This window comes from Ornithorhynchus anatinus, chromosome 1, assembly GCF_004115215.2.
Source record: "Ornithorhynchus anatinus isolate Pmale09 chromosome 1, mOrnAna1.pri.v4, whole genome shotgun sequence".
NCBI classification, from domain to species: Eukaryota; Metazoa; Chordata; class Mammalia; order Monotremata; family Ornithorhynchidae; genus Ornithorhynchus; species Ornithorhynchus anatinus.
In genome coordinates this window covers 530,468-661,994 of record NC_041728.1, presented here as the reverse complement: position 1 = coordinate 661,994, position 131,527 = coordinate 530,468, and the positions used below count along the sequence as shown (strand labels likewise).

At 57.5% G+C, this 131,527-nt stretch overlaps 1 protein-coding gene and 2 long non-coding RNA genes across 4 annotated transcripts; 1 reads left to right on the top strand and 2 right to left on the bottom strand.

Moving 5' to 3' along the window:
* Positions 1-11,627: 11,627 nt before the first annotated feature.
* Positions 11,628-28,825, bottom strand: LOC114809012. Of its 2 annotated transcripts, none has more exons than XR_003756766.2 (3): positions 28,667-28,825; positions 12,260-12,367; positions 11,628-12,081 (listed from the first exon to the last, which is right to left on the bottom strand). It is a non-coding gene; the product is annotated as an uncharacterized LOC114809012 (long non-coding RNA). The 2 variants fall into 2 exon arrangements; XR_005659506.1 differs by lacking the exon at positions 28,667-28,825 and adding an exon at positions 17,728-17,927.
* LOC114809011 lies at positions 26,036-27,783 on the top strand. The gene is made up of 2 exons (XR_003756765.2): positions 26,036-26,206; positions 27,551-27,783. It is a non-coding gene; the product is annotated as an uncharacterized LOC114809011 (long non-coding RNA).
* Positions 28,826-54,351: 25,526 nt separating the features above from the next.
* ZSWIM6 (zinc finger SWIM-type containing 6) lies at positions 54,352-116,819 on the bottom strand. The gene is made up of 15 exons (XM_029064156.2): positions 116,358-116,819; positions 116,111-116,240; positions 81,651-82,007; positions 78,052-78,200; positions 77,164-77,314; positions 70,636-70,815; positions 67,659-67,838; positions 67,372-67,518; positions 66,587-66,733; positions 64,988-65,254; positions 62,380-62,515; positions 61,665-61,822; positions 61,380-61,543; positions 60,789-60,870; positions 54,352-55,235 (listed from the first exon to the last, which is right to left on the bottom strand). Exons 1-15 carry the CDS (start codon positions 116,811-116,813, stop codon positions 54,373-54,375), a joined length of 3,567 nt encoding a protein of 1,188 aa, XP_028919989.1. The 5' UTR covers positions 116,814-116,819; the 3' UTR covers positions 54,352-54,372.
* Between the last annotated feature and the right edge of the window lie 14,708 nt (positions 116,820-131,527).

The window sequence follows — 131,527 nt, the reverse complement described above, 5'->3', positions numbered from 1 at the left end:
TGACCTCTGACTCTCAAGCCCGGGCTCTTTCCACTAAGCCACGCTGCTTCTTCATTGTAATAATTATAGTATCTGTTGAGCACTTACTATGTGCCAGGCACTGTGCTAAGCGCTGGGGTAGATACGAGCAAATCGGGGCCATGGTCGGGTGCCACGACTCCCGGCCTCCTCCCGTTCTGCGTGCCCGCCGGGTGGACGGGAGGACTGTGGCTGATCTTGTATCTAACCCAGCGCTTGACACAGAGTAAGCATTAAATAAATGAATAAATAGCATCATTATCGTGATCTGAGCCCAGAAGCGGAGTCGGGATGGGAAAGAAATCCAAAGGGTAAGTGGGTGATGCGCCCCCACCCCATTTTCTTCCCTCAGATTTCCTGGGATCACTACAGGGAGAAAGGGTGGGTTTGTGGCTCTGCCCGGACAACAAGCCTGCCATCACGGGGCTGAAACTTCCTCTCCGCACACGCGACCCGGGGACCCTCTATTTGCTTTCTGCTTCTCAGCCCTCGCCAGTGGCCACCCTCTCCTGCCCAGGCCCCATGGCCGGGGTCGTCTGAGCCCCCAAAGGCCAGTCCCGGCCGAGGCTGTAGACTGTAAGCTCGTTGTGGACACGGAGTGTGTCTACCAACTCTGTTATTTTATGATATTGTACTCTCCCAAGCACTTAGTACAGTGCTCTGCACGTAATAAGCACTCAATAAATACGACTGATTGATTGATTGATTGAAACCAGGCAGGCAGAGAGGAAATAATAAGAATAATTATGGTACTTGTTAAGCATTTACTATGTGTCAAGCACTGCTATAAGCGCTGGGATAGATACGAGTTAATCGGGTTGGACACAGTCCACATCCCACTTAGGGCTCACACTCTTAATCCCCACTTTTACAGATGAGGTAACTGAGGCCCAGAGAATAATAATAAATAATAACGGTATCTGTTAAGCGCTTACCGCGTGCTGAGCACTGTTCTAAACCCTGGGGTAGATACAGGATAATCAGATTGTCCCACATGGGGCTCACAGTTTTTAATCCCCATTTTTACAGATGAGGTGACTGAGGCACAGAGAAGTTAAGTGACTTGCCCGAGGTCACACATAGTCAGGATTAGAACCCACGTTCTCTGGCTCCCAAACCCGCGCCCTTTCCACTAAGCCACGCTGCTTCTCTATAGTGAAGTGACTTGCCCAAGATCACGCAACAGACAAGTGGCTGAGCAGGATTAGAACCCAGGTCCTTCTGCCTCCCAAGGCGGTCCTCTAGCCTCTAGGCCGTGCTGCTTCTCTAGGGGCAAGTGGCCCTCTTCCACCCGCCACACAAGCGGGCCGGGCTGGCCGGTGTGCGGCCCTCCTTCTGTTTCTACTTGGCTTGCGCACAGATGCCCTAATATTTATTATTATTCTGTCACCGCTGCTATTCCAGCCTGTTTGAGGGCAGCAGTGGCAAGGACAAGCTGAGGTGCCCACCCTCAGCCCCCACCCCAGCTGTTTCTTGCCCACTGCCATTTGCCCTCCCTCCACCATCTCACTCTCACCCCGCTACCTCGAATGCCCGCTTTTCGTTTCGGGGACCGCGGCCCTCGGCCATACCGTGCAAAAACTGGCCTGCAGTTGGCCCCGCACTAAGACATAGGTTGTCCACTCTCGGAGGGGATCAGCTATTATGGCAGAAAATGGAGACAGGCAGTGGGAACTTGGGTTCAATCAATTAATAGTTTTTCTGTGGAACCCCTACTCTGTGCAGAGCAGTAATTGAGATATCTGTCAGGCGCTCACTAAACCCCCTTACTGAACATTTGGGAGAAGTCAACGGAATTAAGAAACACGACCTCTGACCACAAATTGCTCACACTGTACCAGGGGAGAGAGAGAATAAAATTAATTTTAGATGGGAGGAACTAAGGGAGGAGAAAGATAGGTACGTATGCTCTGTGGCGGTGGGGCGATGAGGAAATGCCGCAGGGGCACTGGTGGGAGATATGGGGAGGGGAGATGAGAGATTAATCAGGGGAGACCCCTGCGGGGAGGCGGCCAGTGGGTTCAGCAAGAAATGGGGGTGGCCAAGGAGCTGGTCAGGAGAGTGGCCCGCTCAGTGATGGCGATGGTACTTGTTAAGCGCTTACTATGTACCGAGCACTGTTCTAAGTGCTGGGGTAGAGACAGGGTCATCAGATTGTCCCATGTGGGGCTCACAGTCTTCATCCTCACTTTCCAGATGAGGTAACTTGAGGCCTAGAGAAGTTAAGTGACTTGCCCAAAGCCACACGGCCGATCAGTGGCAGAGCCGAATTAGAACCCAAGACCTCTGGCTCCCAAGACCGTGCTCTTTCCACTAAGCCACACTGCTTCTCGTCAGCGAGTGCCCCTGGCTTTGAGTGGCTCAGGAGCTGTTGTCTGGTCTCCTGCTGCTGGCTCCACCAGAAGTTGCCTGGCTCTAGTGACTAGCTCTATGTGGACTGGAAGAAAGGTTTGCAGAATGGGGGCAGCTTGAGCTGAAATCCCAGGACCCCACCCAGGTCAGCCGCCGGGCACCCACCCTCACCGCTGCCCTGGCCGAATGCCGATGTGTGAATCAGATCCCTCCATCGGAACAGCTCGGGATCGAGGCCCAGCTGTTTGTGGCCACTGATGCCCTCAGGTCGTTCAAGATGCCGTGTTGCTTAGTGGAAAGAGCCCGGGCTTGAGAGTCAGAGGACAAGGGTCCTAATCCCGGCTCTGCCATTTGTCTCCTGTGTGACCTTGGGCAAGCCACTTCACTTCTCTGTGCCTCGGTTCCCTCATCTGCAAAATGGGGATTACGACTGTGAGCCCCACATGGGACAACCTGGTTACCTTGCATCTACCCCAGCATTTAGTGAGCACTTAACAAATACGATAATAATAATTATCATTTTTATGGTTTGATCTCTCCCTGGAGAAGTGTCTTTTCCCCAGAAAGGGGAGGGATATAAGGAGCCGCAACCTTGGCACTCTGACCGCTAGATAGTGAGATCCTTGAGGGCAAGAGTTGTGTCTACAAACTCTATTTGCTCTCCCGAGCGCTCAGTTCGGTGCTCTGCACACCTAAGTGCTCAATAAATACCACTGATCAATCAATCGATCCATCACTCATATTTATTGAGCACTTACTGTGTGCACAGTACGGTACTAAATTCTTGGGAAAGCACGATATTAGAGAATGGTAGACACATTCCCTGCCTGATTTGAGAGGGTCCTAGGCTGAGGTTTGGTGCCAGCAGCTTGGGCAACTCATTAAACCAATCAGTCAATCAATTTTATTTATCGAGTGCTTACTGTTTGCAGAGCACTGGGCTAAGCACTTTTAACTCGCTGGTCTCTCCACTGCCGGGTGATCTCTTAGCGAGCATGGTCCTGGTTCCCTTAGAGCCAGAAGAGCCTACTGACCCTCTCCTCAGAGGGCATAGGGCACCATCCACGGAAGGGCAGACTGGTTGGCTGTGAAGAAGGGCCCGGAAAGTCCAAACAGGTAAATAAAGTGAGGTCACGAGGAGAATCCATAAAGCCCTTTCCAACATTGGGTGCTGGCTCCATCTGACTCTCACTCTACACATTTAACGGGGCACTGGACCCGGCCTGATGCCCAGTATACACGTTTAACTGGTAGCAGAATCGCAGCTTACGATAAACATTTATAGGGCTCTTTATCTGCTTCAGGAGCTTTTGCAATGATTAATTCGTTGTTCCTGCTAACAGCTCCTGGAGAGGGGTCAGCATTTTCATGGTCCTTATATTATGTGTTTTGTAAAATGAGGGGGAAAGTCAATTCCACCAATCCCCTCGGCTTAAGAGTCACCCGACAGTATCAAGTCAGGGCTCATGAGTTCGAATCCCAGCTCTGCCACTTGTCAGCTGTGTGACTGTGGGCAAGTCACTTAACTTCTCTGTGCCTCAGTTCCCTCATCTGTAAAATGGGGATTAAGACTGGGAGCCCCACGTGGGACAACCTGATTCCCCTGTGTTTACCCCAGCGCTTAGAACAGTGCTCTGCACATAGTAAGCGCTTAACAAATACCAACATTATTATTAAGTCCTATGATGATTCACACAGTAGTAATAGTAGCTTTTTTTCAATAGTTCTTGGGTGCTTTCTGATTGCAGAAAACTTTCCTGGAAAAGGGCGTACAAATAAGAATGTTGTGGACACTATCCCTCGAGGAACTTGCAATCTGTGAGTTACTGGGAGTCAAGGGAACGACCCGGGAAGCCCACATAACCTATCCGTCACCAAAACCTGCCGGTCTCACCTTCACAACATCGCCAAGATCCGCCCTTTCCTCTCCATCCAAACCGCTACCTTGTTAGTTCAAACACTCATCGTATCCTGACTGGATTCCTGAATCAGCCTCCTTTCTGATCTCCCAAACTCCAGTCTCTCCCCACTGCCGTCCATACTTCACTCTGCTGCCCGGATTATCTTTCTACAGAACCGTTCTGGGCATGTCACCCCCCTTCTCAAAAATCTCCGGTGGTTGCCTATCAACCTTTATATCAAGCAGAAACTCCTCGCCTCCAAGCTGTCCATCCCCTGGCCCCCTCCTACCTCACCTCCCTTCTCTCCTTCTCCAGCCCAGCCCGCACGCTCCGCTCCTCTGCCGCTAACCACCTCACGGTGCCTCGTTCTCATCTGTCCCGCCATCGACCCCTGGCCCACGTCCTACCTTTGGCCTGAAATGCCCTCCCTCCTCACATCTGCCAAACTAGCATGCTTCCCTCCCTCAAAGCCCTACTGAAAGGTCACCTCCTCCAAGAGGCCTTCCCAGACTGAACCCCCCCTTTTCCTCTGTTCTTCCTCCCCTTCCCATCGCCCCGACTCCCTCCCTCTGCTCTACCCCCCTCCCCACCCCACAGCACTTGTACATATATTGCACATAATGTACAATACTTGTACATTTGTACATACTGTACGTAATGTACATAGTTATTATTCTATTTATTTATTAATGATGTGTATGTATCTATAATTCTGTTTATCTATATTGATGCTATTGATGCGTGTATACTAGTTTTGTTTTGTTGTCTGTCTCCCCCCTTCTAGACTGTAAGGGTAGGGATTGTTTCTATTTGTTGCCAAATTGAACTTTCCAAGCCCTCAAGTACAGTGCTCTGCACACAGTAAGCGCTCAATAAATACCATCGAATGAATGAACGAATCTCTCCGGCAGAGATGGGAGGTGTCTTCCCCCATGGGTCACACAGCGCAGGAAACTGAGGCTCAGAGAGGTGAAGTGACTCGTGCCGGGTCACCCAGCAGGCCAGGGGCACAGCTGAGACTAGTCCTGGGTTTCCTCTCGGGTATACGTGCTTCCAGAGCCTGGTTATCAGCCCCAGAAGTTCCCGAATGGCTGCCTCAAAGATGTTAGTGGTGTCCGGACCCTGTGAGCTGCAGATGTTTCCCGGTGGATCTGAAGTCTATCCTGACCCTAACATCCAGACCTCTCATTAGTTCCTCAACCCGGCCCCCTAGGTCAGATGGGACCGACGCTGGACCAGCCAGAGCCACCCCTGCTTCCCGACGGCGGGGATGGGGGAAGGCTGAGACGGGACACTTCAGCTCTGTCTCTGGCGGCCATTTAATGGGTCCAGCAGGGAGACGGCTGCAAAGGGAGCCCGGAAAGCTGGGCTGGCTGTGCAGTCTCCGACTAGCTGTGCCCTTGGCCTGGCTGTGCGCGCTCGGACTGGCCGTGCGTGTGCCGGGCGGCCCCAGCCGAAACCCTCAGCATTTTAGTGGGTCCCTCCAGGACCAGGAGATCGGAACTTCACCTCTCGGTTTTCCTTTCCCGACGGAGGTTACCCCGTTCCAACCCTGACCTTTGCCCACATCCCATCAGCGGCAAGATAGATGAGACTAAGGGACAGAGACTAGGGCCAGATAGAGGGCAGGCATCCGCTCAAGGTTCAGTACAAAGGGGAGTTCGGAAGGCTGGGAAATCCGTGGGCTCCAGTGGGGGCCCATCACAGTGTCCTTCCCACAGTGGGTCCCTAGCGCGGGGCTGTGCATCCACAGAAGGCATCCAGAACAGCAGGGCTTCCCTCCCTGGAGGGGGCTTTGATGGATCTCACCATCAGGAGGAATTGCTCTTCGGTTGTTTTTCATTAACCTTGACGGTTTGTGCTGTCATCCACACTCTCTTGCCCGCTCCCCCATATCCAACGGGAGGACCCCCTGGGAGACGATTGGTTCGGGTCTGGATGCAGCCTGTGATTGCAGATCGGCGAACCTCTGGGCCCGCTCGCTCTCGGCCACAACCCCTGCTGGGTCCTCCCCGCTTTGTACGTCACCACTAAGGGAGACACTCAGTCCCGCTGAACCAGTCGTTAGGGGCTTTGTGGGGAAACGAGGAGTTGTCTGTGACTGAGGAAAAGCGTATCTCGATGTGCCCTCCAAGCAGGCGCCCCCGCTGTGCCCCCCGCCGGTCAGTTGTCCTATTTAGCATCCCAGGGCTTCGGAAACACCCGCTCAATGAGAGACCCCGGCCCCCCCCTCCTGTATCACTAACTGTCAGTGAGGGACACCCCCCGCCCCAACTGTAAGAGCCTCCAGCAGCTCCCACCCAGCTGGGTCTTCGAGGTAGTTCCTCACTCTGGCCGGCCGATGCCGGACCGCAGCAGGCCGGGCGCGGCGGAAGCCACCACAGAACCTCCAGGTGGTCGGCTTCTGCTCACCCCCTAAAACTGGGCCTTTCTGACTGTCTGTCAGCCACCTGAGGACTCACGACGGAGGAGGCCTGAGAGCCGTAGCCCCTTGGATAATGATAATAATCACCATAACAATAAAATAATTGTTAAGCGCTTACTGTGTGCCTAGCATTTTAATAAGCCCTGGGTTAGACACAAGATAATCGGGTCCCACGGGGGGCTCACGGAATAAGCAGGAGGGAGAACAGTTACTGAATCCCCATTCTGCAGATGAAGGAATAATAATAATATTTATGGCATTTGTTAAGCACTTACTATGTGCCAAGCACTGTTCTAAGTGCTGGAACCGAGGCACAGAGAAGGTGAGTGACTTGCCCGCCGTCACTCAGCAGACAAGTGGTGGGGCCGGGGTTAAAATCCAGGTCCTCCGACGCCCAGTCCCGGGGTCTTTCCACTAGGCCACACTGCTCCTCTGCTTCACGGTTGTGCTCCTCACCCAGCACTTGCTTTGGGCCACACGCTGAGGTAGATTTGCGATAATCAGATCGGACACACTCCCTGTCCCATGCTGGGCTTACAGTCTGAGAGGGAGGGAGGACAGGTTGTGAATCTCCACTTTCAAGGTGAGGAAACAGAGTCACAGAGACATAAAGGGACTTTCCCAAGATCACAGCAGGCAAGTGGCAGAGTCAGACTAAAACCCAAGTCTCCCGACTCAATCCATCAATTAATCCTATTTTTTGAGTGCTTACTACGTGCAGAGCATTGTACTAAACGGTTGGGGGAGTGCAATGTAACAGAATTATAAATAACGTAAACTAATAAGTGCCGTGGGGCATAAGGGGAGTAAATAAAGGGTGAAAATCTGTGCTCTTCACGCGGTAGGCTCCCAGTGCAGGGCTGTGCACACACAGATCAGTAGGGCTTCCCTCCTCTAAGAGGGCTTTGATGGATCTCACCATCATGAGGAATTGCTCTTAGAGCTTAGTTGGGGAAGGTCTCTTGGAGAAGACGTGCTTTTAATAAGACTTTGAAAGTGGGGAGAGTGGCTTTCTGATGGATATGAAGGAGGAGGGAATTCCAGGCCAGAGGCAGGAAGTGGGTAAGAGGTCGGTGGTGAGATAGATGAGATTGCGGTACAGTGAGTAGGTTGGCGTTAGAGGGGCGAAGTGTGCCGGCTGGGTTGCAGTAGGAAATCAGAGAGGTAAGGTAGGAGAAGGTAAGTTGGGAGAAACAACATTGCCTAATGGAAAGCGCACGGGTTTGAGAGTCAGAGGACCTGGGTTCTAATCCCCGCTCCGCCATTTGTCTGCTGCGTGCCCTTGGACTAATCGCTTAGCTTCTCTTTCCCTTGGTTATTTCATCTAAAAAATGGGGATTAAGACCGTGAGCCCTATATGGGACAGAGACTGTGTCCAGCCTGATTATCTTCTATCAATCTCATTGCTTAGTACAGGGCCTGGCACCTATTAAGCAGTTAACAAATACCGTATCTTTTAAGAACAGACAAGATAACTGAGTGCTTTAAAGCCAAGGGCAAGGAGTTTCTGTTAGATATTAATCAATCATATTTATTGAAAGTTTACTATATGCAGACCACTGCACTAAGCAGTTGGGAGAGTACAATACAATGGAATTAGCGGCCGACACATTCCCTTTCCTTACTAAGCTTACAGTCCAGAGGGGGTGACAGACCTTAATTCATTCATTCATTCATTCATTCCATCGTATTTATTGAGCGCTCATTGTGGGCAAAACACTGTATTAAGCGCATGGGAGAGCACTATATAATATGAATAAATTAGTAAATTATAATGTATAATTAAAAGATATGTACATAAGTGCTGTGGGGTTGGGGGTGAGGCGAATATCCAATGCCCAAAGATCACAGATCCGAGCGTACGGACGGCACAGAAGGGAGAGTGAGCCGGGAAAAAGAGGTTTAATCTGGGAAGGCCTCTTGGAGAAGATTCATTCATTCATTCAGTCTTATTTATTGAGTGCTTACTGTGTGCAGAGAACTGTACTAAGCGCTTGGGAAAGTACAATACGGCAATAAAGATGTGACCTTAATAATGCTCTGAAGGTGGAGAGCGTGCTAATCTGGTATATATGGAGTGGGAGAGAGTTCCAGGCTAGGGGGAATGACACGAGAAAGGGGCCGGCGGTGAGATAGGTGGGATGGGGCACAGCGAGGAAGCCGGCGATAGAGGAGCGGAGTGTGCGGGCTGGGCTGTGGTAGGAGGTTAGTGAGGTGAGGTAGGATGGGGCGAGCTGATAGAGCGCTTTAAAGCCAGTGGATGCAGAGGTGGACGGGCAACCACCGGAGGTCCTTGAGGAGTGGGGAAACATGGACTGACTGCTGTTTTTGTAGAAAAATGATCTGAGCAGGAGAGTGAAGTACGGACTGAAGACTCTCTCGGTCCTGTGCTTTTTCTAGGGTAGAATTCATGAACACGGGCCAGGCAGGGCTATGAGGCTACAGAGGCGGTCTGAGGAAAGTTGTGGAGCCTTTTCAAAGATCGGGAAGAAGTAAGATTGAGGCCTTTGGTTGGGAGGAACTAGGGGCAGACCAACTGGCCTAAAAGCAGGATTTTCAGATCCAGGATTCCAACATGCTGGACTGTGGGCCTGCACGCAGCTGGTCGTGGAGTCTATTGAGTTAGTAGCCCTGAGTTCACAGCCCTACCCAGGGATAAATCATGGATCCTAATCCCTTGGGCTCGAAATGTCCCCCACCCCCGATAGTCCTGAGAGCCGGAAGCTATCGATCACCAAGGGCCTGGGAGCCCTCCCCTCCCCCACCCTCTGCTTTTCCTGCCACGAGAACGTAATGGATCCTGGTTGGGGGGAGGGATATCAGTCCCCTTTTCAGAGAGTGCCAAGTGGGAGTGGCCGGACCCGGCGGGTCTCCATTTCCCCTTTATCGAGTGATTATTTCCGGCGTCACCAGCCCCACGGCGGCTCCATCGGGAGAAGCAGCAGCGGGATCCGCATTAATCAGAGGGACGCTAAGGATGTGGTTTGCAAAGGCTGCTGGGACCCGTCAGGCTGGGAAGGAGCTCCGAAGGGTCAGACGGCATCACCAATGACCGTGCGCTCACGGTCGGGAAGCCGTAGCAAATGCCTCGCAGCCATCGCCGAGCTGGCCCGGGGTCATCGGCTCCCGCGAAACCGGTCCGGCTCGGTCGGCGTTTCTGCAAGGGTCTTGTCCCTGTCACTCTCCCAGCCCGCACACACCCTCACTGAGCCTGGCACTCCGGGCTCCTCTGATTGATTTTCCAAGACCTCCGGGAGAGCGGGATCTTGTCCTCTCCGCCGAGTTCCGCGTGTGTTGGCCTGTGTCCCACCCCGGTAGATGGGCTCCTTTTTTTTTATAGTATCTGTTGGATGCTTACCACGTGCCAGGCACTGCACTAAGCGCTGGGGTGGAAACAGGCAAATCAGATTGGACGCTCCTCACCGTCTCACACTTCACCCTGGCCTGAGGATCGTGGCTCTGTTAGGCTCTCGCTCCTTCCCACCATTAAGGGGGACAGCTTGCCCAGATCACGATGTTGGCAATTCGGAGACGAGATGGCATATTTAGAACCTTCGACCCAGTGAGGCAGGTATCGCGTCGGGTTCTGCTCAGCATAGGGATTCCAGGGTGGCAAGAAACCACGGCCGGGGAGGAAAGGGGAGGTGGCAGTCATTTGTGTCTTAATTTGAACTTGGGTAAAAATCAGATTTAAATTTCAAAGTTTCAGTGCGTCTCCTCCGTTAGATTGTTCCAAGGCCAGGGAGTGTCCTTCATTTACGTTAACCGTTTCCAAGCTCGTAGTTCGGTGCTCTGTAATCAATCAGTCAGTGGTATTTATTGAGTACTGACTAGGTACAGAGCACTGGACTAAGCAACCGGGAAGGTACAACGCAACTGAAATAGCAGGCGTGTTCCCTGCTCATACTTAGGTGCCCAGTTCAAAGCTCCACACGACACACAGTAGGTGCGCAGTGCAGCACTCCGCACAGAGTACAGTGCCTTGCCCACACCAGCCGTCAGTCGACGGACTGATGGTTTCCTCTTAGGCCCGTGTGACTCTTTGGCATGTTCTAAGGATCGTGAACTTGAGTGAGGTAGCCTGATTTGCAGAAGCGGAGCCACGCACGTGCCGTCCGGGGGTCTCCCCTAACCAGATCTCCGGGAGCATCTCCTCATGGCACACTCTGCTGTTGCCATGGGAATCGCTGCGGCAGGCTCAGGCAGCGCTCTCTCCCCCTTGGCGGCAGTTCCCTGGGTGCCCCGCGGTCGCCCCGGAAACGCCTGCCCATTCATCTCGCTGCGCCGTGCCGCCATGACGGACGGCGGCTTTCCTCGGCCCCGGCGACCCGGGGCTGCTCCACCGGCACAGGATTAGGGTACTCCCGGGTCCCGCCCCCTACCTGCTCCCCATGCTCCCCTGAGGGGGGCCGGCGGGCTTGGGGCCACCGTTGGGGGTTGGGTGAAGGATGGAGGCGCACGCATGGACATTTACCCAAGGATGGCATGATGGAATTCGGGTTTCCAACCGACGCTCAGAGGGCGTAGGCCAGCGCTGGGAAACTACCCAGAAATGTAGCTAGACTGTCTCCTCCTCTAGACCGTAAGCTAGTACAGTGCTCTGCACTGTAAGTGCTCCATCAATACAATCGACCGACTGACTGACTAAAGGGGCGGCAGGCGGACATTCAGTCAGACCTAAGGAGGAAGTCCCAGCTGTGGAGGCGGTAGACAGCGGGGAGGGATCGCGGCGGGAGACGGAGGGAATCTCTCCTTCTCGGGTTTCTCTAGCCAGGATGGGCTCCGGCCCGGGAGGCGGCAGTCGAGACTGCGGGATCTGTGGTGGGAACTGGGCTGATCTAAGCAAGACTGGGGGAAAGGCGTTGAGGTGAGGGAGGTGGGCAGGGGTGCGGGCCCCGATTTGAGTCCTCTGCCACCCAGCCCAGCGTCCCCCAACCACCGGCCGCCCAACCCGACGTCCTACACGCCGTCGGAAGCGGCACAGCGCTCTGCGCAGAGCAGGCACTCAAGAAATCTCAGATTTCAGACAGCCCCTTTCCTTTTCATTCGAGGTTAAAGACTAATAACAACAATAAAGAGGTAGCCTTTCTTCCCGGCCCGGTCCGAGGGGCCTCGCTGGCTCTACTCTCCTGGGCGGAGTCTGGATGGGACAGGTGACCCTCCGGGGCTTCGTCTGTCGGCCCCGGAGCTGTCGAGCAGCGCCAGCTGGTTCTTAGCCGGAAGACTTAGGGACGGCGAGGGAGCGGTGAGCCGGGCCGGCGCGAAGCGGGGCCTTTCTGGGGAGCCGCGACGTGGGCTAGGGTTGGCGTCTCCATCGTGGCCACCCGATGGCAGCAGATCCATCTGGAGCGAGCTCTGCCAGCCGCCTTAACCAGGCTGGGGCACCTGGAAAAAATTCCACACCCAACGTCGGGAATCAATCCATCCAGCAGTCGAGTTTAATGGGACGCGGGCTTTCAGGTCGAGCAGTTAAAGACTGGTGAACCAGAGGTCACAGCCAGAGGGTCGTCTGAAGAGTTAGATTTCAACAATCAATACGGCATTATTATCATTATCACCATACCCGTTCCGGGCTTACTACGGGTCCCTCGCCGTTCCGACCGCTGGGGTTGATCAGGTCGAATGGACCCAAGTATTTATGGAGTGTTTTCTGCACGAGGAACAGCGGGACCTAGCGGAAAGAGCAGAGGCCCCGGAGTCAGAGACCCTGGGTTCGAATCCCAGCTCTGCCTTTTGTCTGCTGTGTGACCATGGGCAAGCCACTCAACTTCTCTGTACCTTAGTTACCTCCTCTGTAAAATGAGCCCCACGTGGGACACGGACTAGGTCCCATCTGATTAGCCTGTATCTATCCCGGTGCTCAGTACAGTGCTTAGCATATAGTATATATAAAAAAGATAGCCATGAACTGAGGGTCCTGCTTGTCCAGAGCACTGATGAGGCTGCCTGTTATTCATTCATTCATTTATTGAGCGCTTACTATGTGCAGAGCACTGTACTAAGCGCTTGGAATGTACAAATCGGTAACAGATAGCGACAGTCCCTGCCCTCTGACGGGCTTACGGTCTAATCGGGGGAGACGGACAGACAAGAACAATAGCAATAAATAGAATCGAGGGGATGAACATCTCATGAAAACAATGGCAAATAAATAGAATCAAGATGATGTACATCTCATTAACAAAATAAGTAGAGTAATGAAAATATATACAGTTGAGCGGATGAGTACAGTGCTGAGGGGAGGGGAAGGGAGAGGAAGAGGAGCAGAGGGAAAGGCTACCTCCGTTATATGCAGAGCACTGTAACACGCGCCTACAGTGTGAAAGCACTGAGAGTAGAGTGCTGTAATAATAATAACAATAATAATAGTGGTATTTGTTGAGCACCTACTATGTATCAAGCACTGTTCTAAGCACTGGGGTAGATACAAGATAATCAGGTCGGACACGGTCCATGTCCCACACGGCGTTTACGGTTTTAATCCCCATTTTACAGATGAGGTAACTGAGGCACAGAGAAGTTAAGGGACTTGCCCAAGGACACACAGCAGACGTGGCGGAGCCAGGATTATAACTCACATCCTCTGACTTCCAGGCCCGTGCTCTTTCCACTAGGCTACGCTGCTTTCCATACAGTGCAGTAATACTGTACCGGATCCCTGCTGGGTGTAGAGTGCTGTACTGGACGCTTAGTGCTGTATTCCAAGTAAAACAAAAAGGTTTCCCAGACTAAGCCCCCCTTTTCCTCTGCTCCTCCTCCCCTCCCCATCACCCCGACTCGCTCCCTCTGCTCTACCTCATGAGTTCAAATCCCGGCTCTGCCACTCGTCAGCTGTGTGGCTGGGCAAGTCACTTAACTTCTCTGTGCCTCAGTTACCTCATCTGGAAAATGGGGATTAACTGTGAGCCTCACGTGGGACAACCTGATTACCCTGCATCTACCCCAGCGCTTAGAACAGTGCTCGGCACATAGTAAGCGCTTAACAAATACCAACATTATTATTATTACCCCCCTCCCCGCCCCACGGCACTTGCGTATCTTTGCTACTGCCCCACAGAGACCTCCGCTCTCTCGATCCCATCCGTCTTTCCAATAGCATCTCGCCTCACCTTGCCGCCCTGTCCTCTCTTCCCACTCTCGACGAGCGGGTCTCCGCTCTCGACTCCACCCTCTCTACTCATCTCGACTCTCTCGCCCCCCTTTCCCTCCGCCGCTCTCGCTCCACTGACCCACAGCCCCGGATCACCTCCTCCGTCCGCCTCCTACGCTCCTATGCTCGAGCTGCCGAGCGCTGCTGGCAAAAGTCCAAGCACCGATCCGACCTCACACACTTCAAATTTATCCTTTCCTGCCTTAACTCCGCCCTCTCCTCCGCCAGGCAAAGCTTCTTCTCCTCCCTCATCGACACCCATGCCCGTCACCCCCGCCGATTGTTCCGGACCTTTAACTCTCTCCTTAGGCCCCCTGTTCCTCCCCCTCCCCCATCTCTCACCCCCAATGATCCGGCCACCTATCTCCTCACGAAAATCAACACGATCGGGTCTGAGCTCCCCAGAGTCACCCCTCCGCCTCTCCCCTCCCCCCCACCGACCCCCTCCCCTACTTTCCCATCCTTCCCTGCAGTATCCTCAGAGGAGATCTCCTCCCTCCTCGCAAGTGCCACCCCCTCCACCTGCGCCTCGGACCCCATTCCCTCTCACCTTCTTAAAACCGTCGCCCCTGCCCTCCTCCCTTCCTTAACTTCTATTTTTAACCACTCGATCTCCAAGGGCTCCTTCCCCTCTGCCTTCAAACATGCCCACGTCCCCCCCATCCTAAAAAAACCCGCTCTTGACCCCACTTCCCCCTCCAGTTATCGTCCTATCTCCCTACTACCCTTCCTTTCCAAAATCCTAGAACGAGTCGTCTACAATCGATGCCTAGAATTCCTTAACTCCCATTCTCTCCTAGACCCCCTCCAATCTGGCTTCCGTCCCCTCCACTCTACCGAGACTGCTCTCTCTAAGGTCACCCGTGACCTCCTTCTTGCCAAATCCAATGGCTCCTACTCCATTCTGATCCTCCTTGACCTCTCTGCTGCCTTTGACACTGTCGACCATCCCCTCCTCCTCCATACCTTATCTCACCTTGGCTTCACGGACTCTGTCCTCTCCCGGTTCTCCTCTTACCTCTCTGGCCGATCATTCTCGGTCTCCTACGCCGGAGCCTCCTCCCCCTCCCATCCTTTAACTGTTGGAGTTCCTCGAGGGTCAGTTCTCGGCCCTCTTCTGTTCTCCATTTACACTCGCTCCCTCGGTGAACTCATCCGCTCTCACGGCTTTGACTACCATCTCTACGCAGATGACACGCAGATCTACATCTCCGCCCCTGTCCTCTCCCCCTCCCTTCGGGCTCGCATCTCCTCCCGCCTCCGGGACGTCTCCACCTGGATGTCGGCCCGCCGCCTAAAACTCAACATGAGCGAGACTGAGCTCCTCATCTTCCCTCCCAAACCCGGTCCGCTCCCAGACTTCTCTATCACCGTGGATGGCACGACCATCCTTCCCGTCCCGCAGGCCCGCGATCTCGGTGTCATCCTTGACTCGTCCCTCTCGTTCACCCCACGCATCCTATCCGTCACCGAGACCTGCCGGTTTCACCTCTACGATATCGCCAAGATCCGCCCTTTCCTCTCCACCCAAACGGCTACCTTACTATTACGGGCTCTCGTTATATCCCGGCTAGACTACCGTGTCGGCCTTCTCTCTGACCTCCCTTCCTCCTCTCTCGCCCCGCTCCGGTCTATTCTTCACTCCGCCGCCCGGCTCATCTTCCTGCAGAAACGATCTGGGCGTGTCACTCCCCTTCTTAAACAACTCCAGTGGTTGCCTATCGACCTCCGCTCCAAACAAAAACTCCTCACTCTAGGCTTCGAGGCTCTCCGTCACCTCGCCCCTTCCTACCTCTCCTCCCTTCTCTCTTTCTACCACCCACCCCGCACGCTCCGCTCCTCCGCCGCCCACCTCCTCGCCGTCCCTCGGTCTCGCCCATCCCGCCGTCGACCCCTGGGTCACGTCCTCCCGCGGTCCCGGAACGCCCTCCCTCCTCACCTCCGCCAAACTGATTCTCTTTCCCTCTTCAAAACCCTACTTAAAAATCACCTCCTCCAAGAGGCGTTCCCAGACCGAGCTCCTCTTCCCCCTCTACTCCCTCTGCCATCCCCCCTTTACCTCTCCGCAGCTAAAGCCTCATTTTCCCCTTTTTCCTCTGCTCCTCCACCTCTCCCTTCCCATCCCCACGGCACCGTACTCGTCCGCTCAACTGTATATATTTTCGTTACCCTATTTATTTTGTTAATGAATTGTACATCGCCTCGATTCTATTTAGTCGCCATTGTTTTTACGAGATGTTCTTCCCCTTGACGCTGTTTAGTGCCATCGTTCTTGTCTGTCCGTCTCCCCCGATTAGACCGTAAGCCCGTCAAACGGCAGGGACTGTCTCTATCTGTTGCCGACTTGTTCATCCCAAGCGCTTAGTACAGTGCTCTGCACATAGTAAGCGCTCAATAAATACTATTGAATGAATGAATGCGTATATATGGACATGTTTATTATTCTATTTATTTTATTAATGATGTGCATATATCTATAATTCTATTTAGTTATATTGATGCTACTGATGCCTGTTTACTTGTTTTGCTGTCTGTCTCCCCCCTTCTAGACTGCGAGCCCGTTGTTGGGCAGGGATTGTCTCTATTTGCTGCTGAATTGTACTTTCCAAGCGCTTAGTACAGTGCTCTGCACACAGTAAGCGCTCAATAAGTACGAATGAATGAATGAATGAATGAATGAATGAATGACCCGGTGTCTGCCCCCCAGGAGGTTTCAGTCCTGTGGGGGTGGCGCATTCTGCCCGGGACTGCCGGAACTCCTTTCGAAGGGAGTATTAGAGAAAATCTCCGTGTCCTTTCATCTAAGTGACAGAAGGATGGGGCTCAGTCTGTGCGGAGGGAAATTGAATTCTGGTTGTTTTATCTCCTGCAGATGTTCAACATTATTTCCGTCAGCTCGGAGTTAAGCCGGAGAGAGACGACTTCCTCAGAATAGAAGCGCGAAGCCCTAATGTCCCCGTCCTCACTGGCGCCTCACAGCCATCCCCGAGATGGAGGAGAATCGGAGACGCAAAGATGCCCGCGGCCTCCCAAGGGGCCGGGGGTGTGAGGGCGGGTGGGGGGTTGCAAGGCCAATCTGGGACGTGGGGGTCCTGGTCTTCAAGGAGTCCGTGGCCACGCTTCTTCCTCCCAGGCCCGGGCCTGGATGACCGGGAAATAACCATTCAATCCCATTTTTTGAGCACTCACTAGGTGCAGAGCACTGTATTAAGCACTTGGAAAGTACAATTCGGCAGTAAAGAGAGACGATCCCTGCCCACACCGGCCTTGCGGTCTGGAACGGGGGAGACAGACATCATAACTGTGGTATTTTGTTAAGCATTTACTACGTTCCAGGCACCGTGCTAAGCACTGGAGTAGATCCCCCCTCCTCAACTGACCATCGCTGCCCACGCCACAGGCACCTGGCAACTCTTCCCCGCCTAACCACGGCGGGGAGGCCAGGCGGCCACGGAGGCCGAGCCCGAGCCGGACCTCCCCGCCAGCCAGGGAGTTTCTGGGGGGACCGGTTGAGGCCCCCCTCTCCCCAGGGTGAGGGGCCCAGTTACAGTGGGAGAAGGGGCTGCTGTGCCCCCACGGCCGATCGCCCCTACTCCTGCCGTCACCGCCGTTCCCACTACAGCTCGGGGGTCAGTCCCACCTCAGCCTGGCACGGGAAGGAGATGGAATCCCAAAGCGCACGGTGGTCCCACCTCAAATACCGTGACCAGGCTCCTCTTCAACCCTGGCTCCTCTTTTGCCCTTCATCTTTCCTGACCAAAGAGCCAAACCTCTCCCACTCGACCTTGCACGACAGCTCTTCCCCTCACCCTGAGTTCCCTCGGTTTCCGTGCCCTTCAGTGGCAGTTAGCACGCGCGCGTGCCCCCGTACCCATGCCCACCTCTTCATTCTCCCGGTTCCTCCGTCACGGGGGCGGAGGCGGTCAGTCTGTCCGCTCCTTCCCAGCCAGGCTTCTCGGTCCCTGAAATTTCCAGGCCTGGGGATGGAAAGCTGGTGGAATTCTGGTCAATCGAGCAGTCAATCAGTCAAAGGTAATTATGGAGGGCTTTCTGGGTACAGAGCGCCGTGCTCGGTGCTAGGGAAAGTTTAAGAGAGTTGGTAGGCACGGATCCCTGCCCTCAGGGAGCTGACAGTGGGGTAGCCATACCGGTGGGCTGGGGCTGTGGGAGCTCGAGGCCGCGGTGGAGGCGGGGCTCCCGGGCTCCCACGGCCCATCCCAGGCCGCCAGCATTGGCGGGAACGGGGAGAAGTGGGGTGACGTTTTGTTGAACGACTTGCCAGGGTTCCCCGGAGGGAAGAGATTAGGAGACAACGTTAATTACGGTGACGAGAGAGCTCTGGGTTTCCTAATCGCCAGGGCGCATCACCCGCCCTTTCCCGCCAGTCCCGTTCCTCGGGCCGCCACCCCAGCCCGCCCAGGCGGGAGTCAGAGGGCCCACGACTGGATGGGTTTTCCCCAAACTGAGCCCTCATTTCCTCTTCCCCGTTCCTTTCCGTGTCACCCTTGCGCTTGGATTCGTTCCCTTATTCACCCAACCCTGAGCCCCACAACACTCAGGTACATCTCTGTAATTTATTTATTTACATTAATGTCTGTCTCGCCCCTCTAGACCGTAAGCTCACCGTGGGCAGGGAACACGTCAACCAACTCCGTTTACTGTACTCTCCCAAGTGCTCAGTTCGGTGCTGTGCACACGGCAGCGAGGCCTAGTGGACAGAGCACGGGTCAGGGAGTCAGAAAGACCCGGGATCCCGGCTCTGCCGCTTGTCTGCTACGTGACCTCGGGCAGGTCACTTGGCTTCTCTGTGCCTCAGTTCCCTCATCTGTAAAATGGGGATTAAGACTGTGAGCCCAGTGTGGGACAGGGATTATATCCAACCCAATTACCTTGTATCTACCCCAGCACTTAGTACAGTGCCTGGCACATAGTGAGCGCCTAACAAATACCACAATTTGATCTTTTGACCTTCTGACTCCCAGGCCCGTGCTCTATCCGCTGCTTGTGCGGAGCGCTGCCCTAAACCCTTGGGCGGATACTGTAGAATTAGAGTAACGTGCCGAATCCGTCGAGCGATTTGTGGTTATCTGCTCGTTTCCTCGGCTCCGGGCCTCCAGAGTAGACTCATCAGCGTACGGCGGCTTTATTTTAATGATATTTATTCAGTGCTTACTCTGTGCCAAGCGCTGAGATAGATATAAGGTAATCAGTTCAGGCACAGTCCCTTTCCCTCTCGGGGCTCCCCGTCAGAGACGGAGGGAGAGCGGGATCTCATTTCTCCTTTACAGTTGAAGACCCTGAGGTTCTGAACCGTTAAATGACTGGCCCAAGGTCACCCATCAGGCCACTGCCAAGCGGAGAGTAGTCTCTCCTCACTCGTAGCCTGGTGCTCTATCTGCTCGGCCAAGCCGCCTCGCTGAGGCCCGTAGCCTGGGCTTCCTGGTGGATCGGAAGCACATCCCGACCCCGGCGCCCAGATCTCTCCGCATCGAGTAGGTGGAACAGGGCCGGAAGAACCGGCCAACCCAGCTTCACTACGACGATGACGGCGCGAGGGTCGGATGGACGGGGCACCTTCAGCTCCGAGCCGGCTGACCTTATCGTGGGGCACAACGTTCTCCTGAGCACTTCACTGATTCATTGAGCGCTTACTTACTGCCTCTGGAGACCCCCATCCAGTCTCCCTCCCGGCAGATTTGCTAAGCACTTACTACACAGAGCCACTGTACTAAGCACTGGGGTAGATCCAAGCTAATCAACTTGGACACAGTGCCTGTCCCAACATGGGGCTCACAGTCTTAATCACCATTTTACAGATGAGGCAACTGAGGCACAGAGAAGTTAAGTGCTTTGCCCAAGGTCACACAGCAGACATGTGGCAGAGTCAGGATTAGAACCCAGGCCCCTGCTCTATCTACAAGGCCACGCTGCTTCTCTTAAGTACTATAAAGTTCTGGGTGGGGCCTTTTCAGGCAGGCAAACTGTGGCTCCCGGAGGTCAGGGTTGGGGCCTACTGGACCTCCTGATCAGAGCAGCAGCATGGCTCACTGGAAAGAGCCCGGGCTTGGGAGTCAGAGGTCGTGGGTTCAAATCCCGGTTCAGCCACTTGTCAGCTGTGTGACTTTGGGCAAGTCACTTAACTTCTCTGTGCCTCAGCTATCCCATCTGTAAAATGGGCAACCCGATCACCTCGTATCCTCCCCAGCGCTTAGAACAGTGCTTTGCACATAGTAAGCGCTTAACAAATGCCATCATTATTATTTTATTATCATTATCTGTTGCAATTTGCTCCCATCCCAGTTTTAGGCCAGAGAACCGGAGACCAAAGGGAAAAGAGAGAGGGGAACCCATCCGGCCTCGGCCCTGGCTCATCCCCCACCTCTGCTCCTCCTGCCTCTCCTCCTCCCCGACCCACCTAAGGCAGCGACTGCAGCTCTCCCTCCCTTGGCTAGAACTCAGCACAAACCCCGGCACCCTGCGTACCGATGACCAAACACCACTAACATTGCAGAACGGTGTGCAGAGCGGTGTGTGCGGAGCTGCGTGCGCAGAATAGTGTGTGCGTGGGCCATGCTGATCTCTCACTGGCCTTGGCGGAAAATTTATCTTCATTCTGTCACACTTTCTCATGTGCTCAGACGCACTAATCAGCCCCATCATTAGAGAAGCCGTCGAACCCCCGAACTCTCCACCGTGGGGATGAACCTCCGATTCGAAATGCACAGCTACGGTTACTTCAGTGGAGACCGATTGTGATCTCTGACCTTGATCTCCACCTTCAATCAGTCAGTCGTCTTCAGTGAACACTTCCTGTGCGCAGAGCACTGTACTAAGGATCAGGGAGAGTACGAGATAACAGCTCACAGTCTAGAGTTCTTTCTCAATCTTTTCTTTCTCAATCAGTTCTTTCTCAAATGGCCCGGAATGGTCAATCAAAAATGTTTATTGGATGCTCAGTGCAGAGCAGTGTACAGAGCTCTTCCTGCGTGTGGAGTACTGGACTGGGCATCAACTGTGTGCAGAGCACTGGAGAGGGCATCTGTTCTGCGTAGAGAACAGTGCGTAGAGCACAGCATTGGGCTCTATCTGGTTACAGATTGCCGCGTGAGGCACCGACTGCTTGCAGAGGACCGTGACGGGCAAATATTCATGAGTAAAAGGCGTAATCCCTGTCCTGCGGGGCTCACAGATAATATGGTCCGACACTGAGGCTGCTTGAAAAGATCCCCGTGGCCTCTGTTTGATCCAGGACTGTGGCACGATGAAGATTATCTGGGGGATTCTGGGGAACAGTAACCAACACCTCCCAGACTCCAGAGGGAGGGAGAGGAGGCTGGGGAGGGGTCACTGACGGGCCGGGCTCCGGGCTAACCCCAGACTGACGTACCTCGAACCGTTACCGTGGCGGGAAGGTGAGGGAGGGCGCCCAGGCCCTGTTTTGCATCCTCCTCCCTATTTTCGGCGGTGCCTTCCTCCCCGCAACCCATTCCCACCTCCTCCTTGTTCCCACCGCCGCATGGGCCGGGAGCTTATTTACTGCCTTCCGAATGCGTATCTTAATTTACACTTCCAATCCCGTGGGGAGCCCGCGAGATGTAAAATCTTTAATAATAGCAGCGGCAGCCACGGCCGCAACAGCAGCCTCTGCCGCAGCCGATATCTTAATATCCGAGGAGGCTGCTGAATCCTAATCTTGCAGCTGGCGTGGAACACTGTGCCCCTCCCCCAGCCGGTCAGTGGGTTCACCACTGCGGCTGACCAAGCAGGACGGCGGCCTCCTCCCTCCCACTTTCTCCCGCCCGGGCTGTACCGCCGTTGGGGATCGGCCGTGAGATCCACCCTTGAACTTCCCCCGGCCTGGCCGAAAAGGGGCCCCCCCCCTTACGCCCCCGGGGGCCCAAAGCCCAGCTGACCGACCGGAGGGGACCCTGGAAGTCAGTTGTCATCCTCGACTCCTCTCATTCAACCCACATATTCAATCCATCACCAAATCCCACCTTCACAACGTCATTAAAATCCGCCCTTTCCTCGTCCTATCCCGCCTGGATTACCGCATCAGCCTCCTAGCTGACCTCTCAGCCTCCTGCCCCACTCTAGTCCACACTTCACTCTGCTGCCCGGATCATTTCTCTACAAGAACATTCAGCCGATGTTTTCCCTCTCCTCCGGAACCCCCCGTGGTTGTCCATCCACTTCCGCGTCAGACAAAAACTCCTCGCCATCGGCTTTAAAACGCTAAATCACCTTACCCCTTCCTACCTCACTTCTCTCCTTCTACAACCCCGCCCGCGCGCTTTGTAGCTCTAATGCTAACCTTCTCACGGTGCCTCGATCTCTCCTATCTGGCCACTGACCTCTAGCCCACATCCCGCCTCTGGCTTGGAACGTCCTCCCCTCTCAAATCCGTCGGACGAATACTCTCCCCGGCTTCAAAGCCTTATTGAAGGCCCATCTCCTCCGGGAGGCCTTCCCAGACTAAGCTCCTCCTTTCCTCTTCTCCCACTCCCTTGTGTGTCGCCCTCACTTGCTCCCTTGCTTCTTCCCCGCTCCCCGCCCCGCAGCGCTACCGTACATATCTGTAACTTATTTATTTGAATTGATGTCTGTCTCCTACCCACTAGACTGTAAGCTCACTGTGGGCAGGGAATGTGTCCGTTTATTGTTGTATTGTACTCTCTCAAGGGCTTAGTACGGCGCTGGGCACACAGTTAAGTGCACAGTAAGTGCTCGAGAAGCAGCGTGGCTCAATGGAAAGACCCTGGGCTTGGGAGTCAGAGGTCACGGGTTCAAATCCCAGCTCAGCCATTTGTCAGCTGTGTGACTTTGGGCAAGTTACTTCACTTCTCTGGGCCTCAGTTACTCCATCTGTAAAATGGGGATTAAGACTGTGAGCCCCATGTGGGACAACCTGATCACCTTGTAACCTCCCCAGCGTTTAGAACAGTGCTTTGCACATAGTAAGTGCTTAATAAATGCCATTACTAAGTATGATTGCCTGAATGAATGAATAAATGATAAAGGAACTGTCCGGAGAGGGCTGAGCTGAGAGCCTTCAGCACACAGCACGCAGAGAGAAGCAGCGTGGCTCAGAGGAAAGAGCCCAGGCTTGGAAGTCAGAGGTCATGGGTTCAAATCCCGGCTGGGCCACTTGCCAGCTGGGTGACTGTGGGCAAGTCACTTCACTTCTCTGTGCCTCAGTTCCCTCATCTGCAAAATGGGGATGAAAACTGTGAGCCTCATGTGGGACAACCTGATTACCCTGTATCTACCCCAGCGCTTAGAACAGTGCTTGGCACATAGTAAGCGCTTAAATACCAATGTTATTGTTATTATTAGAACAGTGCTTTGCACATAGTAAGCACTTAACAAATACCACCATTATTATTATTATACAATACAATATGTCAGTCTTATTTATTGAGAGCTTATTCATTCATTCATATTTATTGAGCGCTTACGGTGTGCAGAGCACTGTTCTAAGCACTTGGAATGTACGATTCGGCAACAGAGAGAGCCAATCCGTGCCAATCACGGGCTCACAGTCTAACGGCACTGTCCTAAGCACTGCAGTAGATACAAGATAATCGGGTCGGACACAGTCCCTGTCCCCCGTGGGGCCCACAGTCGTAATCTCCATTTTGCAGACGAGGGAACCGAGGCCCAGAGAAGTGAATCGCCCAGGGTCACACAGCAGACGAGCAGACGAGCAGGGATTAGGACCCGGGTCCTTCTGACTCCCAGACCTGTGCTCTATACTAGGTGCCTGCTGAGTACTCTGCGTTGCAGTGGATGTTCGAGGGACAGAAGAAACACTAAAAAGGCCGGTGCCTGTCCCCAACAGCTGAAGATCAGCTAGGGGACGCCCATGGGCACGCCTGGTTTACCGAGGGCAAGGGAGACGGGCCTAAGTGGGAAGGCTGGCGGTGGAAATGGGGTGATCTTGGGGCCAGGTTGGGGATGGGGCGCTGGGCAGCCTGGGCGAGGGGGGCAGCTGGAGGGGGTGGGGGAGGGGGGCACCCGAAGGGCACGGGGCGGAGCCGCCGGCCCCGAGAGCCTCCAGGGGGAGCTGCGGTTCTGTGCAGCGGGCACCGGGCACCGCATCTCCATTCAGCGGCAGCTCTGGGCAGTGGGCACCAGGCACCGCACCTCTGCTCAGCGGCAGCTCCGGGCAGCGGGCACCGTGCCCATGACACCGCGTCTCCACTCAGCGGTGGCTCTGGGCGGTGGGCACCAGGCACCGGGCCCCGCATCTCCGCTCAGCGGAGGCTCCGGACAGCGGTCAGCGGGCCCAGGCGGGAAGCTGCCTCCCAGGAACAGAGGGAACCAGTGGGGGATCCAGGGGTGGGGGGTGGGGACCCAGAGATAACAGATGGGCCCATTCCCCAGCAGGACCAGCTCACCCACCCTTCTTCTCCTTGGGGCCCGTCCGAGGCTGATGCCCCGGAGCGGCCATCCGGGCATTTCAAAGGCAATGGAGCGGCAGGGAGGGCCAGAGGGCAGAAGGGAATTAACCGTCCCCACCAAGATTAAACCTTCCAGGTCGGGCCCGGGGGTCCGGGTCACCCAGTGGGGAGCTGACCCGACGGTGGGCAACCCCAGGAGGGACGCACACCAAGCTTCACCCAGCTCCCCGAAAAGCGATCCGTCCAACGAGCCAGTCTGGGGGCATTCTTCCGTTTGCCGTCGACCACGTTGCCTTACTCTTTGGATGACCTTGGACCGATGCGCCTCGATTCAAACAGGGCGGCACCCACAGGGCCGGTCCCCTCTGTGAGCGGAGGGGCTGAAGAGACCCGCGATCCTGCCTGGGCCGGGCACTCAGCTGGTGGGCCCCCTCGTCTGTGCCCGCTGCCCTCCGCCGGGACTTCCTCACTACTGGGACAAGGGTCCCATCTTCACCTGGTGAAAGGCTTTCTGTGCTTTTCAGGGTCTTGTCTTCATCAGTAGAGGACGTAGGGAGGAGAACGTTGAAACTTGAATGTCGTCTCCTAAGCTCGTTTCTGGACTGTAAGCTTGTTATGGGCAGGGAACACGTCTGTTTACTCTTATATCATACTCTACCAAGCACTTGAATACAGTGTTTTGCACGCAGTAAGCACTCAATAAATATGATTGAATGAATGAAGTCTCCTCCAAAGAACTGGTGAGGCGGGGGGGAGGCTGGAGCTATTTTTATTCTCGGGGGGTTTCATAACAATGCCCCTTGCCACGTATCTCATCCTCTCTGACATTTCACCCCATCGCATATACATCTTAAGTCACTTTGCATGTCTCTCCCTCTAGACTGTAAGGTCGTTGTGATCCGGGAGTGTGTCTGTTTATTGCTGTATTGTACTCTCCCAAGTGTTTAGTCCAGTGCTCTGCGCCCAGTGAGCACTCAATTAATACAATTGAATGTCGCAGTATGGGTTTCTGCAAGCCTCCCGAGTCCTAGGGGGATCGTGTTGGTGCAGTAGAAATTTGGCTTCAAGTAGACACTTTAATTTCCACATCAGATCAAGCTCAGTGACTCTGCTTGGCCGGGTCCAATGTCTCGATGGCTGCCCGTTAGACGACATCATGGAGAAATGCCATTTGCGGTTTATGTTGGCGAACGTGGGTGGAGTTTCCCGTTCCCACGGGGCTGTTGTGATGGCGCCGCAGAGCCCCTTGCCGATGTCTTGGTTCTCCGGGGGCCTAACGCTTCACTGCCTTGGCAGTTTGGAGGCCCTTTTTCGGTCAGGTGTCATCATGAAACAAGCATTCTGCCGGCCCACTGTCCCACAGCAGTGGGGCTGCTGTGATCTCTACATCCAGATTGAGTCTGTACTCGGCCACGCTTCCTTTCCAGAGATTCCGTTGCATCATCTCTTGGAGGAAAATGCTGGCAAGGAGGGGCTCGGAGCATTCGCGTTCGGAAGGGCCAGCAAACGCCCACTGAACGGTGGGTCAGGCTGGCCTGCTCCGTCAGTGGCTGGCTATGCCGACAAAGCATCTCTTCCGATCTCAGAATCACTCTTGGAAGGTTCGGGAGTGTCATCTGTGGAAACTTTCTGTCCGAGCCCTCCGATGAAGTTTTGGGAGAAAACTATTCTGGTCTGGGCCTTCCAACGAGGTAACTTCCCGTTTGAACCTTCCAGTAGGGTTTTGTGAGGTAATTTCCTGACTGAACCCTCCAGTGAGGGTTTTGTGAGATAATTTCCTGTCTGAACCCTCCAGTGAGGGTTTTGTGAGATGGTTTCCTGTCTGGGCTCCCCAGCGAGGTTTTGGTTGAAAACTCTTTTGTTTTGGCCCTCCGAGTCTAACTTCCCATCACAGCTCTTCAGCAACATTTTGTGAGGCAATTCTCCCTGCCCCGGTCCTCCAGGGAGGTTTTGTGAGGTAACTAATATGGTCTGGCCCTTCCAGTGATGTTACGGGAGGCAATTGCCTCAGGACATGCCTCAGGGGGACCCAGCACACAAAAATTTGAAAGCGAGTCTGAATCACAGTGACCAAGGAGGGGTTGCAGCTTCTCTGAAGCATGGGGGTGGTCAGGAGCCCCAAAAGAAACACCCTCGCTTTGGGAATTTCAATGGGCAGCCGAGAGACATAATGGCATCCTCTGGAACCTGGATTGTGCCTTTGGCGTGGTGCAAAGAGAGAACTTTTCCCTCCCTCAGGACCGACATGTCCAAACCGGGCGGCTGGGGGACGTGGAGAGGCAGCAAGCCTCTCAGCCTCTCTCCAGAGAAGGCGGAGCTGCTCTAAGGGCATCGGCCCCCCCAGAGGGACCCCCCTCAGAGAGAACCATACCACAGCCTGGACCCTGAGGCCTCCCAACATCCCTGCCCTCCGGACCCCTGTTTGGTTAAATGATCCAAGCGAATCAACAGGACAGGAGTGGTTAACTGGCGGCCGGGGGCTGGAGGGGTGTGTGTGTATCTTGCTTGCTCCGGGAGTCTGGGAATCTACTGGGAAGAGTCCCATGCTCAGAGTCGGGAGACCCACGTTCTAGTCCCAAATCTGCCCCTGGCCTGCTGAGCTACCTCAATCAGTCCGTCCGTCAATCGTATTTGTCGAGGGCTTCCTGTGTGCAGACCACTGTACGAAGCTCTTGGAAGAGTACACTATAACAATCAACGGACACATTCCCTGCCCACGATGAGCTTAAAGTCTAGAGGGGGAGTTTTTAGCCTCTCAGCCTCAGTGTCTGTCTCTGTTAAATAGTAATGAGACTAGTAATGCCTCCTTTCTCTACCTCAGGGATTTTGTGAGGACAAAGTGAGGCAGCTGATAGAAGTGAGGCAGCTAATAGAAAAGTGCTATGGAAAAATGAAAGCTCTGGACCGGCTCGTGGCATTATCATCGTGTCTGAGCTCATAGTATCATGCATGGTGCACAATAGGTGCCCAGTCCAAAGCACTCCAGCCACTAGATGCCCAGGTCAGGGCTCTACATTCAATAGGCGTCCAATAGATATCCAGACCAGGGCTCTGCACCTAGTGGGTGACAAGTAGATGCTCAGTCCAGGGCTCTGCATCCCATAGATGCAGAGTCCAGGGTTCCACCCCCAGTAAGACACTCACTAAATATCACTGATCGCCTGACTGCCCAGAGGATGCTCTACATTCGACCCCAGGGCCCTGAGCAGTCCCGTCAGGGTGTCTGTGTGTGGAGCCTCAGAGACAATGGCTCATCTGAAGGCTCTGCTTAGTCACAAATGTCTCCACCTTCGCCTGGCAGGCAGAACCCGGAGTCCGCCGCCGTTTCCTCTCCCGCAGCTGCTAGGTGTCTGGATCGAATTGTGCGTCGGGCGCTGGTGCGGCTCAGAAATCACCCCGCTGTCTGCACCCATTCACCGAGTCACAGGCCCTCCTGCAGCGTGGTAATACGCCCCAGCCCCTTGGAGGCCATGACTCGGTGGGGATCAATTGCTTGCTATGCCAATCTCACCCGATACATCATTTAAAATGGAATCAGCGGGACGTTTTCTTCTTCGGGGGTCAGGCCACAGCGGCGGGAGTGCTGCCGCGGGGGACACCCACAGAGCGGCTGTGGGCAGGTTGTCTGGCCAAGGGGAAATCTCATGGAGGACTCCGACCAGCTCCCTCACTGGCATTTCATTTGGCAATCTCCAGGAAACAGAGTGCTGGGATGGAGGTCTGGGGTCCCAGTAGACCTGGCACAGACCAGTTCCAGCCCTGGGCCAAAACAGGAGGTTAAATGGGTGGAAACTCACCCCGCAGGAGCCGGGCAGGCAGGAAGGACCAGTAGCTTCAAGGGGGTTCAAATGGATCTGAGGATGAATGGTCCAGGCTGGAGCACTGCCGGGATAGTCAGGGATATCATCAAAAGACCTGAACTGGACACCTAATAATAATAACTGTAGTACTTGTTAAGCACTTACTTTGAACCAAGCACTGTTCTAAGCACTGGAGTAGATACAAGTTAATCAGGTTGGACACAGTCCCTTTCCCACATGAGGCTCACAGTTGTAGCTCTATTTTACAGATGAGGGAAATGAAGCCCAGAGAAGGGAAGTGACTTGCCCAAGGTCACGTGGCACATATGTGGTGGAGCTAGGATTAGAACCCAGGTCCTTCTGACTCCCAGGCCTGTGCTCTAAGCCACCCTGTTTCCCCTGCCATGTGCAGGGCACTGTAGTGGCACCCACTGTGTGGAGAGCACTGTACTAAACACCAGGCTGCCTCCCCCAGGCTTGACCACTTGCCCTTTCACCCAGCTCCCCATGCGCTGGATCGCTGCCTTCACCTCCAGCCCCTCTGACCCACCTCCCCCCACCTACCGTGCATCCGTCCAGCCTGACTCCCCCTCTTTCTTGAGCAGTTGACCACCTACCTGGCCGGTCAGCTGCACAGTGTCAACCCTCTTTAATCTCCCCGGTCATCTGCACAATCTCAACCCCCTTTAATCTCCCCGCTCGCTCAGAAGCTCCAACGTCAGAAAGCAGACAACAGATCTTGGGCGATTTTCATCGTCTTCTCAGCCTCCCTCCCGGTAACTGGGGTGGGAAACAGCTGTTAAATCTCAATTAAGTTCTGATTGCTAATTAGCATCTACCTGTCACTATTATTCAGCTTCCTCCGATGTTCCCTTCAGCTATTTTCCACCTGGTTTCCATGAGAACCACCTAGCTCTATTCCTCTGCACCCCAAGCTGCCATCTCCTGAGGTGGCTGGAAACTTTATTTTTTCAAACCAAAAGGAGAAATGCAGCTTCTCGTTTTTGTCCTCACAACGTGGGTGGGGCAGAGCGAGGCAGCTGTTGTCGTTCCCATTTTACAGGTGAGCAGATGAAGCTCAGGGAGGTTAAATAACTCGCCCGAAGCCGTGCGGCAGGGCTGTGGCAGGGCTGGGTCTCTTGGCTCTCTGCCCCGTGCTGTCTCCTCCAGCACCCTCTGCCTCCCAGATACAGGGATTATGTGTGCCTGGTGGCTCCCACTAGAAAGTACATTCAGAACTGCTCTCCCTGATCACTGCTCTAGCCTTACCAATAATAATAATGATGGTAATTGTTAAGTGCTTATTATGGGCCAGGCACTGTGTTAAGCGCTGGGGTGGACACCAGCAAATTGAGTCGGACACAGTCCCTGTCCCACGTGGGACTCACAGTCTCAATCCCCATTTTACAGAGGGGGTAACTGAGGCATGGAGAAATGAAGTGACTTGCCCAAGGTCACACAGCGGACAAGTGGCCGAGCCGGGATTAGAACCCATGACCTTCTGCCTCCCAGGCCCGGGGTCTATCCACTACACCATGCCTGGTCCTCCATCACTGTCCTCACCATTAGCGCTAGCCTTCGGAATGCTTATTATTTTAATAATGCTTATTATAATAACCTATCATTAGAATGCTCAAGAAGCAGCCTGACCTAGTGGGATTGGAGGATTGAGAGCCAGGAGACACGGGTTCTAATCATGGCTCTTCCAATTACCTCATCCATAAAATGGAGTTTTGAAATCCGTTCTTCCTCCCACTTGGACTGTGGGCCCCATGTGCAAAAGGGATTGTGTGGGATCTGATCGCGTTGACCCCAGTGTTTGGCATAGTGCTTGTCACACATCAATCAGCAATTATCATTATTACCTGGATTCGGCTTGGCACCTAGGAAGAGCTTAATAAATACCTAATAATAAGATGAGGCAGGTGGGAATTGGTGGGGAATAATAATGGTGTTATATTGTACTCTCCCAAGCGCTTCGTATAGTGCTTGGCACAGAGTAAGTGCTCAGTAGATATGATTGAATGAATGAATGAATAATAATAATTACAGTATTTGTTAAGCGCTTACTCTTTGCCAGACCCGGTACTAAGCACCGAATACAAACGAATCAGGTTGAACCGAGTCCCTGACCCACGCGGGGCTCAGAGTCTCAATCCCCATTTTACAGATGAGATAATTGAGGCACAGAGCATAATAATTATGATATTTGTTAAGGGCTTAACTACGTACCAGTCGCTGTTTTAAGCACTGGTACAGATACAAGGTAATTGGGTTAGGCACGGTCGCTGTTCCATATAAGGCTCCTTTACCGATGAAGGACCTGAGGCACAGAGAAGTGATTTGCCCAAGGTCACACAGCAGACAAATGGCAGTACCGGGATTAGAACCCAGCTCCTTCTGACTCTCAGGCCTCTGCTCGATCCACTAGGCCACGCTGCTTCTCTATGACTGAGGGAGTGGTTGCGGGGGGCCTGGGGACTGGTGAGTTTTCCAGCTACTGGTCTCAGACCCCTTTAGGCATCTCGTTTGAACAGATGACGGATGGTAGAACCCTCCCTGCCTCTAGTCCTGGCCGGGGCCTGCCCGGGGCCTGGACTCAAGCTAGAGCCGGACCAATAGCAAATTTCCGCTCCAGCTCCGTTCATCGCGGGCTCACCGTCACCACTCCGCCTCTTAGTGCCCCTGAGAAGCAAGACCATGACTAGCAAATGTCCCGTTGGAGCAAGAGCCCGGCCGCCAAGCGACACCAACGAGGCCCACCCAGCCCCATGGCCCGCCCAGCCCGGGGATCTGCCGGAGTCCGATGGGACTCCTCGGCACTCTGGGTGGAACTGGGTGCGTCGACCAAGCCGTGATATCTACTGAGCGCTTAGTGTGTACAGAGCACACTACTGACTGCTTGGGAAAGTACAATACAATGGCCTTAGTAGACACGTTCCCTGTCCGAAATGAACTTAGAGTCTAGAAGGGGAGAAAGACATTAATATAAATAAATAAATAAACTATAGATAGGCATGTAGACACTGCCCTCCTGGACACCCACCCTCATGATTAGGAATGGATTACCCTCCACTCTCTGATTCTCCCTTGTCTGTCCCTGTCTCCCCCAGGGTCCCAGCATGGACCATTCAACATCCCTGACTCTCCCCTCTCCATCCCTGACTCTCTCCCAGTGCCCCAGCATGGACCGTCCAGCATCCCTGACTCTCCCCTCTCCACCCCTGACCCTCCCCCAGTCACCCAGCATGGACCATCCAACACCCCTGACTCTCCCTTCTCCATTCCTGACTCTCTCCCAGTGGTCCAGCACGGTCACTGGTCTGCAAGAGGATATAATCCCCTCCTGAGCTGCCGGTATTTCCAGCCACACGACTCCTTGTGGGAAAGGAATCCCTGTGCTCACTCCTTGCTGAGGAAAGAGACGTTTCCTGCTGTTGGTCCGAACCTGCCACCCCCTGCCCCCCATCCCCAGCTCTAGCTGCTGCCCCTCGCTCTGGTGGCTGCAATTTGAGGAGTGGCAATTCTGGGTTCGTCCTGCCGACCCCATTTCAGGATCTGCGAAATCCAATCCTCCCCCGCTCTCCGTCTGCATCTTCCCAGACCCAAGAGTCCCAACTCAGGGTTTCCTGAATCAGTCGATCATAAAAAAACCAAACTGCCTTTAGTGAACATCTGCTGTGTGCAGCGGATTGTACTAAGCGCTTGGAGAGTCCAATACGATCGGTAGACGTGATCCCCGCTTACAACCTAATGGAGGGGGAGACATATTAAAGCAGACATAGAGATAAATTACAGGGAAAGGAAGCAATTGAGTAGAAGAATAGGTACATAGTTGCTGTGGGGATGGAGGGAAAAATCTAAGTGCTTGGGTCTCGATACATGGGAGAGGGGAGATGAGAGTTTAGTCCCAGAAGGATTTCTGGAGGAGATAGAGATTTCAGTCGAGGTTTGAAGATAGAGAGAGCGGTGGTGTGTCGGATCTGTAGGGGGAAGGAGTTCCTGGCAGTGGGGGGGCATGAACGAGGGGTCGGCTGCAGGTGGGACTTGATCGAGGTCCAGTGAATAGGTTGGCCTCAGAGGAGCGGAGCGTGCAGGCTGGGTCGTAGCGAGAGATGAGCAAGGATAAGTAAAGGGGAGTGCCGCTTGAGTGCCAGGAGAGATAGACACTAAAATCATTTACAGATGAGAGGAGGAAAGAAAAGGAGATGAGTGCATGAGTAGGTGTGGGAGTGGTCCAAAGTTGATGAGCACAGATGTGGTCCTAGTGGTTGGGAGTCATTGGAGCTCAATGAGCACTGAGGTGACAGTCCTGTAGCTGCCCATCCCCCTGACCCTTGGCAGCTTCCTGATAGGCAGCATCTAGGAAAAGTACCCATTTGCCCTCTGTACTGGTGGCTCTGGGTTTCCCGCTCCCCCTGGGGCCATTGAAATATGCCAGACACCGTACTCAGCACTGGGATGGACACAGAGTAATCGAACCGGACACGGTCCCTGTTCCACACAGGGATCACGGTCTTAGGCCCCCCATTTTATAGATGAAATAACTGCGGCCCAGAGAAGTGAAGCGACTTGCCCACGGTCACACAGCAGACCAGGGGAAGAGCCGGGATTAGAACGCAGATCCTTCTGACTCCTAGGCCCGTGGTCTATCCACTAGGCCACACAGTTTCCGGGAGAGACTGCACGGCTGAGGCCAAGTCCCAGGCCCGGTTTGGCCTCGGTAGGCGGCCGGCGCCGGGCGGGGGCCTGGGCCAGCCGAGGCGCCGGGCAATCTGGACCGGAGGAACCCTGCAGCCCCGCGTCACGTGGGATGCCTGGGATTCCCCCAAACCTATTCATTATGCGTAATGGTGATGTTGGCAGTGTGTGCAAATGGTGAAGTCTAATGGAGCGTACAGTTTCATTAGGGCACAACAAAATTAATCTCTCCCTTCCCACCAGGAGGTTTAAACAAAAGCAATGGGGGAGGGGACGCCGGCAAAAAGCGGCAATTCATTAATGAAATGAAGTCGCACAAAATAATTAGGCTTCTAAGGAGGGTTGGGAGAACGGCAGACGGTTAACCCTTCGGGCGGCCCGGCCGCGTTTGGCCCGGGCAGGCGGGGGGCGTCGGCCCGAGGGGGTCAGCCCCGGGCCGGCGGGGGGAAAGGATAGATGGGGTAGCTGCCGGTGAGGCGAGACGACGAATCGGAAGAAAGCAGGGACTCGTCGGGGGTGGGAGGGGTGGAGAGGCATGACTCCTCTACCTCGTTAGAGATGACCAGTCCAGGGTCTCGAGCGTCGTTCCTATCGAGCTGACGCCCGGGTCCCGTCGGTGCTGAGGAGTGGAAAGACCATGGCTGGGGCTGGGCAGGGCCGGGTAGGGAGCAGCCCGGGGTGCAGCTCAGGGCCTTGGGTCGGCTTCGCCTCTTCCTCCTCCTCCTCCTCCTCCTCCTCATGCCCGCTGCTGTGTACCCCTGTGCCCAGGGGTGGGGTTGGACCTGGCTGAGGGCAAGCTCAGAAGCTTGCTCTGGCCAGCGAGGGGAGATGCTCTTCTGGCATAAATGGAAAGTGGAAAGATAATTTGAGGGGGAATAGTTAGCTGGATTTTGTTCCTTTTTGTCCCTTTTTTGAGTGGATCAGGCTGAGTTCAGTGGCCGGAAGGCTCCCGGCAGCTGCCAGAACAGACTGGCGATCGGCGGGAAGCGCCACGGCCCCGAGACCTGGGCCGAGAACCTGCTCGGTCTGGAAGAGAAGCCAATCGCATTTCACTAGGTCATTCAAGATGAGCGCGCCTGGGGCTTTTCCTGACTCCAGCCCAAGTCAGCAGAAATGACCTCTCCCGCCTCCTCCCGGCAATACGGGCCGACTGGGCGAGGCACCGCCGCTGTCCAGTCTACCAATCTTCAGTCAGTGGTATTTGAGCACTTACCGTGTGCCCAACACTGGACTGAGCTTTAGGGTAGATAGAAGATCATGACTTGGAACACAATCCCTGTTCCAGATGGGGCCCACAGTCTAAATGGGAGGGAGAACAGGTATAGAATTCCCATTTTGCAGATGAGGAAACTGAGGCCCAGATAAGTGAAACGACTCACCCAAGGTCACGCAGTAGGCAAGTAGCAGAGACGGGATTAAAACCCAGGTTTCCTCTTGACTGTAAACTCACTGTGGGCAAGGAATGTGTCTGTTTGTTGTGGTGTTGTACTCTCCCAAGCGCCTAGCACAGTAAGCGCTCAATAATATGATTGAATGAATGAATGAATGAATGACTCCCTGGCTGGGTGGTCAGGGAGATGGGGAAGGGTTTGGAGACCAGAAACAATAAGAAAGGTAAAATCACAAATTGAAAACCATGTAAGATGATATTAATTCAGGCTTAGCGGGATTTAACTAGTGATTGTCTGGGAGAGCCAAATGACAGTGAGGAATTGCGTAGTCAGTGGGGGTTGCTCGGATAGCGAGACCAGGGAGGTGGTCTTCCTGGCAGAGGGCAGGATTTTGGGAGGCTCTGAAGCTGGATGGAGCTGAGGCCTGGTAGGGAATGGGGAAGGGAGTTCCGGGCAGCGGGAAGGGTCTGTTCAAGGAGTTGGGGGTGGGAGAATCGACAATGCGGGACAGCTAGGATATGAGCTTGGGAGGATCAGTTGATCAATGCTATTTATTAGGCGCTTACTGTGTGTAGAGCCCAGTACTAAGTACTTGGCAAAATATAATATGATAGAGTTGGTCGATACGATTCTTGCTCGTGAAGAGCTTACAGTCTTCAGGGGAAGCCAGACATGAAAATGAACTGGGGAGAGGGGGGACAGAGTATAACGATATGTACATAAGTACTGAGGAGCTGGGGTGAGTATCAAAGTACGGAAGGCGCTCACAGCCAAGTGCAGAGTCGACGGTGAAGAGAGAGAGGAGTCAAAATTGCGAGCCGGGCCAGAGTGGCAGAAGGGCATGGATGGGTGGGGTGGAGGGAGATGGCTGCGGGAGCCGGGAAGGCAACTTTTTGCTCTCCTCCTCAGCGTCGTCGTGAGTGCCACTTGACTGGTTACTCAGACCCCACCAGTCCCGTAGGGCTAGCGGCCAGTGGTGGGCTTTTCAAACACACCAGATCCAGCCTTCCCGAGCCTAGCCACACGGATCCATTTATCTGACTCGAGGCCACGACGTGCACGGATTTCTTCCTCGCTCCACCACCAGGATAGGTGAGCCCCAAACAGGCCCTTCACCGGCCCCGGGTATCACGGTGAGAAGACCTCCCACTCTGTCTGAGTGGATAATGAAGCCTCTCTGGGGAAGTGTCTTCGAGGGTCCACGGTAACCATAGCGACTTTCCAGTGTCGGCTCCCCGGCCCATCTCTGTCAGGCTGGAGGGAGCAGGTCCGCCCCGCTCGCAGCGCCGCTGAAGTGAGCCGGGGAAACGACGGGCTTTTTCTCTCTCGACTCAACGGACAGAGCCCGTGATGCCAGGACTCCCGTGAACCCATTTCTCACCCCCACAGGCCCTCCGGTCGGCACCTGGGCGCTGCATCTGGGAGATTGGCTCTGGTGCCTGCAGCCAGGGGACCCGCTACCTACCCATTTGTTGGAGTTCATCCCGGAAGGGTGAGAGCTGTCAGGTCTCGCCCAGAGTTTGCTCTTTCTGTATCCTGATACAGATTTCCTTATTGCTCTGAGGGTCAGGGTGTTTGACAACTGATGCCCAGGGCCAGCTGGGGACTTCACCCTGCCCTCCTACCTCTACCCCCAACCAACACCCAACGGGGCTTACTGTATAGAGTACGGGCCTGGGAGTCAGAAGGACCTGGGTTCTAATTCCGGCTCTGCCACTCGTCTGCTGAATGACCATGGAAGTCTCCTAACTTCTCTGGTGCCTCAGCTACCTCATCTGTAAAATGGAGATTAAGGATCAATCAATCAATTTGAATTTGTTGAACGCTCACTGTGTGTAGAGCCCTGTACTAAGCACTTGGCAAAGTAAAATACAGTAGAGTTGGTTAGGGGAGATTCCCTGACCACGAAGAGGCCTACGATCTTAAAGGGGAAGCCAGACGTGAGAAGCAGCATGGTTTAATGGAGAGAGCACGGGGCCTGGGAGTCAAGAAGGTCTGGGTTCTAATCCCGGCTTTGTCACTTGTCTGCTGTTGAGACCTTGGGCAAGTTACTTCACTTCTCCGGGCCTCAGTACCTCGTCTGTAAAATGGGGATTGAGACCATGAACCCCAAGTGGGACAGGGACCGTGTCCAACTCGATCTGCTTATATCCGCCCCGGCGCTTAGTACAGTGCTTGCCACATAGTTCAGTGTTTTACAAATACCACTTTTTTTTTGAGAAGCAGTTGGTTTAGAGGAAAGAGCACGGGCTTGGGAGTCAGGATGTGGGTTCTAATCCCAGCTCGGCCATTTGTCTGCTATGTGACTGAGCAAATCACTTAACTTCTCTATTCCTCAGTTCCTTCATCTATAAAATGGGGATTAAGACTGTGAGCCCCACGTGAGACAACCTGATTACCTTGTATCTACCCTAGTGCTTAGAACAGTGCTTGGCACATAATAAGCGCTTAACAAATACCATCATTATTACTGTTATTATTATGAAAATTAGGGAGAGGGGAAATGGTAGATATCAGTGGGACGTGGACTGTGGGACATGGACTGTGTCCAGCTTGATTAGCTCGTATCTACCTCAACATTTAGTACAGTTCTTGACACACAGTAAGTGCTGAACCGATACCACAGAACTACACCACCACAAAAAATTGCCCAGGCCAGTGGATCAACAACAGAGTCCGAATGCGGAAAGCCCGGCATCTCCGCATTTCCATGAGGCAGTCAGTCAATCAGTGGTATTTATTGAACGTTTACCACGTGCAGAGCAGTGTATTAACCACTTTGGAGACTACTGTTCGGGAGAGTTGGTAGACGTGATCCCCGCCTTCGAGGAGCTTGCAGTCTAGTCGGGAGGCAGCCAATAAAATAGATTACCGATCTGGAAACAACTGGGTTTTAGGATATGGACGTAATGACTGGGGCTGGGGGTGGACTGAGAATCCGGTGTTGAAAAGATAGAGGCCCAAGTGCTTAAGCAGTGCAGGCAGGGGGGTAAATAGGGTGGAGGAATGTGGGGTTAGTCAGGGAAGGTCTCTTGGAAGAGATGCGATTTGGGGAGGGTTTTGAAGGTGGGAGAGTGGGATAAGAAGGGGGAGGGAGCTCCAGGCCAGAGGGAGGATGTGGGCAAGGCATCATTGGTGAGCGAAATGAGACTGAGGTACACTGAGGAGGCTGGTGGTAGAGGAGCTAAGTGTGTGTGTGGGGGGGTTATATTGGGAGAACAGCGAGGTTAGACAGAAAGGGGGAGAGCAGATTGAGTGCCTTAAAGTCAATGGTGAGAAGTTTCCGTTTGATGCGGAGGATGAAGGGCAACCACTGGAGGTTCTTAAGGAGTGGGGAGATGTGCACATCTCCTCCAAGAAGCCTTCCCTGACTAAGCTCTCCTCTCCTCTTCTCCCACTCTCTTCTGTACCTCTCTTATTTGCTCTTCACTCATCCTCCCTCCCATCCCCACAGCACATACTTTTATACCTGTAAATATCTGTTATTTATTTATGTATATTTATGTCGGTCCCCCCCCTAGACTGTGAGCTCGTTGTGGGCAGGAAGGTGTCTGTTGTTATATTGTACTCTCCCGAGTGCTTAGTACAGTGCTTTGCACACAGTAAGCGCTCAGTAAATACGATTGAATGAATGAATGAATAAATGCACAGAACTTTTTTTTAGAAAAATGATTCAGGCAGCGGAGTGAAGTACGGACCTTCTGTGTCACTTTTTTGCACGTGGATTTGCATCCTTCATTCACCCCCGCTCTCGGCCCCTGACGTTTATTTATATTAATCTCCGTATCCTCCTTTAGACCGATTAGTCGGTCGTAGGCAGGGAACGTGTCTTCCAACTTTTCTGTACTGTACTCTCCTAACTGCTTAGTACGGTGCTCAGGACAAAGTAAGCACTTTATAAATACAATTGATTGATTGATTGAATGAGTTCTCTGTGGGAGTGAGTGTAGATGGAGAATAGCAGAGGACCCAGAACTGAGCCTTGAGAAACTCCCACAGTAAGCGGGTGGGAGGCAGAGGGGGAGCCTGTGAGAGAGGCTGAGAATGAGCAGCCAGAGAGATAGGAGGAGAACCAGGAAAGGACAGTGTCAGTGAAGCCGAGGTTGGATAATGTTTCCAGGAGAATAGAGTGGTCCACAGTGTCAAAGGCAGCTGAGGGGTCCAGAAGGAATAGGATGAAGTAGAGGCCGTCGGATTCGGCAAGAAGGAGATCATCCAAGGTGACCGTGGTGAGGGTGGTTTCTCCGGAACGAAGGCGGCAGAAGCCAGATTGCGGGGGGTCAGGGAGAGAATCGGAGGAGGGGAAGTGGAGGCAGTGGGTGCGGATAACTCGCTCAAGAAATCTGGAGAGGAATGGAAGGAGGGAGTTGGGGAGATAGGAGATAAATGAGCACGTTTGAATGCAGGGGGAAGGAACCGCCAGAGACTGAGCGGTTGAAGAGCGTGGTCAGGGAGGAGAGAAGAGACGGGGCAAGTGTTTTAATCAGGTGCAGTGGGATGGAGTGGAGGTACACAGGTGGGCGTGGATTTTAAGAGGAAGTGGGAGATCAGACCATGCTCGGCTCTGATTGGCATGGGGCACCTAGACTGGCTGCTCCTGCCCGGTTTCCCCAGCGGGGGTTGTTCTCCTGCCTGGCTCCCAGTCCCGGTTTGAACTCGGTCCCCTGACTGTTGGGGCACGGGGATTGAAGAAGATCCTAGTTGGGTCGGCTCACCGTGCAGGAGCAGCAGTGTCTTCTGCAAATCAATCTATTGTATCTATTGAGTATTGACGGTATTGATGCCTGTCTACTCGTTTTGTTTTGCTGTTTGGATCACCCTTTTAGACTGTGAGCCCGTTGTTGGACAGGGATTGTCTCTTTATCTGTTGCTGAATTGTATATTCCAAGCACTTAGTACAACGCTCTGCACACAGTAAGTGCTCAATAAATACGATTGAATGAATTAATGAATGAGTACTTACTCTGTGCAATGTACTGTACTAAACACTTGGGAGGGAACAATCTTATCTGTACTGCTGTCTGTCTCCCCCTCTCTAGACTGTGAGCTCTTTGTGGGCAGAGAACATCACTGTTTATCGTATTGTACTTTCCTAAGCACTTAGAACAGTGCTCTGCACACAGAAAACGCTTAATAAATATTACTGAATGAATGAATGAACAGTATAAGAGCCAGTAGACCCATTCCATGCCCACAATGAGTCTACAGTCCAAATAGGATGGACGGTTATAGATCGATCACACTCTTCACCTGCCCAACCCTATGGCTCACACGCGTGCTCTCTGACTTGCTCCCTTTCTCCATCCCCCCTCTCAGCCCCATAACACTTAAGTACACATAGGTCATTTGTCGGAATTAATGTCTGTCTCTCCCTCTAGACTGTAAGCTCGTTGTGGGCAGGAAATGTGTCTGTTTATTGTCATATCGTTCTCTCCCAAGCAGTTAGTACGGTGCTCTGCACATAGTAAGTGCTCGATAAATACAACTGAATGAAGGAATGAATTGGAACTTGGGGGGAAGTGTGGCTAATTTCTTGGCCCACACAGGTGCGGACACCGCTAAGGGAGATGGAGAACTGTGCCGTCGACAGGGATGACTCTTGGCTGGCTCTGTTCTGCAGGTGAAACGTGCCTTTCTGGCATATTCTCAGCCCCTGATTCTTGGGAGGAAACAGAACGAGCAACAACGGCGATGCCCTTTCATTACCCCGTCGAGTCCCGGGGCGTGGGGTTCCCGGAGCGGCGCCGGGTTCCGGTTTTGACGGAACGAGGCTAGGCGTCCACTTAGGAGTGAGGGCCAAGCTCCGGGTTAATGCCAGTTGAAGGCTCAATTCCCCTAGTGAATCTCCGCCCTTGGCCAAGCCTAATTCCCAACCACCAAATGCCCCTCTCTAGCCCTAAGCTTCACAGAATCATCCAGTCTTGCTAGGTCTGCTCACCGTCAGAGGGTAGAAAAGGAGGGTGTCCATTCCCGACAGTAGGCGGGCGCCGGATGAGTTACAGACTTTTATTAGCCTGCTCCAGGCCCAGCTGACTTTCTTGGCTTTTGGCTTGAAATATGTAAACCCACAAGGTCACTCCTCTTCCTCACCCCCAAAAGAGGTTCCAGGCAAAACTTCGCTCAAATCGGGAGTGGGAGAGGCGAGGATGGTGGGCAAAGCCCCGAGAGGTGCCCTCGGGGTGGGGGTGGGAGAGGGCCAGGGCCGGTCTGGGTGCTTCCCGGCCTCTGGGTCTCCTTGGGGTGGCCGAGGACGGGCTGAAGGGATCCCCGCAGCCAGGGGAGGGGAAGCCGCCCCCGAGCCGGGCCCGCATCTTCCCTCACCCCGGCCTGGGACGCGGGGGACGCCGTGGGTCGCCCTTCCAGCCGGCTCCTCCGGTGAAAGCCAGGACTCCGGCCGGGGAGCCGTTCTCCAGCTAGGGGAGGATTGTCTGGGGTCCCTCTTGTATTCATTCTGACTGTGCATTTAAAAAACCCATTCATCAATTCCTCTGCAGTGGAGCGGGCTGGGGGGGTGTCGTGGCACACTCCCACGCCCTTCTCTCCTACCAGGCTTGCGGACGGGTGGGTGGGCCCGCCAGAGGCATGTGTCCTCATTACCGTATGGGCACTTTGGGGAGGGTGGGGGGAGCGGGTATTTTTGGCGGCGATTTCTTAGGCCAAAGGAACGAGAAAGTCTGTTCTTCCTCTGGGCGTCTTAAAACGAGCGGCAACGTTGTCGAGGGCCTGGCACCCCGCGCGTTTGGAAACGTTCCGGCCGCGCATGACCCCGGTCGGGAGTCCCACGTGCCGTGTGGCCGGCGAGGCCCGGCCCGCCCGGCCGGGCGGCCGGGGTCCCCCGGCCGTTGTCTTGGGCCCCTCGCAGCCTCATCAGTATGCGGGCGGCGTTTCTCCGGGTGGCTGGTAGCGTGCTTGGACGCACTCTCTACATCGCTGGCAAATGAGTGTAATTATTTTCAGAGCTGCGGGCAACTCATGCATGTTTTATCTTCCATCTGGACCTGCACGGTACACAATAGTGATAAAAGATGACGCCCCCCCCCCGGCCCTTCCCCCCACCTCCACCTCGCCGGGGTTCCGACCCGTCGTCGACCCGCAGCGCGGATGAAATGGCCTCAGATCCTCAACGGCGCCGGGTCTGCCACCGCCTGATGACAAAATTTCCCTCTAGAACCCGAGCACTTGGAGAAGCAGCGTGGCTTAGTGGCAAGAGCCCGGGCTTGGGAATCTTGTGGTTGTGGGTTCTAATCCCGGCTCCACCACTTCTCTGCTGTGTGACCTTGAGCAAACCACTTCCCTTCTCTGGGCCTCAGTTCCCTCATCTGGAAAATGGGGATTAAGATCGTGAGCCCCACACGGGACAACCCGATCACCTTGTATCTACCCCAGTGCTTAGAAAAGTGTTTGCCACATAGTAAGCGCTTGACAAATACCATGATCGCTATTATTATTATCAGAACAGTACTTGGCTCATAGTAAGCACTTAACAGCTTCCATAATAATAATAATGATGATGATGATGATTATTATTAGAACAGTGCTTGGCACATAGTAAGAGCTTAACAAATACCATAATTATCATTATTAGATCAGTGCTTGGCACATAGTAAGCTCTTAACAAATACCATAATTATTATTATTATTAGAATAGTGCTTGGCACATAGTAAGCGCTTAACAAATACCATCATTATTAAATATTCAAGGCCTCGGTGCATGCATTTGTGTTCTGAGGCGTTCAGCGTTTAACTTAATGTGGTAATTTATAAACTGACAAATGAACTCTGCAGGAGGCAGCGAGGGGGCCCACCGAGCGTGCAAAGGCGCAGACGCCCCCGGCTCGCAGGCGCTCCCGGTCCCCCCCAAATCCGGGCCTGGGCTGGGAGGTGTGTGTGGAGAGGGGTGTGGGGTGGGGAGAGGGGAGCCCCCCGCAAAAACGCACCCGGGGCCGTCCTTAGGAAACGGGAGTCCTCCAGTGGAACTTGGGGAATTCCCATTCCCGGCGGGAAGGAGCCAGGCCCGGCACATTTGGTGTGGGGAAGGCTGAGACCTCCCCACTCCACAGCACTTGTGTATATATGTACATATTATTCTATTTATTTTATTCATGATGTGTGTATGTATATAGCTATAATTCTATTGATGCTATTGATGCCTACTTGTTTTGTTTTGTTTCTCTGCCTCCTCGCTTCTAGACTGTGAGCCCGTTGTTGGGTAAGGATTGTCTCTATTTGTTGCCAAATTGTAAAAATAATAATAACGATGATGGCATTTGGTAAGTGCTTACTATGTGTTAAGCCTTTGTTAAGCCTCATGCGGGACAGGGATTGGGTTCAACCGCAGTGTGGGTCAGTGGAAAGAGCCCGGGCTGGGGAGTCAGAGGTCATGGGTTCAAATCCTGGCTTCGGCACTTGCCAGCTGTGTGACTTTGGGCAAGTCACTTTACTTCTCTGGGCCTGTCACTTCATCTGGAAAATGGGGATTAAGACTGTGAGCCCCACATGGGACAACCTGATTACCTTGAATCCCCCCTAGCGCTTAGAACAGTGCTTGACACATAGTAAGCTCTTAACAAATACTATCATTATTATTATATACCCCAGAAATTAGAACAGTACTTGGCAAAAAGTAAGCGCTTAATAAATACCATTATTATTATTTTTGCATGCTTTCTCATGCACACAGACACACACACACACACAAAACCCCATTCCCTGATTTGTCTGCTGTGTGACCTTTGGCAAGTCACTTGACTTCTCTGTGTCTCAGTGACCTCGTCTATAAAATGGGGATTGAGATTGAGCCCCATGTGGAACAAGAGACTGTGTCTGACCCGATTTGCATGTATCCACCCCAGCGCCTAGTACAGTGCCTGGCACATAGTAGATGCTTAACAAATACAATAATAATAATAATAAAAATGACGATGGTGTTGGTGCCAGGCACTGTACTAAGTGCTGGAAAGAGAGACAATCCCTGCCCTCAATGAGTTTCCAGTCCAGAGGATCATTATGGTATTAGTTAAGTGCTTACTATGTGCCAAGCACTGTTCTAAGTGCTGGGGTAGATGCAAGGTAATCAAGTTGTCCCTTGTGCGGCTCACAGTTTTAACCCCCATTTTATTCATTCATTCAATAGTATTTATTGAGCGCTTACCATGTGCAGAGCACTGTACTAAGCGCTTGGAATGAACAAGTCGGCAACAGGTAGAGACAGTCCCTGCCGTTTGACGAACTTACGGTCTAATCTTACAGTCTAGTCTCATTTTACAGATGAGGTCACTGAGGCACAGAAAAGTTAAACGGCTTGTTAAGAGGTCGCACAGCAGACGAGTGGCGGAGCTGGGATTAGAACCCATGTCCTCTGACTCCCAAGTCCATGCTTTTTCCAATAATAATAATAATAATGATAATACTGCACGCTTTCACAGTCACACACACACACACACACACTGCACGTTTCTCACAAGCGCGTCCACACACACACATACACTCTCTCTCGCTCCTGTCCCATGCTGCGGACATCAGACCCTCCCCTCCCTCCCATCAGACACTTCATCAGCAGTGGGTCCAGGGTCTCCATGGCAACGAGCTACTGGGTTCCCCCTTCCGGCATCCCAGGAGCCCGGTCGGAGCCGGCATCTTCCCTCCCTCCCTTCCTCCATCCCTGGCGTCCCCCGCCCCGTCCTCTCCCTTCTGTCTCTTTCCCTGTTCTGCTCCTCTCCTTCCCTCCTTCCTCCCTGCCTTCTGTGGAAGCTGGGGGCTTGAAGCTGCTGGGAGAAGGAGGAGGGGGAGAAGCTCCAGACCGAGAGGCTTTCTTGTGACCTCCCCCCCCCATCAAACCCCCAATATTTTCCTTAAAGAGCTGGACTCTTCCCACATTTAAAAGGCCATCTAGGTTCCCCGCCATTTGTGTTTTTCAGTCCCCTTTCAAAAGCTAAGAGCCCGGAGAAAGTCATGAAATGTGCTGATGAAACAACTGCCACAAAAATGCAAATTGTCAACTCCATGGTCTATCCAGTGACAGTGTACGAATCCGAAAGCCTGACAGTGAAAGATCGGGATAGAAAGAACATGGATTCTTTTGAAATGTGATGCGAATACCGCGGACTGCCCGAAAGACAAACAAATGGATTTTAGAGCAAATTAAACCAAAGTGGTCTTTAGAAGGCCAAATGACGCGGCTTAGATGAGCCTATTTTGGACACATAATCGGAAGGACTAATTCTCTGGAGAAGACACTTTTGCTAGGACAGGTCTAGGGAAAACGCGGAAGAGGCAGGCCGGCAGCTAGATTACAGAAGAACTTTTAGAAAGGTTGCTGATTATGACAGAAGACAGGACGTTCTGGAGAAAGTGCATCCGCGGAGTCGCTACGAAACGGAAACGACTCGACGGCACTTAATAAAAAAAAAAAAAATTCAAAAGCTAAGGCTTGTCCAGGGTCTGGTCGGTTTGGCCGCTGTATCCCGGATGTTCAGCCAAGCCGGCACGTCACGTCCAGATCCAAGACCGTGTGGCGCTTCCCTCCCTCCGGCCTGCAGGGCGCTCCCGGCGATGGCGCGCCTGCCCCTTCCTCTCGACCCGGATCAAATCGAGCCCTTCCACCTGCTTCCCACTTCCCCTTTTCAGTCGGTGACAGCGTGATCCTCCTCATCCCTGAAGCAGCACGGCTTAATGGAAAGAGCACCGGCTTGGGAGTCAGAGGTCGTGGGTTCTAATCTCAGCTCTGCCGCTTGTCAGCTGGGTGACTTTGGGCAAGTCACTTCGCTTCTCTGTGCCTCAGTTACCTCATCTGGAAAATAGGGAATAAGACTGTGAGCCCCACGTGGGACAACCTGATGACCTTGTATCTACCCCAGAGCTTAGAACAGCGCTTGGCACCTAGTAAGTGCTTAATGAATACCATCATTATTATTATTGAAGCCTTCGGCCCAGGGTCCTTCTCAATTCGCTCTCTGGTTTTTCCCCTGTAAAATCCGGACCCTCTCCACCCTCGCAGCGCCATCAAGAGCGTTTTACTCCTGTCCTCGGGAACCTCCACCAGCTGCTCACTTCCCTCCCCCTCCAACTCTTGACCTCTGGCTTCAGGGCTGTGCCCCACCTTGGCCCCTCTGACTTTTCCACTCCCCTCAACTCCAGGACCTCCCAGGCTCACCTTTCCCATCTCCTCCCATCCTCCTCACCTGAGCACTGCTCGCCCATCGCTCCTCGTGTTCCGCCAATTTCTTCTTTCCCCCACCGATTTTTTGAGGGGCAGGAGCCACAGACGAAGGGTCACGCTGAGCCCTTGGCACCGGGTGATAAATGTAGCAGGCGCAGCCCTCGTCCTCAAGGAGATGACAATAGGAGGGGAGAGAGACAGACCGAAATCCTTCTCCGTGCTACTCACAGACTGTAAGCCTATAGTGGGCAGGGAATGTGACTGTTTATCTCTCAATGAACTCTACCAAGCACTTAGTACCATCCTCTGTGAATGAATGAATGAGTCAACAACTGAAGTTCAATTGATAGAGCGCAGGCACCTAAGGGCCGAGGAGGGCTATGAGTCAGAATGGGAGTGCTCAATCAATCGATCATATTTATTGAGGTGCTTGCTGTATGTAGGGCACTGTATTAAGCGCTTAGGAGAATACAGTATAAAAGTGTTGGTAGATATGTTCCCTGCTCACTAGGAGCTTACAGTCCAGAGGGGAAGGCAGACATTGAAATAAATTAGGGAAATGCACATAATGGCTGTGGAGCTGAGGGCGAGCTGAATATCAAGTGCTTCATGGGTACGGAAGCAGCGTGGGTCTGTGGAAAGAGCACGGGCTGGGGATTCAGAGGTCATGGGTTCAAATCCCGGCTTTGCCGCTTGTCAGCTGTGTGACTTTGGGCAAGTCACTTCACTTCTCTGTGCCTCAGTGACCTCATCTGTAAAATGGGGATGAAGACTGTGAGCCCCACGTGGGACAACCTGGTCACCTTGTATCCGCCCCAGAGCTTAGAACAGTGCTCTGCACATAGTAAGCACTTTACAAATGCCATCATTATTATTTACTATTATTACGGAGCCAAGTGCCAGGACGATGCAGAAGGGAGAGGAAGTAGGCAGAGAAATGAGGGCTTAGTTGGAGAAGGCTACTTGGAGGAGATGTCATATTAAAAAGACTTTGAAGGTGGGGAGAGTGGTGAACTCATGGATAATAAGAAGAAGAAGAATCATGGCATCTGTTAAGCACTTACTATGTTTCAAGCACTGTTCTGAGCACGGGGGCAGATACAAGGTAATCAGGTTGTCCCACATGAGACTCACAGTCCTAATCCCCATTTTACAGATGAGATAACTGAGGCACAGAGAAGTGAAGTGGCTTGCCCAGAGTCTCACAGCAGACAAGTGGAGGAACCAGGGTCAGAATCCACGTCCTCCGACTCCCGAGCCTGGGCTCTTTCCACTAAGCCACATTGTTTCGTATGAAAGGGGAGGGAGTTCCCCCTCCAGACTGGAAGCTCCTTTTGTGGAGGGAACATGAGTCCGTTGTTGGGCAGGGATTGTCTCTATCTGTTGTCGAATTGTACATTCCAAGCGTTTAGTACAGTGCTCTGCACACAGTAAGCACTGAATACGACTGAATGAATGAAGGAATGCCAACTCTGTTATATTGTACTCTCTGCACATAATAAGTATGACTGATTGATTGATATCCTTTTCTCCCATTTCCTTCTGCGTCAACCTGATCTGCTCCCTTTATTCCCCCCTTCCTCTCAGTCCCACAGCACTCGCTTGCATATCTGTAATTTTATTTACTTATATCAATGTCTGTCTCCCCCTCTAGACCGTAAGCTCCTAGTGGGCAGGGAACGTGTCTGTTCTATCGTTACATTGCACTCTCCAAGTGCTTAGGACGGTACTCTGCAAACAGCAAGCACTCGATAAATACGACTGATTGATTCAGGCCAGAGGCAGCATGTAGGCGAGGGGTTGGCGGTGAGATAGACAAGATAGAGATACAGTGAGTAGGTTGGTGTTAGAGGAGCTAAGTGAGCTTGTTGAGTTATAGTAGGAAATCAGAGAAGTAAGGTGTGGGGGGCGGGGGGAAGGTGACTGAGTGCTTTAAAGCTTGAAAACTAAACCCACTCTCCAACTTGGACAGATATTCAATCTCATCATCTCCAGTCACTTTACAATCTCTACCCTTGCCTAATCTGAAATCCCTCTATCCGACCACGACCTCTTCATCTGCGTCCTCCCTCTCTCTCTCATCCCCACACCCTAATCTATCCTGTTCCCTCCGCCAGAGACCTCCAATCTCTTGATCCACACCGATTTTTTCAAGTAATCATCCCTCATTTCATTCTCATCCCCAAACTACCTTCCTTGACGGCCAGATTGACTCCCTCAACACCAAGTTACATATCTGTAATTTATTTATTTTTATTCATGTCAGTCTTCCCCTCTAGACTCTAAGGATGTAACGGACAGAGAAGGTGTCTACCAACTCTCTTATATTGTACTCTTCCAAGAGCTTAGAACGGTGAACCGCACAGAGTGAATGCTCAGTAAATACAATCGATTGACTGAATAATGATAATTGTGGTATCTGTTAAGTGCTTACAATGTGCCGAACACTGTACTAAGTGCTGGGGTAGAGACAGATGAGCAGATGGGTCACAGTCCCTGTCCCACATGGGGCTCACAGTCTACCTAAGGAGGAGGGAGAATGAATACTGAATCCCCATTTTGCGGATGAGGACAACGAGGCCCAGAGAAGTAAAGCCACTCACCCAAGGGCGCACAGCAGACAAGTGGCAGAGCCTGGAATGGGACCCAGCCAGACATCTATTATTTACACACGACGTTAGACTGCAGAGGAACGAGGATTTGCCCGGGGCAGCCAGAAAAGGTCTGTGTGGAGGAGACGAATGAAGAGCCGAATGTCTAGCTGATATCCCGTGAGCCTCCCGTGCGTCGGGGGCCGGGGGTCGTGCGTGGAATGAGAAGACAGAGGACCCTCCCCCACCAATCCAGGCCTTCACGGGAAAATCTGGCCAGAAGCCCCAAGGGAATGCTGCCTGAGTCTTCTCAAACCTGGTCTGCACAGGTGGACCGACGAGCAGCGTCATCGGCGAGCCGACCGAGAAGGAGGCAGAGGAATTTGTAATGGAGATTTTTAGGACCGGAAGATCGGAAGCAGAAAACCCCGAAACCAATCACCAACCCCCTGCTTCTCTGGCCTGCCTTTCCCGTCGGCTTCGTTAGCTCGGGTGGAGCCCACTTTCCTTCCACAGGACCCGGGGAAAAGAGACCTCAGGGGGCTAGGCTCCATCCGGGTAGTGGGGCCATCCCCTTTGCTTCCTGGGAATTGGGGGTAACTTTCTCTGATTGGACGGGTGGAAAGCTCACAACTCTCCTTCTCCTTCTCCTCATCAATATTTATTGAGCGCTATGTGCGGAGCACTGTACTAAGTGCACGAACAAGTACAACGGTTAGCAGACGTGTTCCCCACTCACGGTGAGCTTACAGTCCAGATGGGGAGACAGACATTAATGTAAATAAATAATTTAGGATGTATCGTTTAAAGATACGTACAAAGGTGCCGTGGGGTTTTGGGTGGGTGGATATCAAAGACCCAAAGGTCCCAGATCCGAGGGCATAGACGACGAAGAAGGGAGAGGGAGCCGGGCTTAGTCAGGGAATGCCTCTTGGAGGAGATGTGACCTTATCTCTCAGCCGAGACTGTCAGGAATTCAGCGCAGTCTACCGATTCTTGACATCTCCTTCCTACCATGACGCTCGCCTGAGCGCTTGATTCAGCGGTCTGCGCGCAGTAGGCATCCAATTCACACTATGAATTGATCGACCGGAGGACATAGTGCCGAGGGTGGGCGGAAACACCCAGCTGTTGGCTTGACCAGGCCGGGCGAGTGTGTTTGTTTGATGGTACTTGTTAAGTGCCTATTATGTGCCAAACACCGTTCTAAGTCAATTAGGTTGGACACAGTCCCCGTTCCGCATGAGGCTCATAGACCGAAATGGGAGGGAGGATGGGTAACGAATCCCCATTTTACAGTTGAGGAAACAGGCACAGAGAAGTTAAGTGACTTGCCCAAGGTCACACAGCTAGTAACTGGCAGAACTGGGATTAGAATCCAGATCCTCTGATTCCCAGACCTGTGCTCTTTCCACTAGGCCTCACTACGTGTCGAGGGGGGGAGGGGGACAACTCGGGCTCCACCAGGGGACCCCAGAGCACCGAGGCGGCAGCCCCAGCCTTATGCAAAGCTCTGCGCCAGGGCTGCCCCGCGCCTCCCTCGACGAGCTTTCCCAGCCTCACCCCCGTCTGGCGCGGCATACCCTCGCTTCCTTCTGAAACAAAACAATTAATTAAGAAAGCAACCCACGAGGCCTAACATTATTTATGCCTCTAATTATCTCGTTCTAGCGGGTGTTTTAGTCTCTGGTCAGGACATTAATTATCTCTGTAACTACGGCGAAAGTTAGATGACAGGCAGCCGGGACGCTAGAACTCCCGCCGCGGTGAACTTTTCCGTCGCGCTAACGGGAGGGACGATTCCACACGGTATAAATCCAACAGGGAGACCCGTCCGATCTTTTAAGGTCGCAGGGAGAAAGTGTGAAAATGATTGTGGATGATTTTTATGAAGCGTAGGAGTCTCTCTGTGCACTAACGAGGCGGCTCTGAGGATCACCTCCTCGAGCTGGGCCACGGGCAGAGCAGCGGCTCGTTAGAGAAGCGAATAAATGACTCCGCATTAATCAAAGTGACGGAGCGGTAAAGGATGGGGAAGGCAGACAAGGCCGGTGATGGCATTAATTGGTATTTAATGAGAAACTCACGGCTCATAAATACCAAGACTCCTGGGCGAGACACTCGGGCGGACCGGCCGGAGGTGACGGTGGGCTCGGCTTGGCCTCGGGTCCACCCCTACCCATGACGCGTCCGTTCCCAGTGGGCAGGATACACGTGGTCTCCCACGGCCCACTCCAAGTGACCACGGTACCGGGACGAGAAGTTCAGTTACGTTCCTGGGATCTCCAGGCTCTTGAGGGGAGGAGAGGAGAGAGGCTGAGAGTGGTCTGGGGGGGACGGAAGGAAGGAAGGTAGTGGGATAGTAGTAACGGTAATGACATTTATCGAGCAACTGCTGCGTAAAAGCACCGTGGATCAAGCACTTGGGAAGTTCAAAACATTCTCCGCCCACAAAGAGCTTGTATTCTAAACAGGGAGGCGGACACAGAAATATTTACAGAGTAGTCAAAAATAACAACGTATACACACACGTACCGAGGACAGATAAGGACAAGGAGTACCTCGGCGCTAGAGATGATTGCTGGGCTATGATTAAGGACCCTGGGAATGGAGCAGGGAAGGCACGTTGGAGGAGGTGGGCTTGCAGGAGAACCGATCGGTCATTCCTATTTGCTGAACCCCTACTAAGTGCTAGGCACTGAACCAACTGCTTGGGAGAGTTCAGAGGTAGCCAAACACACCCATTCCCTGCTCCCAGGAGCTTCCAATCTGCCGGGAGCGATGGTCGGAGAGAAATGATTTGCGGACGGGGGGAGCGGGAGGCAGAACGAGGACCGCGCGCGGGAAGCGGAGCGGAGATGAGGAGATAGCCTGGGGCTCGCTCTGCACCCACAGCTTCCTGCCGGGCCACCAGCTCCCGTGCTGTAGAGGCCAGAGGCCAGGCGACCAACGGATCCTCAAGTCCAACAGACACCGGTCCCTCTCTGGGGCCAGAGCTTCGGAAATGGCTGGAGGGAGAAGACCCCCGGAGAGCGACGGCTCGTGTGGGAGGGTGGGTCAGTGGCCTCTAGGTGCCCCCAGTGTTAGTGGGACATGATTTCCCGGGGCAGGTGGGACGCCGGCCGGGAAGGCCGGGGGCACACCCAGCGTGGCGGCCACGGAGCGGCGGTCGGAGGACACCCACGGCCCCGAGCTGCCCCCTTAGAAAGTCGGGGGCCGATGGAAACACCTCACAGGTCACGGAGGTGGAGGTCACCGCGTGTTCCAGACTCCCCACGGGGTAGACGGGACCGTCCACCTCCGACGACGTGCTCCTTCCCGCTGTGGAAAGCGGCCAGCGTTCCCTCTTCGTCAGCCACCCCGGCCGGCAGGAACCCCGGTTTATGTGCCGATGCGGTCGGTCCGCAGCTGCTAAGCCAGTCCTCACTTCGTTTCCCAAAACGGAACCACCAGCCCGTCCCTGGCCACCAGCGTCAGGGGTGGGGTAGGGGAGGTGGGTCTTTAGGAGGGGCCGGGGGGGGTGGACATCGTAAGCCACAGCCAGAGCCAGGAGGCCGGAAGCCCACCCAGGGGCCCTTTGGCCTTTCGCTCTCAGCCCCTTTCCCTTGGGCCCACAGAGCCGGGGAAGGAAGGAAGCAGCATGGCATAGTAGAGCAGAGGCCTGGGAATCAGAAGGTCATGGGTTCTAATCCCAGCTCCCCGTCTGCTGCGTGACCTCGGGCAAGTCGCTTCACTTCTCTGTGCCTCGGTCACCTCACCTGCAAAAGGGGGATCGAGACTTTGAGCACCACACGGCGTCCAACCAGATTTGCTCGTTTCCACCCCGGCAGTTAGAACGGTGTCTGGCTCTTAGTAAGTGCTTAATACAATTATTATTATTACTACTAATAATAATAATCATAAAGAACAGGGAGTGCAGATGCTGTCGCCGCTGTTCCAGGGCTCGCACAGGCTCGGACAGCTGGCCTGTTTTGGGACTGCCCAACCGTGGGGGGGCCAAAGAGCTCCGGCAACATTCCCCTCCAGGAAACCCACGACCGGCACAGGAATAATCTGCACTGCTGTGTTTCCGCCCTCACTTCGGGTGCGCCCCACCAGTTAACACATCGCCGAGCCAACTCGATGCAAGAATGGTTTAGTTCCTAATCCTCGGTCCGCCCCGTCCGTGACAGACTGGCACGCCGGGGATTTTGTCCATTTCTTCCTAAAGGAATGGTGGGTGGGAAGCACCGGTAGCTCCAAGGGTGGTCGGGGGAGGGACGGATCTGGGGGGGTCCCCGGCACCTGGTGTCAACTGGTTTCAAATGGAGATGTCTAGGGCTCCCCCCAGCCCCTCGCTCCGGGAACACGGCCCACCGACCTCCCCCTCGTCCCCGTCCCGCCGTCCCCGGATGCTCACGCCGCTGCCGGTATCACGGCGAGCCACGATCGGGAGGAGACGCGCGGGAATCACCGCCGCACCAGGGATGCCAGGTGGCCCGCCCAGGTTGGGGCAAGATCCGGTCCCGGGACGAGCGCGCGGGGCGGGCACCCGGGAGGGGCCGGCGGCAGCCGCCCGCTCCGGCCGCCCGCGGCTGGCCAGGGAGACACATACCATAAAAGGAGGCAGAATCGACTTTCGAAAAACTAATTTTAATCAAAACAAAAATTGTTGATCATTAACAAGTTTATAAAACAGTGATTTAGTTACATAAATAAATCGATATCAGTGTATCAAATCTTAATTCTTTTCCACTTGAGGAGCACGTTGCCACGGGTGGTGAAGGACACCCTTTTCCCTAGTAGTATAATAAATAAAACGGAGAGCAGGAAATCGTTTCTCTGAACAAAGAGAACTACAAACATACCTCTAGCATGTTCGCTAATGAAGGGGACGAGAGACATGGGACACTTTTCGCACCAGAACATTAAAAGAAAAAAACTGCTTTAAAAAGCACGAGAGTACAGAACCGCCAGCTAAAGTAAAGACGCTAACTAGACTTTAACCCAGGTCGGTACTTTAATCATAGAATGAACGGTTTGGTAGTTCGATCTCCAGTTTGGTTATTTTAAAGCATTAAGACAAGGCAAGATAGAAGGCTGCTTCTGTTTGAGTAACTCTATAGAGAAAATAAAAATATATTAAAAAAAAAAGAACGGAAAAGTAGAACAGTCACATACCTACACAACTTTCTGTCCTGCACAAAGTCAAAATACCTATGCAGAATATATATATAATATATATATAATGTTTGTTATTTGTGCACAAAGGTTAGCTTATTATTAGCTCACTGCAAAGGCGTAATGGATGTCCCGGGTTCTGGAGAACGTTCTGCGCCTGCGACCGCAGGACTCGGGCCTCCTTGCTCGGTTCTGCAGGCCAGCGGCCCCAAGGCCCATCCCGTTCGGCCCGACCTGCTCCCCCGCCCCGCTCCCGATCCGCCCCTCCACCCCGTGCCCGGCCGGAGGCCGGGGTCGGGGGGGCCGGGGGGAGGGCGCGGACGCGGCCGGGCGGAGCCGGGAGCGGAGTCGGCCGTCCCTTCTCGCCCGCCCTCCTCGCTTTCGAACCGAGCTACTGCAGCTTCAAGTATTTTGCGTTACATAGAATATTCTTTATAAATTAGTTAATGTTATACTTTTCAATATTCCTCAGACATAGACTATAATATATATATACAGTACAATAAATGCTCTCATTCTTCTTTTAGTTTTTGGATAAATCCCTGAGAATGTATGTTGACAGTCGCTCCGTTCCCACGTGCACAAGCGTGTGCCCGCGCCCTCGCCCAGCCGCCGGGCGGGGCGGCCCGCCCCGGCCCCCGGCCCCCGGGGTGCGGACCCCCGTCCCACGGCGGAGACCCCCTCGGCGGGGGGGGGGGGGGGGGAGGGAGGGGCCGAGCCCGGCCTGGTGGATTTCCCCATTGGTGGCGTCAAGCCGCTGAAATGCAAAGAGGAGTTACAGAGGAGTAAAGCTGGGTCCGCTCGAGGTACTTGTCGTCACAGGCTGGAGGAGGAGGCGGAGGAGGAGGCGGAGGAGGAGGAGGAGCCGCCACCACCGCCGCCGGTCCGTTTGCTCTCCAAAGCCATTGCCGTGTGCTTTGGAGACTCTGGACGTGTACAGAAGACAGGAGAGGGGCGGGGGGGCTTTGCCACTTGACAACATAGACTCAGTGTAAACCAAACTTTTTTTTTTTTTGAACCTCTCTCCCTCTCTCTCTCTCTCTCTCTCTCTCTCACATACAAAACAGAAAAGAGGGAAAAAAATGGAAAACACACAAACTTCCACAACATGACAATTTAGTTTGCAAACTCAATAGAACTATACACATATAATACCGGTGTGGCGCTGTTTCTTTAAGTTAAAAAGGATACAAAGGCAGGCTCAAGTAAAAACAAACCTCCCCCCCCGCCCCGCCCCACCCCCCCCTCCCCGGCCCCTCCCCTCAGCCCCCCGCCCGCTCCCGTCCGCCCCCCTCCCCCCATCCCGCCCCCGCCCCCGGGGGTCAGCCGAACCGCTCCCGGACCAGCATCATCAGTTTCTTTTTGCCCTTGTAGATCTGTTTCAGGTTGTCGATGAACTGGGTGAACTGGATGTGTCCGTCGTGGGCCATGAGGAAGGTCTCCCGGGCCTTGCTCAGGAACTCGATGAACTCGCTGTAGTGGCGGGGGCTGATGTGCGTGAGCCGCGAGTGCGTGGTGTTGATGTAGGCGCCGATGGTGGCGTCCAGCAGCTGGCGCAGGGGGGCCTTGTCCAGGGACATGAGCTTCCCCGAGTTCCTGCGTCCGTGCAGCCCCACCAGGCCGGGCGTGGTCAGCGTGCAGCGGCGCAGGATGTCCGACAGGACCGTGGCGCACTTGACGCTCTTGACCACCAGCGGGATGATGGCGGCCAGCTCGTTCTTGCCCAGCGAGTGGCTGAGGGCGCAGGCCCAGAGCACGTCGTTGATGGCCGGGTGCGTGTCCTGGTTGTAGCTCAGGTTGAGGTGCGCCATGGCCAGCGTGGCCAGCTTGTAGGCCCTCATGGGGTAGCCGCGGTGCTCCATGTAGCGCGCGATGGTGAAGAGCTGCGTGTAGCTCATGCCGGCCGTGGCCGCGTCCAGCACGATCTGGTAGGCCGTCTCGAAGGCGATGTGGTCCTTCTCGCACAGGGTCAGGGCCGACAGGGCGCAGTTCTGCGGGTCCTTCATGGCGCACTGGAGGGCGAGCGTCCGGGCGCTGCCGGCCAGCTTCTCCTGCTGGTGGGCGTCCAGGTGCAGGCGCACGATGGTGCTGTTGGACATGACCGTCGTCGCCACGATGCTCGTGGCCTCGGTGGGCGTGAACAGCGTGAACCAGCTCTGCATGATGCTGTCCAGGGCGTACACACCTAGGAAGGGGAGAGCCGGGCAGGGCCCTCAGCGGGGGCCGGGGCGGGGGGGGCCGCTCCCCACCCTAGCCGGAGCCCGGTCGGCCAACCGGCTGTCTTGGGCCGGGCGGGAACCCGCCGGCCGCCTCTCGCCGCTGCGAGGCCGTCGCCCGGCCCTGACTCGCGGGGGCGCCGCTGGCTCGTGCACCGAGGGGCGGCCCGGCCGGGTCCCCTGGGCGCCGGCACCGACGGCGGCCCCGGCTTCAACGCGGTCACCCGGCCCCGGCTCGGTTCCGAGTCCGTGGCCACCGAGGACGCGTCTGGTTCGGGAACGGGGGCGGCGCTGGAAGACCGGCCCGCCTTGGAGGCCTCAGCGCCCTGAACGCTCCGGTTCGGAGACGGGTGGGCGGGTCCCAGTCCGGCGGGCCGGAGTCCTTACCTCCCGGCCCTGCGGAACCGATCCCTGGGCGGGAAACCGAGGCAAAGGCTCCCCCCACGCCCCTTGCCTCCCGCAGCCGCACGCCAGGCCCAGGGCACCAGGAAATGGGGGGCATGTGGGTCAGGGCTGTCCACCCCTCAGCTGGAAGCTCCCGGGCCCCTGCCCAGAGATGGCCCACGGGGTTAGCCCCTCAGCCACCATCCAGCCTGCACCGCATCCGGTGGTACCCGCCCCATCCCTGCGAGGGAGACAGGGATCTTCCCCATTTCCCAGAGGGGCACACTGAGGTAGCCCAGGATCGAAGAGGTGGCCACACCTGCTCTGCCTCCAATCGGTGGTATTTTTTGAGCCCTTACTGCACGTAGACCACTGCGGTCAACGCTTGGGAGATACAACAGAGAAGGGGGGCAAACCCCCCACCAAAAAGGGGCTTAAAGAGTAGAGGGGACTGCAGCACAGCCAACTCCGCCTCCGGCCCTTGAGAATTTATAGGTTATCCAGGCAGGGCTTTATTCAGGTGACTCTTTCTGACCCATTCCTAGGTACGTCGGTCTCTGTCTCTCAAATACGATCAAGGTTTACTAGGTTCCTTGAGTGTAAGACAGACCCGATCCCGCCTACGAGGAGCACACGGTCGAGGGGGAAGACTGGCACTAAAACAATTTACAACTAGGCAGAGGGGCTCGTGAAACGATGTGTATAAAAATGGGCCCAAAGGTCCACATCTTTATTCTCTCCACTCGGCAGATTCCTCCTCCCTCGCAAGTATTTCAGTCTCCGCCTCTCCATTCAGGGCAGGGGTCAGGCCTACTAAATCTTTTCCACTCTCCCAAAGCGCTCAGTACAGTGCTCCGCACGGAACAGACGCGCAATAGAAACCTACAGACTGATACGATTTAATTGATTAGTTGGACAATCGATCTGTCTGGGGAGAAATCAACCGCCCCAAAATCGGCTGGATCAGACAAGATTTGGGAAGGGTTTCGGAGATGAGGAGGACTGCGGTCCAGAGGATGCGAAGGGACCACAGTCGGGAGTCAGGAGGAAAGGTGGGTGCCAGGGGTCGGTACAGGGAAGAGTTGGGAACAAAGCACGGTGTGAGGGTGGGCTGAAGAGAGTGGGAGGAGACCACAGAGCTAGGTAGGTAAGTGGGGTGAGCTGATGATGGAGTGCCTCAATGCCTGTGGTGGCCCAAGATGACTAGGTAGCCATCAGAGGCCTCTGGAGGATGGAGAAACAGGTGCGGGACACTGTTTTAGAAAGATGACCCAGGTAGCAGCCCCACGCAGCATGGACGGGTGATAGAGGGGACGGGCGGGCCGGAGGCAGGGAAACCAAGGCTGAACCGGCAGTCCAGGCGGGCACGTGGACCGGCCCGGTGGCCACCTGCAGCGTGGCTCAGTGGAAAGAGCATGGGCTTTGGAGTCAGAGGTCATGGGTTCGAATCCCAGCTCTGCCACTTGTCAGCTGTGTGACTGTGGGCAAGTCACTTCACTTCTCTGTGCCTCAGTTCCCTCAACTGTAAAATGGGGATTAAGACTGTGAGCCCCACGTGGGACAACCTGGTTCCCCTGTGTCTACCCCAGCGCTTAGAACAGTGCCCTGCACATAGTAAGCGCTTAACAAATACCAACATTATTATTATTATTATCACCTGGGCGGAATCCGGCTGGGAAAAGCTCCGTGGGGGATACGGAGCCTGAACGCGACAGTTGGAAGGGAGGAACCTGAGGACGTGAGCTTTGGGGATGGGGAGGGGGCCAATGTTGGTCGTCAATGGTGGCGGAAAGCTCGGGGGACGAGAGGACTCGGGCACGACCCGTTGAGCTCCGGGTGGCGGCGGGACAGCCACGAGGCAGAGTCCCAGGGGCGGGAGGAGACGTCACATAAGCGTACGGAGGTGTGGTAGCTGAAATCACGGTAGGGGATGACCTCCCTGTTATAACGTAACCTCCTCGTGGACGGGGACGCCGTCCGGTACGACGGACTGCACGGTACAGTACGTGGCAGCCAACGGGTGAGCCCGCCTGACCGAAGCCGGGACGGCCGGGGAAGCGGGTTTTCTCCTCGGTTCTGCCTTGAGCGTCCGCTGCGGGAGCCCCGGCGCAGAAAAAAGAAACCGAGAGGAGCGCTCGTCTCCCTCCTCCCCCGTCTGCTGGGCCGGGCCCGGCTGGGGCCACCAGCGGGAAGGGGGATTACCTCCGGCCCACCCAGACCCCCCGGAGCCCGGCCCCGGGCCCAAGTCCACTGTGAGCCGACCGGGTCGGGGCCTTTCCGTCTCTGCCACCTGCCCGGTCTCCCCTATCGGGCTTCCTCCTGGCTGGATGCTGCTTCCTTTCACTTCCCAGTCCTGCTGCTTCCATCTTTTGTCCCTGCCATCCATTACGACAGAACCCCCGCCCCCGCCCTCCTCCCTCTGCCCCCCAGCTCTGGTAACCTCCGACACCGAGCCAGCTCCAACTGCAACCTTGGACCCACAAATCCTCGCTCTGGGCCCAGTCCTCTGAGCCCTATCGGCTCCATTCCCATCCCTCCTTTCTCCACTCCTGCCCGCCCCCGGTCCGGGCAGAAGTCCTCCTTTCCTCTTTGCCCACTCCCTTCTGTGTCGCCCTGACTTGCTCCCTTTACTCATCCCCTTTCCAGCCCCACAGCACTTATGTACTTAGCTCTCATTTATTTATTTCTGTTAATGTCAGTCTCCCCCTCTAGACTGCAAGCTCACTGTGGGCAGGGAATGCATCTGTTATCCTGTTATACTGTACCCTCCCAAGCGCTTAGTACAGTACTCCGAAGAGAGTAAGCGTTCAATAAGGGGAGAGGGGAGGCTGCCATTTCCCCTCTCCGTAGTTTATTTTAAAACCTGAGTATTAGGATATATACACAAGTGTTGCGGAATTGGGAGCGGGTTGAATAGCAAGTACTTGAGGGGTACAGATTTGAGCGCATAAGTGACGCAGAAGAGGGAGGGAGGGAGTAGAGTAGAAGAGGGCTCTTGGAGATGAGATTTTAGGAGAGCTTTGAAGAAGGGGAGAGTGGTGGACTGTCAGATATGAAGTGGGAGAGGGAGGTTCCGGGAGTTCTGTTCTTCGCCTACACCCACTGCCTTGGAGAACTCATTTGCTCCCACAGCTTCAACTACCATCTCTATATGGATGATTCCCAAATCTACATCTCCAAGCCCTGATCTCACCTCACTTCTCTGCAGTCTCTCGCACTTCCTGCCTTCAGGGCATCTCTAGCGGAATGGCCGGCCACCCCAATCTAAACTCCTCTAAAACGGAATTCCTCTTCTTCCCACCCCAACCCTCTACTCCCCACTGTCTTTCCCACCCCTATAGACACCACCGCCATCCTCCCCGTCTCGCAAGCCTGTAATCTTGACATCATCCTAACTGCTCTCATCCCACCCAAATATACAATCCGTCATCAAATCCCGTCAGTTCTACCTTTACCGCATCGCTAAAATTCGTCCTCTCCTCTCCGCCCAAACTGCTACCGCGCCGATCCAAGCACTTAAACTATCCCGCCTTGACTACCGCATCTGCCTCCTGTCTCTCCCCACTCCAATCCTTGCTTCGCTCTGCTGCCCGGACCATTTCTCACAGAACCATTCGGCACACGTCTCCCCACTCCTCAAGAACCTTCGGTGGTTGCCCATCCACCTCTGTTATCAAAGAGAAAGCTCTTACCTCTGACTTCGGGGCACTCACTCAGCTCGTCCCCTCCTACCTTACCCCCCGACTTCCTACTCCAACCCACTCCGTACACTTTGCTCCTTTATCGCCGAACTACTCACTGTACCTCGACCTTGTCTATCTTGTGGCTGACACCTCGCCCACATCCTCCCTCTGGCCTAGAACTCCCTCCCGCCCGCTTCATATCTGACAGACCACTGCTCTCCCCACCTTCAAAGTGTAATTAAAATCGCATCTCCTCCAAGAGGCCTTCCCCGACCCTGCTCACATCCCCCCTATTCCCGCTCTCCTCTGCTCTGTCTCTGCACTGGATCTGTACCCTTTAAAGCGCTTCCCATTCGCCCCATCCTCAGCCCCATGACGTGTACGTAAATATCCATAATTTATTTTCAAGTCTGTCTCCCCCTCTGGACTGTAAGCTCCTGGTGGGCAGGGAATGTGTCTACCACCTCCGTTGTATTGTACTCTCCCAAGCGATCAGCACAGTGTCCAGCACACAGTAAGCACTCAAATATCACTGACTGATTGATTCCGGGCTAGAGGAAGAATGCGGGAAAGGGGTCAGAACGCAGTGAGGTCCAGGGAGTACTTTGGTGTTGGAGGAGTGGAGCCTGTGGGCCGAGTTGTAGGAGGCGATCGGTGACACGATATAGGAGAGGGAGAGCCCAGCGAGTGCCCTTAAGCCAACGGTACGGAGTTTCTGTTGGCTGCGGAGGTGGATGGGCCGCCCCTGGAGGTTTTTGAAAAGCGAGGAGACGCGGACTGAATGGGATTTTTTTTTTTTTAGAAAAATGCTCCACGCAGAAGAGTGAAATATGGACAAGAGGGGGCAGAGACTGGAGGCAAGGAGGTCAGCAAGGAGTCTGATGCTGATTCCCACCCAACGTTTGACAGATCACAGCTCTCCCTGTGACCCAATTCCTCTTGCAAGGCCACTTCCTTCCCCTCAGCCCCAAGTCAGGGAAACCCATTCACCGTGGTGCCTGTATTCCCGTGTTTCCTGTTGTCCAAGCAATGATTTCATCTTGATTTCTCTTTTTGTAGATGCACTTATATCCGTCTCCCTGGGCAGAGTGTAAGCTCCTTCTGGCCAAGTCGGTGTCACTTGCTAGTACGGAGTCTGGGGCCTAAGAGCCGCTCAGGCAGTGCAGCTATTTACTACTATTAATCAATCACCGGCATTTATTGAGTATTTTACTATGTGCAGAGCACTGTACTAAGTGCTTGGGAGAGTGCTCGGCAAGCCTGGCGAGGCAGCAGCAGCCCCCTAGACCTAGTCCGCCCGCCATCCCTGCAACAGACGGGAGCCCCGTCTCCCAGGGACTCCAGAAAGAAGCCCAGGTTGCCGGAAATGATCTGCCGGACCCCAGGCCCCCACTCGCCTCGGTGCCGGACTCGAGGCGGACGGAGAGCCGAGTTCCCGGGAAGGCGCCTGCTTACCTACTTCTGTTGCACACGTCACCAACCACCTCACCATCTCCCGGCGTCGCCAATTCAGAGTGGACAAGGTCATCCGCATCACCTGCAGAACGGCCCCCGAGCCCGCGGTGAGGCTTCCCCAAGCCAGGGGACCTGCGTGTGCCAGCAGCTGCCGGGCCTGCCCTCCTCCCATCTGGGGTGGCCCTGGCCGGGGGCCTTCTGGGAGCAGCGGCTCGGTCTTTTTGCCCGCGGGGAGCCTGGCCCGGGCGAGGGGTTGATTCGGTAGGCCGGGGACCCGCCTCCTCGCAGCCTCTCCTCTCCCAGTGGCGGAACACCATCCCCGGGGAGACGCCCCGGGCCTCCCTTCCGCCCGCACAACTCGGCCGGCGCCGAGGGTTTCTATGGAAACCGGCAGGCGCCATGGGAACGGGGCGGGGGGGCCGAGAGGCTCAGGGTGGTTCTGTCGCCGCAGCCGCCATCCCCGGCGTGCCTCAGGAGAGGAGGCCGTGCTGCGCCCGGATTACGGAGCGCGGACACGGCCTCCGGAATCCTGGGCCGGGGCGGACGGCGAACGGGGAGACCCTGGCTGGGGCCGCCGCCGCCGCGCGGTACCTGAAGGCCCAGCTCTAGGGACACTTTGAGCAGCGTGATGTCGGGCAAGTTGTCCATGAGAGTGGCGATCTTAAAGGCGTCCTGGGCCAGCTTGAAGATGTGCGCTGACGAGTGGATGTTTTTCTGGATGGATTCCAACACCGTCTCCAGTCTCCGAACATCGCCTGCGGCACACGCAAGGAGGCCCAGGGTCACCGTGGGAGGTGGGGGGCCCCGGCCGCCCCGAGGCGCCCACGTGGATGGTTCCCGCCCGTTCGGCCGGGCCGGAGGGCGGGGGGCGCGTACCTTTGGCCGCGGTGAGCATGGTGGACGCCAGCTCACACTGCTGCGACTCGATGTGGCTCAGGGTGAACCAGCGCGGGTAGCGGTTGGGGACGACGGAGGCGAGGTGGTGGGGACGGGCCAGGTCCGCAGTCGGAGCGGTCGATTCCAGCACGAGCAATCTGCGGACAATACGCAGCTCTCGCCCGCCGCGCTCCCGGATGGCTGGCCCCGGGGACCACCCGCTGACCCTGCTCCCCTGGCGGAGCAGCCTGCTGCCGTCCCTCTCCCCCTCAAGAAGGGAGAGTGCGGCCCAATAGCCCCCGCCCCCGCAGCGGAGGCCCTGGCAGAAGTGTGGCGTGGGGACACCGCTTCTCAAACCACCAGGGTCCGGTTTCCGGTCCCCCCCGCCCCGCTCCAAGTGTCATGCCCGCCCGAACCCCTCCCTGTCCAGGGCGGCGGCGTGGTGTCTCTGCGAGAGACTGACTGCCCACGGACCGGGTCTGGATAGTGTCGCCGTCGGCCCGCGGACACCCCCAGTGTGCTTGGGGCGCGGGGAGGCGAGCTTCACCGAGCTCCCGACCGATCCAGACGCACATTTATTCTTCCTCCCTTTTCTGAAAAACCAAACTCCCCAAAAGCGAGGAGCTATTTGGTAATTTGCGTCGTCATTCCCAGGAAACGGGGGCAGGCGGGTGGGCCGCCCCCTCCCTCCCCCTTCCCGGCCCCCGGGACTTACCGCATGGCCCTCAGCGCGGTCGTGTACGCCAGCTCGGCGTCGTGAGGTAGGAGGGAGGCGAAGAGATACTTGGCAAACGTGTGCATCGGAACACTCTCTCGATGGACGATTTCTCCCAGGCCACTGTAGGGCCCGGCTGGGGGAAGAACGTGCACGTAAGCGCACATACACACGTGCCCACCATACACACCCCCCTACACAAAGTGCAGGTGAACAAATGGCTTCTCTCGCTACGGCCCAGGAAGTTTCTCTTGCCATCAAATTCCTCCTCCTCGGTGGGCAAGGATGGGGAGACGTCCCGCAGCAACCCCCTCCCTGAACCCTTGGCCTCTGTCGGGCGGGTCTGGATGCCCTCCGGCAGCCCTGCTTCTGGGAATCCTGATTCCACCTTGCCTCCCCGGGAAGAACCAGCCCAGTGAGGCCCAAGAGCAGGGAGAATAAGGAGAGCAGGGAGGGCGGGGAACCCAGTTTCTGGGACGATGGCGGCCACGTGACCTAGGGGTCTTCCCGAGAGGCCACGGAACAAGGGTCCAGGTGGGGATTTTTGCCAGGCAAATAAAGCCAGCTGAAGACACAGGGAGGGAGAGAGGGAAAGGAGGGAAGGAGGCAGGCAGGCAGGAAGCTGGCCAAACACACTAACCGCCCCCTGCCCCCAGAGGGTAAGCGGCCTAGGTTCCTGTCCGGACTGCCGCCTCTCAGGTATCGCGAGGAAGGCGATCCAATGTGGGGACGGCCCGGCCCATCAAGGGTCAGCGGTCCCTGCGCTGAACAGAGAGCGGGGATGGCTGCAGGGGGAAGCCCAACTCCCATCGGGCCCGTGGCTGCCGGCTGGTCCCTCAGGGAAACGTCTGGCGGGGGCAAGGTTGCACCAATTCCTCGCTCTCACTGGGCCCACCCCCGCTTGATACCCTGTTCTTTGCCACGTCCCTCTCACCCTTCCCGGCACGCCGTGGGGCACGGGAGGTGTTAAAACCTCCAACTCGGCTCATTTTTTTTCCCCGAAGCGAGATCGGTTCCTTGAACCATGCTCTGGGTGACCCAAAGATCCCTCCGCCCCCGCGCTCAGTCGCAGCCGCCTGTTCCTCCGTTCGCTCCCGTCCGCGAGCTGTCCACCCCGCAGTACGCAGACTCGGCCGGGACCCCCGCCCACCTGACCCTCGCTGACAACACCGTTGGCCAGAGAACGACGGAGAGTTACCGCCCCCAAACTTCCCGGTTAGCCGTCGCCACGCCACCCAAGTGGATCGGATTGGCCCGCTTCCGGTCCTTGCCGAGGGCATCGAGGTCCAAGGTGGCAGCAACTGCCACTGTCATCATCAGCAGAAAGGTATTTATTGAGCACTTACTGGGCGCAGAGCACTGAACTAAGCGATTGGGAGAGTACAACAGAACAATATAACACATTCCCTGCCCACAGCAAGCTTCCAGTCTAGCTGTGAATAAATAGCCAGGGTACAACCGGCCTGCCGTGGGCCACGGCGGGAAGGAGGGTCGTGCCACCGCAGCGCGCACCGCCGGGTCCGTCCTGCCACACCGATCCTGCTCTCAGTCCCGGGCTCCCCGCCTCGGCCTCACCAAATCACAACAGCTCCAGTGGTCACACAGTTATTTACATCTTGCCCCCTCTCAGGCGGGAGAGGGGCAGCGTGGCCTGGTGGACTCCGGGTCCGGGAGTCAGAAGGACCTGGGTTCTAATCCCGGCTCTGCCACCTGTCGCTTGTCTGCTCAGTGACTTTGGGCAAGTCATTTCACTTCTCTGGGCCTCAGTTACCTCATCTGAAAATAGGGATTAAGACCTTGAGCCCTAGGTGGGACAGGGACCGCGTCCAACCCGATCACCTTGTATCTAGCCCAGCGCTTAGATTGCCTGGCACATAGTAAGCGTTTAGCAGATTCCACGGTTACTATTATTAGACGAAGGAGAACAGGTCTAAATCCTAATCCTGGGTCGGTCACTCACTTGCTATGTTTACCTTGGGCAGGTCACTTAACTTCCTCTGGGCCTCAGTCTCCTCATCTGTCAAAGGGGGAATTAAATACCTGTTCTCCTTCTTAGACTATGAGTCCCGGGTGGGACAGGGACTGTGTACAACCTATCACGTATCTCAGTAGTGTCTGGCACATAATTGGTGTCTACCAAAATTATTATTACTTGTCAGCAACAGTCAACTTTGAAATCGTCTCAATGCCCGAGGGTGAAAGCGCCTCACGGGCACAGAACACGTCCAGGACCCCCGCTCAATCGGTGGTATTTACTGAGCACTTACTGCGTGAAGAACACCGTGCCGAGCACCAGGGAGAGTACAGGACAGCACCCAGTAGAAGTGTGTTTAGTAAGAATCTGCGCAAAGCACTACAGACTCAATCCCCGCAGGCAGGAGCTTACAACTCGCTCTACACTCCCGAGTATCCACCTGCCTGGCCCCGGGGGCGCTCGGCACAGGTAAAGGGTGTGTCCTCCTGCCACCTGCCCCGGGAGCGTTTGGCACCCAGCCGGGGAGCGTCATCCTCCACCACCGGCTCCGGGAGTGCTCGGACGGGGTGTGCCGTTCCCCCCCCACGGGCCCCGGGGCAGAGCCCCCACCCTCCCCGCCACGCCCTACCGCACCTTGGAGGAGGAAGACGGCCTGCTTGCGGAAGATCTTGACCAGCGTGTCGTCCAGGGGGATCTCCTGGAGCCTGGAGATGAGGTGCTCCTCGTGGCGGCAGGCCTTCTCCTGCGTGTACAGCCCGTCCGGCATGAGGCGCTGCTGCCCCAGCCCGATGAGCGCCACCTCCACCGCCAGACTCAGGTACGACTCGCCCTCGGCCAGGAACTGCGGGGGGGCGGCCGGCGGGTGCTGCGGGTCCGGGGGTTTGGCCGACCCCGTGCCCTCTGCGCCGAGAAAAGGACGGGACGGGGCTGACGGGCCGCACCCACCACGGCCCACCCCCGCGCCTCCCGGCAACGCCGCCCACGCTGGGAAGGAAAAGGGCCAGAAACCACAAGGCCCGGTCCGAGGGGGGTTTCGTGAGTCCTAATGGTGGGGGCGGCACACCAGTGAGAGCCCGGAGTTCTAGTCCCAGTTCGGCCCCTGGCCTGACCTCCCCGCTAGCCCACTTGGGCAGGTAGGACCCTTAATCTCTCTGCTCCTCCATTTCCTCGTGCCTGGAACGGCGGGGGGGCGGGGGGTGTCTCAACACTGGATCCTGTCTCGGCACTGGGGAGCGCTCCATTATCGCAGGACCCGACCGTAGCGACGCCGGAAATATTCCCTCCCTCGGGTCCAGGGAAACGCTACCAAGAGACGGCAACGCCTGCCCGGCGACGACGGGCAAGCCCGCGGCCCAGCCCTAAACCCCGCCCTCAGCCTGGCCGGCAGCCCCGCTCGCCCATTTCCCCGCTGCCTGCACGTGCGGCCGCACGCCCACACACCTGCGCACACACACACAAAAACGGTCACCCTCACGGACCCGACCTCTGAGCTGGTCCGGGGGGGGGGGGCGGGGGAGCGGATGGCAAGGGAGGGGCCGGGGCTTCCGAAAATAAACTATCTGAAGGCTGCGTTAGCGGGGCCTCCGTCCGCCCGGTACCCTGGTTTGTGGGCGCAGCCGCCCACTGGAGCAACACCACCCCGCCCAGGGGGCGAGCCCAAAGTAGGCTGGTTCTCAAAAGAAAAAGAAGCCAGTCTCTCGCTCTCACCGATACGATTCTTCCCTGACTGAGAGTCCGGACGGGCACCTCCTGACAGGGCTCGGCGGGGCCAGAGAGTCTATCCTGGAGTTTTTGAGACCTCCCTCAGCAGCGTGGCACAGTGGAAAGAGCACGGGCTTTGGAGTCAGAGGTCATGAGTTCAAATCCCGGCTCTGCCACTTAGCTGTGTGACTGTGGGCAAGTCACTTCGCTTCTCTGTGCCTCAGTTACCTCATCTGTAAAATGGGGATTAAGACTGTGAGCCCCACGTGGGACAACCTGATTCCCCTGTGTCTACCCCAGCGCTTAGAACAGTGCTCTGCACATAGTAAGCGCTCAACAGATACCAACGTTATTATTATTATTATTATGAAATACGCTGATGGGGGAAGCGATGCCAGCCGCCGGCTTCTCGGCAAACCGGGGAGGGTGGGAGGTGGATGCACAAAGCACAGGGGCAGGCATACGCATGCGCGCGCGCACACACACACAGGCACACGCGCTCCCCGCACCACGGCCGGCCCGACGCCGTACCGGCAAAGTCGGAGCCCCCGGCGCAGCTCTGGTCCTCCCCCCTGCAGGCTTCCATGAGGCTGCCGAAGAGTGTGCCGATGGGGTCCAGCGGGTGGCCGACCCAGCCCTCCAGATTGCTGATGGACGTGACCCCTCTGTGCAGGAGCTCTGCGTCCGCCGCGGCCCCGGGGAAGGAAGCACACACGGGCGCCGGCGGTCAGTCGGCGGCCGGACGGCGGGGAGAGCGACCGGCCCGCCCGGCCCCGGGGCCCCCCCCGACACCCTGACGGACGGAGGCGGGAGCGGGCTCGCGTGGCCGGACGAGGCACTGCCGGCCCCCGTCCGGGCAGAAGGAATCCAGGACACTGCCCGACCACATCAGCCTGGTGGAGTTTAGAGAAATCCACGCCGGCACCGCCCGCTGACAGTGCGCTTCTGGGTCGGCGAACTCCCAAGAGCGAGAACTCCCAAGAGGCCCCGTGGGCCCCCCGTCCCCCTGACACGACCGGGTCGAGCTCCCGGTCGGATCCTCTCCCTCGGCTCTCCGCCTCTGGAACCCCCGGTAAACCAAGGCAGAGGGGGCCCCGCCCCCGCCCGGCTGCAAAAACATCCGAGTGAGAACCGGGGCCCCAGTGGGCCCACCTCCCACTGGCCCCGAGGCCCTCCCGACGACGAAAACCGTCGCCGGCCGGAGACCCCGGGCCCCGGATCCACCTCATCCCCGCCGGACCCGAGAAGGGGGGCATCACCCGACCAACGTCGCCCCGCGTCCTCCCGGGACCATCCCGGTGAGGGGCCCCGCGCACCTTTCTTCTGAGCCCGGAAAGTCTCCAGCTGCTTCTGCTGCTGCTGCCTCAGCGTGTTGACGATGGCGACGGCCAGCCGCAGGGCCTCCCGCGGGGACCCGTGGGACCGCAGGGCGTCCACCCGCGCGCAGGCCGTCGGGACGTGCTCTGCGGACGCCGAGCGGCGGGGAGCGGCGTCAGGCGGCCCCCCGACGCCGAGGGAGACCCCGACGGGCCGTCGCCGGGCTCCCCGGGATCCCTCCGCCCGGCCCGGCCCCCCGCGTCCGCGCGTGCGCCCGCCCGCTCACCGTGCCAGAGGGGCCAGCCGTGGGCGTCGAAGAGGGAGCCGTCGCCGTCGGCGCGGCGGCGGTAGCCGGCGTACGGGTCGCCGCCGATGATGTGCTGCAGGTGGCCGTCCCGCCAGTGGAGGGTGCAGGCCTCGATGGCCCGGGTGAACACGGTCCGGTGGGGCCTGCTGTTCGGCGACTCTGTCGTTGCCACAGTTCAGAGAGCGGCGTGAGCGCCTCGTCAGCCGGGCCCCGGGCCCCCGCCCCCCGCGCCCTCCCCGGCCCCGTGGGCCCGCGACGCCACGGCCGCCCCGGAGCCTGGCCGGAGCCTCCTGGGCCTCGGGCGCTTGCCTCCTCTCGGCAGCGTGGGGCTCCCGGTTTTCCTTTAACGATCCTGTGCGGTTTTGCTCCGGGGGAGAGGAGGCCCCGGGGCGCGGGCCCGGCCGCAAGGGCACGGAGACGGGCGGCCCGGGGCGCGCCGCAAAGCCACACAGCATGGTTAACGAGCCCCCGGCACCGGACTTACCTGCCCCCACGGGCCGGCTCCGGCTCCGGCTCCAGGGCAGAGACTCACGACCGGTGCGACGCCCCCGGCGGAGCCCGGGCCGCCGGGCACCGCGAGCGGGCGGGAGCACACCGTCTGGGGAGGAGCAAAGTGCCAAGTCCTACGGAAGACAAACGTTGGGGGAACGATGGGCCGGCTCCCGCCTGCTCCTGGCTCCTGGTAACTCGGCGCCAGCTCGCAAGGCTCGAGGGGCTCGTGGCGGTGCCTCTCGTGTCCCTCGACTTTGCTCTCCAGCCTTCTACCTCGCCGTCCTGCACGCCTCTCTCTCTCCCTCTCTCTCCGCTCCTCGAAAAGCCCCCAGGAGCCATCCGTCCATCCATCCTCTCCGCCTCCAGCACGCCGCCTCTACGGCTCTCCTCCAGCTCTCTCCCTACCGGCCTCTCCGCTGCCGCCAGCCCACGGTCTTCGCTGCTCTCGGGCCGACCTCGAGCTCGTCTCTTCCGCCAGCAGACTCTCGCTCGCGCCCAGTCCCGGCCCGGCCCACCAGGCGGGTCGCCGCTCCTTCCGTCTTCTAAGCCCTCCTGAGATCCTCTCTCCTCCGAGAGGCTCGTTGTGGGCAGGGGACGCGTCTACCGACTCTGTCGCACTGAGCTCCCGAGCACTTAGTAAATTACTCTGCACACAGTAAGCGCACCATAAATACTTATGACTGATCGACTGATCGACTGAGGCCCTCCCTGCCAGACAGCTCCCCTTCGGGCCCGTCTTTAGTGCTGCACCAAACGCGCACTTGCGACCCACCGGTCACCCTTCCCCTCTTCCTCCTGGCGGCAGTTTTCTCTGGACCCCGACGGCCCTGCTGGACTCGGAAGCTCCTCGAGGGCGCCGATCGGGTCTACCACCTCTGTTGGACTCATCCGCACGCTCAGCACAGTGCCCCGCACGCGGTGGGCGCTCAGTCAATACTACCGATCGATCCGTCTAAACGGACCTTGCTAGTTCTCCGTTTCGGAGAAGTCCACGGAGAGGTTAAGAACACTCGCTCCTGAGCACGGGCCGCTGCCGGGAGAACCACGGCCCGCCCGGTCCAGAAGTCTGCCTGCCAGTAGCAGGCAGAAACTCAGGAGGAACTGGGTGCTGGTCTGTCCTCCTGGTTACACGAAGGTCATCGACACCCCTGACCCTCTCCTCTCCGTCTCCGACGGTCCCTCCGGTGGCCCAAACGTGGACCATTCGATGTCCCACCGTCTCCTCTCCATCTCTGGCCCTCTAGAGACGTACACATGAACCATCCTAAGCCTGATTATCACCTCTCCGACTCCAACTGTCCCTCCAGAGATGGACCACGCGAAACCCGACCGTCTCCCTCTCCGACTGTCCCTCCAGTGACCCAGCAGAGACTCTGCCGCAGGAGCCCCTCCTGGATGCTAATCCACGACCTCATCCGTTCGCCTCCTGACGTTCCCGGTTGTCCGGCGTTCAGAGTGGGAAGTGCCCCTCGTGCCAGGGGAAGACAAGTTTCCTTCCAGTGTAATCCAAGCCTTCGTCTTCCAGCTGCAACGGAGCACGTGAAGGATGGCGATTTCTCTCTCAGAAGAGACAAGTTCTCCGTCCAGGAAACCACGGCAAAGAACTCGAAAGGAAGCAGACCACTGATCCCCAGGTGCCCTAAAGGAGGGAACGGCAGACGGAGGAGCTGATTCCAGTGCGGGTGGCTGGCGTGGCTTCACACGTGCTGTCCTGTCCCTGTCCGCCAGATGCCTGCCGGGGCAGGGGGGCGTAGCGGCCGAGACTGTGGGTGTGGGGTGGGGGTGGAGGAAGGGCATGGAAAGCCCCTGGTGACGAAGGGTCTTTTCCACGGAGGTCTTTTCCACGTCGAATCCAAAGTGTCATGACGGCAAAAGGGTCAAAAGCCCAGGGTCGCTACTGGGCCGAAGCCTCGTACATCAGCGGGCACGCGGGGCTCTGCCGCCCAGACTGATGAGCGGTTTTTCCGGTTTCCCGTCGGGCCCGTCCGCCTCGTGGAATGACCAGGGTGATTCTTCCAACAGAAACCTTCACCGCCGAAGGCACAGCCCCAGAAGGCAGAGGCAGGACCGGGACCCACGCGGCCTGATCCCTGGCGCTGGGCCCCAGGGTGGCGCTTGACGTTCAACCGTCAGCGGCGGACGGACGACCACGAGATGTTAATAGGTTGCACGCGGGAGGGAGAGTCGCTCGGCGGATCCTCGGGTCACCCCTATCTCCCCCTGCCCCCGGTGAGGGGCAGATCCATGGGGACAGACGTGGCCCAGGACGACCAGCCTCTGCCTCAGGAGCGGCCGGGCCAGCGGACAGGTTGGAAGGCACGACGAGGGCGGGGGCCGATGCCAGCTGCCCCCAAACCACCATGCGACCCCCCCCAACCTTGGGACCACGCGGGGGGCACCCGCATGAGAGAGGGGCGCAGGAAGTACAGGGCTTCTCGCCTCCCAAGGATCCCCCCACGCTCACCTTGGTAGGCGTGGGCCCCCTGAGGCAGAGCATTGGTCAGATTGGGCAATTCATTTCCGTGGTTTCCGTCCTCCCAGGGACACACGTCCACGCTGTTCCACTGTTTCAGCTGCCGGAGCCAACTGGCCTTCTGCTCCAGCTTGCAGTGGGGGTTCAGGACTATGCACATCCACAGGGCCCCTGGCACAAACACACACACGAGCATGTGGGAGAAGCGCGGGCCCTGGGTTGGACCCACACCGTCCTCTCCCTCCCGTCCCTCGCTTGGGTGGTGCAGAATGGGGGACGGATTTCCAACGGGTTCCCAACTCATTGGAAAAATGTGCACTGCCAGCAATCGCTGACCCCGTGAAACTGAACCAGATGTCATCTGTAGCCTTGTCCGACGAATAAATATCAACTGCTCTGTGCCAAGCACTGTGCTGAGTGCCGGTGCAGAGGCAGTGCACAGAGACCAGACGTGGTCCCTGGCCCGCTTGGGACTCGGGGTTTAAGAGACCAGGAAAGCAAAGAACCTGGAAGGTCTCAACCTGCCTACGTTTCCAGACCAAGAGGAGGTGTCCTGGGGGAAGCGCCGCCTCCCCGGGCTGCCTCCTGACCGCGGAGAATGGTTCCGAGAGCAAGAGATGCCTCTGCCCGCCTCACGGAGCCAACCCCGGTCCGGCCGAGGGACGGACCTGCCCTGGTAGACCATGTCGGTCATCCTTCCCCGCCATCATCAATCAGTGGTATTTATTGAGCGCTTCCTGCGTGGAAAGCACTGTGCTAAGCGTTTGTGAGAGGACGATACAGCAGACCTGGTTGACACGTTCCCTGCCCACGAGGAGCTTGCAGTCTAAAGTCTCCCCCGATTAGACCGTGAGCCCGTCAATGGGCAGGGATTGTCTCTATCTGTTGCCGAATTGTACATTCCAAGCGCTTAGTACAGTGCCCTGCACTTAGTGAGCGCTCAATAAATACTACTGAATGAATGAATAAAGGGAGAGACGGACGTTAAAACAAATTACACATATATACATAAGTGCTGTGGTGGTGAACTTCAACTGCTTTAAGGAATCTGTGAATAGGCGATGGAGAAGGGAGAGGGGGCAGGGGAAATGAGGGCATAATCGGGGAAGGCCTGTTGAGGGAGATGTGATTTCAGTCAGGTTCTGAAAGTGAAGAGAGTGGTGGTCTGTCGGGTACGAAGAGGGAGAGAGCTTCAGGCCCGAGGTTAACGACGAGACAGCTGAGACGGAGGTACAGTGAGTTGGCTTTTGGCTTTAGAGGAATGAAGTGCGAAGACTGAGTTGTAGCAGAAAATCAGCAAAGGAGGGGCGAGCTGAATGAATACTTTGAAGATGATGGTAAGGAGTTTCTGCTTGATGTAGAGATGGGTGGGCAATCACTGGGGGTCCTGGAGGAGTAGAGAGATGCGGACCGAGCGGTTTTGTAGAAAAATGATCTGGGCAGCAGAGTAAAGTATGGACTGGAGGGGGGAGAGACAGGAGGCAGAGAGGTCAGCAAGGAAGGTGATGCAGTAGTCAAGGCAGGATACGGTAAGCGCTTGGATCAGCACAGTAGTTTGGATGGAAAGGAAAGGGCAGATTTTATTCATTCAATCCTATTTATTGAGCGCTACTGTGTGCAGAGCATTATACTAAGTGCTTGGGAGAGTACAACAATAAACAGTGGCATTCCCTGCCCACAGTGAGCTTACAGTCTAGCGGGGAAAATTTAGATGATGAGATTGGAGCCCACGCGAGCGGAGCACAACAGATCAGCAGTCCAACTCCTTAACCACTCGACCACCCCATCCCAATGTTTAGTAACGTTTTAGCGATGTCGTGAAGGTTGAACTGACATAACTTGGTGACAGACCCAAGACATTCACTGAATGAGAGAGTCAAGGATAATGCCAAGGCTAAGGGGCTCGTGTGAGATAGAGAAGGCAGTTGTACCGTCTACACTAATGGGAAAAATAGAGAGTGGACAGGGTTTGGATGGGAAGGTGAGGAGCTCCTTTTAGGACAGGTTTAGTCTGAGGCGTCCGCAGGTCACCTGAAAGCAGGAGAAAAATAAGAGACCGTAGAGAGGCAGAGAGGTCGTGGCTGGAGAGGTCGATTTGGGAATTATCCATGGAGATACCTGAAGCCGTGGGAGCAAATGAGTTCTCTGAAGGAGTGGGTGTAGAAGAATAGAAGGGGGCTCAGAATTGAGCTTTGAGGGGACCCAGAATTAGGCGGTGGGAGGAGCCTGAACAGGAGACCGAAAGAGCAGTCAGAGAGATGGGAGAACTAGGAAAGGACAGTGGTGGTGAAGCCAAGGTTAAGTAGTTAATCAATCAACCAATCCTGAGTTTGATTCCTGATATCCTGGTAGATAATCTTTTTAACCCAGTTGGCACTGCCAGCCTCTCCTGCCCTTCCCGTCCCACTGAAACCCCCTGGGAGTGGTGGAGACCTGCTCGGAAGGAGTGGCAAATGAAAGTTAGCTCCTCTTTGAAGCTGCGCGCAGAGCGGCCCCGCTGAACCGACGATCTGGGCGAGGGGGGGTAAGGTGGAGGTGGTGGTTGGGGGTGCCAAGAGGGAACCGCGTCCCTGGAGGCCCAGAATTCTGTCCTCACTGGTGCCCGCCGTGCTGTCCTATTCGGCTTGGCTCCGGGGTCCCGAGGAGGGTGACAAAGACAAAGACAAAGCCCTCTCGCTTGCTCTCGCTCTTCTTTCCCAAACTGTGGTCCCTGTCCAAGCCCGGGCTCGGCTGTTCAATCAGTGTATTTATTGATAACTTGTGGGCCACTGTATTAAACACTTGGGAGATTAAAATATAACGCCGAGGGAGCTTACAGTCTAAAGGAGACCCATTGGGAAAGCTTGGAGAGTGAACGAGGCCGACAGAGGCCGAGAATACGCTTCCCCCGGTGGGTGCCGGGTGCCCGTTGGCCTCCAGAGTCCCAGAATGATGCCCCAATCAGTCACCTGCTTACCCGGTCGACGTCAGGGGGTGCCCAAGAACGGCCCATATGCGTGCGCCTGTGGCACTGAGGCCGGGCCTGCCCAGACCAAGAAGGTTTGTGTTTCCTCACGGGGCGGGGTGGTCACTCCAGGGGCCGGCCCTGAGCCGTGCTGGCCAACCCAGAGGGAAACGGGGCGCCGCAGAGGGGAGGGCAAACACGTGGGCCTCGAGCTGGCCGAGCCCCAGAGAAATCCCTTCTGGGGCCGCGAATCTATCCAGAAAAAGCAAACCTCACCTCTCCCCCACAGCTTTCCCTGCTGAGGCATACCAAGGAACCTCTTTTGGAGGCTCCGGGCTTCTGGGAGAACAAACTGATTCGTTTTTGCTCTGATCCACCCTATTCCTGAATTAACCGTTGACCGGTTGATGCCAACCAGTACGCCGTGCTGAAGGTTCTGTAGTTCCCCCCGGTGGACTGGCCACCGCCAGAGCTCCTCAGCAGCTTGGATACCAGGGGAATCCCTGCTCTTTGGGCTGAGGGAGGTGAAGCAAGAGAGAAGAGATGGAGGGATGTGTCTGGGTCTCTTGGGGAGTGGGGACAGATGGCAGGCAGGGCCCCTAGGAGAAAAAGAGGACAGGGAGGAGGAGGAGAAGCGGAAGGGACAGAAGGGGACTGTGGGGCAAGGCTGCACTGGACACTGAAGGACAAATCTGGGGAGAGGTAAGAGGAGGACTGAGGAGCCCTCCAGGGTCGGGGTGACTGGCCACAAGCAGACAGAAGGCTCACCGGTGGTCACACTCGGCCACGCTTCCCATAGGAGCCTGATCAGGTGGGGGAGGGGCGGGGGAAGGGGAGGGAGCGCCACCCAAATCCCACCTGTGCTAAGGAGGAAACCCGCCTGGGTGGCAGACGACTTCCGTGCTCTCATTCTGACGCTTTTAAGAAAAGTCAGTTCACTAGGGAATGACGGCCCTGGAGGCAGGGGATAATTCAGTCTGCGAAATAGTACCCAACCTCTAAAAGAGGGCTTCGCTTCCCTTGGCCGAACTGGAATCCAACAGTCTGGAACGGTGACCGTCTAATTCCAGGCCAATGGCCAGGAAGCCCCTCGCTGAAACCACCCAGTCTTCAAGACCCGATTCGGGGTTCTCTGTAGAAAGGGGACAGGGGCGGCTCCCCAGATAGAGGCTCATCCGCCAGTCCTCCGGCAGATCGACCAGGCTCCGGGCATCGCGGGCCAGATGCAGGAAGTACTGAACCGGGGCCGCCCAGCCGGCCGACATTTCCCTCGCAAAAGGCGGGAGGGAGGGATGGGGCAGGCGCGTGGCTAGGCTCGCCATGGTTCAGTCGCCATGGGGGTGGTCTCGCCTGGGCCCCCGGCACGTAGCCGGCCCCATAGGGGACGGGGGAGCTAGGGGCAGGGTTGACAAATGAAACGATTCACTCCAAACCCACGGGCAGCTATTGCAGGTTAGTTTGCTTTTGCAGCTTCCCCAATGGCGCTCTCTCCTTTCAGTCAATCCATCACTTAATTGTTCCTAAGAATACCTTAGAAGAGTGGGGAGCGTGAACAGAGCTTCTGGCTTCCGGGCGATCCCTGGCCTGAAAGGGCCGTGGTTGGCGGCCAGGGCGGGACTGCCTGGCGACGTGGCCCGGGACTATCCCTGGGGCTCCGGGGTCTGAAGATTCCTTTCCCACCCAAAGCTCCACTGCCCCGTCCATAGCTCTAGTTTATTTACCTACATTAACATCTGTCTCCCCCTCTAGACTGTAAGCTCCTTGAGGGAACGTGTCAACTCTGCTGAATTGGACTCACTCGAGTGCTTAGCGCAGTGCTTTGGTCACAGTAAGCACTCAATAAATACTGATGACTTATCCTACCCCCAGACGACCTCGTGGCTCCCATCCGCTGACAAATCACAGCCCCCTCTCCTGCCCGGCCTCAGTGTCGCGATGGGCGGCCCAGTCATCCCCCCAGCCCTCCTCCGCCCCGCAACACATCCGCCCCCGGCTGAGGAAGCTCTCCTTCCGTGGGCTTCGAGCAAGCCGAGCGACCATCCATCGGGGCTGGAGAGTAGGGTAGGCTTGCTGGAGGTTCCCTGCAGTGCAGAGGGCACCGCCGGGGGTAGCCCGGCTCGGTCTCAGACCCAGGGCAGTCAGCGGGACATGGTTCGGGGGAAACCCACCGGCGGACACCAGCCCGGGGAGCAGAACACATGCCCCACTCAGCCAAGCCAGCCTCTCTCAGGGTCTAGAGCCCTGCACCTGCAGAAGGTTAAACCGTCCTTTGTCCCCGGCGAGAACCTGCCGGTTCTTCTCCTGCCCCAACACCGCTAGCCTCCCACCCGCTCGGACTGGCTGCTGCCTCGCCGGTCTCCCTGCCTCCCACCTCTCCATAGCGCCGCCCACCTCCCCTTCCTCGAGTGGCCCTGGGTCCACACCTCTCCCCCATTCCCGAAGGCCCCAGTCGGCTGCCCATCTCCCTTGGTGTCGGGAAGACACGGCTGAGCCCCGGCTTCCGGGCTCTCGGTCGGCCCTTCCCATCTTACCCACCGGCTCTCGGAATCCTCCGATCTCCTTCTGGCCTTCTAAGCTCTCCGGCCTCCGGTCTTCGACCCATCGCCCACGCTGCTTGACCGGCCTGGCACTCCCTGCCCACCCAAATCTGCCAGGCCACGGCTCTCCCCGGCTTCCTAGTCCACCGAGAGCCCCATCTCTTCCGGGAAGCCTGCTCTGACTCATTCTCCGTGCCCCGGTTACATCAACTCCTGCCTATCCACAGGACGTCTATGCTTCATTCCTCCACTCAGCCAGCATTCAGGTACCGGGTACAACATATCTGTAGAGGAAAAGGGAGTCCCTCCCAACCTGCAACTTATTTCAGTACCGGTCTCTTCCACCGGACTGGCAGCTCCTCAAGGGCGGGGGACGTGTTTAGAACAGATAGTTTTCTCCCAGGCGCTCAGCACAGTGCCCGGGATGGGGTTCCATCAATATTGATTGATGGATCTAGTCAATCCTTTATTCAGCTACTTCTTCCTGATAGATCTGTTGCACTTCTTGTCTGTCCTCCCCGCCGATAGCTGGGACCCTCTTTCCCACTGGTGGGGGGGCCGTAACCCGCCCCTTGGGTTTACTTCGAGACTGGTGGCTCCCACCGGCATCCACCCAGCTGCATCACTTCCCCACTCCCCCTGGCTACCTCTGCCACCCTCCCCCAACCCCTACAGACGGGCAACTTTGGGCAAAGGCAGCCCCCCACGCCGAGTGTGGAGCATGTCTGTCCTGGGGATCATTGAAGCGGCACGGCCTAGTGGAAAGAGCTCGGGCACCAGAGGACCTGGGGTCTAATGCTGACCCTGCCGCTTGTCAGCTTTGTGACCCGGGCAGATCACTTCACTTCTCTATGCCTCAGTTCCCTCATTGGCAAAATGGGCATTCAATACCTCCTCCGCCTCCTACTTAGACTGTGAACTCCAAATGAGACCTGATTATCTGTATCTACCCCAGCGCTCAGGAGGAGAGTGCCTGGCACATGTAAGCACTCGATACCACAATTATTACTTTGTTATTATTGTTATTATTATAATTACCCAGCTCATCCCAGAGTTGCCGGTACTTGTCCGTCATGGCCGTCCCTTGCTGACGCCACAGGGCGAGGCGGGGGTCCGCCATGAACTGCTCCGTGATGAGTGTCAGCATGCGGGCACCATTCGAGTCCCTCATTTTCAGCATCTCCCGCACCTGTGGATGAGGCGGATGGGTCGTGAGAGGTCTGCGTGGGGGGCGGGGCCAGGAAGAAACCCCTTCCTCTCTTATTCCCTGCCCCCCCGTGGGGCAGAAGGAAAAGACAGACTAGACGATCCGCCTCACCCAGCCAGAGTCGACCGTCCCCCGAACCCCGCAGCCGCCCACCCGCCCACCTGCCCGCAGGGGTGACAGCTTGGGGAAGGCTGGTGACCAAGGCAAGAGAAGAGGAACAGGAAAACTCTCCCTTCCCACTGCCAACCCGCCCGGCCCCGAGGTACTGTTTCCACCCAGATGCCTTGGTACTGGAGCTGGCGGCTCCAGACATGAGGCTGGGGGCTGGGACTAGGGGCTTCACACAGACACCTTCCTCCCGTGCTCCCTCCCTTTATCCCTGCTCTGAGAGAAACTGAGGCTTCAGGTATTTCAGCCAAGGACAGCGGTGGGACTGGGGCAGTGTACTGAGGAGGGAATTCTCAGGGGGCGAAAACATGGAAAACAAAATCAGTGCCTGCAGCAGCACCTCACACCACGGAGCGGCCCAGTCCTGGCCTCCTGGGACGGGCCTGCCCGGCTCCTGCCCCTGGGGTTTTATATGGCAGCCTCCGAGTGCCGTTGGGCCTGTGGCCTCGATGCCGGCCCCTCAGGCTCGATCTGCTCGCCGGCTGGCCTGTGTGCCCACCCAGACAGGAGGCAGGGATGAGGACACAGCGGGCTCCTCCGCCCACCCTTACCTTGGCAAAGAGCAAATTCAGCTGCTTGCCGGACCCGTGATATCCGCCCTGGGACAGGAAGAGTTTGACCTGCTCCTGGACCTGCTCTTCGTCCAGGTGCCAGCAGTTTTCGTCATCGATGCTGGCTCCGGCCGTGGGGTCTGGAGCACCTGAGGAGAGAAAAAAGCGGCCACCGTGAGTCCCGGGCCAGGCCCCCAGCCTTAACCTCTCCCCTGCCCCCACGTGCCCCGAGGAGAGACGCCGGGTGGGCAGAGGCTCCGAGGACGCCGGCTGCCGTACACGAGGCAGTGACGCCGGGCCTGGCTCTGAGAGCTGTCCCAGTGTTCTCCTGTCCCCTCTGAAAGATGCCCAGTCTGCCCGACACCCCTTCCCTGCCGCCTCCTGACCTGGTCCCCAAATAGATGTCTTAGCCACTATGGGATGGACTTGGAGATTTCAGTAACAAAGCCATAAATGCGGATTTTTCACATAAGCCTGGGTAGGAAAGCACCCAGGAAAGACGGTTTTCAAAATCTGGAGACAGATCAAAATTAAGCCCTTCAGGAGACGTTCTGTTAACGGGTGAGCATTCCCAATACCACCGCTCTACGCCACCCAACCGGAGCTCGTCTCTCATCACAAGAAAGCCGGTAAAAACCGAGAACCACCGCCCCTGGGCAGGAGACGGAGCAGCTGCTGTACTCCGGGGGCCGGGGGGAGACGAAGGAGGGACATACAAACCCCTCTACGACCCTCGGCTGGGCAGGATTCCTCACCCGGGTACCGATTGTGACTGTTTTGGCCACCGCGGCTGCTTCTTCATTCCCCGGTCTGGTGGGGAGGAGGTGAGGGGAGCTTCGGGTAGAGTGGACAGTGGACTCAGAAGCCGGGCCAGGAAGTTTTAACTCTGAGATCCCAAGTAGGGGCCCCCACCCCACGGGGCTTCAGCTGGGCTACCGACCCCAACTAGCACCAGGATGACTCTTTTCATTCGTTCATGGGAAAAGTGGAACTATTTCCAGTAACACCTCTTTCTCCAGAAAGCAGGAAGGAGTTGCTCATGGTCACACTGCTCCCAGATCAGAACGCCAAGCGATCCGTCCATGGCTTGGCCCCGCGGTCCACCCAGCCGATGGTTCCGCCTCCGACGGGGCCAGCAGGAGGCTCACAGGAAATAGGGGGTTCCTGCTGTCCCGCACACCCATCCTCAAAGCCATACTGCCCCAACCGCCCCGTCTCCATCCCTGATTCTATCCTCCAGTGACCCAGTCTGGACCATCGCCTCACACTCGACTCTCCTTCCCCCTCATCGAAGTGGCCAGAGGGTTATCACTATCTTTTCCTGAAATCCTGGTATTCTACAGCATTCTTCCCCTAATAATAATAATAATAATGTTGGTATTTATTAAGCGCTTACTGTGTGCAGAGTACTGTTCTAAGCACTGGGGTAGATACAGGGTAATCGGTTTGTCCCACGTGAGGCTCACAGTCCTAATCCCCATTTTACAGATGAGGTAACTGAAGCACAGAGAAGTGAAGTGACTTGCCCACAGTCACACAGCTGACAAGTGGCAAAGCCAGGATTCGAACCCATGATCTGACTCCCAAGCCCATGCTCTTTCCACTGAGCCACGCTGCTTCACAAGAGACGGCTGACCTCTTACAGGGATATTAATGTCTACCTCCCCAATTCTTGACTGTAAGCTCAATGTGGGCAGGGACTGTTTTCTGCTTATTGTTTTACTATACTCTCCCAAGCGCTTAGTGCAGTGCTCTGCACCTAGTAAGTGCTCAACAAATACAACTGAATTGAATGCACGAATGATGAATCGATTCTTGTTTTTTTCCTCTTGGGGTTAACTGGTCTTGGGCTTTGGGGCTCCTTCCCGTTGTCTTTCCCACCGAGAAATATCTGTCTCAACAACATCCAAAGAAACCCCTGTTTTGTTTCCTGCAGAGGCAGACACTGCAGTCTGGTTTTCTATCCCCCTCATCCTCCTCCAAGCTGACAGACACTGGCCCGAAAGAAGTGTTCCAATCGTCCAGAGGTGCCTTTAATTTGAATTTCTGACATGGTTGTGTTGACTCCTGTCCTCCTTAAGGCCCTGAGCCTCTCGGGGACAATGACAATGGATCAGAAACACAATGAGGCAGCGACTTGACAGGCAAGCATCCCACCCTCTAGGCTGCTCTCCACCCTTCCGCCGCCATTTGCTGGGGAGTGGGGAAACAGACAGACGGAGGGAGAAGAAACAGAGGGGGGAGAGACGGAGGGAGAAGAAACAGAGGGGGGAGAGAGAGGGAGGACAGAGGGAGGGAAGAGAAAGAGGAAGGAGAGAGACAGAGGAGGGGGAGGAGAGACAGAATGGGGGGAGGAGAGACAGAACGGGGGAGGAGAGACAGAACAGGGGGAGGACAGAACAGGGGGAGGAGAGACAGAGGAGACAGAAAACACACACATACACACACATGCAGCTGTCTAATTCTCCCCATGGAGTGACTGGCACCAGCAGCCCACCCAGAAATCCTCTCTGAGAATGATGATAATAATAATCACGGTATTTGTTCAGCGCTTACTATGTGGCAAGCACTCTCTACTAAGCGCTGGGGTAGATACAGTCGGGTTGGACACAGTCCCTGTCCCATGTGGGGCTCATAGTCTCCACCCCCATTTTACAGATGAGGGAACTGAGGCACAGAGAAGTGAAGAGACTTGCCCAAGGTCACACAGCAGACAAGTGGCAGAGCCGGGATTAATCACACAGGATATCGCTGCCGACTCTTGGAAACGCAGCACCATTTGTCCAAGCAACGTCCCAGGACCGTCGCCTTCCAGGCCTCGGCACTGAGTGACCAGGAGAGCAGCGGGAGAGGAGCAGCGCAGAAAGGGAGGAGCTGGTGCAGTCCCCCGAGGAGGAAGGGCACAGCACTCCCGCCTCCAGGCAGCCCTCCAGAGCGCCAAGATTAAGAGTGGGGCTGCCTGGGGCACCACGTCCTCCAGAGGCCCCACCTGGCCTCAAAGGAAAAGCAGGCATGTCGGGCCCACCGGAAGGCAGGGCGGCAAGACAGGATCCCCCCCGCCGTCGGTCACAACCCTGGACCCCTCCCCACTCGCTCCTTTCCCGTGCGGGAGAGGAAGGCAGAAGGCCCGGAGCCCCCTCCCACGCCGTCCTATCCTCGACTGGAAGAGGCCACGAGGCCATCAGAAAGCTCGATGCTGGAACGGGGCTGTGTGTGTCAGAGGATGATGTCTGTCCCGCAGGTGCTCGGGAGACAAAGAGAGAGCAGGCACTTCAACAAGGAGCCTGCCGTGATTAGCCCGGGGAAGGGGGGCGGGAAGGGTTTTCCTGAGAATGCATAACCAACTCTAAAATGCCCTCTGCAGCCTCAGCCCCGGCAACCACTACACTGGGTCTCGCACGCATCCCCGTACGCACCCCCACACACGTGGCCCAGGTCAAGGTCCGAATCCGACCCGGGCCAACTCCGAGCCCGTGACCTTTGGGTCGTTCAACTCCGGCGTCGCCAGCTTCTTAACGGTCACCCCCCCCCCAGCCACAGCGCCCGCGGGCGGCGCCCACGAGGCAGGGGAGAAGCAGATCGAGGGAAGCCAGGCTCACCGTGGACTTGGTTGATCTCCGAGTTCTGGGAGAGGATCTCGTCGGCCAGTTTCTGGGCGGTGGGCAGAACCTCGGTGTGGTGCACGGTGATCAGATACTGGACGAACTTCTGCAGCTGGTCCCTGTTCATCTGAAACAGGGTCTCGGAAATGGGAAGGTGCAGCTTGACCTGGTCGGGCCGGCGGATGCGGTAGAGGGACAGGGCCACCACGTGGGCGCAGTAGAATATGTCCTTGTTCCCGCAGCTGCAGGTCACGGAGGTGATCTTGCAGCGGTCGAAGCTGATGGCGACGTTGCAGACGGTCTGGGGCTCCGCGGGCACGGCCGGCTCCGTCACGGTACCGCTCAGGTGGAAGCCTGGGGGAGAGAGCGGAGGGGGGTGGTTAGCGCCACCGAGGGAGGGCGGAGGCGGGCTGTCGCACGCAGCCGGCCGCCAATCACGTCGGTCAATCCACGGGATTTATCGCGCGCCTACCAAGTGCACAGCACTGTACTAAGCGCTTAGGAGAATACAACAGAGTTGGTAGAGACTCCTTCCCTACCCTTAAGGAGCTTATGGTTTAGAAGGAGAGACAGACACGAATATGAAGAATTAATTAACTAATTAATTAATATCAAGACGCGGCATCTCGGCTCCAACAACCCAGGAGGCAGCCAGCCTGAGACCCTGGGGCCGACGAACTGCTCCTAGGCGATGCGCCCCGCCCGGGATTCCCGGTAGCAGCTGGAAGCAGATTTTGTTCACGCACAGCAGCTCTCGGGGGATCCGCCGGGCAGCCTGAGCTGCCGGGGAGAGTTGGGGGGACGGGAGCCAGGTGCCCTCTGCCCCGACCGGCCTCTAAGCAGCCTCCGCCGGAATTCACTCATTCATTCAATCTTATTTATTGAGCGCTTACTGGGTGCAGAGCACTCTACTAAGTGCTTGGAAAGTACAATACAGCAAATAAAGAGAGACAATACCTGCCCACGACGGGCTCACAGTCTAGACGTGGGGAGACGGACATCAACACAAGTAGACAGACATCAATATAAAAAAAATAGAACAGATACATACATATATACGTAAGTGCTGTAGAGCGGGGAGACGGGAGAAGAGCAGGAGAAGCGAGGTCAGGGTGACGGGGAAGGGAGTGGGAGCTGAAGAAAAGTGGGGCTTAGTCTGGGAAGGCCTCCTGGAGGAGGTGCGCCTTCAGTAGGGCTTTGAAGGGGGGAGAGTGACTGCCTGCCGGATTTGAGGAGGGAGGGCGTTCCGGGCCAGAGATAGGATGTGGGCCAGGGGTGGGTGGTGAGGCAGGTGAGATCGAGGCCCAGTGAGAAAGCTAGTGGCCCCAGACGAGCAGAGTGTGAGGGCTGGGATGGAGAAGGAGAGAAAGGAGGTGAGGTAAGAGGGGGCAAGGCGATGGAGAGCTTTAAAGCCAAGAGTGAGGAGTTACCTTGGTTACCTAGCATCTACCCTAGTACTTAGCAGAATAAACGCTTAACAAATATTATTATTATTACTATTATTATAATTACGCCGCCTTCAGGCACCCTAGCTCAGTGCCCCGGCACTCGGGAAGTCGCACGGCACAGTCCAGTCCCCCTTGGCCTTTTCCCTTGTAAGCCCGGCCCAGCCAGAGGTCCCCGGGCCAACCCGGTGGTGAACACGCCACCTGGGTGCTCTGCACAGACGAAACGCCCAGGAGAGAGCAGTAGAGGAAGTAGATAAGATCCCTGCCTGCAAGGAGCTTACCACGTCTAATGCAAACAGAGTCAGGAAATGCTACGTTTTGAACGTGTCACGATGCTTCCCCGAAACGCTCTGGACTCAGAGTTACGGGCCATCACCCAAGAGGCGTTAACCACACAAGAGAGGCGGGCGCCGGGACCGACACAGGAACATTTGGGGGGAAATATAGATGTGGTAACGCTGAGCTCGATGCTCGAAATCCAGCCCCTCTTCTCGACGCTCTCTAAACCGCAGGGTCAAACAGACGCTCCTCCGCGTTGTGTCCACGGCCCCAGGGGAGGCGAGTCTGGGAGTCCGGGGGTCTGACCGGTCAGCGACGCTCTCAGCCTCCCTTTCCCACAACAGGTCTCGGGCCGCGGGCCTCCAGGCCACCCGCACCGAGGGGACACCAGTTGAGGGGAGGCTCCTCTCCCCGACTAAGGAGGGAGGTTCCCTGGGGACCCCCAACCTACCCATTCTTCTGGCTCGTTCTGGGAAGGGAGGCGCCTGGAGAACCAAGGCAGGCGAGGGACACCGGATTGTCTGCCGTGATCTTGCGTCGCACGAGTCGGCGTGGGGAAGAAGGAATTCCGAGTTGGAGGTGAAGGGAGTGAGGGGGCGGCTTGAGGACGCTGTGAACTAACCGTCTGTGGGGGGCAGGGCCCAGTGCCAGGGCGGGGGTCGGGGGGTTTGGCCAGATGAAGCCCAGCCCCCACCCCCCAACGGCTTACAGTCAGATGGGAGACGTTCCCCAGCTTCCTGTCTCTCCCCACTCCAGTCCGTACTTCACTCTGCTGCCTGGATCAATTTTCTATAAAAACGTTCATGACATGTCTCTCCACTCTTCATGACATGTTTCTCGACTCCTCAAGAAACGCCAGGAGTTGCCCATGCACCTCCACATCAAAAAAAAAAAAAAATTCCTCACCACTGGCTTCAAAGCACAGAGTCACCTTGCCCCCTCCTAGCGCACCTCACTACTTTCCTACTACAACCCTGCCAGCAAATTTCACTCCTCCAATGCTAACCTTTTCACTGTGACTTGATCTCCTCTATCTCAGGGCTGACCGCTGGCCCACCTCTTGCCTCTGGCCTAGAAGGCCCTCCCTCCTCAAATGCGACAGGCAATTACTCTCCCCACGTTCAAAGCCTTATCGGAGGCAAATCTCCTCCAAGGGGCCCTCCGTGACTAAGCCCCCCTTTCTTCTTCTCCCACTCCTTTCCCTCCATTCCCTCACTTGCTCCTTTCAGTCATCCCCTCTCCCAGCCCCACAGCGCTCATGTCCACATCTCTAATTTATTTATTTATATTACCGTCTGTCTCCCCTTCTAGACCGTAAACTCGCTGTGGGCAAGTAATGTGTCTATTTACTATTATATTTTACTCTCCCAAGCACTTCGTACAGTGGTCTGTACACAGTAAGCGCTCAACAAATACAACCGAATGAACAAGCAGTGGGTCACCCAAAAACAAAAACAGGGATCAAAACCACTGGATGGGAAGCAGACAGATGAACCTATATGTTTGATAAGGGGATGGGATTTTGAGGGGGTGGGGAGGGGGCTTGTGAGACTGGGCTCCTGCAAAGTGTAACCAAGGAAATTCTACGAATGGGTCCTAGAACACCTAATCCCTCGAACCCAAAATCACCATCCCTTTAAGGATGTACTGATAATAATAATGATAATAATAATAATGACGATAATAATAACTATAGTTCTTGTTAGTGCTTACGATGTGCCAGGCACTGATCTAAAAGCCCAGTCCCCCGTGGGAAAAAGGGATGGAATCCCCATAAACAGAGCAAAAGCCACACGGGGGGAATGGGCTGCCCCCCGGCCCCGCTCTGAGCCTGGGCAAGTGGGCGGCACGGCCTGACCTCAGACGCTCGCGTACAGGAAGCCTCTATGCTGACCGGCCACCGCAGCCCCAGGCAGGAGGGCCTGCCGTGCTGAGCTCGGTGCTTCTCACAACAGACGCAAACGGCACCCCCTTCCCGTCACAGGGAAATCATGGGGCCACGGCCCCAACCAGGGTGGAAACCGGTGGCGGGATGCTTTCCCTCAGACCAGTGTTGGACGGAAAGGAAGGTGAAGTCCCTGGGTTCCTGTGGACCGTTCTCACTGGCACGACCGCCTCTAAATCCTTCTTCGGCTCCTTATCTCCAATCCTCATCATCTGGTCTCGAATTCTGCCCAAACCCCTCCGAAATGAGGCCTTCCACATGGGGGTCACGTTTTCCCTCAGTGCCCTGCCCAGGGCAGAGGCAGATGGGTCTCGGCCGGCCTCGGCCCCGCTGAGGAAACTGGCCCGGTGGGAGCAGGGGTCCAGGCGCCTCTGGGACGCAGAGAGCCCGGGTCGGGCCCGGGGGGAGGAGGCGCAGAAGGGAAGTGAGAAGAGGTCGGGGGAGGCCGGGAGGAAGACACGAGGGACACGGGGCAGCCCGCGGCAGCCCGCAGAGCACCAGTCAGCTGCCACCAGATTCCGTGGACACTCCTGCGAGTACCAGTGGCTCCGCCCCTGCGGTCTGTGACTTCCTTATCGGCGGACGTGGGGGCCGAGGTGTCCGAACGGGCCTTCCCGAGGGTTCCCCGGCACCGGCCCAGACCGTGCCGACTGCACGACGCTCACACCCCTTGTGACCAGAGGGCCCCGGAAGGAGAAGTGGCCTGCAGGCAGAGTCGGGGGCGGATGGGGCGGTGAGGAAATGAAGCCGGGAGGCCCACTCTCCGGTTCCCCTGTTCTCCTGACCACCCGACCGTTTCCTCCTCCCGGGGGTACTAGAAAATGGCTGGGCAGACCCCAGGACGCACGAGGGAGGGAGGAGCCCCAGAGGCGGCCGGTCCGTCCCTGCCACCTCCGCCCCATTCCCTCCCCGCCCCCGCACCCCTCGACGGCTGTCTCCCAGAGCAGCGCCTTGCCCACTCAACCTCTTCCTGGCGAGGGGCTCTTCCCCTCCAGTTGGAAAGCTTGGGGCTGGCCTCTGGCAACCATCCAAGGCGGTCAGAGATTTCAAGTCTCGGCAAATCCCGATCCCCGTGCCCCTCTTGGCACCCTCCCCACCCCCAGATTGGCCTCGGCGGCACAGGCCTTGGTCCCGGGCCACTCACCTGCCTCCCCACTCCCCGATTCCCTCCCAGCACCTCAGGTGGCACAAAGAGGTCGGCCACCCCCCGGCGTCAGGCTCTCCCAACATTTCACCCTCGCACCACCGTTCTTCTCCCTCTCCGATGGGTGCTCTCCCTCCGGCTCCCTCTGTTTGTAAATCGTCACGTCTACCTTGACCCCACTGGCTCGGAAGCTCCTCGGAATGCCCATCGTGTGCTTCCTTTGTGCTCTCTCAGGCGCTTAGTATTCATTCACTCAGTCGTACTCGTTGAGTGCTTACTGTGCGCAGAGCACTGTCCAAACGCTTGACACCGGGACAACAGGCAGACACATTCCCTGCTCACAACGAGCTTACGGTCTAGTACTGGCGGGCACTCGGCACATTCCGCCGCGGCCACCCCCACCTCTACTTCAACTATTACTCCGGACGGACCCGGCCGCACCCAGGAAACCGCACGCCCCACCAAAACTGCACGTCGGCCCCCAGGAGTTGGCTACCACTGTCACCAAGTTCCGTAACAGAGGGCCACACGGGATCAAGGACACCGACGTTCCAGAACGTCGTCCGTCCACGGCATCTTAGCTCCGCTCGTCTCGACACAGCTACGTCGGATGGGGCGCGTGAGGAGAACGAGCCACAGATTTGCCCCTTGGAGATCTGACTCGGAGAAACAGAGAGCACGGAGGGCAGGGGAGACGGAGCCAGAGACAACGCTGCTTCCCGGCTGAAAAAAGGGGACTCAACTGCTGAGGATGGACTCGCCTGCCATCCTGGCGTTGAAAAAGGAGCAGCTCTCTTGGAGCAAAAACTTCGTTGGGAATGCGAGACGAGGAGGGTAAGAGAGATAACGGCAGCTGGTGCTGCCAAAGCTAACAGCTGGAGAAGCAGCGTGGCTCAGTGGAAAGAGCACGGGCTTTGAAGTCAGGGCTCATGAGTTCGAATCCCAGCTCTGCCACTTGGCTGTGTGACTGTGGGCAAGTCACTTAACTTCTCTGTGCCTCAGTTCCCTCATCTGTAAAATGGGGATTAAGACTGTGAGCCCCACGTGGGACAACCTGATTCCCCTGTGTCTACCCCAGCGCTTAGAACAGTGCTCGGCACATAGTAAGCGCTTAACAAATACCAACATTAACAGCGACAACGCAACGAGGAACAACGTGGCCAGGACCGTGGGGCCGGCACTGCCCGCTGCGACCACACCCGTGCTCCCTGAGGAATTTCACCAAAACCGCCTTCAAGTTCAAAGGATGAATACATTTATCGAAATCGTGCACACGATTACTCCGGTCCTTTCAAGAGAACCGACAACACCTGCGTAGCACAGAGAGGTGGCTCAAGACGGTTCCGTATTTCTCTCCGACTTCCAGATTCCACCGCGGACTAGCGTCGACCAGATTTAGTGAAAGTCAGTCATTCGACCCCGTCAACCCCAGCTGGGAGACTCCCCGCTTCAGGCCTGTTTACGGGGAGAAGAGCCAAGTGTCCACTGGGGGGGCTCCGCTGCCCAAATCACCCCCGTGCTGCCTCTGGACAGAAACGCAAGCAGAATTCCTCTTCCCAAAGGGAGCCTGGGGGTAACCGGCTTTGTTTTTACCTTTTCACCTCTCCCTCCCTTCCTCCGCAACGATGAGGCTCGATCGATCGGTCATTTTTCTTACGCACCGACTGCATGCAGAACACCGTACTAAGCACTTGGGAGAGGCGACCCGGACCCAGCCCCGTGGGCGGGAGGTCACGCCCCGGTCCCACGGGCGCCGCATCCCCGGCCGGCACCACATTTCCATCTGGCCCCCAGAAAGCGAGTCCGCTTCGCGGCCGGCTGGGCGCCCCCGTGGGTGGAGGCTCGGGCTCCCGGCAACCGGGCTCTCCCTCCCGCCCACCCGTCTGCCTCCCCACCCCGGGCCACCGTTGCCGAGATGAGCCGTTCCCTGAAAGCATGGGAGCGGTGGGCGGAGTGGCATCCGTGGCCAGAGGCAGCCACCCCCACACCCATTTTTTTTTTTCAAAAGGCATTCGTTAAGCGCTTGCTATGTGCCAAGCAAGGTACTCGGTGCTGGGGTGGATCCAAGATAATCGGGTGGGACACAGTTCCTGTTCCACATGGGGTTGGCTCAGTCTTAACTCCCATTTTGCAGATGAGGTAATCGAGGCCCCGAGAAGTGAAGTGACTTGCCCAAGGTCAGACAGCAGACAAGTGGCAGAGCTGGGACTAGAACCGGCTCCCAGGCCAGTGCTCTTTCCACTAGACCACTCTGCTTCTTTACCACTTCACAGCTAAAGCTTCGGCGCCTCACCGAGAAGTTACGGTCGGCGTCACCCGCGGCCGCGGAGGGTACAGAATCCCCTTCGGCTCCTCGCCTGTTTGCTCAGACCCTGTCCACCCTTCCCGGGTGAAACGGTTCCCAGCTCTTCCCTCGGTGGGCCGGTGCCGCTCCCCGAGGGGCCTTCCCCGGCCCCCGGAATTAGAGCAGCTTCTTGGGCCCAGCGTACATCCCGGCCGGGGAGCGGTCGTCCCGGCCGGGATGGGGGCCGTGGGGACGCTTCGGCTCTCTGGCCGGGGGCCGAACCAAATCCAGAGAATTTCCTCCCTGCAGCCTCCCGCTCCAGCCCGCCGCCCCTCCACCCACGCAGCCTCGCTTAACTCCACAAAGCTCCTCGGGGCTGCAGCCCGGCTAATGACTCCTCATTTGAGCGAGACTCACCTCAAATGCTCGTTAGCAGCTCGCTTCGGCCCTGCAGTCAAACAGAACCCCCCTCAGGCTCTTCTCCTACCGGCTCGGGAGGCTCGGGAACAACCCCGGGGTGCTGAGCTGGGAGGACTGAGTGGCCAGGGATAGGCTCCCACATTCCTGTAGGCGGGAAGGGAGGTCTGTCCGGACAGACACACGTGGCCGTGGGCCAACGCCGAGGGTCGGTCAGGGGTGGCGGCCCAACAGCGGTTGAGGGGTGGCTGGGGGGTCGCGGACTCCGCAGATCCCTGGGGGGATGCGTGGTGGGGAGAATGCAACCGCCATCAGTATCCACTCCCACCTATCCCCAGACACCGCCCCGCTCGGTAGTTCTGGTCCAGTCTCGCCCCACAGAGGTGGCCGGATAAACGGTTAGCACCTTCTTCACACAGTCTCCTGAGAATTTCGGGACACTCAAGTTCACCCTTCACTCTGCCTTCTCCGGACTACACAACCACAAGAGTTTCTACATGGTGCTTAGGCCCGGGGGGAGTGTGCAGGACCAGACCGTGGCGCCGACACAGGACTGGGGCTCAGGAGGGAGGCAGAGCACGCCTAGGATAGGGGACCGAGACCCGGGGGCGGGCCCGAAGGAAGCGGCCGGCCCCGGACGGCCTCCGGCTGACCCGAGGGCCCCGTCGACCAGATCCCAGAGAAGCCCGCAGTCCCGTCACCGCCTCTCCCCTCGTAAAATTCAAACCCGGACAGCCGAGGCTGAGTTTCGTGTTGTCCGGAAGAGGGGTGGGACGCCGGTTGGACTGACTGTCGGAATAGAACGCGCCTTTGTCTGAAGCGCCGGAGATGGCCCCGGAGGTCACTCGCGCCTCACAGCTCCCCATCAGCGTCGGAGGACGTGAAGTCGAATGCTCCGTCCGCTCCCGCTCCTTCACGGAAGAGAAAGGGGACAGAGCAGGGGGGAGGGTCTTCGCCAGGCCCCCAGCGGGGAAAAAAAGCCCAACCGTCGATTTTACGTCCACGGCAACACGTGCCCACCACGTCTTAATTAAGCCTCATCCTTTAGCAAAAGAATTACGAGGGTAGTGAAATGGTGTCAGACTCTTCAGCGGTGAAGAAAGAAAATTACTCTTTAATTACCACGAGATGACTTTCTGGCACACCGTCGAGAACATTCAGTACGATGTTCCTCCCCGCCAGCCCCGGGATGTTCTCCGTCGAGGCCCCTCCAGACACCCAGCCCTCTCCTTTGAATCCGGTTCCCTCTGGACCTAACATTCTGCCCGGCGGGAGGCCACGCCTTAGGAAAGTCCCACTCTGCTAGGAAAGTCAGAGGCCCGGCCCAAATCACCCGGGCAGGGGGCTTCCCACGAGCCCGCGGGGACGGGACGGGGAGCACCAGGAGGAGAGCGCCCCGGTCCCGATCCGCGTGCCTCCCACCCCTCTCTGGGGTTCCAGGCCGGCCCCCGGGGGCCGGCACCCAGAGGGACCGAGCAGCCCCCGGGGGCCCTGGGCTCCGTGGGGAGCGAGGCTGAACGGGCTAAAATGGGCTTGTGCCGCCAAGGGTTCAAAGTTGAGAAAACAAACCGGCCGGCTGCAAGAGGTCACGGGGACCCCGAGTCGCTCGTTAAAAGCGGGGAAGCCTGGCCTCTTTAGGCGAGTGCGTGCCGCTCGGCGCCGCCCCGGGGGTTTGGAACCCCAACCACGCGCAAGGCCGAGAGCCCTCGGTCTCAAGGATACAAAAACGAGCCTTCCATAATGACCCCCCTCCCCACCTGACCTCGAGCCACAGAGAGGGCAGAAAATACAGCCCGACTGTGGCGTGGAGGCCAGAGCTTCCGGCTTGGCTTCCCGCTCCTCTGCTCTGGGCCCCGGGTGCTCCTCCTCGGCCTCCAGGGCCCGCCTCCCCCCACCTCGTTAAAGCCGGGCTAACTACTCCCTCTAGGAGGAAGGGGCGGAGCAGGAGGAGCAGCTCCCATTTCTGATGTCAGGCTGGTGGCTTCCGGGACAAACATGGCTACAAAATGCACAAACACTATAAAACACAGGGGGCAGAAGCAAGGAGACATAATAAGGAGATTCATCACGTCACAAACAACGACCCAAGCTGTGATTTCCAGCACAGTGAAGTGATTGGGGTCGGGGAGGGGGTTGTGCGGGGGAGGACCGGTCCCCACCAGGGAGCCAGCGAGGACCATCCGACACCTGACTCTCCCCTCTCTGTCCCTGATTCTCCCTGAAGTGACCCAACGTGGACCACGCCACGCCTCCGACTCTCCCCGCGTCATCCGGCACCCGACTGGCCCCACAGTGACCTGCTGGTGATTCAGACCGCCCAGCTCCCGCTGCTGGGGGAAGTATCGTGACCCCTGTGGAACTCTCTCAACCCTAGGGAAAGCCACTACCTGAAGCACCAAAGAGAGGTTCATCCCTGGTCAATCAGTCGTATTTATCGAGCGCTTAGTGTGAGCAGATTGCTGTTCTAAGCGCCTGGGAGAGTGCCAGATAACAACACACAGATACATTCCCTGCCCACAATGAGTTTACAGTCTAGAGGCAGGAAAGCTGGCTTCCCCGGGGCCCAGGGAGAGGTTTTCCTGGCTGCTTTATCCTGCCCCGTCGACAAACAGAGGAACGGCTAGGTAACGGCGAAAACTCGGCCTCGTGTATTTTTGACATTATATTGAAATTTCCCATCGAAAAGGCCAAAGAGGAATTAGAAACACATAACGGAAGGGAGCTGTTCAGAAGCCTCTCTTTCAGGACACTTTGGAGACAGAAATGAAATGCCTCCCTTGTTTCCATTCATCCCCAATGCCCTTCCAGGAAGTAATCCCAAACTCTGCAAGTCAGGTGTGAGATGTTTCCAAGGGTCCTTGGGGACCAAGAGGGCCGCAGGCCACTAATAATAATAATATTTGCTAAGTGCTTACTATGTGCCAGGCCCTGAGCTAAGCACAGGGGTAGATCCAAGATAATCGGGTTGGACCCAGTTCTGAGAGAACCGGCCGCCACCCCCACCCTCCCGTGCCGCTCCAGGCGCCGCGCGCACTGCGGAATCAGGTTGGCCGTGCTTCTCGCCACTGCCGCCCCTCCGGAGCTCAAGGGGTCCGGAACACGGCTGCGGCGCTGGGGAACATCGCTCACACGATCAATCAATCTTATTTATCAAGCGTGACTGTCTGCGGAGCACCGTACCAAGCACTTTGGAGAGTACGACATACGAGAGTCGGTAGGCACGTTCCCCGCCCACAAGGAGCTTACAGTCTAGAGACGAGCTGCTTCCCAGGCGTCGCCCACCTCGGCGCTTCTGGCCAAACGTGTCCCTTTGGGAAGACCAACAAATGGATCCACGGCCACGATCGGCAGCCACCCAGGAAGACCAAGGCCGAGCTCAGCGGCCCCTCGGTAAGATCCGCTGCCGTGGTCACTTGGACTGCCGTGGACTCTGTCTCTCGAGCTGGAGTCGGCCACTTGGCAAGGGTAGACCCCCAAGGACTAACTTCTGGGGCAATCAGAGGCCCTCCACAAACTGCTCCGAAGACTACAGCCCAGCTCCGCAATCCAGAGATCCCAAAGGAAGCCCTGTCCCCACCTCCGCCCCTGAGCTGGGAATCGCAGAGAATCGGCGGAGAGAGGGGCAGGCATCCGATCCCTCAAGGGCTGCAGCACGTCCAAAGCAGCAAAAGCTTTTTGCATAAAGAGAGAGGAAAAATACGGAAAAGTCTTGGTAGACAATTCCTCGGGATCCCAAAATATTGCACCCCTGGGTGTGGGATGCTGCACTGCCGCACCCGTGTACGTGCTGTGAAAAATGCAGGCAACCAAACATACTCCACCAGTATCTAGGAACAAAGCACACACGCGTGCACACACTCACACAGAGCCCCCACCATCTCCGATGGCCTTGAAAGGATGATTATGCTAAATGTCACCAATTTAAATATTTGAATGCAGAAAAGGTTGAAGATCACTGAAAGACCAAATGACATTTATGATAATCGTCCTTTTATTTACTAGGGTCTTTGAAGATACAAATGAGGAATCAAAAGATATCTTACATTAGTGCCCAAAAAACCAGCTCCTCTTTTATCCATTAGATTGCAAGCAGTCAAAGGGCAGGGGCTATTTTTATTGTCTGCAGACACTTGCCTCCACTTTCCTTTGCCAGGGCTGAGAGTCAGGGAATTGGGGGGCTGCCACCCTGCTCCGGGGCAGGGGACTGGATGAGACGGGCGCTGTGGAACCCACCTTTATGAGAACGGCAATTAAAACGGCCTGGGAGAGTCCGACCGTCCAATTCTCCGGGACGGAGAAACTGGCTCGGCCCAGCAGTCGGCCAGGCCAGATTGGGCCGCGTCTTCGAGCCGCCAGGTTTTCCAGGGACAGGGTGGCTCGTACCCGGTAACTCCCCTTCTCCTCTCATCCCAAGAGCGATAAACGGCTCTCCCGAACCTGCCCCGGGGCTCTTTGGCATCCAGGGAACTGTAAGCCGCCCCCAGACTAATCTCGTTGTGGGAAGGGAATGTGACTGCTTATTGTCATATCGTTAATAATAATGTTGGTATTTGTTAAGCGCTTACTATGTGCCGAGCACCGTTCTAAGCGCTGGGGGGGGGATACAGGGTCATCAGGTTGTCCCACGTGAGGCTCACAGTCTCCATCCCCATTTTACAGATGAGGTCACTGAGGCACCGAGAAGTGAAGTGACTTGCCCGAAGTCACCCAGCTGGCAGGTGGCAGAGCTGGGATTAGAACCCATGACCCCTGACTCCTAAGCCCGTGCTCTTTCCACTGGGCCACACTGCTTCATATTGTTCTCTCCCAAGCGGTTAGTATAGTGCTCTGCACACAGTAAGCGCTCAGTAAATACGACTGAGTGAATGAATGAATGAGAACGATCCAGACCCGACCTGGAAAGTAGGAAGATGATGGGAACATGGATCCCACTGCTGGGGGCTCAGTTCAACCAGGGACACAGATTCCCCGAGCAGGGGGCAGGGTTTGCCCAGGGGCACGATTTTCCTGGGGACATGGTTCCCCATGGCCTGTTAATAATAATAATGTTGGTATTTGTTAAGTGCTTACTATGTGCAGAGCACTGTTCTAAGCGCTGGGGTAGATCCAGGGTAATCAGGTTGTCCCACGTGAGGCTCACAGGTAATCCCCATTTTACAGATGAGGCAACTGAGGCAAAGAGAAGTGAAGCGACTTGTCCACAGTCACACAGCTGACAAGTGGCGGAGCCGGGATTCGAACCCATGCCCTCTGACTCCCAAGCCCGGGCGGGGCAGCCCCAGAGTTGGTGTCAGGGGCGAGCCCTTTCTGGGGAGGGTTCAGGGCGCCTCTGAGCCGCAGCAGACGCAGAGCAAAGTCTCGAGGAAAGTGCAGGGGACTGGGAGTCTGAGGGCCTGCATTCTAACCCCAGCTCTGCCATCCGCCTGCTGCGGGGGTGACCTTGGGTAGGTCACTTCGCTTCTCTGTGCCTATTTCCTCATCTGTAAAATGGACAGTCGATTCCTGTTCTCCCTCCAACTTAGTCTCTGAGCCTACTGTGTCCAACCTGCTTATGCTGTATCTACCCCACTACTTGGTATTCATTCACTCAACCGATTATATTTACTGAGCGCTACTGTGTGCAGAGCACTGCATTAAGCGCTGGGGAAAGTACAATATAACAATAAGCAGACAAGTTCCCTGCCCACAACGAGCTCACAGCACTCGGCACACACTAAGGGCCTGGCAGATATCCCAATGATTAGCAGGCGCAGCAAGTTTTCGAGGACGATGTGGCCGTAACTCATTGTTCCCCAAGTCACTTCCTTCGGACAGGCCTCGCTTCCCCCTGGCCCGGGCTGGGCCCCGACTCCGTTCTCGGGAGCCGCCCCTCCAGCGGTTCCGCTCCCCCTCCTCGGCCGCCCGGTCCCCGGGTCGGACCGGCCCCGAACCCCCGCGGGCCGGCGGCACGACGACCGCGGCACGCCAGTCTCCCCCGATTTCAAAGCCTTACTGAAGGCACATCTCCTCCAAGAGGCCTTCCCAGACTTTCTCCTGGGAAAAAGACGCACCTTCTCCAAGAGGCCTCTCCCACTTTTCCTCATCTCCCGCTCCCTTCTGCGTCGCCCTGACCTGCTCCCTTTTCTCCCCCCCCCGCGCCCTGCCCCACAGCGCTTATGTCCATATCTGGCACTATTAGACTGACATCTGTTTATCTGCATTGACGTTAGAGAAGCGGCGTGGCTCAGGGGAAAGAGCTCGGACTCGGGAGTCGGAGGTCATGGGTTCTCATCCCGACTCCGCCACTTGTCAGCTGGGTGACTCTGGGCAAGTCACTTCACTCTTCTGTGCCTCAGTTCCCTCCTCTGTAAAATGGGGATGAAGACCGTGAGCCCCCCGTGGGATAACCTGATTACCTTGAATCACCCCTCAGTGCTCAGAACAATGCTTTGAACATAGTAGACACTTAACAAATGGCATCGTTATTATTATTATGTTTCCCCCGCCCCAGACTGTGAGCTCGTTATGGGTGGGACTGTCACTTTATTGCTGTACTGTATTTCCCAAGGGCTTAGTAGAGTGTTCTGCACACAGTAAGCGCTCAGTATGATTGAATGAATGAATAATAAGTATGATCGAATGAATGATCGTTGAGACTGCGAGCCCATCGTCGGGCAGGGATGGGCTCTATCTGTTGCCCAATTGTCCATTCCAAGTGCTTAGTCCAGTGCTCTGCACATAGGAAGTGCTCAATAGACTGAATGAATGAATCGTGAGAAGCAGCGTGGCTCAGTGGAAAGTGCCCGGGCTTGGGAGTCAAAGGTCATGGGTTAAAATCCCGGCTCTGCCGCTTGCCAGCTGTGTGACTTTGGGCCAGTCGCTTCACTTCTCTGTGCCTCAGTTACCTCATCTGTAAAATGGGGGTTAAAACTGTGAGCCCGTGGGACAACCTGATCACCTTGTATCCCCCAGCGCTTAGTACAGTGCTTTGCACATAGTAAGCGCTTAACAAATACCACCATTATTATTATTACCATCGAATGATCGTTTAGACTGTGAGCCCGTCGCTGGGCAGGGAGGGTCTCTATCTGTTGCCCAATTGTCCATTCCAAGCACGTAGTCCAGTGCTCTGCACATAGGAAGTGCTCAATGAATGCGATTGAATGAATAAAAAATATGATCGAATGAATGAATGAATGAATGGATGGACGAAGGAAGAAGGGGGCCCACCCAGGGCTGGGGGGGAGGGCCAGAGTGCAGGCCTCGCCTCCCCACAGACCAAGCCCCCCAGGCGTCAGGCCGATCCCCCGCTGCACTCGCCGCGGGCGAGCTGGTATTTAAGCGTTTACTATGTGCAGAGCACTGTTCTAAGCACTGGGGGGATACAAGGTCATCAGGTTATCCCACGGGGGACTCACAGTCTTCATCCCCCTTTTACAGAGGAGGTCACTGAGGCCCAGAGAAGTGAAGTGACTCGCCCAAAGTCACCCAGCTGGCAGGTGGCGGAGCCGGGATTAGAACCCACGACCTGACTCCTTAGCCCGGGCTCTTTCCACTGAGCCACGCTGCTTCTCATAATAACGGCATTAAGCGCTTGCTACCTGCCAAGCATAGTTGTAAGCGCTGGGGTAGATACAAGGTAATCAGTTTGTCTCACTTGGGGCTCACAGTTTTAATCCCCATTTTACAGATGAGGTAACGGGCACAGAGAAATCAAGTGGCTTGCCCAAGGTCACACAGCAGACAAATGGCAGAGTCGGTGTTAGAACTCACGTCCTCTGACTCCCAGGCCCGTGTTCTTTCCACCGAACCACGCTGCTTCTACAGCGTGGCTTGGTGGTTACAGCATGGGGCTTGGGAGTCAGAAGGTCATGGGTTCCAATCCTGACTCTGTGCGACTTTGGGCAAGTCACTTCACTTCTCTGGGCCTCAGTTACCTCATCTGTAAAATGAGGATTGAGACTGTAAACCCCATGTGGGACAAACAGATTACCTTGTATCCACCCCAGTGCTTAGTACAGTGCCTGGCACGTAGCAAGCGCTTAACGAATTCCATGATTATTATTATTATGATTATTCTTCTTACATATTCCCTGCCCACAAGGAACTTACCGTGTTGAGGGGGACAGCGGCAAAACAGAGACGCCCGCGCATACACCCAGAAGCAGCATCCCTATCTGTCAAATGGGGATTGAGACCGTGAGCCCCACGTGGGCCGGGATTGGGTCTGACCCAATTTGCTTGTATCCACCCCAGCGCTAAGTACAGTGCCTGGCGTATCGTAAGCGCTGACTAAATACCATCGTCGTCATTATTATTATTCTGTGAAGGGGGAAGACGTTCCAGGCCAGACGAATGCAGCGCAGACGGCCCCCGCGGCAGCCGGGTCTGCCACCGGCCGCCCCTCCCACCTGGACGACCGCCAGAACCACCGATCCCAGAGGAATTTTCTAAGAGGTGTCCCCCCGGGGACGGGGACCACGACCGGACCGCGCTGACCCCACGCAACGGCACGCGTCTCCTCAACCTTCACGGGCCAAAGCCCCAGTCACGGACTACTGGGGGCTGCCAGCCGCCAGTCCGCATCCCCCGGCCACTCGGGGTCCAGAAGCCGCGGGCGCCCTGGATCTAGAAGCCGCGGCTCTGGCGGTTCTACGAGTTCAATCGGAGCCTCGGCGCCCCCCGCCTCCGGTCACCCCAACCTCGTCATGTCGCTCCCACCCGCCCTGCCCCAGGAGCCCCCGCTGCCCCACCCCACCACGCCGGCAAATGAGGCCTGCGGCGCTCCCTACTCCGTCGGGGCAAACTCCCCTTTAGCCTCGACAGCAAGGGAACCCGGCTCTCCCCAGACAGTCTCTTTCCCCTGCGCTCTCTACCGGAGGGGCTCATCTTCTCCCACTCCCCAAACCTCGCTGGAGAAAGGGGAGGAGTCGGCCCCCTCCTCAGCCCCCAGTGCCTGCCGGCCCCTCCACCCCACTCCTCTCCGGGCCCATATCATCCACCGTCTCCACCCGCTTCAACTTCTGGTTGCCGTCACCTACCGCCCCACGGGACCCACCGCCAACTTTCTGAACCATCTTGGGGCCCAATAAAAATCATTACATTCGTTCACTATATAGAGGTGGCTAACCCCGACAATGCTCTCTCAACTCCACCTACCTCCCCGCTCCTCTCCACCTCGCCCACTCCCCAACCTAGACACATGATCGACTTTGATATCTCCAGTCATCAACTCTCAAATCCCATTCCAGCCACAACCACCTCAACTGCCTTTCTGTCCCGGGGCCCCTCCCTGCCAACCGTACCGTCCCCTCCCACCCAGAGGCCTCCCACTTCGCGACTCCATCCACTCACCCTAGGCCGTCGCGCTCCGTGGGATTCCCGACCCAACCTTCCCCCTCGTTGCACAGATCCGCCCACCTCCAACCTCTACCCCGCCGCGGCTTGGAATTCATCCTAGCACCCTGTCTTTCCCCGACGCCTCGGTATTTTGGGGGTGACCCTCTAAACCCCTACCCAGCCACAGAGTTCTGGGCTGTGGGTAGATTGGGCCGTGAGATGGAGATCCTTGGGACCGTTGGAAAAGGGATTAAGAGCGATGAATGGATACCCTTGGGGATCGAGGGTGGCCAACTTCCAAGGAAGTGGTTTAACAGCACGGGGACTAACGATGGTTTGTGCCGGGGGACGACCATCTTCGGGAGGGCCGAGGGGAGCTGAGGAGGCAGTGTGATGCAATCGGCCAGATGATGTGTTAAAACCCCACCTGGAAGGGTGGTGTGCTGAGACCTTCCGGGAAGGAGCCGGGACTAAAGACTTGGAGTGAGCTGTCGTCTCTGCGCCCTCTCCACCCCACCTCTCTGGGACCCCTACCCAATCTTCTTCCCTTCGTGGCCGTCATCTTCAACCCCTCGCTCTGGGCTGTCTCCCTCCAACGCCCCCCCACAGGTCCCCTCTCCTAGAGAACCAAACCTTCTCTGGGCCCCCCACCAGCCCCCGCCTCTCGCCCCATCTCCCCCCTTCCCCCCCCTCCCTTTGCCAATGTCTCGAACAGGCAGCTTACGCCCACTTCCTCCACTTCCTCGAGAAGCGGAGGGCTCACCTACAACTCGGCTTCTGCTCCCCGAGCCTGAAGGACACCCCCCCAACACACACACCCAGCCCCAGCCCGGAGCGCGTTGCGGCCCCTCCCCACTGGCGGAACCAGAGGGCTCCGAGACCCACAGCCAGCCTGCCCACCTGCCTCTTTGGCTGCCGCCGCTGCTGCCGGCCCCACGGACCGGGCGGCGGGGGGCCGGCGGGCGCGGGCAGGAAACGCCGACCGCGGAGATTCTGCGGCCACTCCCTCGCTGCGGGTCTGTCCCCGAGGTCAAAGCGAATCACGGCCGAGCCTCGGGAGGAAATCGCCGACACCGAAAGCGGAAGTCGACCGTTCTCCTCCTCGATGCCGGAAAAGCGAGCAACAGTCACGTCCCCGGTCGTTCCGGTAAGGAAGCCGTCGGAATCTGACCGGGACTCGGGACCTCTGCCCCTACTGCTCCCCAAGCCCCCGTAGCCCCCGCAGCTCTCCGGGGCTGGGAATTCCACAGCCAAGGCCCCAGCGCCCCCAACCTCGCTGTGACAGCCACCCGGGGTCCGAATTCCGACCCCTACCCCCGCCCCCTGCGCCCAACAACCGGCCGGAGGGCTCCCGCGGACTCCCCGGTTCTCGAGGTTCCCGAGGTCGGCTCACCCCTGCACGGCCCCGGCCCGGCCGCTTTTAACGTTTGGGAGCAAGACGACAGATCGGAAGGAGAGCGATGCAGTTAGGCCAAGGAAGCTCCGCGCCGGGGGAGGGGGTGGCTCGTGAAGACGCCCGAGAGAAACGAATTCGCGGGCCCGCAGACGCCAACCGAGCCGTGTTTGCTCTCCAATTCTCTGCCTGGGCAGCGGCCTTCAAGAGGACGGCAGTGGGTGGGAGAGCTCTTCCGAAGCTACCTGCCGGCCGGGGATGCGGCGAAGGGGGCGGGCAGAGAGCAGAGGCGGCGGAGAGGAGGGGAGGCCGAAGGGCTGCAGCGTCGAACGTGGGCCTGGAAGAATTGGTTCAGGGCCGGGCTGCAGGACTCACGAGTCTTGCCACTTTGGCACCCGGTGAACCTGCAGCCATCCTGGACTTGAGGGAGGCCTTTCCCAAAAAAAGCCCAGGGTCACAGGACCCTCCCCACTTCAAGGAGAGGTGATGTGGCGGGGGGGGGGGGAGTGAGGGGGCAAGACCATCAGGGCCAGCGGACCAGCCCAGGTCCGTAAAGAACAACTGCGGTGCCAAGCTTCCGGCCAACCGAAGGGCACGTAGAAAATGGGGAACAGAGAGTGGGCAGACTCCATCGGACATGACCCCAGATTGGAGAGACCCCATGCCAAAGCGTCCCGGTGGGGCTACGGCTTTGACCGGCAGCCAACTCTGGGGACGGACTTCCCGGACAGGGAGAGCAGTCCGGTGGGCCGGCCGGCCCCTCCCACGCTGCCCGACGGCCCTTCTCTCGGCGGCGAGCCCGCGGCGGAGCGGCCGGGGCTACCCTCGCTGCCAGCGGGCCTCCCCGGCCACTGCGGATTCGAGCCCGGCCACCGGCTGCCGACCGAGCCGCTGCTGAGGCTGACTCGGCACAGTTCAAAGGCGGGGTGGTTGTGAGATCGGGTGCTGGACCGGAAGCTGTCCGAGGGCGGGGATCCATCTCTACTAACTCTGGCGGCCTCTCCCTGTTGCTTAACGTGGTGCTCGGTGCCCGGCGGCCCCCACCCACAGGTCTGCCCCGAGAGGACCTGAGGGGGTCCAGGCGTCAAACTGAGAAGACGCGAGCGAGGCGGGGGAAGCTCACCGGGGCCGACCGGCCGACCCACCGACCGACCGGTGAAGCCGACGGCGGTGGCACCTCCCCAAGCAGCGCCCGCCTCGGGCCCTGCCACGCGGCGAGGGCTGGGGGGTAGGGCGGTGCAGGGGAAGCGGGTTCTCTGCCCAACACAGGGCAGCGTAATATCAAGAGGAGCGGCTTCGGACACCGGAGAACTCCACAGTCAGAGTCTCCACTACCATCCCCAGAAAGTTTCCATCCTTCGGCCCTGGGTCCGTGAAACCCGCCGCCCTCGGGCGGCTAACTGGACCAGGCCCGGTGGCTGGGCGGCACCGAAAGCCAGGGGAGCCGAGCAAGACGGAGTGATCGCGGAGCGGGGCCTACCGTGCAGCCCAGCTTCCCCAACCGCGGGAACCAGGGTGGCCGGAAGGGCAGAGGCGGGCACCAGGAGGGCACCAGCTATCCCGGCCACCCTGCAGCAGACGCAACTGGCCGCCTCGTGCTTTCCAGACCCCACTGTCACCCTCACGGCCAAGCCGCTTCCCGGCTCTGCTCTCCGAGAGGAACCACGGCTCTGACGCCGGCTCGTGGGGCTGGGAGGGACCCCGGCCGGCTACGGCCTCCCCGGATGCCAGGAGGGACCCAGGTGTATACTGTGAGGAGAGCGGGGACCTCCCTCCGGGGACTGGGCCACGTTGGCTGGGAGAGAGACCCTTCATTCGTTCATTCATTTGTATTTATTGAGCACTGTACTAAGCGCTTGGAAAGTATAATTCAGCGATAGAGACAATTCCTGCCCACGACGGGCTTACAGTATAGAAGAGGATGGCAGACATCGAAACAAGTAAACGGGCATTAATATAGATAGAATTATAGACATATACATACGTACACAAGCGCTGAGGTGGCGGGGGCGGTTGAGCAAAGGGATCGAGTCGGGGCGATGGGGAGGGAAGGGGGAGCTGAGGAAAAGGGGGGCTTAGTCTGGGAAGGCCTCTTGGAGGAGGTGAGCCTTCAGCAGAGCTTTGAAAGGGGGGAGCGTGATTGTTCGGCAGAGTTGAGGAGGGAGAGCGTTCCAGGCCAGGGGTAGGACGTGGGCCGGGGGTCGACGGCGGGACAGGTGAGAACGAGGCACTGTGAGAAGGTCAGCACCCGGAGGAGCAGAGTGTGTGGGCTGGGGTGCAGAAGGAGAGAAGGGAGGTGAGATACAAGGGGGTAAGGTGATGGACAGCTTTGAAGCCCATGGTGAGGAGCTGAGGGGCAACCACTAGAGATTTGCGAGGAGGGGGGTGACGTGCCCCGCACGTTTCTGTAAAAAGATAATCCAGGCAGCACAGTGAAGTATAGACTGCAGTGGGGAGAGACAGGAGGTTGGGAGGTCAGAAAGGAGGCTGATGCAGGAATCCAGTCGAGGCAGGATGAGCGACTGTACTGACGGTATTTAATAATGATAATGTTGGTATTTGTTAAGCGCTTACTATGTGCAGAGCACTGTTCTAAGCGCTGGGGTGGACACAGGGGAATCGGGTTGTCCCACGTGGGGCTCACAGTCTTCATCCCCATTTTACAGATGAGGGAACTGAGGCACAGAGAAGTTAAGTGACTCGCCCACAGTCACACAGCTGACAAGTGGCAGAGCTGGGATTCGAACTCATGACCTCGGACTCCAAAGCCCATGCTCTTTCCACTGAGCCACGCTGCTTCTCTACTGACGCGGTCGCCCCCACAGCCGAGCCACTGCCCTCCAGGAGGAACAACAGCTCTGATGCCGCCTCGTAGGCCTGCGAGAGAGACCCTGCCCAGCTGCAGCCTCCCCCGGTGCCAGGAGGGACCTGGGTACGCCGGCCGTGCTGGCCGCAAGCGCGGCAGCCGACTGTTCCCACTGCGACCGCGTGTGAACCGAGACCGGCTCTCGCCGACCAAGCGGACCGCAGCCCCGAGGGGGCCGGGCGCCGCCGGACGCGCCGACGCCGGCAGAGGCGCAGGCTGCCATCCCCGCCGCCGGTGGGCAGCGCTCGGTTCCTGGAAGTGCCGGCCTTCCCCCTCTCGCGCCCCGCTCTGCCCAGAGACCTTGGGGCCGCGGGAAGGGCAAGCTCAGGTGGTTCCGGTTCCGCTTTGAATCCCACGGACCGGAGTGCGACCGACCGGTCCCGGACCGGCGGGGAGGTGCAAGGCGGCTTCCGGCCAAGCGCTCCCGGGCGTCCCGGACGACTGAGCCTCCCACCCACCCACGGCCCGCTGGTGAGGCCGGGGGTCGCCCGTGATTCGTCCACCCGGGAGGGCGGGGGTGAGTGGGGAGAGCGCGGTGTCTCCCGCGGGCCACTGCTCGGCGCTAACTTAGCCCAGAGTTGACGGGGTGGCGGTCCCACCCCGGGCTCCCGCTCCCGGGCCCCGTCCGGCCCCGCCGCGGGGACCGGAGGCCAAGGAGCCCAGCGGAGCGGCGAGCTCCCGGGGTTCCCGTGGACGAGGGCCCGTGGCACTCTGGGAAGCTCCTAAGGCTGGGGAGGGGAGCTCGCCCGGAGCCGCCGCTTGGCAAGGGGCAAAGCCTCGGCCACACGGTCGGGTCAGGGCTGCCCGCTTCCTACCGATTCCCGCTTGGTCCCAAAGAGGGCCGAGAAGCAGCGTGGCCTCCTGGAAACAGGGTTCTAAAGCCCAGCTCTACCACTTGCCTGCCGTGTGGCCTTGAGCGAGTCGCTTCACTTCTCTTTGCCTCGCCTCGTCTGCAGGATGGGGTTTCGATACCATCTCTCTGGCCGCACACCTCTCTATCTTAACTGCCTATCCGTCTGCCTGCCTGCGGCAGAAGCAGCCGGTGGCTTGGGCGGCCGGCAGGCGATCCCGCGGCAGGTTGATTTTCCCGACCCTCCCCACCCCGGATATCAGGGGAAGGTTGCAACGGTGCCTGAGTGGGTGGGCGGAGCAACCTGCTCTGACTGGGCCCTTCACGGCACGCGCGGGTCCGCACCTTCCCCTGGGCCAGACACTAAGAAAATTGAAAACATCCCTTCGTCCCACAGGGTGATTCCCTTGTCCCAATCCTCCCGGGCTTGCCTTCCATCTGGGTGGGTGCCCTTTTTTTTTTAATGGTATTTAAGCGCCAGGCAGTGTACCTAGCACTGGGGCAGACACAAGATCATCAGGTTGGTAAAGGTCCCTGTCCCTCAAGGGCTCACATTTTACAGATGAGGTAACTGAGGGATAGAGCACCGTGCACCCCCCAGTTGCGGCTCCTCCGGGAGCCCGGAATCGCTTGTCCCCCGGGAGTCATCTCGTATCATGTTCCGCTCGTCCCCCCGAGCGTGTGCCTGCCTCTGCCCGCTGGGTTCAACCGTCACTCCCTGCATACCTGCAGCCAAGGGGTTAACAACGTGCCCTCCCTGACCCTGCCTTGCCCTCAGTCCCCAGTCCAGCGTTGCGCGTCTGACCGGCCGTCCGACCGATCAAACGGCCCGAGGCCCGAGCCCGGTTACGGTGGAGGGTGGACACAAATAACAAGGTCAGGCCGTCCCCGTCTCTCCCAGGGCTCCCAGTCTAAATAGAAGGGAGAACGGGTGGTTAATGCCCATTTTACAGATGAGGAAACTGGGGCCCGGAGAAGTTTAATGGCTTGCCCAAGATCACACAGCAGGCAGGCGGCAGAGCCGGGATGAGAACCCTGGTCCTCCAACTCTGGGGCCTGTGCTCTCTCTAATAATAATAATGTTGGTATTTAAGCGCTTACTATGTGCCGAGCCCTGTTCTAAGCGCCGGGGTAGATACAGGGTAATCAGGTTGTCCCACGTGAGGCTCACAGTTAATCCCCGTTTTACAGATGAGGTCACTGAGGCCCAGAGAAGTGAAGTGGCTCGCCCACAGTCACCCAGCTGACACGTGGCAGAGCCGGGATTCAAACCCATGACCTCTGTCTCCCAAGCCCGGGCTCTTGCCACTGAGCCACGCTGCTTCCAGCGTTCCAGGCCGGAGGCAGGACCTGGGCGAGGGGTCGGCAGCGAGACAGACGAGCTGGAGGTAAAGTCAGAAGGTTGGCGTTAGAAGACTGATGTGTGAGGGGCGGGTTGTAGTAGGAGAGTAGCAAGACGAGGCAGGAGGGGGCAAGGTGGTGGACGGCTTTAAAGCCGATGGTGAGGGGTCTTTTTGACGCAGAGGCGGGTGGGCAACCGCTGGAGTTTCTCGAGGAGCGGGCGAATACGGCCTCAACGTCTCTGGTAGAGAAACGATCCGGGCGGCAGAGTGAAGTATGGACCAGAGAAGCAGCGTGGCTCAGTGGGAAGAGCCCGGGTTCGAATGGGTTCGAATGCCGGCTCTGCCATCTGTCCGCCGTGTGACCGTGGGCAAGTCACTTCCCTTCTCTGGGCCTCGGTTCCCTCATCTGTAAAATGGGGATGAAGACTGTGAGCCCCACGGGGGACAACCCGATGACCCTGTATCCACCCCCGCGCTTAGCTCTGCACATAGGAAGCGCTTAACAAACACCATTATCATCACTAGAGTCGGGACAGGCCGAAGGTGCGGAAGTCAGCGAGGAGGCCGATATAGTAATCAAGGCAGGACGGGATAAGTGATCGGATTAACACGTGAGAGCAGTTTGGATGAAGAAGAAAGCGTGGATTTTGGCCATGTTGTGAAGGCTGCAGCCGGGGGCTGGGGCCAGAGCACCACTCTCGGCTACCCAGACGGTACACCCCATCCCGGCCGCCTGACCTTCCCTGCTCCTAGCGACAACACCGACAACGATAAGACAGAGAATGGTCTTTGTTAAGCACTTAGCCCAAAGCAAGCGCCGTTCTAAGCGCTGGGGTCGATATAAGTTAATCAGGTTGCACACGGTCCCTGTCCCATATGGAGTAGGAGAGAGTAGAATTTAATGCCTGCTTTACAGCTACGGTAACTGAGGCACAGAGAAGTGAAGCGACTTATCCAAGGTCACACAGCAGGCACGCGGCGGAGCCGGCACCTGAATCCAGGTCCTCCGACTCCCAGGCCCGGGCTCTCTCCACGAGACCGCCCCGCTCCGCCATCCCTGTCGCATCCCAGCCCCACTCCAAACCGAGCCGCAGCGGCTTAGCTGCCCACTCAAACCCCAGCCGACGAGAGCGCGACGAAGAGCCGGGCCGGCTGCGACGGTCCCGCGGCACTGAGACTTCCTGCTGCTTGGGGGAAGGCTTGCGGAAAATGCCAACCGTGTAGGTAGGCGGGGATGGATGGATGGATGGGCCCCCCCCCCCCCCCCCGAAAACGGCAAGGGGCTGACCAGCTAGTGGGCTCGCAGCCATTTGCGGGGGGGGGACACCGCACCTAAATCTAGAGTGGGCAGGCCACATCAGCACCCACCACCACCGCGTGGTCACGAAAACGCATATTCACCGCTCTGGAGGAGTGGGGAGAAGATGGAGAAGAGAAGGAGGCGGTTACTCTCGGCGCTGACCTCTAACCCACGTCCCGCCTCCTCAAATCTGAGACAATTACTCTCTCCCCCTTCAAAGCTTTATTGAAGGCCCATCTCCTCCAAGAAGCCTTCCCTAAGCCCTCCTCTCCTCTTCTCCCACTCTCCTGCATCACCCTGAGTTGCTCCCTCTCTTCATCCCCCCCGGCCCAGTCCCAGAGCACTTATGTCCACACGTGCAATTTAGTTATTTATATTAATGCCTGTCGCCCCCTCTAGACTGTAAGCGCGTTGTGGGCAGGGACCGTGCCTGTTATAGCGTGCTCTCCCAAGGGTTTAGTACGGTGCTCTGCACGTGGTAAGTGCTCAACAAATACGATCGACTGACAGGGTTGAAATCAGCCCCCAAGGTAAGAGCGTCTTCAGAGCAGTTCGTGAAGCCCGACCCCGAGGTCGGCCACCGAGGATCGAGCGTGGACGCCGTCGGGCGGGCCGAGGGCAGCTGCTGTTGAGCAGCGTGGCTCGGTGGAAAGAGCCCGGGCTGGGGAGTCGGAGGTCATGGGTTCAAATCCCAGCTCCGCCGCTCGTCAGCCGGGTTACTTTGGGCCAGTCGCTTCACTTCTCTGTGCCTCCGTCATCTCAACTGTAAAATGGGCATGAAGACTGTGAGCCCCACGTGGGACACCCTGATCACCTTGTTTCCTCCCCAGCGCGTAGAACAGTGCTTTGCACATAGTAAGCACTTAACAGACGCCATCAACATTAAGTGTCTGCTGAGCCAGGCAGGGCTCTGGCGATGGCCGCTTCCCCCAAGCTGAGCCCGCCCCGGCTCTCTGGGCTGGGCCTTCCCCCCTCCCCGCCACCTTCTGACCCCAGACAGAAGCCTTTGGCCCCCGAGGGGAATTGTGTGGCTCAGGGAACCAGTTCACCAAGAGGACAGGAAGCAGCATGGTGTAGTGGATAGAGCCCGGGCCTGGGAGTCCCAAGGTCAAGGGTTCTAATCCTGGCTCCACCACTTGTCTGCTGTGTGACCTTGGGCAAGTCACTCTGCTTCTCTGTGCCTCGGCTATCTCATCTATAAAAAGGGGATCGAGACTGTGAGCCCCACAGGGGGCAGGGACTGTATCCAACTCGATTTGCTTGGGTCCACCCCAGCACTCGGTAATAATAACACTGGTATTAATTAAGGGCTTACTATTGTGCCAAGCACTGTTCTAAGCCCTGGGGTAGAGACAGAGAAGCAGCGTGGCTCAGTGGAAAGAGCCCGGGCTTTGGAGTCAGAGGTCATGGGTTCGAATCCCAGCTCGGCCACTTGTCAGCTGTGTGACTTTGGGCAAGTCACTTAACTTCTCGGTGCCTCAGTCACCTCATCTGTAAAATGGGGATTAAGACCGTGAGCCCCACGTGGGACAACCCGATTCCCCTGTGTCAACCCCAGCGCTTAGAACAGTGCTTGGCACATAGTAAGCGCTTAACAAATACCAACATTATTATTATTATTATTATTACACAAGGAATTCAGATTGTCCCATGTGGAGCTCACAGGCTTCATCCCCCTTTTACAGATGAGGTCACTGAGGCACAGAGAAGCGAACTGATCTGCCCAGAGTCACACATCTGACGAGTGGCCGAGGCGGATTTAGAACCCACGACCTCTGACTCCCGAGCCCTTTCCGCTAAGCCGCACTGCTTCGGGACACAGTAAGCGCTTAATACATTATTATTATTAAAGGAACCGGACCAGGGGCATCCGTCCAGCCTCATGGGTCTCCACCCTCGATTCCCTGGAGGGGGAAACGCTGGACGTAGACGAGCAGAACCCGAATGACTGATTATTATCCAAAACTTATTATCCAACCTCGGCTTCACGGACATCTCCTCCCCTGGGTCTCCGCCTATCTCGGGCCGCTCATTCTCAGTCTCTTTCGCGGGCTCCTCCTCTGCCCCCTCCTCTCTAACTGTGGGACTCCCCTCAAGGTTCAGTTCTGGGTCCCCTTCTACTCTCCAGTTCCCCCCACTCCCTTGAAGAACTCATCTGCTCCCACGGCTTCAACTGCCACCTTTATGTGAACAATTTCTCCATCTACCTCTCCATCTCCTCAGAGGTCACGGGTTCTAATCCCGGCTCCGCCACTTGTCAGCTGTGTGACTGTGGGCAAGTCCCTTAACTTCTCTGTGCCTCAGTGACCTCATCTGTGAAATGAGGATGAAGACGGTGAGCCTCGTGTGGGACAACCTGATTACCCTGTATCTACCCTAGCGCTTAGAACAGTGCTCTGCACATAGTAAGCGCTTAACAAATACCAACATTATTATATTTCCTCCTGCCTTGGGGGCATCTCTACCCAACTGCCCCAATGACACCTCAAACTAAACATGACCCAAACACAACTCTTCATCCTCAACCGTACCGTGTCCTCCCTCTGACTTCCCCATGACTATAGACAGCACCACCACCCTCCGTGTCACCGGCCTGCAGCGAAGCTGCGTGATCTAGTCGGTAGAGCATGGGCCTGGGAGTCCGAAGGACCTTGGTTCGAATCCCAACTCCACCACTTGTCCGCTTTGTGAGCTTGGGCAGATCACTTCTCTGTGCCTCAGTCACTGCGTCTGTAGAACGGGGATTAAGACCGGAAGCACCTTGTGGGACGTGGACTGTGTCACACCTGATTAGCTTGTACCTATCCTAGTGTTTAGTACAGTAGGGACTTTCAAAAAAAAAAATGATTTAAAAAAATTGGCATCATCCACAACTCATTTCTCTCACCTAACTCACAGAGTCGACCGTCAGTTTTACCTTCCCGACGTCATTAAAATCCAACTCTTCCCCCCCTCCATCCAAACTGTTACCACGTTGATCCGACCACTTATCCGATCCCACCCCGACTACCTTCGTCAGCCTCCTCCCCGACCTCCCTGCCGCCTCTCTCCCCCCGCTCCGGCCCACGCTTCACTCGGAGGCCTGGATCACTTTTCCAAAATTCGGTCCCCGTTTCCCCACTCCTCCAGAAACTCCAGGGGTTGCCCATCCACCACCTCAAATAGAAACTTCTTCATCGCTGGCTCTAAAGCACTCAGACACCTCGCCCCCCGCTACCCTGCCTCGCTCATTTCCTACGACCCACGCGGCCAGGACACCCGGCTCCCGCGACGTCAACCTACTCGCCACACGTCCGTCTGGCCGCCCACCCCTCGCCCGCATCCTGCCTCTGGTCTGCCAGTCCCTCCCCCTCCCGCAGACCACCACTCTCCCCACCTTCAAAACCCTCCTAAAATCACACCTCCTCCCAGAGGCCTTCCCCGGCTAGGTCTTCATTTCCCCTACTCCGTCTCCCTTCCGCGTTGCCCTGACACTCGGATTTGTACCCCTTAACTCACCCCACCCTCAGCCTCACGGCGCTTTCGAACATATCTGTAATTTATATTAACGGCCCTCTCCCCCTTTAGACTGTAAACTCACTGTGGGCTGGGAACGCAGCTACCATTCATTCCTCTTTCATTCAATCGAATTTACTGAGCTCTTACTGCGCGCAGAGCACCGTACTAAAAGCTTGCAAAGTACAATAGAGAAATAAAAAGGGTTCGCAGTGTGGGGTGGGGCGGAGAATCAACTCTCTGAGATTGTAAGATGGCAAGTGCTTAGTACAGTGCTCTGCACACTCAAATTTGATTGACAGGAGGAAAAAGGAGAGGGCTGGGAAAGGCCATTTCCCCCAAACGGATTCCCGGGCACTGGTTTCCTATAGATCGTCATCATGTTTGAGGCGCCCCACCATTTAACAATGAAAACCGGCTTCTGCACACAAGCCGGCCGTTAAACAAAGGGGGGCCCCGGGTGGAGCGGAGCTGAAAGACCCCTGCGTTCAAAGTACAAGGACTGGCCAGACTCGCCGAGCTCGTCCTGCTCTCCCGACACCTCTTCCCCACCATCGCCCGGATGGTCGGGGGCGGGGAAGTGCCAGGGGAGAGTTCGCGGCGCGGACGTGTTACCCGGGAGCTAGGCCGGCCGTGCCTGTCGGGAGACGGCGATCTAGTTCCCGGAGGGGCCTCGGGCCGTGTCTCCGAAAACTTTGTTAAAATGGAAATATTCTTGCCCGTCAACTCTACTACGCGGGCGAAGTTCCAGGCATCAGACGAGATACCGGATATGGCTGCGTGGGGCGAGTGTCCAAACCGTGCCAAAGGAGACCTTCAGGAGGGTTCAGACAAACCCCAGGCCCGAGGGAATTTCCTGGGAGCCGACTGCGGGTTAGGCACCGTGGTCGGCACTTGGCAGGACTCCGAAGTAGGGAGACGGGTCCCCCGCCCTCCAGGGGCCTCCCATGTAACAGAGGAGACGGACACGGTCTTTAGAGGTATCGTGGGCACAGCGGGAAGAACAAGGTGAAGCGGGAAGCGCACACACCAGGACGCCCAAGCTGAACAAGTAACCAAATGCCCAAAGAACCGCACCGAGAAGGCACGTCCGCACACTCGCGGGTTGCGGAGCGGCGAAAAGCTCCACGCCCACGGATGCGGAAGCTGGAGACGCCTCTCTCCTCCCATCCGCGGGGTCGACACCGACGGTGACTCCCAGCCTCGGCCACCCGTCCGGTCGACGCCCCGGCCGATCCCCCTGCCGACGCGGCCACCCTCAGAATCCAACAGCGTTCCCGGGAGACGGCCGGGGACGGAGAGGAGGGGGGAGCGGCCACTGAAGACCTCAGACCGGGTCGACTGGCAGGCGGACGGCGCTCTCTCTTTCTGGAGAAGTGAAGCGGATGGCAGCCGGTAAGGCCGGTGAGCGGGCCCGGGGCGCTCCGGGCAGCCCGGACACGGCCGTCGGCTGGCTCCGACCCCCGAGGGTCGGTCCGACCTCCTGAGAAAAACTCATTTGCGACTCCAGCTCGACTCGGCGACGGGGGTGTGCCGGTGAGCCGTTGGCGCCACCCGTGCCCACGCCCTCCCCACGGGCCGGTCCGGCCCCCAACCCACCCCACCTCAGCTCTCTTTGGGTCCACGGGGCGGGCCCGCCGCCTCTGGGTGACCAGGAGCAGCGGACCCGTCGCCGCCAGGCTCGACGGATCTTTTGGGGGCAGAGAGCAATGGCCGCTCCCCGGGGCCTCTCGGGCCCCACCCTCTTTGCCTAAACCAGTCACTCAAACACGAGCCATCGCTCGGCCCGCTCGGGAAGGGGGCCTCCAAGGAACGGTCCCTGCTACCTCTCTCTCCCCTCTGACAAGTCCGGGGTAGCGAACGCCGCCTCAGCCCCGACGACGGGACGGCAGCCGTCAGCTTCGGGCACCCCGCCCTCTTCCTTCCTCTCCCCTTCCCCCACCCCGGGGCCGGGGGTCTGGGGCGGGGGGCGATGACAGTGGAAGGGGCTGCGGGAAGGGGAGGGCCCAAGAAAGGAGGCTGAGGAATTCAGAGACAGTAGGGGCGCGGGCCTGTCCGAAGTCGGCGGCGAGTTCTTTCCCACCTGGTCGAAGGGGCGTTTTTTCACTGCAGGGTGAAGAACGCTATCTTAGCTTTCATTCATTCCTCTGTATTTATTGAGCGCTTACCGTGTGCAGAGCACTGTATCAGCACTTGGGAGAGCACAAGACAAGCAACACTTTCCCTGCCCGCATCGCCCTCTGCTTTTCCCCCTTCTCCTTCCCACAGCACTGTGCGTATCTGTATTATTTATGACTCTATTTTGTTAACGACGTGTATAGATCTATGATTCGGTTTATCTCGGTGATATCGACGCCAGACTACTCGTTTCGTTCTGTTTCGCTTTGCTGTCTCCCCCGTTCAGACTGTGAGCCCGTTACTGGGCAGGGATGGCCTCTCTCTGTTGCCAAGTTGTCCACTCCAAACGCTTAGTCCAGTGCTCTGCACATAGTAAGCGCCCAACAAATACGACAATGAATGAACGAACGAGCTTACATCTAAAGATTGGGGGAGACAGACGATACAAATGAATAAATTAGAGCTATGTACATAAGTGCAGAGCGGGGAAGAACAAAGGGAGCAAGTCTGGTCAGCGCAGAAGGGGGTGGGAGAAGAGGAAAGGGGGGGCTTAGTCAGGGAAGGCCTCCTGGAGGAGCTGGGCCTTCGCTAAGGCTTTGGGGGGCGGGGGGAGAAGGGTAACTGTCTGTTGGATCTGAGGAGGGAAGGCACTCCAGGCCAGAGGCAGGTCAAGGACGAGGCATCGGCGGCAAGATGGAGGAGACTGAGGCAGGACCCAGAGAAGCCTGTCTCGGTGGCCAGTGGGCCACTGAAAGCAGAGCTGGAGCAACCCCCCGTGCACTGGAGGAAGCTGGGTTTCGGAGTTAGAAAACAAGACCGAGGCCTTCGAAAGACAAGATGCCGCCACCCTGAAGGGAAGTGGCCAGAAGAGCCCAACTCCTCGGTACGACCCGGAGACCCGAGCGGGGCCAGGATCCTGGGCTCCTCTGGGCCCTCTGCTCTTGGCCTGAAATCTCCTTCGTAAACAAATTCTGGATGACAGAAAGCTCCATTCGGAAAAGGATCCAGGGGGTTCACAGGGTCTTAGGAACTCACTGAAATTTAACAAAGAATCCCCGCATGAAGGTCGCCTTAAAAAAATAAATAAGAGTTTCATGAGGTTGGCCCTTCGATAGAGGCCAAATGTACTTTAAGCTGGTAATAAAAACACAAGTACGTGCAGGAAGAGCCGCACTTTTAAAACGAGAAGCGGAATAAAGAGGAGATGTGACGCAACGCGGGTCGCGGGCCCGGCTGGCTCGGCCTCCGGATCGGGGCCCAGAAGCCCAGGGATGAACCGGACGGTCCATCCCCCTCCTCCGGGTCTGCCCGGGCACCGTTCAGGTCCGGCCCTCCAGCTCTTTCCCCAGACCCGGGACGCGGAGCAGCCCGAGGACGAGCTCGGGGGCAAAGGAGCCATTCCGGACCAGCTCTCCAAGCAGGGTCCCCGGATTCGCCACGCTGGAGAGCACGTGCCCGGGCGGTGCCCTTTACTGCCCTGGGCCCCCCCCGCCCCGCCCCCACGGGGCCCCTATAAAATCTGGCCGGCCTTTCATCTCCACTGACCTATAACCCGCCTCGGCTCAACCTCTCTCGTCTCTCCTGCCCTTCCATTCGGGGGCCGGGCGGCCCCGGGGGCTTCCGTCCTCACTTCTGTACCCGGAGGTCGGCCCACGTGCCGACTCGGTCCCCACCCGGTAAACGGGGGTTCGCCACAAGAGGCGACGTCCCGCGGTAGAGCCCCTCCCCATCTCTACCCCAAATCACCAGAAGGCGACTTTCGCCAACCGCGTCGCTAGAAAGAACCCGCCGGACTTCTCCTGCGCGGCACGGGCCGAGGCCCGGCTCCCGTCCCCTCGCGACGGGCCCACGGCGGGCGGGCGTTCACCTCGCCCCCGTCGGTCCTAATCACAAGGTGGGCTTCCAGACGGGCCCCCGGGGGCCGCTGAGCCCGTTTGGGAGTCCCAGAAACTGGCAGAATCAGAGAGAAGAGGCGCGCGTGCACACACCCACACACCTATATTCATTCTCTCTCTCTTTCGCAGGTCCGTATGCTATCCCTGCCTTCCTTCCCCAACGCGCGGACAGCGTCCGTTAAGGGCCCCTCCGGCCATTCCGGAGGCGTCTGGCCCGCCCTTCCAGCCAGCCCGAGGGCATAGCTTCTTTCTTTGCGTCGAGCGAGCAGTTGCCAGCAGTCCGTCCACGGCCCCTCCTCCAGCGGGGCCCCGAGACAAAAAGCGACTATTTTCTTTCAGAACGCCTCACGGAGGCCTCTCCCGGGGCTGAAAGCGGGCAAAGCCCATGCTGTGCGCCTGTCTCCCGGAGAAGATCGCATCTTTTATCTATTTATCGCCCCTCGGCTTTATTTTCACAGCAGATTCCCGGCTCGGACGCAATCGGCCAAGAAGCCCTCCTCCCCCTACGCGCTCCGGCCATCCCTCGCCGCCCGCAAGCGGAATCGGGCGCGGGCGAGAGGAGCAACCCGGCGGGCGCACGCTCGCCGCCGCCGGGAAACCGGAGACGGGGACGACGCGGGGCCCTCGATCCTTTCCAGACCGGCAGAGGACAGGCAGGGCAGTCTGAGAATTGCTCCCGAGAGCCAGGGAGAGCGGCCCGCCGAGAGCGAGAGCCCGGGCGAAAGATCGCCTCCGCGGGCCGCACGAGAATTCCAACGAACCGCAGACAGAAGGGGATGAAAACCAATCCGAGTTGTCTTAGGAGAGGGAGGAGGAGAGAGAGGGGGGACCGCCGGCACCGGGAGACGGGAGGGTGGGAGGAATCACTGTACGTGGGGTGGGGGGGGGGGGGGGGGAGGTGTGCGCTTGCGTGGGAGAGGCAGTGAGGGAGGGGGAGAGAGAGAGAGACGGAGGGAGGGAGAGGGGAAGATGATTAATTTCCACTGGAATTCTGGATGTGCAAGATCCAAACTGTACCAGGCCCATCTGTACCATGAGGTCTCAGATCTCCACTGGGGCTAAAGACGGAGGCGGGGGCACGGTTCGGACTCGTCTGTTTCGACGGGGAGGCGAGGGAGGAGGCAGGCGAGCGGGACCGTCTCGTCTCGGGCCTCTCAGAGCCCGGCCGGAGACGGACGGCCGAGAGGGCAGGGGATGAGGAGGAGGAGGAGGAGGACGGCGAGGGAAGGGGGAGGGCCGGGATTAGAGAGGCCTGGGTGGGCGGCTTTCACTCCCCAGCCCCGCTCCCGCTCGCCTTTGTCCAATCTCTTCCATCTCCCCGGTCCTGAAAAGAAACGGGCTCTTTTGTTTCCGAGGGGGGCAGAGAAGGCGAATGGAGGCAAATAAGCATAAGAGATGAGATATCGTCGGTCCTCGTCCACCCCATCTCCTCCCCGGCCCCCGGCCGGCCGGGTCCGTCCGGGGGCACAGGGGGCAGGCAGAGGGGTGGCCGGGGTCCTGCCGGGGAAGGAGGAGGAGGAGGAGGACGAGTGGGGGTCCCGGCTGTCTGTCGGGGGCGGACAGGTGGCCAGACCCATCCGCTCCAGGCCCCCTTTGGATGTGGGGTGTGTGCGTTCTGGGGTGTGAGGGGGTGGCCGGTGGTGCAGGAGGCCGAGCGACCCCTCCAGGCCCCGGACGGCCGCCCTGTCTGCAGCGGAGGAGGAGGTGGGAGGAGGGAAAAGGGAGGAGGAGGAGGAGGAGGAGGAGGAGGAGGAGGAGGAGGAGGAGGAGGAGGGCCCGCACCGCACCGCACAGCATACAACAGGCTCAGTCTGCAACAGCCCGCCGCCTGCCTCTCCCGCGGTGGGGGCACGGGGACGGATCGGGATGGGGGGCGATGGAGGATGAAGGGGATGGGGGAATGGAGAATTGGGGGGGGATGGAGGATGGGGGGGGGATGGAAGATGGGGGGGATGGAGGATGGGGGGGATGGAGGATGGGGGGCGGATGGAGGATGGGGGGCGGATGGAGGATGGGGGGCGGATGGAGGATGGGGGAGGGATGGGTCCCGGCCCCGCACGCTGCATTGTCTGCGGCAGCCCCGGCCGCCCCCCGCCCCCCCCCAGCGCACAGACACACACACACACACACACACCCCCCCCGCACAAACAGACAGAGACGGCGACAGGCCCCCAGAGGCGCGCAGGCGCACCGCCGGGCCCGCGCCTCCCCTCCCCCCCCCGCCCCCCCCCCCCCCCGCAGCCTTTGTCCAGCGGCCGCCCCGCCCCCCCGGGACCCCCGGCCCCCCCCGGGCCCCCCCGGCCCCCCCCCGGCCCGCAGCTGATCCCTCCCTCCCTCCCTCCCTCCCTCCCGGGCGACTTACCGACTTGCAGGACGTTGTGGACGCAGCCTCCGTCCAGCAGCGCGATGCCCCGGCGGAAGGGCAGCCGCGCCTCGTCGGCCCCGTCCCCGCCGGGACCGCCCGACCCCGGCCCCGGCCCCGGCCCCGGCCCCTGACCCGACCCCGGCGCCGGCCCCGGCGCGGCGGGGGGCGACGACGACGACGACGACGACGACGACGAAGACGACGACGAGGAGGCGGACGAGGACGGGGTGGCCGACGGGGTGGCGGAGGACGAGGCGGCGGCGGCGGCGGCGGCGGCGGCCCCGCTGTCGTCCGCTCCCGCTCCCGCGGCGGCGGGTCCGGGGGTCCCGGGGGTCCCGGCGGGTCCGGCCGGGGCGGCGGCGGCGGCGGCGGCGGCGGCGGCGCTGGTGTTGAAGGAGGAGTACATGCAGATCTGGCGCTCGCTGCGGGGGAAGGACCAGTAGACGATGCGGCGCTGCACGGGCTCGGGGATGCGCTCGAAGCGCTCCTCCACCCGCTGGAACGGCCACTTCTCCGCCACCTTCCGCGCCGCGATGTCCAGCAGCGACTCCGGGCCCCGCGGCCCGCACGACGCCCCCGGACCCGCCCGCGCCCCGGCCCCCGCCGCCCGGCACGACGAGCCCCCGCCGCCCCCGCCGCCGCCCCCGGGCCGGCAGCACGGCCGCTTGGCGGGAGGAGGCCGCTGTCCGCGCTCCGCCATGGCCGCGCCGCTTCTCCCGGCGGAGCGGAAGTGGCCCGCGCTTATAAAGGCCGCCGGCAGGGGGGGGGGGAGGGGGAGCGCGCGACCGACGCAAGGCGCCGTGACGTCACCGCGCCGTCCGCCGCTCCGGCGGGGGAGGGAGGGGCCGGGGGGCCGGGTCGTGACGTCAGGGGGCGGGGCGTCGTATGCAGATTCGGTCCGTCGCGAGGGGGCGGGGCCCGAGGCGCGCTCCCGAGAGGGAAGGGGGGGGGGGGGAAGGGATCTGCCCGCTCGGGGGCGCGCAAGGGAGGCGGGAGGACGGGGGGAGTCTGTGTGTGTGTGTGTGTGTGCATGGTTGGGGGGATTGTGTGCAAGTCCGTATGTGTGTGTGTGTACACGGGGGAAGGGTTGTGTGCGTGTGTGTGTGTGTACATGGTTGGGGGTGAAATTGTGTGCAAGAGTGTGTATTAGTGTCTGTGTACATGGAGGGGGGGGATTGTGCGCAACTGTGTGTGTCTGGGGGGGGGGGTCTCTGTGTGTATGTGTGTGTGTGTGTGTGGCTACAGAATAACGTGGGTGTTTGTTAAGCGCTTACTGCGTGCAGCGAGAGCTCGGTTCGAAGCGCTGGGGGGAGATCCAGGGGAATGAGGGTGCCCCCACGGGAGGTTGGAGGGCGAGAGGAGAGTTGTGTGCGAGTCCGTGTGGGTCTGTGCGTGTACATGGTTGGGGGTGAAACGGTGCGCAAGAGTGGGGGGGGGTCTGTGTACATGGAGGGGGGGATTGTGCGCAAGTGTGTGTATGTGTGTGTCTGCCCGTCTATGTCCATGGAGGGGGGGATTGTGTGTGAGTGTGTGTGTGTGTCTGCCCGTCTATGTCCATGGAGGGGGGGGGATTGTGTGTGAGTGTGTGTGTGTGTGTGTGTACATGGCTGGGGGGGGGAATTGTGTGCAAGTCCGTGTGTGCCTGCGTGTGCACGGCTGGGGGGGGCGGGGACGACGACGATTAGGTGCAAGTCCTTGCGACCGCCCGGGGGCGTGTGTCCGTCACCATACGTCCGCGTGTATGTGCGGGCGATCCGGGTGCACATCTGTGCACATGGGGGGGGGGGGGGGCCTGTTGGCTCCTCCGCCCCCTCCTCCCCTGCCCTCGCCACCCTGCTCGTTTGCACAGATGATTCGCTCCCCCGTTTACTGTGGCGCTAAGGCGTACGGCTCCCGGATTCTGGTGATTTCGCCGATGCGGCCTCGGGCCGTCCTGCTTCGCTCCGCCGCCCGTCTCCCCCTTCCCTTTCTAGAGAGAAGCAGCGTGGCTCAGTGGAAAGAGCACGGGCTTTGGAGTCAGGGCTCATGAGTTCGAATCCCAGCTCTGCCACTTGTCGGCTGTGTGACTGTGGGCAAGTCACTTAACTTCTCTGTGCCTCAGTTCCCTCATCTGTAAAATGGGGATGAAGACTGTGAGCCCCACGTGGGACAACCTGATTCCCCTATGTCTACCCCAGCGCTTAGAACAGTGCTCGGCACATAGTAAGCGCTTAACAAATACCAACATTATTATTATTATTATTATTCTAGGCCATCAGCCCGGCGGGGATGGTCCCTCTCTGGTGCCCAATCGTCCATCCCGAGCGCCCAGGCCAACGCTCTGCACAGAGTGAGCGCTCAGTAGATACCGCTCGGAAGCAGCGTGGTTCGGTGGAAAGAGCCCGGGCTTGGGAGTCAGAGTTCGTGGGTTCGAATCCCGGCCCGGCCACTCGTCAGCCGGGTGACCTTGGGCGAGTCGCTTCCCTTCTCTGGGCCTCGGTCGCCTCCTCCGTCGAATGGGGATGAAGACCGTGAGCCCCCCGTGGGACCACCTGATTCCCCTGTGTCTCCCCCAGCGCTTAGCACGGTGCTCGGCACAGAGTGAGCGCTTAACAGATACCGACATTATTAAAGACGATTGAATGAATGAATGAATGAATGAATGAATGATAAGTATGGTCGGATGAACGATCGTTTAGACTGCGAACCCGTCGGTCGTTGGGCAGGGATGGTCTCTACGGGATACTGATAATAATAACGTTGGTATCTGTTAAGCGCTCACTCTGCGCCGAGCGCCGTTCTAAGCGCTGGGGGAGATGCGGGGTCATCAGGTGGATGTGGCGCCCCAACTGTCCATTCCGAGCGCTTAGTCCAGTGCTCTGCGCATAGTGAGCGCCCGATAAATACTATTGAATGAATGACTGAACCCGTGCACGTGGAGGGCTTGTTCGCTCTGCTCCTCTGCTCTTCCCCCTTTCCCTCGGCGCCTGTACCGATTGCTATGTATCCTTTATTACTCTGTTTTGTTGATGAGGCGTAGAGATCTACGGTTCTATTCATCTCGACGATATCTACGCCAGACCGCCCGTTTCGTTTTGCCGTCCGTCTCCCCGCTCCCAGACGGTGGGCCCGTTATCGGGCAGGGACGGTCGCTAGCCGGTGGCCGATCGTCCGTACCAAGCGCTTAGCCCGGTGCTCTGCGCACAGTAAGCGCTCGATAAATACGATTGAATGAATGAATTTCCTGTATAGATATGTGCCGGGGTGGGGGCGGGTTGCACCGTGTGTAGATATGATGATGATGATGATGATGATGTTGGTATCTGTTAAGCGCTTACTAGGTGCCGAGCACCGTTCTAAGCGCCGGGGGAGATACAGGGTCATCGGGTTGTCCCACGGGAGGCTCACGGTCTCCATCCCCATTTTATTCATTCGTTCGGAAGTATTTACTGAGCGCCCACTGGGTGCAGAGCACCGTACTCGGCGCTTGGAATGGACAACCGGGCAACCGAGAGAGACCGTCCCCGCCCAACGACCGGCTCACGGCCTAAACGGGGGAGACGGGCGGCAAAGCGAAACGAAACGACATCATCAGGATAAATGGGATCGGGGAGCTGGACGCCTCATTATACAGATGAGGTCACTGAGGCCCAGAGAAGGGAAATGAGTCGCCCAAAGTCACACATCTGATAAGCGGCGGAGCCGGCATTCGAACCCACGATCGCTGACTCCCAAGCCCGGGTTCTTTCCACTGAGCCGCGCCGCTTCTCGATGTCCCCCTAGTATGGGGGGGGGGGGGGGGGCGGGAAGTTGGGGGGAGCGTATAGGGCGCATAGATGGTCATTCAATCATATTTATTGAGCGCTTACTGTACCCGGGAACTAGCCTGGAACGCCCTCCCTCCCCACAGCCGCCAAACTCACTCTCTTCCCTTCTGCAAAGCCCTCCTGCGAGCTCACCTCCTCCGGGAGGCCTTCCCACACTGAGCCCTCCCTTTCCCTCCGCCCCTCCTCCCCTCCCCATCGCCCGGACCCCCTCCCTCTACACCCTCCCCCTCCCCCCAGCACTTGTGCAGATTTCCATGTATTATTTATTAGGCTATTTATTTTATCGATGATGTGTATCGATCTATGATTCTATTTATCTATTTTGATGCCCGACTGCTTGTTTCGTTTGGGTTTTTCTGTTTCGCTTTCTCCCCCTTCTAGACCGTGAGCCCACTGTTGGGCAGGGATGGTCTCTATCTGTTGCCGAATTGTACACTCCAAGCGCTTAGTACACTGCTCTGCCTACAGTAAGCGCTCAATACATACGGTTGAATGAATGAATGTATGCGGAACTCTGTACCGAGCGCGGTACAGCAGAACGATAAACAGACACATTCCCTGCCCTCAACGAGCTTACGGGAGTGCACGGTTTATAGATGTGTGCCTGTATGGCGGGGGTGGTACACGTCTCCCCCAGCGCTTAGAACAGTGCCCTGCACGTAGTAAGCGCTTAACAAATACCAACGTTATTATCAGACGGCGTGTGGATGTGTGCCGATGGAGGCGGGTGCCCATCATTTACAGATACGTGCCTTTGGCGGGGGGAGTGGAGGCGCCCTGTGTAGAGATGTGTGCTTGGGGGGGGGGGGGCGGGTATTAATAATCTTGGCATCCGTTAAGCGCTTACTATGTGCCGAGCACCGTTCTGAGCGCCGGGGGAGATCCGGGGTCATCGGGTTGTCCCACGCGGGGCTCCCGGTCTTCATCCCCATTTTACAGATGAGGGACCTGAGGCACAGAGAAGTGAAGTGACTCGCCCAAAGTCACCCAGCTGGCGGGCGGCAGAGTCGGGATTAGAACCCATGACCTCTGACTCCTAAGCCCGCGCTCTTGCCACTGAGCCACGGCGCTTCATTGGGTCGTATTTATCGAGCGCTCACTGGGTGCAGAGCGCTGTGCCGAGCGCTTGGGACTGTGCGCACCGTGTACAGATGGGTGGCCTCGTCGGGGAGGTTGTACGGTCTACAGGCGTGTGCCGGGGGCAGGGCAGGGGGAACGGTCCGTGTGCGGCGAAAATGGACGCGCCTGCCTTTGCGGGGGATTCACAGTGAGGAGCGGCACGGCCGAGTGGAGAGAGCCCGGGCCTGGGAGGCGGGAGGTCCTGGGTTCTAATCCCGAACCCGCCACTTCTCTGCCGGTGACCTCGGGCAAGTCACTACACTTCTCTGGGCCTCAGTACCCTCCCCTGTAGAATGGGGACCGAGACGGGCGGCCCCACGTGGGACCGGGCCCGCGTCCGACCCGATTTGCTCGGCTCCGCCCCGGCGCTCAGTCCGGTGCCCGGCACGCGGTAAGTGCGCGGCGAATACCGTCGTCCTCATCGTCGTCGTCACCACCACACGCTCAGGGTCACACACGGGGGTGTCGGCGAGCAGAGCCCCTGGGGCCGGGCGGCCGGGCTTGGGCCCGGAGGAGAGGGAGCCGGCCGGGCGGGGAGGCGGGCCGTCCCAGGCCGAGCCGGAGGAGCAGGGCTCGCCCCGGGCGCGAGGACGGCCGAGGCCCCGGTCGGGACACCGCCCCCGCCCCCGCCCCCAACCCCCAGCTCTGACCCAAGGTGGCCGGGCCGGGCCGGTGATCTGGGCGCAGTGGGATGAACTGGTGATGGTGGGGCAAACCGGTGCTCACTTCCGGCTTGGGGGTGCGATGGGGCCGATGCCCCTTGGGTGCCCCTGTCACCAACACACACACACACACACACACACACCACCCACCCTTCAACAGCGCACAGCTTCCCCGCAGGGAGGGGGAGAGGAGTTCCTCTGCGGAGGAGGAGAGCAGCCCCCGTTGGGATGGGCCGTCCGGGCTGCCCGCACCCTGCCGGACCCTCCGGACCCTCCGGGCTCGACCGTGAGTCAAGAGAGACCTGAGAAAAATGGCCCGACACGTCACCTGGGGCCGGTCCCGCCACCGGCTGCCCCTCTCGGGGAGTTCCTTCAGTCGTGTTAATCGAGCGTGCGGAGCACCGTAGCGAGTGCTCCGGGAGACAGTATGATATTAAACAGACAATTTCCCACGTGCAGGTTTGGCCGCGGCTCCCGGGACTCACGGCTGACTGACTTCATCACCCTCCCGCCTGGCCCGAGGCCCCTGCCCCGGGCCAGACCTCGGCGGGGCGCGCAGCGTAGACTCCCCCCGTGCCCGGGTCCACCGTAGGCTCCGCCTCGCCGGGACAGTGCAACGAGGGGGAGAGCAAGATAATAATACGCATTCATTCGATCGCATTTATTGAGCGCTCACTCCGTGCAGAGCACCGTACTAAGCGCTCGGGAAGTACAATTCGGCAATGAAGAGAGACAATCCCTGCCCGCACCGGGCTTACCGTCTCGAAGGGGGCAGGCTGCTATCGAAACGAGTAGACGGGCGTCGACATAAACACATAGAATTATAGATATGTACATAGACACGCAAGCGTCGTGGCGAGGAGGGAGCGTAAAGTAAAGGGAGAAGCAGCGTGGCTCGGCGGAAAGTGCCCGGGCTTGGGAGTCAGAGGTCATGGGTTCGAATCCCGGCTCCGCCACTTGTCGGCTGGGTGACCGTGGGCGAGTCGCTTCACTTCTCTGGGCCTCGGTTACCTCATCTGTCAAATGGGGATTAACTGTGAGCCTCACGTGGGGCGACCTGATGACCCTGGATCTACCCCAGCGCTTAGAACGGCGCTCGGCCCACAGGAAGCGCTTAACAGACGCCGTCGTCACTATTAAGGGAAGCAGCGTGGCTCAGCGGAAAGAGCCGGGGCTTGGGAGTCAGAGGTCATGAGTTCTGATCCCGGCTCCGCCCCTTGTCTGCTGCGCGACTCTGGACGACTCACTCAACTTCTCTGTGCCTCAATTACCTCATCTGGAAAATGGGGATCGAGACCGTGAGCCCTACATGGGACAACCTGATCACCTTATATCCCCCCGGCGCTTAGGACAGTGCTTTGCACATAGTAAGAGCTTAATCAATGCCATTATTACAAGGGTGACAAGTCACTCTTGTCAGCTGTGTGACTGTGGGCAAGTCACTTAACTTCTCTGTGCCTCAGTTATCTCTTCTGTAAAACGGGGATGAAGACGGTGAGCCCCACGTGGGACAACCTGATCACCTTGCGTCTACCCCAGCGCTTAGAACAGTGCTCTGCACACAGTAAGCGCTTAACAAATAGCAACGTTATTATTATTATTATTATTATGTGCCGAGCATCGTTCTAAGCCCTGGGGTAGATACAAGCTCATCAGGTCGCACGCAATCTCTGTCCCACTTGGAGCTCCCAGATGAGGTAACTGAGGTCCCGAAAAGTGAAGTGACTTGCCCGGGGTCACGTAGCAGACAAGTGGCAGAGCTGAGGTTAGACCCAGGTCCTTCTGACTCCCAGGCCGGTGCCCTCTCCCCCAGGCCACGCCGCTGCCCGTGGGGAGATGGGGGCTGGGAAGCCGCTCGCGGACTGAGCCGGACCTCCGCTTTCCGGCCCCCGGTCCGGCCCGCTGAGGCCCGGAGAGGGAGAGGGGGAAGAAGGGGCAGGAAACAGATGATGAGGAAGGAAGGGCCCGGGCTCTTGGGGGAAAAAAAAAGGGTGGGGAAGGGCAGGGCCTGGCCCTCCTAAGGTGGCTCCCCCCCACCCAGCAGCGTGGGAGTCAGAACGACCCGGGTTCTAGTCCTGGCCCCGTCGCACCACTGCTGGGTGACCTTGGGCAAGTCAGTTCACTTCTCTGGGCCTCAGTCACCTCACCTATGCAATGGGGATGAGCGTGAGCCCCACGTGGGACCGGGACTGTGTCCGATCTGATGAACTTGCATCTACCCTAGTGCTTAGAACAATGCTCGGCCCATTGTAGGCTTGTTGTGGGTTCGGGATGCGTCAGTTTACCGTTATACTGTCCTCTCCCAAGCGCTTAGTACAGTGACCTGCACACAGTAAGCGTCCATTAAATGCGACTGACCCACTGACCGCTGCGGGGGCTGGGCCGGACCCGGGGTCCCGGCCCGGCAGCTCCAAACGCCTGCTTCTCGGCAGGCGGCTGAGCAGGAAGAGAAAGTGAGACTGACTGGAGAGGATGGAGAAGGCACACCAAGAGAACAAGCCGTTTCCAGCAGCTCGGAGCAATGGCCCCCATCCGTCCGTCTTCCCAGCCCCTGGTCCGCTCGGACCCCGAGCCGCTCCACCCCACGGGCCGCCTAAGCCCCCCAATCCGGTCAGCCCCAGCCCTGTCTCCGAGAGGGTCTCTTGGAGGGACGCTTGGGGGAAGGGTGTGCCCGGGGGCCCTCCTGGACACCCGCCCTCATGGTTGGCCTGGACCATCCAGCACCCCTAATTCACCCCTCTCGGACCCTGAATCGCCCCCACGCCCCAGCATAGACCATCCAACACCCCCGACTCTCCTTCCTCCATCCCTGACTCTCCCCCGTCCATCCCCGACTCGCCCCCGGTGGACCAGCCCGGACCATCTAACCCCCCTCGGCACCCCCCAGTGACCGGCGTGGATGTCCGTCCATGGACCTCTACCCAAACTGGGTCTTTGATGCCTGAAGAGCAGCCTTTTGGCCAGACTGGCACCTGTTTTGTTTTGTTGTCTGTCTTCCCTGTTTATTCATTCATTCATTCAATAGTATTTATTGAGCGCTTACTATGTGCAGAGCACTGTACTAAGCCCTGGGAATGGACAAGGCGGCAACAGATAGAGACGGTCCCTGCCCATTGACGGGCTTACGGTCTAAGCCGGGGAGACGGACAGACAAAAACAATAGCAATAAATAGAATCAAGGGGACGAACATCTCATTAACAGAATAAATAGGGTAATGAAAATAGATACAGTTGGGCGGACGAGCACAGTGCTGAGGGGAGGGGAAGGGAGAGGGGGAGGAGCAGAGGGAAAGGGGGGGAAAAGGGGGCTTAGCTGAGGCGAGGTGAAGGGGGGGTAGAGAGGCAGCAGAGGGAGCAGAGGGAAAAAGGGAAGCTCAGTCTGGGAAGGCCTCCCGGAGGAGGTGAGCTCTCAGTAGGGTTTTGAAGAGGGGAAGACAGTTAGTTTAGACTGTGAGCCCGTCGGTGGGCAGGGATTGTCTCTATCTGTGGCCGAATTGTCCATTCCAAGCGCTTAGCACAGCGCTCTGCACACAGTAAGCGCTCAATAAATACGAATGAATGAATGAATGAATGAATGAATGAATGAATGAATGAATGAATGAATGAATGAAAGGGGGCGCCGTCAGCCCCTTTGATGTAGTTCCTTGGGGCGGAGGGCAAAAGACCCTGGATTTTCCCAGGGAGATTGAGCCCTGAGGCTGGGCGGGCCTCTGACTGACTCTGGCCTGGCCTGGGGCCTGCCTGGGGCCGGGCCCGGAACTGGGGGTGATCCACCAATCGATCGGATTTACTGCACGCTTTACCGTGTGCAGAGCCCTGAACTAAGCGCTTGGGAGACTTCGACAGAACGACGGAACGGAGACGTTCCCTGCCCGCAACGAACTTACGGCCTAGAGGGGGAGACGGACGTTGGTAAAAAAAAAAAAAATGAATTACGGATATGTACGTCGGTGCTGTGGGGCTGAGGGAGGGGTGAAAGAAGGGAGTGGGAGAAGGGGAAAGGGGTGGGGGCCTAGTCGGGGAAGGCCTCTTGAAGGAGATGTGCCTTCGTTGAGGCTCTGAGGGTGGGGAGAGTGACCGTCTGCCCAGCGGAGAGCCGGAGGCCGGGGCCGGGCGGCCGTATTTGCATCGCCCGCTGCCGTCAGGTGAACGGTGCTGACCCTCTCCTCTCCTGCCCACCCCCCTGCCCAACCCTCGTGGTCTTGGAGAGGGGACGACCTGCTGCTAACCTGCATCCCATCACACGAATGTCAGAGGCATGACAGTGATGATGATGGGAGCTCTAGAGGGGGCCTGCTGTGTGCAAAGCACCGTGCTGAGCCTCCATCCACCTTCCCCGATTAGTTCTCGGCCCCGCCCCCGCCCCCCCCCGAGTCACACGAACCCTCGGTCTTCGCTAGCCCTTCAGATTAGTACACACAGAGGCGCACGCACACTCGCTCTCTATACGCACACAGACCCACAGGTCCCCGTACCGAGAGCCAACGCCACATCATTACCATATTTGCTTGCTTAATCGCCTCACTTTTCTGCAAAACGTTTGCATCCACAAAACAGAAAGGGGCTGTTGCACAGAGAATCAAGTCTAGCGTTAAAAGGAGCGGGAGAAAGAAAGGGGAACAAAAGAGGGAAGAAGGCAGAAAGGGGAAGAGGAAGGGAGAGGTAAGGGGGCACTTGAGACTCGAGCCCTGCCTTCTTCCGCCCTCTCTCCGGGGCCGTGGCCAGCCGGCACCCTGTGAATTACGTCCTCTCCCCCGCCACCCCCATCTCCCGGCCCCCAAGCCGGTCTGTGCCCGTCGACGTCCTGACCCTACCCCTTCTCCTACCCGGCACGTGCCCCCGACACGGCTTCTAACCGGCCTCCTTTTCCTATTCCTCAAAAATCAGGTCGGGTAGCGGCCGTCACGTGAGCGGATACGGTATCCATCTGGAGGACTGGGTTTCTAAATCCTCTCCTGGGCGTCTCTCCCGTCGGAGCGTAGGTTCCTCCTAGGAGGGAACGAGTCACTTGTTTGTTTTGGGTTTCCCGAAGCGCCTCGAGTGCCTCGCGCCCAACGGCGCCTCAGGAAGAGCCATCACTTACTACGCCTCTGCTGCGTCCGGGGCCCCCCGTCCTGGGCACGTCATGAGGAGGAGGAATGACAGCAGGCTTGGAAAGGGTGGAGATCCCCTCTGGGGAAGCAGGGAGCAGCCCCTCTCCCTCTGCTGGAAAATGCTCCCCGCTCCCACCCCAGGGACGAGAAATCAGCATCATGCTCTTTCCTGCCATTTCCCATTCCTTTGCAGCATGCCGAACTTTGGGGACGGGGCTTACGGGTTGAATAATTTCACAGATGAAGTCATAAAAATACCTAAGTCCGACAGAAGCACACAGACCACCGCCCGCTCCCTGGAATGGGAAGCCACGATCCTCGGTTTCGACAGATCGCCGCGTCCGCACCCGAGCACGGCTCGTTCCGGGTTCCAGAGACGTGCAGGGGTGAGGTCTCATTCATTCATTCATCCATTCGATAGTATTTACTGAGCGCTTACTATGTGCAGAGCACTGGACCGAGCGCTTGGGACGCACAATTCGGCAACAGATAGAGACCATCCCCGCCCAAGGACGGGCTCACGGTCTAAGCGGGGGAGACGGACGAAAGCAAGGCAACATAATCGCGATCAGTAGAATCAAGGGGCTGGACACCTCGTTAACAAAATAAATAGGGCAATAAATAATATATACAAATGGGCACGGCGCCGAGGGGAGGGGAAGGGTTAGGGGACGGCGCACTCCCGAAATCCAGCGAGGGAGGAGCGCAACAGAGAATTCCAAATGCGTCAGGCCACCAGTTAGCGCGAGTTGTTGAGCGACCACTAAGTACTTGCTATTCGCCCCACCCTCGGCCCCGCAGCAGCGTTTACGTCCGAAGCCGGAATTCATTCGTCCATAATGACGTCAGTCTCCCCGTCTAAACTGGAAGCTCCTGGTGGACGGGGAACGTGTCTGCCAACTCCGTCCTATCGTGCTCTCCCAAGAGACTCGTGCCGTGCATTCGCTTCATTCATTCAGTCATATTTTTCGAGGATGTACTGTGCGCAGAGCGGTTGGGAGAGGACAACCCAACAATAAACGGACGCATTCCCCTGCCCGCGACGAGCTTACGGTCTAGAAGGGGGTTCGATTAATACCATCGATCAATTGAGTGCGGCGCAAGGGGCTAAAGCACATACGTGTGTGTGTGCGCGTGCGGATGCGGGGTTATCGGTATGGATACACGTATGTGCACGGGCACGTGAGTGGGTGGGTGGGCTGGGAAAGACCAATGGGGGAGTGGGGGGCAAGGGGCAGGCCCGGGGAGGGAGACGGGAGGGCCTACGGGAACAGTGTCTCCCTCACGGACGGGCCCGGGTCCTCGGCGCCCCGGTCCCCCTCCAAGCGCTCGGTACAGTGCTCTATACACGGTAAGTGCTACGTAAATATAACTGATTTGCAATTCAGTACGTCTGTAATTTATCTATTTATATTGATGTCTCTGTCTCCCCCTCTAGACTGTAAGTTCGTTGTGGGCAGGGAATATGTCCGTTTAAGCAGCGTGGCTCAGTGGAAGGAGCACGGGTTTTGGAGTCGGGGGTCGGGGGTTCGAATCCCCGCTCGGCCGCTCGTCAGCTGTGTGACCGTGGGCGAGTCACTTCGCTTCTCTGGGCCTCAGTTCCCTCATCTGTCAAATGGGGATGAAGACTGTGAGCCCCCCGTGGGACAACCTGATTCCCCTGTGTCTACCCCAGCGCTTAGAACAGTGCTCTGCACATAGTAAGCGCTTAACAAATACCAACATTATTATTATTATATTGGACTCTCCCAACTGCTTAGTACAGTACTCTGCATACAGTAAGCGCTCAATAGATATGATTGAATGAAGATTGTTATATTGTAATAATAATAATGACGATGGCACCTGTTAGACGCTTACTACGTGCCAAGCACGGTACTAAGCGCTGGGGCAGATACAAGGTGATCAGGTTGTCCCACGTGGGGCTCACAGTCTTCATCCCCATTTTACGGATGAGATCACTGAGGCCCAGAGAAGCGACTTGCCCAAAGTCACACAGCTGACAAGCGGCGGAGCCGGCATTAGAACCCAAGACCTCTGACTCCCAAGCCCGGGCTCTTTCCACAGAGCCACGCGGCTTGTCGAGCCCAAGCGCTCAGCCCAGAGCTTTGCACACAGTAAGCGCTCAACAAATACGATTGAAAGAACGAATGGATGAATACTGTTGTATCGTACTCTCCCAAGAGCTTCGCCTAGTGCTCTGCACACAGTAAGCGCTCGATAAATAAGTTCGAATGAATGACTGCCCCGAGATGAGGCAGCAGCCATCGATGAGGGGATTCGGGATGCGTCCAGTGTGAGCCCCGTGGCTGAGAGGCCGGCACCTCTCTCCCTTCTATTCAATTCAATAGCATTTCATAGTATTTATTGAGCACTTACTATGTGCAGAGCACTGTATTAAGCGCTTGGAATGGACAAATGGGTAACAGATAGAGAGAGTCCCTGCCCTTCGACGGGCTCCCGGTCTAATCGGGGGAGACGGACGGACGAGAACAATGGCAATAATGGAATCGAGGGGAAGAACATCTCATTAAAACAAGAGCAAATAAATAGAATCGGGGTGATGGACATCTCATGAACAAAGTAAATTAACAAAATAAAATACCTTCTATCCCCGGGGCATCGATCTCCTGCCAAGGGGCAGGGCTGGGGAGGAGGGGGAGGGATGGCCACGGTAAGGAAGGGTGTGAAGCTCTGAGTTCTGGGTGTCTCCTGTACCCAGGGGGCAGGGGCAGGAGCCTTCGGTGGTCAGAGTGCTCCACCGGGCACCTGCTGTCTTTAGCTGGGCATCCATCACGTACAGACCACTGTACTGAGCAGCTACCGTGTGCCGAGCCCCCTCCCGGGCCTCAGCTCCGGGTAGAGTCGAGAAGCGGCGTGCCTCGGTGGAAAGAGCCGGGGCTTGGGAGTCAGAAGTCATGGGTTCGAATCCCGGTTCTGCCACTTGTCAGCCGGGTGACCGTGGGCGAGTCGCTTCACTTCTCTGGGCCTCAGTTCCCTCATCTGGCTTCTGGCTTCATCAGTTCCCCCTCCAATCTGGCTTCCGTCCCCTCCACTCTACCGAGACTGCTCTCTCTAAGGTCACCCGTGACCTCCTTCTTGCCAAATCCAATGGCTCCTACTCCATTCTGATCCTCCTCGACCTCTCTGCTGCCTTTGACACTGTCGACCATCCCCTCCTCCTCCATACCTTATCTCACCTTGGCTTCACGGACTCTGTCCTCTCCCGGTTCTCCTCTTACCTCTCTGGCCGATCATTCTCGGTCTCCTTCGCTGGAGCCTCCTCCCCCTCCCATCCTTTAACTGTCGGAGTTCCTCAAGGGTCAGTTCTTGGCCCTCTTCTGTTCTCCATTTACACTCGCTCCCTCGGTGAACTCATCCGCTCTCACGGCTTTGACTACCATCTCTACGCAGATGACACGCAGATCTACATCTCCGCCCCGTCCTCTCCCCCTCCCTTCGGGCTCACATCTCCTCCCGCCTCCGGGACGTCTCCACCTGGATGTCGGCCCGCCGCCTAAAACTCAACATGAGCGAGACTGAGCTCCTCATCTTCCCTCCCAAACCCGGTCCGCTCCCAGACTTCTCTATCACCGTGGATGGCACGACCATCCTTCCCGTCTCTCGGGCCCGCGATCTCGGTATCATCCTTGACTCGTCCCTCTCGTTCACCCCACACATCCTATCCGTTACCGAGACCTGCCGGTTTCACCTCTACGATATCGCCAAGATCCGCCCTTTCCTCTCCACCCAAACGGCTACCTTACTATTACGGGCTCTCGTTATATCCCGGCTAGACTACCGTGTCGGCCTTCTCTCTGACCTCCCTTCCTCCTCTCTCTCCCCGCTCCGGTCTATTCTTCACTCCGCCGCCCGGCTCATCTTCCTGCAGAAACGATCTGGGCGTGTCACTCCCCTTCTTAAACAACTCCAGTGGTTGCCTATCGACCTCCGCTCCAAACAAAAACTCCTCACTCTTGGCTTCGAGGCTCTCCGTCACCTTGCCCCTTCCTACCTCTCCTCCCTTCTCTCTTTCTACCGCCCACCCCGCACGCTCCGCTCCTCCGCCGCCCACCTCCTCGCCGTCCCTCGGTCTCGCCCGTCCCGCCGTCGACCCCCGGGTCACGTCCTCCCGCGGTCCCGGAACGCCCTCCCTCCTCACCTCCGCCAAACTGATTCTCTTTCCCTCTTCAAAACCTTACTTAAAAATCACCTCCTCCAAGAGGCGTTCCCAGACCGAGCTCCTCTTCCCCCTCTACTCCCTCTGCCATCCCCCCTTCACCTCTCCGCAGCTAAAGCCTCATTTTCCCCTTTTCCCTCTGCTCCTCCCCCTCTCCCTTCCCATCCCCACGGCACCGTACTCGTCCGCTCGACTGTATATATTTTCGTTACCCTATTTATTTTGTTAATGAATTGTACATCGCCTCGATTCTATTTAGTCGCCATTGTTTTTACGAGATGTTCTTCCCCTTGACGCTGTTTATCGCCATCGTTCTCGTCTGTCCGTCTCCCCCGATTAGACCGTAAGCCCGTCCAACGGCAGGGACTGTCTCTATCTGTTGCCGACTTGTTCATCCCAAGCGCTTAGTACAGTGCTCTGCACATAGTAAGCGCTCAATAAATACTATTGAATGAATGAATGAATCATCTGTCAAATGGGGATTAACTGGGAGCCTCACGTGGGACAGCCGATGACCCTGTATCTCCCCCAGCGCTTAGAACAATGCTCTGCGC

What these genes read in the sequence shown, in the direction of transcription:
- ZSWIM6 (XM_029064156.2), bottom strand. Translation starts at nt 116,813, where the DNA reads ATGGCGGAGCGCGGACAGCGGCCTCCTCCCGCCAAGCGGCCGTGCTGC. An exon ending in GGGGGCCCACGCCTACCAAG is followed by an intron (nt 67,839 to 70,635) that starts GTGAGCGTGGGG and finishes TGGCAACGACAG; the next exon opens with AGTCGCCGAACAGCAGGCCC. An exon ending in ACCGCGCTGAGGGCCATGCG is followed by an intron (nt 61,823 to 62,379) that starts GTAAGTCCCGGG and finishes TATTGTCCGCAG; the next exon opens with ATTGCTCGTGCTGGAATCGA.